The 143,721-nt window shown below is 32.0% G+C and overlaps 12 protein-coding genes and 2 pseudogenes across 22 annotated transcripts in view; 6 read left to right on the plus strand and 8 right to left on the minus strand.

The window, feature by feature from the left end:
• Positions 1-858: 858 nt before the first annotated feature.
• Positions 859-3,810, minus strand: LOC114403211 (RAN GTPase-activating protein 2-like). Of its 2 annotated transcripts, none has more exons than XM_028366021.1 (2): positions 3,571-3,810; positions 859-2,688 (listed from the first exon to the last, which is right to left on the minus strand). In XM_028366021.1, the coding sequence occupies exon 2, from the start codon at positions 2,675-2,677 to the stop codon at positions 1,079-1,081; it is 1,599 nt and encodes a 532-aa protein (XP_028221822.1). In that variant the 5' UTR covers positions 2,678-2,688; positions 3,571-3,810; the 3' UTR covers positions 859-1,078. The 2 variants fall into 2 exon arrangements, with proteins under 2 accessions (XP_028221822.1, XP_028221821.1); XM_028366020.1 differs by having other exon boundaries at positions 859-2,697.
• Positions 3,811-6,712: 2,902 nt separating this feature from the next.
• Positions 6,713-10,809, minus strand: LOC114402122 (annotated as a pseudogene). The gene is made up of 2 exons (XR_003664389.1): positions 9,675-10,809; positions 6,713-7,451 (listed from the first exon to the last, which is right to left on the minus strand). The product of XR_003664389.1 is annotated as a 2-hydroxyisoflavanone dehydratase-like (transcript).
• Positions 10,810-16,070: 5,261 nt separating this feature from the next.
• LOC114403371 (ARM REPEAT PROTEIN INTERACTING WITH ABF2-like) lies at positions 16,071-24,620 on the minus strand. Of its 2 annotated transcripts, none has more exons than XM_028366296.1 (19): positions 24,296-24,620; positions 23,996-24,153; positions 22,143-22,252; positions 21,942-22,062; positions 21,795-21,869; positions 21,591-21,685; positions 21,338-21,413; positions 20,806-20,913; positions 20,519-20,647; positions 20,323-20,391; positions 20,074-20,133; positions 19,805-19,928; positions 19,551-19,690; positions 19,268-19,331; positions 19,059-19,138; positions 17,594-17,658; positions 17,374-17,491; positions 17,144-17,268; positions 16,071-16,594 (listed from the first exon to the last, which is right to left on the minus strand). In XM_028366296.1, exons 1-19 carry the CDS (start codon positions 24,543-24,545, stop codon positions 16,501-16,503), a joined length of 2,061 nt encoding a protein of 686 aa, XP_028222097.1. In that variant the 5' UTR covers positions 24,546-24,620; the 3' UTR covers positions 16,071-16,500. The 2 variants fall into 2 exon arrangements, with proteins under 2 accessions (XP_028222097.1, XP_028222096.1); XM_028366295.1 differs by having other exon boundaries at positions 22,143-22,315.
• A 7,254-nt stretch (positions 24,621-31,874) lies between these two features.
• On the plus strand, positions 31,875-36,691 carry LOC114401333 (putative leucine-rich repeat receptor-like serine/threonine-protein kinase At2g14440). Its single transcript, XM_028363838.1, has 8 exons — positions 31,875-32,755; positions 33,618-34,078; positions 34,789-34,924; positions 35,028-35,099; positions 35,182-35,250; positions 35,518-35,589; positions 36,028-36,099; positions 36,176-36,691. The coding sequence occupies exons 1-8, from the start codon at positions 32,145-32,147 to the stop codon at positions 36,213-36,215; spliced, it is 1,533 nt and encodes a 510-aa protein (XP_028219639.1). The 5' UTR covers positions 31,875-32,144; the 3' UTR covers positions 36,216-36,691.
• Positions 36,692-37,842: 1,151 nt separating this feature from the next.
• On the minus strand, positions 37,843-39,299 carry LOC114402345. Its single transcript, XM_028364872.1, has 2 exons — positions 38,377-39,299; positions 37,843-38,058 (listed from the first exon to the last, which is right to left on the minus strand). Exons 1-2 carry the CDS (start codon positions 39,123-39,125, stop codon positions 38,055-38,057), a joined length of 753 nt encoding a protein of 250 aa, XP_028220673.1. The 5' UTR covers positions 39,126-39,299; the 3' UTR covers positions 37,843-38,054.
• Positions 39,300-48,936: 9,637 nt separating this feature from the next.
• Positions 48,937-55,734, plus strand: LOC114403256 (cyclin-T1-3-like). Of its 4 annotated transcripts, XR_003664627.1 has the most exons (9): positions 48,937-49,087; positions 49,674-50,235; positions 50,666-50,747; positions 51,002-51,136; positions 51,442-51,617; positions 52,054-54,795; positions 54,881-54,931; positions 55,031-55,176; positions 55,353-55,724. XR_003664627.1 is itself a non-coding variant. In XM_028366092.1 (7 exons), exons 1-7 carry the CDS (start codon positions 48,952-48,954, stop codon positions 55,382-55,384), a joined length of 1,269 nt encoding a protein of 422 aa, XP_028221893.1. In that variant the 5' UTR covers positions 48,937-48,951; the 3' UTR covers positions 55,385-55,734. The 4 variants fall into 4 exon arrangements, 1 of the variants encoding a protein (XP_028221893.1); XR_003664626.1 differs by having other exon boundaries at positions 54,881-55,176; XR_003664628.1 differs by lacking the exons at positions 54,881-54,931; positions 55,353-55,724 and having other exon boundaries at positions 55,031-55,135.
• A 2,998-nt stretch (positions 55,735-58,732) lies between these two features.
• On the plus strand, positions 58,733-67,900 carry LOC114403334 (long chain acyl-CoA synthetase 6, peroxisomal-like). Its single transcript, XM_028366235.1, has 23 exons — positions 58,733-58,964; positions 60,157-60,217; positions 60,311-60,388; positions 60,531-60,602; positions 60,713-60,794; positions 60,884-60,989; positions 61,086-61,162; positions 62,398-62,442; positions 62,525-62,611; positions 62,852-62,941; positions 63,075-63,154; positions 63,248-63,341; positions 63,933-64,021; positions 64,116-64,204; positions 64,617-64,746; positions 64,851-64,969; positions 65,321-65,444; positions 65,532-65,618; positions 65,998-66,101; positions 66,183-66,268; positions 67,117-67,203; positions 67,292-67,378; positions 67,476-67,900. Exons 1-23 carry the CDS (start codon positions 58,838-58,840, stop codon positions 67,569-67,571), a joined length of 2,097 nt encoding a protein of 698 aa, XP_028222036.1. The 5' UTR covers positions 58,733-58,837; the 3' UTR covers positions 67,572-67,900.
• A 1,453-nt stretch (positions 67,901-69,353) lies between these two features.
• LOC114402505 (mavicyanin-like) lies at positions 69,354-71,073 on the minus strand. The gene is made up of 2 exons (XM_028365102.1): positions 70,734-71,073; positions 69,354-69,913 (listed from the first exon to the last, which is right to left on the minus strand). Exons 1-2 carry the CDS (start codon positions 70,900-70,902, stop codon positions 69,531-69,533), a joined length of 552 nt encoding a protein of 183 aa, XP_028220903.1. The 5' UTR covers positions 70,903-71,073; the 3' UTR covers positions 69,354-69,530.
• A 2,531-nt stretch (positions 71,074-73,604) lies between these two features.
• On the minus strand, positions 73,605-77,626 carry LOC114402123 (annotated as a pseudogene).
• Positions 77,627-80,103: 2,477 nt separating this feature from the next.
• On the minus strand, positions 80,104-87,564 carry LOC114403497 (sugar transport protein 13-like). The gene is made up of 5 exons (XM_028366521.1): positions 87,438-87,564; positions 86,668-86,993; positions 84,286-84,410; positions 81,701-81,992; positions 80,104-81,081 (listed from the first exon to the last, which is right to left on the minus strand). Exons 1-5 carry the CDS (start codon positions 87,562-87,564, stop codon positions 80,413-80,415), a joined length of 1,539 nt encoding a protein of 512 aa, XP_028222322.1. The 3' UTR covers positions 80,104-80,412.
• A 9,951-nt stretch (positions 87,565-97,515) lies between these two features.
• On the plus strand, positions 97,516-105,059 carry LOC114401174 (protein TIME FOR COFFEE-like). 4 transcript variants are annotated; one of them, XM_028363617.1, is made up of 12 exons: positions 97,516-97,946; positions 98,052-98,468; positions 98,566-98,714; positions 98,807-99,083; positions 99,171-99,552; positions 99,685-99,745; positions 99,824-99,901; positions 99,978-100,248; positions 100,370-100,436; positions 100,543-100,612; positions 100,721-101,065; positions 101,177-105,059. In XM_028363617.1, the coding sequence occupies exons 1-12, from the start codon at positions 97,850-97,852 to the stop codon at positions 103,604-103,606; spliced, it is 4,644 nt and encodes a 1,547-aa protein (XP_028219418.1). In that variant the 5' UTR covers positions 97,516-97,849; the 3' UTR covers positions 103,607-105,059. The 4 variants fall into 4 exon arrangements, with proteins under 4 accessions (XP_028219418.1, XP_028219416.1, XP_028219419.1 ...); XM_028363615.1 differs by having other exon boundaries at positions 97,517-97,946; positions 100,697-101,065; XM_028363618.1 differs by having other exon boundaries at positions 97,517-97,946; positions 100,546-100,612.
• A 19,862-nt stretch (positions 105,060-124,921) lies between these two features.
• On the plus strand, positions 124,922-133,037 carry LOC114403306 (linoleate 9S-lipoxygenase 5-like). Of its 2 annotated transcripts, none has more exons than XM_028366177.1 (10): positions 124,922-125,276; positions 125,386-125,626; positions 125,897-126,186; positions 129,109-129,346; positions 129,899-130,237; positions 130,325-130,410; positions 130,888-130,995; positions 131,095-131,399; positions 131,478-131,741; positions 132,035-133,037. In XM_028366177.1, the coding sequence occupies exons 2-10, from the start codon at positions 125,449-125,451 to the stop codon at positions 132,801-132,803; spliced, it is 2,577 nt and encodes an 858-aa protein (XP_028221978.1). In that variant the 5' UTR covers positions 124,922-125,276; positions 125,386-125,448; the 3' UTR covers positions 132,804-133,037. The 2 variants fall into 2 exon arrangements, with proteins under 2 accessions (XP_028221978.1, XP_028221979.1); XM_028366178.1 differs by having other exon boundaries at positions 124,922-125,268.
• A 3,127-nt stretch (positions 133,038-136,164) lies between these two features.
• Positions 136,165-137,077, plus strand: LOC114403316 (photosystem I reaction center subunit II, chloroplastic-like). Its single transcript, XM_028366199.1, has one exon. The coding sequence runs from the start codon at positions 136,329-136,331 to the stop codon at positions 136,938-136,940; it is 612 nt and encodes a 203-aa protein (XP_028222000.1). The 5' UTR covers positions 136,165-136,328; the 3' UTR covers positions 136,941-137,077.
• Positions 137,078-142,373: 5,296 nt separating this feature from the next.
• LOC114403874 overlaps positions 142,374-143,721 on the minus strand; it is a 2,024-nt gene continuing 676 nt past the window's right edge. The window contains exons 5-7 of the mRNA XM_028367081.1: positions 143,438-143,647; positions 142,952-143,017; positions 142,374-142,855 (exon numbers count right to left, since the gene is read on the minus strand). Of these exons, the coding sequence (XP_028222882.1) occupies positions 142,682-142,855; positions 142,952-143,017; positions 143,438-143,647 (450 nt within the window). The 3' untranslated portion in view covers positions 142,374-142,681. The remainder of the gene's footprint in view (positions 142,856-142,951; positions 143,018-143,437; positions 143,648-143,721) is intronic.

The following is a 143,721-nucleotide window of genomic DNA, read 5'->3' on the forward strand; positions in this document are numbered from 1 at the left end:
AAATAAATTTTATATTAGATGTATATAATCGTTTTACAAAAAAAAAAAGTAACTCAACATTTAAAAAGATGTATTTAAGTTCCTTTAAGTTATAAACAAGTGTTTCTTCCAAAAAAAAATGAAGTTATAAACCAGGTGAATATGACAGCAAAATCGTTTTACAACATTTTTCAGTTGAATAATCAATAGAAATTAAATAACGAAAGAGTGAAAACATTTAAGTGAGGTGAAATGCTATAAAACATCTAATACTCTACTTAATATTCTTTATTACAAGTGTAGGGTTCATCTCATTGAAAAAACTCGACTCTATTTTCTATTAATGGTAGTAACCTGAAATTTCACCTAATAATAAAATATTAAAATGTGCGTTAGAGCATTTCTTTTAAAACAGTAAGCAATACCAGAATTGATTATTCATCTTTCAACCTAAGGTTGCCAATGACAACTCACGATAATAATGTTAATAATAGCAATATAAAGTTATACTTCCAAATTTTGTAAACTTTCACAACCATATTTAGAAAACAGTCAAACTGAAAAGGAAAACCAAGATGTGAGACATGTAGTGATGATTAGAGAAGGCTTATTAATTAAAAATCATCGTTCGAGAAGACCATAAGGACCATTATCAGCATGTGGGTATTTTCTAGACATTCAATAAGTTCTCACGTTAAGAATATGAAAACCATTAACATTAGACGACAAATTTAAGCCCGTATTTACGTGATAGTGAATTAATTAATCACTTATGTTCAAAAAGGGAAAGATCCATTAGCTCCAGTAGACAGCTAGTAGAATATCTCATCAAAAGGTGTCATTACGCTAATGACTGCGGGGATGCAATTGAAAATAATATAATCTAGCCAAGTGAAATGGAACTTTGAAAGGAAACATCGAAAACAACATTTCGATAAATATTGCAGACATTTTATGTCCCCTCAATAATTGACTGCTGTCAAATTGATGCGTCTTAATAGTTACATAAACTACTACGAATAAAATGGTCTAAAAACCCTCTACTGTCACGAGAGTTACTTGCGCAGCAGAACATGAAAGAAGACTGCAACTGCTTCAGTCAATCATCAACTACAAGGTTCTTCATTTTGGATTCGAGTTCATCTGCACCACCTTCTTCATCAGATTCTTCATCATTGTCTATTCCATCAGGGTCATTTTCGTCTAATGGACCGAGCATGTCTGGAGATTTTTTAAATATATCCTTCAACTCATCAATGCCTTCATCAGAAATGAAGTTCCCATTAATATTCAGAAGTTTGAAATCAGCCTTTTGCACCACAGTCACAGCCAGTTGTTGAGCCCCAGCCCTGCTTATTTGGTTGGCACTTAGATCAATTTCCTTTAATTGGACATGGCCTTCAATGGCCTTAGTTATCAGGTTGGCCCCTTCATCCTTGAGTTCATTCTCAGAGAGGTTCAACTTAGTGAGAAACTGCTTTGCTGCTAGGCAGGCTGCTATTGCAGGAGCAGCATCAGCTGTAATATCATTTCCGCTCATCTCCAAAACTTCAAGGTGAGGAGCTGCTTCCGTAAGAGCATCAACAATAGCAATTGCACCATCGTCTTCCAAGTTCAGGTAGCTTAGGTATACCTCTCTTAGCTCTGCTTGCTTGGTAAGAGCTTTACTCAGAGAAACCCCACCCTCCACACCTAACATGTTGTCTCGCAAATCAAGCTTCTTCAGATGGGCACAATTCCCTAAAGCATCAGACAAGGCAACTCCACCTTCAGAGCCTATCCTTGTGGAGGAACAGCGAAAATCCTCCAACAAAGGAGAACGCTTTACAACCTCGGCTATAGCTAGTGCCCCTTCATCTCCAGTCATATTATTATGAAAATGAAGAACTTTGAGTTTCTCTGTGAAAGGAATCAACTCACAAACTGCTAGAGCAGCTTCCTTTGAGATTCCATCGTTCATCAGATAAAGCTCCTCCAAGCATTTCTGCGATTTCAAAAGTGCTCCAAATGCTCTAACACCTTTTTCACCCAATGCATTGTCAGAGAGGTTTAAAGACCTCAAGACACTTCCTTCTAGGGCAGTTGAGAATATCTTCATGACATCAAGAGCTTCTGCTTCTGATCTTCCAGCAATAAAATCTGATAGATCTACTTCTTTCAACTGGTCCTTGATGGAAGTTAGAATGGGCTCAGCAATTTGCGCTGCTCCTAACCCAAAGCTCCTGTTGCTAAAGCATATTTTGGTGTAAGAATTTCCTGGCTCCTTTAACGGACTTAAAAGTTGCTCTGTCTCATCTGCTTCAATGAAGGCCCTTTGCCCTTTAGATATATCAAAAACATATTCAAGAGATGAAGTGGTATTAACAGATGTCACCACTTCATCATCCTTTTTACTAGGTCCTCTTTTAAGAACATCTAGGAGGAGCTTACTACATTCTTTGGCATAAAGCTGGACTGCAGAACCTCCATCACCATCTGGCTCTTTCTCATAGTGTAGATTCGCAGTAGCAAAAGCCACATCCTCAATCCTCTTTGCATTCTCTTCAGCCTCTTCCTTGTCCAAAGTTCCATACTTCTGTGTGAAAAGAGATTTAGTAGTCAGATTGTTGGTCATCCTCTCCACAAGGGTCTGCCTAGTGTTCTGACTAGGAGGCCATAATTTGATTGAAAATGGTCTCTTCTGTGAATTCAGCTCCATGACAATGAAACCTACAAGAACTGCAAGTGCAATTATATAAATGGAATATGTTGGGATACATAACAAGAGTAAAAAATAGTTCATGCAGACTTGTTAGAGAAAACAATTGTAAGGCAATGTCATTCATAGATGCATATCTTCAATATGGTATCAGCCATTTTCAGAGACAGAGTAAAACATTTTTCAAGCCCTTACACACTGAAGATGTCAAACTGAAAATGCAAGTGAAGAGATATACTAGTTAAGTCACCAGTTAATGTCATCATTATTGAAGGTCCCACACTCTGACTGTTCAGGATAACACAAATATGAGTTTTGAATGGATAAAAAAAATATGTTTTGCAAAACAGGTTAGTTAATAGGAGATTAGGAGCAGAAGCAAAAGAAATCCCCTCCAAGAAATAATTGCTATAACAAATATCATATATACGCAACATTGATTGCAATAATAAAGTAGGACATGTTTTCTTTCCATTTCAATCATATCATGTTAATGAAACTAATCAAAACTTGAAAGCATGATGAAAAATGAAAAGGGTTAGGGAGTTTATAAAGGAAACGTGGCAAAACATACCATAATGTACGTACGACGTTGTTTCCACGGAAGAGAAGAGAACACTCACAAAACCGTAGACAGTAATAAATAACCCACAATCAATTTAGTTTGGTTCACCCACAAATCAAACCCATCCAAATAAAAATCTTAGCTTTAAGCTCGAAATGCAACAGATCTAACACTACGCAACGATACAAACTTTAAACACGAATTTAAAAACCTTTGGATAAAGCGGAAGAAACTGGGAACAGGTCAAACGGAAATAAAGAGAGACAAGTTTGACAAACTGCAAAGTGAGAAACAAAAACCCTACAAATGAGAAAAGGGAAAAGGGTACCTCTTTTTTTCGTTGATCTGAGGATTATTAGCACTATACTGCAGTTTACTCTGCAGTTCGGACAATCTTTAATTTGAATGGTACAACCGTATAGTGATTTTAGAGGAGGAGAGAGAGTGAGGAGGGAAAACGTTAATGATGCCAACGAAAAGGATCAAATTTGATAGCACAACAACAAAAGTGTTGTTTTTGAAAGTCGCATGCCGCATGCCATTGGTGATCATTATAGTGACAACCCTAAAGGCCCCCTTTTTTTTTTAAGCTTTTTCATTTTTTTTTATACAGCGTGGATTAACAGTCTACTCAGTGATTTATGGTAAATCACCTTCAACAACCGATTATAGCAGGTCATTTTTTTTTTTTTTTTATCTTATCTCCGGTTCATCGGATAAAAAAAAGATATTAATTAATTTGAAATTTAATTTAAAATTAAATAAAGTCTGATTAAAAAATATTTTTTTTAAGAATCAAAGTTGATAACATCTGAACACTTGATCTTAATTTCAGTACATTATTAACTTATACTCAATCTCTTGGTTTTTAATAGGTCATTTGGACTAGTTTGTTTAAGTTTTTATATTTATTATTTGGTCCTTTCACTTTAAATTTTCTTTGTTTAATTCCTAACACGTTGAGTATGTTTAAAGTTATGAGTTGGATCTTTTGAGCTTTTTCCTAAACCCCTAGGGCGTCTCCCCGTTGCGAATGCTTTTCCACTTCGCCATTGGTGTGCAACTCAACAACTTTCCCCCTTGGGCAGCTCAACAGCTCTACCATCAAGGACATGAGGAGGATGAGTGGGGAAGAGAGAGAGATGCAAGAAAAGAGTTTTTGCGATGAACACTCGTGGCAGTTGAAGGTTAGATAAAAGAGTAGGGGTGTCATATTCGTTTGCAATACCTTTAAATATGCACACATATGATCTGGTTTATTTTTTATAGTTAGATAAACAGGCAAATAGATAGATAGAGAGTAAGAAAAAAACAGAAATTAAGAATGATTCTTGGGAGAATAATTATTTATGTGAAAAGGTAAAAATAACTAATAATAATCATTAGATTAAAATTAAAAATAATAAATAATTAAAATTAAAATTCAATTATAAAATATTTTTTATGATATCTATCGTCGTCATTTTTATCATCACAATTATTGTTATCTTATATATTTTCTTTGTGGAAGCCATTTTGTTAGGAAAAGTTTACTTCCATATCCAAGTTGATGACCTCCCCAAGGTGCAATTTTATTGTTGCCTCAAAGCTCACCCTCATTCTAGCCATAACAAGCCCCCATTTTGTTTAAGGCTTTTTCACTTATATATATATATATATATATATATATATATTATTGCAAAAAGATTATTTTAGACTTTAAACTCAGATCAACTAGTCACTAAGATGGAATTTCATCTTAAATGTGAATATCTCTTTTCACAAAAAATGTGAACTTTAATTAATCACATTTTTAGATATTATTCTTTTTTATTAGACTCAGTTCTTGTTTATTAAAACTTATTAATATGATATATTATATAAATTTTCATAACATTTAATTAATTAAAAATTGCTCTCTAATTTAAAAAATATATATTTAAAAAATAACTATATATATATATATGATTCATATATAACATTTATTTTATTTATTAAGAGTTCTACTAATTAATATATTTTTATAAATAATTGAATTTCAAAAGATAACTATTCCTATCTTTATGTATTCTTTTAATTGTCATACAATATTTCAAAAAATTATACGTTTTTACTATTAAACACAGACCAATTCATTAGCCTACCAGTTAAGCAGGTTAGATGTAAACAAAACAAAAACATGATTCATTCATGAGGATAATAGCAAACCTCACTTTTTTTTAACACTCTCTGGTTCAAATTTATTAAAAATCACAAATTTTAATAAATTTCACATTTTATGTATTTTTTTTCTTAATTTTAAAGTGAGGCTTACTAAAATTATTAATTTTCAATATATTTCAGTCAATAAAAATAATAATATTAAAGAAAGTGTTTTTTTTACTGCTTAAAAGAAAGTATTACTAATACTCCTCTTAATTTAACCAGTGAGTTAGCCTAATCTGATTTATTTATGCTCAAACCAAAATGGGTTAGGTTAAACAAACCAGACTGACCCCGTATATCCTGTTATATTTTTACTGAAGCTTGCCTGGATTATCAATTTCTGGTTTTTACATTATTCAAATAATTTTGTTTCTATAACTATGATTGATTTCTGTGCATATGTAGACAAAAAAAAAAAAAAAAAAACAGCACGGTAGCCCATGTCTGTTCTCATCCTACTCTTATCTAGTATCCGTTCTCAACGTTTCATTTACTCCTGACTTTATTTGATAAATAATGTGTTTTCTTATTATAATTTGTACTATTTTTTTCCTGTTAAACGAAAATGAAACCAAGACCAACTCACTACATAAATAACTACACAACTACTGGTAATTACTTCTTGCATCTTCCTGATTGTTTCCTGCACCTAATCTGGAATATAAAATTATATTTCAAAAAAATCTTTCTGAAATGTAATTTTATATACCGGATTAGATGTTCTGAAAGCTTAAAAGAGTAATTGGAAGTACATAAAGTAACTGCTTATTGAACTATAGAAACCAACCGGAGGATCAGTACAAGAGATTATAGAAAACGGGCCATCAGGCCCAACCCAGGAATTGAATCTGAAACTCCAAAAATTGTATAAAAAATGTTTTTTTTTTCTTGTGCAAATTGTAGTTTGAGTGGATGTTTGATAAAAGTTGAAAAAAATCAAAAGTACTCCCACTTTAAAAAAATGATTTTTTTCTTCATCATTTAGTATATTAAAATTCGTTATTGTACATTAAAATTCACAAAAATACTTTTTAAACTTTAATTCAAATATAAATTGCATTAATTTTGTTAGTTACAATTTATCTAAGTCATACTCTAGTTTAACGAGATTAAGACAAATTTCACTCAGTGGTAAAAAGACCTTTGAAAATGAGTTAGAATGGATATGATAAATATATAAAAAGCATATGTCAATACTTTCGAAACATTTGATCCAGAAATTAGTCCCATTCATTAAAAAGAAAGGGAAAAGTAAAATTGGGCATAACATAACATAACACCCCTTCTCCCATTTATTCCCACTAGCAAATGTTTTTCCACCAAAATTCCTCACGAACATTATTAAAAAGGAAGGAAGTTGGTGTTCAAACAAGGAAAGCAGCTATGCGACTGATCACACCCTTAGAATTCTCAGTTTGAGGATGGTAGATCTGAAAGCAATGTTCCTCTCCCTCCACTAGAAGCAGTTCCACCCCCTTCCCACCCACTCTCCTTAACAGCATCACAGTACCAAATCCCTCTGTCCCTAAGATCATCCTTCCCCGCCACAAAAATCAACACCTTGTGGCACCCAAGAGAGGCCAAGCTAGGCGCCCCAGAAGCCAAAGGGTTATCAATGCCACCTGGCGCATCAGGGTACACAAATTTCCAAACTTGCATGGCTGAACTCTCTTCAAACCCCTCGACCGGTTCGGATAAAACCGGTTCTGAACTCCAGAACAACGGAAAAGCAAGAACCGCACCCGTTATTTCCACACCCCCAAGTAAACTCACACTCTCACTCTCAACACCCGCGCGAAGAACTGCATTGTGTGCAATATTGGCGCCTGCAGTGTCACCCCCGATGTAAAACCTGTTGAAATCACCGTGCTTTATCAACCACTATTCAGCGTTGGTGATGGTGTTGTTGTTGGAATGGGAAGTTACCCATTTGAGAGCTTCCCAGCTATCTTCATATGCTGCGGGAAGAGGGTTCTCTGGGGCGAGCCTGTGGGAATTTAATAATGCAGATGATGACATGAATACGAGTCAAATTGGAGCAGCTGATGATAACTTCACATATGGTCAAGGACCAAACTTGGGTGATTCCTTCCTCGTGGTGCCACACTACCTAACCCATACTTTCCCCCCGAATAAGGAGGGTCTTATAGAATTGAATTAGCTGACCTTTTGAATTGGGTTGACTTGTTAAAAAAAGTATGAATAATAAGGATCTTGCTAACTGTCATTAAAGTATTAACAGCGTAAACAAAGTTTATGAACTGCATCAGCATTAACATTTGTCTAATTATATAAGTAAACATCATATACCTAAGTGCAGTAATTAGATACTTTTCTTAACCGTATCCAACGGGAAAGTTGAGGGTAAGTTAATTTAGATGCATTCCTATGTATTTCCTACTCCATCAAAGTCCCCAAAGTGCAGGCGGCTTCACATCTTTACTTCACATGGCGTGACCCAACCTTTGGCATTTCATTACATTAAGAAATAGACCTACAGGCTACGGATTAGTGTTTGTTTAAATTAATTGTTAAAAATAAATTGTTTTGATAGTTGATTATGGATATAAAGTTCATAAGCAAAATGAAATTATAAGCAAACATCGCCTTTAGATATTTGTAGTTGCACTGCATCTACTTGTTGCTTTCTTCTTTATTTTGCCATCTATGATAAAAGGATCTTTAAAACCGCATTCTTTTATAGATCCAATGAGAGTCGAGAGACAACACATGCATAGAAATTAAGTTGGCAAGCATATGCATTGTATCGTATCTCTGTTCTGCTATAATCTAAACTACCAAGTACTTCTAAATAGCGACACTGACAAAATATTTTCTGTCAATAAGTTTATACTTTATAATCTACAAACTAATCTCATTTAAAACCTGTTATCAACAGTGTATGAATCTATAAAGTTCAAAATTATGGTTTGGACAGAAGTTTGTCCCACCCAGTAGGATAAGGCGTTGTTATTGTTGTTGCATAAATTATGGTTTTGAGATTCTCAAGTGAAATCTAAATAAGTACTAGCTTGTTCTGCATCACAGAAATAAATAGAATGATGCAACAAAGAACCAAGGAGGATGTCAAACGGATTGCACATGAGAAAAAATTCTTGATTGAAGGACGTTCACCGTAAAAGCTACCCATTGTAATTTTCAGTTTTCTTCACTTCAAGGCCTTAAGCTTATTGCAGAAAGATCGATGCACAAAAAATGAAAATCTGGAATCAGACCTCCATTGGAAAATGGAACTAGGGATTGACCCAAAGAGAAGGAAACTTGGAAAGCTATCACCAGAGAAAGAGAAAACTCTTATCATCAAGAAAATTCATTATACAAAAATTGTATCAGTATTACACTGTAATTTTATTTATAACACAGATTAAGTAAGAATTTGTTGTAACAGAATGGGTAACTCCTACAGTTACACAATCCCATACCTAACTAATTCACCATTGCTAACTAACAGCAGAAATTGCAGCATTCCTATGAAAGAGCTTCCTAGTTAAGAAAGAAATTAATGTTGAGACCCAGAGTGACCACAGTTTGTTGCGCCTTGGTAATTTCACATAACCAATTCAAGACCAGAGAGCCAGCACACAGCTGAGGGACTTCTAGACACGATTGTGATCAAACTTGTCATGGATCACAGTTGAAGATCAACTCAAAAATCATCTAAGAAAACAAAAGGTCAAATGTATATATATAGTAACAATTTTACATGTTTTCTGATACTGTGACTACACTAATGATATCCTTCATGAATATCGTTGTGATCAGGAAAGGTGAACCTATGTTGAGATTTGATTTGAGAATGGAGAAATCATCTATTTTTTGTACATTCTGAAAAATTTTCCCCAAATAAACAAACTCACAATATGGGCAACAGCATTCCAACCTCACTAGCTACAAGATAAGTAGAGAATTTTTTAACTCGCCCACCATGTGAACTAACTTTTTGACAAGGGATAAAAGGAGCCAAGCCATTAATTAGTCGTAATCATATTTTAGTCATTCATTGTCGATGTTTTCCTACTTTTTTGACAGCGTAAGATGTGTAGGTGTAAAAAAAACATACCCAAAATGCTTCGCATCACCGCACCACCTACTTTTTCCACGTTATTCCATGTGTAAATTTTACATCATATAGGAAAGTAAAACCCAAACAGTAACAAAAACTGGAACAGAGGAAGAGAACAAGGAACACAAAATCACAATATTCAGAATTTCAGATCACAGAGGAACCATTCCATGGTTGTTGTTATTCATATTCTCACACAACACAACAGGAGAAATCAAGCAAAGACATTTATTCTACTCATTCAGAAACAAACCCAAGCGTTTGATCAACTTCGTGGCATTCTCAGATTCCGGATGGAAGATATGATAAACATGATCCTCACCATTCTCCTCAAACAACTCCAGATCCCCTTTCCACCCACTCTTCTTCACAGCTTCATAGTACCAAACCCCTCTATCCCTTAGTTTATCCTCGCTAGCCACACACACAATAATCTTGGAACACCCCAATTCAGCCAAACTAGGCGCCCCAGGAGCCACTGGGTTGACCATAGGGTTATCAATGCCACCGGGTACAGAAGGGTAAACAAAATCCCAAACCACATAGGGTAAACTCTGTTCATGCCCTGTAACAGGTTCTGACCCAATTGGGTATGAGCTGCAGAAGTAAGGGTGGGCGAAAATAGCTCCTAGTAACTTAACACCACAAGGTAAAGGCTCAGTTCCAGCACGCATGGCAATGTTGTGAACGATGTTGCCACCTGCACTGTCACCTCCAATGAAAACTCTTTGGAAATTGCCGTGGCTAATTAACCACTGTTCTGCGTTGATGGGGCTATTTTCGCTGGAATGGGATGCGACCCATTTGAGAGCTTCCCAACAATCGAGGTAACATGCGGGGAGAGGGTGCTCCGGGGCGAGCCTGTACTCCACGGAGACTACTATGCAATTTGTTTGGGAAACGAAGGTGTTGAAGTGGTGGTGGTAGAGTTGGGAGAAAGCGGATTCGAAGAAGAAGCCACCACCGTGAAAGAAGACCAAGATGGGAACTTGATTTATTGTGGTAAGTTTTGGAAGGTAAATTCGAGCAGAGACTAAGGGGTTTTGTGAGATGACGATGTCTTTGGATGAGACTCCGGTTTGAGGGTCATCAATTGAGGGTGGCACAAAGGGTGTTTCTCTTGGCCTTTCCACGGTGCCGTCGCTGAAGACTCTGATATAGGTAGGAATCTCTGCAACGATCTCTTTTGGGTTTGGGGAAGCCATGTGAAACGAGGAACACGAACAGAGGACTTGGTTTTTTTCTTCAGGGAGGAGAGGGGTTAACTTTTTAAGAGAATGATTGGAAGATCCATTTAAGCTCCTTGAATAGAATCTTTATATTTAATAATTTTATTATGTTTAATGAATATATTATTCAATATTTTTCCACGATCAATTTTTCTTGTAATATAATATGATATTTATTAAACGTAATGTATCTATAAATAAATAATAGATGTATATTGACAATATAAAAAAAAATTATTATTAGTTTGTTATGTATAATAATGTGAATTTTACATTGAGAATACATATTTATTAAAGTTTTTATTTGTCAACATCCTAAATCATCTTATAGCTCGAAACGAGAATTTCATACACTCAAAATGTCCTTGAGTTCAAATCTGACATATATGCTAGTCCTAAAAAAACAAATCAGACTCTTTATTCCTTAAATTTTAAAAAAATGCAATTTATATGTTTTAATAGATTAAAAATTTAATGATAAAAATATAGATTTAATTTTTATTAAATTTTTTATATCCTTAAAAATTTGACTACATATATAATATTTAATAATGTAATATATTTATGATGAGTTTGGTAAGAGGGGAAAAATAGGATACATGGATCCAAGAAATAGAAAAAGTGGGTGAATGAAAGGTAAGTGGATTTTAGGGGTATTTGGTTTAATAGCAATGGAGAAGAAAAAGGTAAGTGGGAAATAGAAAAAGAAATATAAAAAAAAATATTACGACATGTGAAAATCAATTATCCTGAATTTAAATTGATTGTTGTATGTTTTTTTTACGGTTTAAATCTATGTAACACATGAAATTGTGGCTAAACGAATAATTTAACCACTCGGAAAAAAGTCACAACAAATTGTCAAAGATGCAACTTCCTACTATTCATTTCATTTTTTAGCAGTTTTACAGGATTTTTTTTTTTTTTTGAGAGCTATAACTTTTTATTTCTCTCTTTGTCTTTTCGTGTTTTACACTCCACTTCTTATTTCTCATATATTTGTTTTCCTTCCTTCTTATTTCTACCTATAATATATTAAATGTGACATTTTTAAATACAATATATTTATCAAATTTAATGAATGTAATATATATTTTAATATACAGTTTTTTTACTATCTTTTAATGTTTAAAATAACTATTTGATAAAACTGATTTTAAAATAAAAAATTGAAATATATAATAACTTGTTTGTTGATTTTTGTCCTTGATAATTGTTTGCATATTAGATTTAATACACATATAATATACATTAAAAACTATTTTTTTTATTATTGTTTAAAAGAATTATTTTATAGCTGTAAAAGGAATTAGTTTATAAAATATAAGAAAAATTTGGATTCAATTGTCAATCGCTCCTATTTGAAGATACAAAGGTTTGAATATATATTAATATAATATTAATTAATTGATAGATATATGTAATAAGTTATATCTTAATTTTTATACTTAACAATGACTTATTTATTATTTAATAAAAATAATATTTATTGACAGTTAAAATTAATTATTGATAAGTATGGATTTGAACCTGTGACCTGACAAATCCGAGATCATGCCTTGTACCACTCGGTCACCACCTAGAGTATAATAAATGTTATTGAGAAGTAAATTTTATTTATAGTATATAATTATTATGCTTCTTAAACTAATATATTTATTAAATTTAATAAATGTTATACATGTTTTTAAAAATGCGTGGCTATTTATATGAATTTATATATATTAGGATTTATTATTAAATACAATGTAATTATTACAAAATTGAATATATATATATATATATATATATATATATATATTAAAATATACATTAGATTTTTTATAACTTATAAAATATTTTTGAACTATAAATTTAAATGTATATTAATAGAATAAAAATAAATTGATATTACAGACATAAATGGAATTTAAAAATTAATTTTTTTCGATATTACTAAATAATTAGGAGTAAACCCTCTTAAATCTCTTAGGAAGCTTGTTATGATAGCATAGTATGATCAAAACTTTAAAGCAAAAGGTTGTCGATAGTATAGATTTGATGAAATAGAGAAAACATTCCTTTGTGATTAAACTAAAAGTCCAATTCCTATACTTGATACTTTATTTCATTTTGATTCTTTGATATAAAAAGAAAAACACTTTATTTCATACCTAATATTACAACTTAGAAAGTTAGAATCAGCGTTCTATAGCCTTGCTTTCCATTACAACATGAGGTAGGTCGAAGTTGCCATTTTGTAACAAATTTGAAATTTGTGGTGCACTATGCCAGCGTTTACAGAGTTTCAAAGTTTGGACAGGAATGACAAAGTACTCAACAGCAGCAGCTGCTTTGGTTTGAGTATTACTATATGATAATATGATATAGAATCCTAGTTGTTAAAGTGAGAGAAGAGTTAAAAATAATAACGAGAAGACAATAATTTTTTACAAAAAGGAAAAAGCTCAACCAACATGTCTCGTGGTATCAGTGGATAAGTGAAATAGTTAGAAAAAAATAGAAATAAAAAATATTATTTTGTCAAATATAAGTTATAAAAAATATTTGTACTAGTTAAAAATAATAATTTTAATCTAAAGAATCAAACTCTTTGCTCAATTATTTTTAACATAAAGTTATTTGTTTTTATTTTTTTTTGGTTATAAAAATATGTATTTTTAAGTAATTAAACAAAAAGGAAAAAGAGAGAAACCTTCTCCTCCTATCTAATGCTAATTTTTTTTCTCTTTTTAAACAAACATCTTATTACTCTATTTTCTATCTTCTTCCTCTTTATTTAAACGATCTATTAAATACTTTATTTAGATTTCGATATCAAAATTCATGTTTAAAAAATTTCGATATCTAGTAAACAATCTTTACTTTAGTGATTGATTAATTTGAAAATAGTTGATACAGTGACTGTAAAAAATATTGTATAATCATCCAATATAATTTATTATATATAATAATTTTTTTTGAATTTAATAATAATCTTCTTAAAAGTCAGATTTATTATAACTTTAAATTAGTTAAAAATATAAAATTTATACAGTACTGATAGTATATAGAAATTAAACTATTTTAAAAAAGGTTTTTCTCCTAATACCTGTCTACTGAAAAATAAATATGCTTTTGCTACTGTGAAGGCAATGATAATCAATATAAAAATAGAAATTAAAGAAAGAAGAATATATTGGTCAACATAAGTTGTCTATTAATCGAGGGTGTATTCGTTTGTAGAGAAAATAAGTAAAAAAGGAAAAGAAAAGAAAAGAAAAACAGTAAAATAATGTGAGTTCTATGCTTTTATATCATATTTTAATTCAAAACTCTTTCATTTCAATTTACTTCCTTTTTATTTCTTTTCATTATAAGACACTAAGTGGTAATGCAATACTTTTAAGCTAACATGAAGTAGCGAATGCTTGGTTTGATTCGAAAAATAAAATAAAAAGAGAGAATATAAAAAAAAAAAGAATTTAGGTAAAAAGAGAGTAATGATAAAAGTACATTTTAATGTTTTGTTTATCTTGAGAGTGAGAAAGAAAAAAAAAAAGTTGCCTAATACAATAGTATTTGTCTTTTTTGGATAGTAATACAAATTAAGGAATTAAATATGCCAACTTTCCAGTTTTTCCACAAGCATAAACAGAGCCATGGTTGCGGATATTCAATGAGCATGGGCAATGATCTTCGAAGTCTTTCTTTAGTGGATGTTGCTAAGAAGGTATGTGGCAGATATATTATTTGAATCAAACAAAGCCTTCCTTCTTTGTGTGACCTCAACCTCTTCCTTATGCTATATTTTAATGTGTGGACAGGAAACTATCATTCATTGTCTGTGCACAGCACATATAGATGGAAGTTGAGGTGCTTTGGCCCATGAGATTTGGCATATATCATGATTCAAGAAACATTCTAATTAAGAATGAAACAATGAAGATCACTCAATAACAAAAATTAACAAAATAAATTATAACTGTCAAAATAAGTTGTTCGGCCTGATCCAATGAGTCAAAGCGTTAAAAAAAAATCGGATTGAGACAACTCAATTTTCATATAAGTCAATAATTTGTTGGCATCCATCAAGAGAGCCAATTGGTTCAGTTTTATTTTTTTATGTTAATTTTTAGGTTCAGTTTTTTTTTGTTAATTTTTAGACATAAATATATTTCTTGTCTTGTTAATTTATCGTTTTTTTTCATCATTTGTAAAAAAAATTATTTTAGTTCTTGAAAAAATGTGTTTTTTTCTTTTATCCTTAAAGCACTTTAAACAGTGAAAAAATATTTTGAACCATGAATAAAATGTTATCTAAAACATTTTAAGGAGAAAAAATAAACAAAATATATATTTTACAAGGACTAAAACGAAATTTTTTTTTTGCATGAATAAAAACAAAATAAATAATAAATTACAAGGATGAAAAATAAATATACTCAGACCAAATTTTTATATATATATTTTACAAAAGAGAAATGTTAATATCTATCTTAATCAGTGTGCTGCTAAATAATTTTTTTAATTATTTATTTCTTTAAAATTTAATTTAAGTATATTACTATAATTTATCATTTAATTGAAAAAAATCTCATCTTTCTTTCCACGTTTCTCTCTCTTCTCTTTCTAGATAAGAGAAGAATTATAACTAATAAACGAAATAAAAAAAATATTTGATTGTTGTAAGTATGAAATATTTATTGAAGTCTCCCCTTTTCACTCACTTATTTTTTCTATCCAATGGTGTACATTAAAAAAATACATTTAATACCAATATTTTACTATGGATTGAAATGCATTGTTTGTCTATGATCTTTATGTATTTACTTTTTAGTTTAGTATAGTTTCCTAACTATCCAAAGGTTTATTTTTGTTCTTTTAGAGTGATTCGATTAAATCGAAGGACTCTTCATGGATTGCATATGGATTAAAATGCATTGATCCTAAGTTCAATACATCCTTCACAGCTTAGCCTTTTTTGTAAATACATATGCTCCACCTTCCCCCGTGAAAGGCATCAGAGGTGAGAGGACTCTTCATGCTTGGATTATGCAACCACTAAACATCTCTGTTAGCCTTTGTCGGGCGTAGATATTATGCACATGCTTGTTCAGTTAGTTAGGGTTTGCAGAATTGCAGTTTGCAGCTTAATCACTGAGTACTTACGATAATTAGGCCAAGCTAACTGTGCGTGTTGTGTGTGTGACATTTGCAGTTTCTGCCATCAATCAATCATTTCTTCTCAATCATAAATCAAGAACAATTTTGGGCCGCATCAGCAGCATGCCTTCGACTTTGAATATTTGAATGAAGTATTTGCAACAATAATTTACAACACATTCCATGTCAGGTGACAGAATTTAATGGTCTGGCAGAAGTAACCCCAGCGGCACAATTTCCTTGCAGAAAACTTCTTGTTCATATATACACGGGAAACAATATTTACACATATAATCATAAAGTCAACAATGGTAATTCCCTGAACGTAGCTATCTGAGAGAAGAACTGTTAAGTCATATAACCGTCACATTGCATGAGAAAAAAACAATGTTCCTGAAGGTCATATTTGCTATATCTATGATAATGACGTTACAGACACAAAGGGGCTTACACCTCATTTAAAAAGAAGAAGAAGCATGACTCCGGCGTTAGATATTTCTTTTACCCAAGCTGTATACCATACAGGAGACTGCTACCTGGTACAACAAAAGGAATAACATCTACTACATTCTGTACAACACAATCGGTTAGAGGTCAAGAATAAAATGGGTGCATACTACAGTCGGTTGTCATGAGAGTTGGCCTTTGTAAGAGCTTTAACAAAGTAATTGCGGATCTCTGGTATTATGCGCTGAATCAGAAGAGAGTGCCTGCAAAAAATATAAGCTGAAGAATTAGACACAAACAATGCACAGATAAGTGTGAATTTCTATCATCATATCCATATTTTAAGTAAGATGGCAACCTCCAGAAACTGCACTGAAGCAACCTCCTAAAACTGAACTATCCAGTTTATTTCAAACCAAAGGATGGCATCATTTTTGTCAAAAGCAAGAACTAAGATAACAACTTTGCAAAAAAGAAAATAAACAGCAAATGCCCAGCTATAGAAAACCTCGTCTACCACAAATCAGTATGCATGATAAATTTATGATACCCAAAAACTAAGTCCTTATTCATATTCGGATACAATAGGTTGCATATTTTTTTTACTTACACCAGTGAAAGTAATCATTAATCAAGTCTCAAGATCCAAATTTATTTTAAGAAATTAAGTCAACAATATACTTCACCAAACAACATGCAATGAACTGCTAAACCCAATGACCAAGTTCATTATACTCGGCTATTAAGACATTGTAGAGGTAAAAAAACACCCACAAGAATTAAACACAGTATTGAGGGATTCAGATAAATACCCTGGCCTTGAACTCAATTTATCAAATTGCTCCAAGATAAAAAGGATGCATGCATGCCTCAATGATATTGCATTGAAGGCTTCTGAAAGTTCATACATACTTGACACATTCTCTGGCGATATATCCTGTGACAAAAAACAAGGGGTAATGAGGAACCCACTTTCAAGTCTAATATTTAGTACAGGGATACATCCATATATACATATATAAAACCAATTTTCCTAGCTCACCTGTGCAATTGTGTACTCACAGAGTCTCTTAAGTCCTTCCAAAAGATATTGATTGGCTGCTCGGAGAAGATCTAGAGCAATATCCAGAGTGACATCAACTGATCCACAATATACAAATCTGGATAAAGATCAAATAAACAAGATATAAGTTGTCCAGAAATTATTAGAAGCATTCACTGAACAACTATAATAAAATACATGATTGCAGAATTTACTAGACCTCATCATCAACTCAAAAATCTCCCATCTAATATTTGGAATCTCTATGTCCCTTGCCTCCTTCTCCTGCCATGCAATAAAACACATTTTTAGGCCACTGACATTAACTATCACTTTCTGCTTCAATTTAAAACACAAGTTTTGATAGTTATGTACTATATTTAAATTCACCATTCAAATCAACAGCCAAAATCATAGGTGATAAATAATATACCTCATGAAACCAAGTGGAGTCAATAAAGGAGTTATTGTATTTGATATTGTGTGAGATTATGTCTTGATATTGTTTTTGATATTGTATTTATTATTGGAATATTCCCTCTCTTATTAATCAGTAATTGATTGATCTTGTAATCAATATTGATTCCTTTTTCATATTATAAATAGCATGAGGTGTGGTCTACATTGACACACAACATTATAGTAAAAGACTGTTATATGGTATCAGAGCCAGATTATTCTTGATAGAGGAATAATGAAAGTCATTCTCCACCAAGGACCTACTGTCCCCAGTGGACCTTTCTGCTCGTTGTCCTTCTTTTGACGGCCCTTTCTCCTTTCTTCTAAGCGCCATACAGTACATATGTGCCACCACTCTTTTCCAGCTGGCGACATCACATACAAACTCGCCGGACATTTGGCGACCATGCTGTCATCCTCCTCTTCCTCCATCTACTCTATTTCACTTTGTTTGGCCCTGTTTCGATGTGTTTCATGGCCTCAATTGACCCTCCTTCAGAATCCGCTTCTGCAACGACGTTCACCAATGTCCCTCACACAGACACATATGTGCACCCTCACTATTGGGCTTGTTTGGCAACCAATGTGCCACCCTCTTATCAGTCTGCATCAGAGACCTTTCAAGAATGCCACGCCAATCACGTTGCAGCCAATTCAACACACTGTCACATCAACCCCACATAGGGCCCTTTTCCACGAGAGAAGTTCACGGACACAATGCATGATGCATCTCCGACAAGAGTCACACTGGAACCACCTCAGAGCGTGCTTTATTCACGGGTGAACAATACCCATTGCCACTAGAGGCCTTCTTTGGCTGCAACCAAGGTTTTTTGGCGCAACCACACAATTGGAATCATCTTTATTTTCGTTTATGTTGGGTTTACCTATTTGTAACAAGCTTGGTTCATATGACATATATGCTCCAACTTGAAGGAGAGTGAGATTATGTCTTGATATTGTTCTTGACATTGTATTTATTATTAGAATATTCTATTTCTTATTAATCAGTAATTGATTGATCTTGTAATCAATACTGATCTTTTTTCATATTATAAATAGCATGAGGTGTGGTCTACATTGACACACAACATTACGGTAAAACACTATTATATAATGGAATTAAAAAAAATTGCTTTTTGTGGCATGTGTATTCATTGGAGGGGCTTTAGGGGTGGGGAGGAAGGAGAAAGATGATTCATTGGTGAAGCTAAATATAAACTCACCCTGTAACCACCATCAAACATTGCACGAAATGCATCTGATGATGCAAGAAGACAAATTCGATGAGCATAAAATCGTTTGCCTGCAATGAAGAACAAAGATCACCCAATTAACTTCACCTGCCAACTTAAGTTACAACGCCACATTTCAGGGAAGGTAGTTTTCAACCAACAGTTTAACGAATGAAACAATGTGGACAAAAGGCATCAACCTTCAACCAAAAATGTAACGTCAGACAATGTAGCATTGTTTACATACTGCTCTCCTAAATAGACCTGCAAGAAGAATAGTCTGCAGTTATAAATATAACAGCTTTTAGAAAATCCTAATTTGAGAATTATTTAGCCAAGGCAGAGTGAAGAGGGAGCTCAGCATCAGGATTCTTATGTAAGTGGCAAGAATGTAAAACAGCAAGCATTGATCATAAATCATAATGACTGCTGATTCTTAGATCATTAGATGCTCATTATTTAAATGGACCATATATTTATAACCTGTGGTGTTGGAGAAGGAGGAGCAGCATCCACAGGAGACAAGGTCAAGGCTTTATTGGCTAACTTGCTTAAAGCTACAGCACCATCAAGTTGCTGCTTAGAGCTAGATGAGCCAAGAAGCCCAATAAGCAACTCAAGACCTGCATGGAGAATTGCTCAGCTTCAGAATAGAACAAGCACATAAAGGAATTTATAAAACAAAAAAAAAACATGAACAAAACCCATGACAAACATTTTAGCAAGAAGATCCATACCATAGTGATCGATAAAAATTATTCTCTGATCATCTGAAGAGCAAAGATGTGCAAGAGCCAAAGCAACTTGTCTTTGACAGCCCTTTTCTGAAGCTCGCATGAGATATAACAAATGGTTCAGCACCTACAGAAAAGAAAAATATCAGATTATAAATTTGAACACAAAACTCCAAAAACTAAAAAAACAACAGGGTACCCAGTAGAACACCCATCATTTTCCATGATATTTACAACAAAATGCAGAAAGTAATATGAATATGACATCTTACACGACCATGAATCTTCTCCTCTAATCTTTTCAACGTTTTGGCTACACAATCTTTAGTTGCCTGCAATAAAAACCAATTCCATAAAGATCAATATAGGTCAAAGATGAACTATTTTCCTCCTGTTCTTAAAAATTACAAATGTTCAGATGCAATCATTAAGTATTTTAATTTTCTTTAATATAGGCATCCAAGGGTAAAAGCAGAAACCCTGAAATCAAAGCTAAAGTGGCTATTAAAGAAAAAACTTACTTGAACAATAAATTCTCCATCCTGCAGTCTTTGAACTCCACCTACCCTAATGAAATCGGACACATTATCCTAAGGGACAAAATAAAATAAATAGCCCAAAAACAGAGAATAGTTAATTAAGTCTCAAAGTAACAAATTTTAAAAGCAATTAAGACAGAATATCTTCATTTCATTTGAATTCTCAGTTATATCATACCTCATTATCTGCAAGGCCATAAAGAGCAAAAGCAGCATTATGTTGCAAAGACCCATTTTTTGAGTCAAGAAGCTTGAGCAACGGCACTAAGCCACCATTGTGTGCAATACCAGCCTGGTTATGTGGGTCCTGAAAATGCAAAGATGGAAATGCATTGAATGTGTTACAGATCCAAAAACTATTATACAGAGAGAGAAAATACAAAGTTATTTCCAAGGATATAATGGCAACTTTAAATTCCCAACGAATGCAAGTGAATTATAAACATGAAAAAAAAAGAAAGAAACCTGGGCCAATCTTCCCAATGCAAAAGCAGACATTTCCCTGAGTTGTACATCAGGAGACTGAAGCATCTCTATCAAAGGTCGGACAGCACCTCTCTGTACAATGTGAACCTAAAAAGACCAAGAGTAACAAAAAGTAAAAACTAAGGGACACAGAATATAATATATGATACATCATCACAAGAGTAGCAATTATACTTCCAGTACTCTGACCATCGAAATCTTGACTTAACAAGAAATAAATAATACAGAACAATCAAACTTGGAAATGGTTATGAAACAATTGCCCCCAAAGAAAGCTCAGTCATGGACTGTTTCCTTTCCACCCCTCTTCATTATGCAGGTAAACAAGCATAAAAGTGGAGTAAGGGTCTCTTCCCTATCACCCCTCCTATCTTTCTTTCCCCCTTCAGTCCAAATCAAAAACAAAATATAATAAAATGAAGCAGTTCGAACTTGAAAACTGGAGTTATTAAACAATAGCTCCCAATTAAAGTTTTGTTGTTGTCCTTTCCATCCTGAAGCTTATGATTACCTTGCAGTCTGAATCAGTTGCTGCAAATTGTCCAAGTAACAAGGCTGCTTCTCTCTGGCTTTCAGAGCAGCAGGAACTGTTAAATGAAACATTATAATACATTATTTGAAAGATACCTTCCATGGAATATATCTGATTGAATATTATTGCTAGAACCAAAAATGGGCATATTATAATTATAATAACAAAACAAATTCAGGGTGGGGAGGGAAGGGGCCTTGCAGTTTATCAGGGTCTAGAACTGAGAATATACCTAAGTAATCCAATAACTGGTTGTAAAGCTCCAGCGAGAAGAACTTCTTTCTTTATATTAGGTGAAGAGTGGACTAAATTTCCAATCACACCAACCTGATATAAAATCCAATTCATTGCATGTGCCATATAAAAGATGTGGAAAGAAAGAGCTCAATATTATTGAAAAATCTTGCATTGTTAACTAAAGTTTCACTACCCATACCGCTTCATAATGAACAGCAGCATCTTCAGAACGTAGCATTAGAATCAAAGTTGGAAGAGCATTGCATTCGACTATCTGGAAAATCATTATGTTGTGTGACTTACTTGAAACATATTCAAACCCCAACTTTCAGCAATGACCACTTACCTGATTTTTATTTTCATCATTTTTAAAAGCCAGGGTTCGCAGAGCACCAGCAGCTGCTCTTTGCACCTTTGCATCAGCAAAATCAAGCAAATGAGCAAGTGGTGGAATTCCACCTTCCATCCTATAGATCAAGTCCAGTTAATATTGAGAACAAAATCCAAACTAAATTTAAATACATGGCATACATTCAAGAAGCAAAACCTGACACGGGTTTTAATGTTGCTGTTCTCATGAGCAAGATTAGTAATAGCATCTGCTGCCCTACGAATGAGACTATTAATAGCACGAGAAGTTAAGCCATTCCTGTGCCTCTTCAAAAGATCAACAAGATGAGTTAAAGCACTACTGTCAACAATCAGCTGCTGATGTTCAGGCTGTAGAAAGCATTTAAAATAAAATAGTAGTTTAGCAATTATATGTTATTTTAACAGAAAAAGAAATTTGTTAAGAAAAAAAAAAGGAAGAAGAGTACAACTAAATCTAAAAGTTATGTGGCAATCTAAAAGTACAAACTCTAGACAAACATTGCACATGTTGGGATTCCCCATGGTTACAAAGGAGATGAGCAATGATACTATTCACATCCCACAAACAAGACTAAATTAATCTAGTAATTGACACAACAGGATACATAAATTGCCATTTAGAAATCAAAATCAATAGTATCTCACACACTCCCCACAGTTCCAAACAAAAATTAGGGACCTAATAAGCAGACTGGCTTCCAGTGGTGGATCTTCATTAGGACCATAAAAGACAGCTCCTCCCATCCCTACCCCCAACCCCCACTCCCACCCCAAATTTATTTATTTTTTAAATCTATGAGGACCATTTGTTTTAATTAAGAATTCAAAAGAATTCACCCTCCATCAAATTGTTCATCTGTTAAACCAAATGGCTTTTTGCACCAAGTAGACTGCTTAAGGACATTTCGTTCATTACTTCTACCCTTCTTCAGATATATTGAGATTTGATTCAATTTGTGATCATTTAAAAAATTTTAAACAAGTTCTCATCAAAAACTTTTTTCTAAAACATCCAAAGTATTTGAATCATATAAGGAATATTGTAAAATTAGCAAATCCCACAGCTTATAAATTTTGTATAAGGTAAGTGTCATCTTTTTCATGAATTGCCCCATTATATTTTTTCCACCTAGACCCCATATTTTTTGCCCTCTCAAATTCTTCAGGGAAGTTCCACCACTCCTGGCTACCGTCAAAACAAAAGAAAAAGGGTAAACTTAAGAGAGACTACGTGCCTCATCCAGGTTTGAGACAAGCAGATTGCATTCAGTCGAACTCTTATCAATAAATGTTTCCTAGCAACCACCACAGCCGACTACCATCAGAACAACATAAAAGGGTAATCTTAAGAGAGATTACATGCCACATCCAGTTTTGAGACAAACAAATTGCATTCATACGAACTAATAAACTCTTGTAAATAAATAATTCAGCAACTAAAAGGTGCTTGATTTAATATGGTTTATGGAATTGGTGCACGAGGACAAACCATATGTATTATTACAAATAACAATATATATTTTCAATCAATTCTAAAACCTTTCGCCTTACATCCTTCGTTTTTTCTCCTCCCCTAGTTTTAATTGAACCCCATCTTTGGAATGGGATAGCTCAAAGAAACAGTACTTGCAAAACAGAACAGAAGCTGATACTGGATGATTGTATAAAACCACCAGCATTTCCATTCTTCAAGATGATATTACGCCGAAAATTCCACATAGCCGAATTCGAAACCTCCCTTTACTATTACTAAATCACTCGCGCCATTTAACAAAAAAAAATGGAATTAAATTTCAATTTAAAATGCATAAATAAGTAATCAACACTCAATAAGCGAACTGAACATTACAAGTTTACAACTACTAAGACTCAAACTATAACCATAATCTCACTTATACTTCAGAACTTGCAGAGCACTAAGGAACATCTAACAAAACTATAAAGTTTCAAAATAAAACAAGCTACGAGTTATAAACAGTTAAATATGAAATAAAATCCAAAATAACAGTTAGAGAAAAATCAAGCTACCTTGACGGCAAGAAGTCCTAGTGCGAAAGCGCTCCCTTTCTCAACCTCGTGCTCAAACGGCAACGGATGCTGGACAAGGTCACTGAGAGGCGGCGCTTGAAGATGCTTCACCAACACCGGAATCGCGCCTCCTTCAACAATCACGTTCACCACATCCTCTGCAAACACAACCACCACTTCATAAACGACACGCACATGCAAGTGACACGCGGAAACAAAGAAGAAGAAAACACCACACCGAAACCGCAATCCAAACGAACGCAGCGACACGCGGCGATATCGGAGGAGGCATCGATTTACCATTCTTCGCGAGATCGGCGAGCGCGTGAGTGGCGCGCTTGGCCGCGGATCTGTCCGCTTCGTTCCACGTGAAAGTCGACTCGAGGATGCTCACCTGTTCGGCGACGTCGGATAGGAGTGCGGCGCGCTCGTCGGCGGTGGGCGGCGCCGGCAAGATCTGGCGGTCCTCGTGGTGCTGCTCCTCGTCGAGCTTCCGTTTCTGGCCCTTCCGCTGGGAGAGGCTCTGATCTTGGCGCCTCTGAAGTTCCATGAACGAACGAGAGAAGGAAGGAACAGAGTGTTTGCTCAAGTTAACAGACAGTGACGAGAAAGAGGGGGGTAAGAAGTGGAATTGGAGATTTGAATGGATGACATCTGGAAGGGGTGCTTTCGGAATTTCGCCAAAAATGTGAACTACCAAAAAAATAAAAAATAAAAGAAAAAAGAGACACGCACACTCACTTTGAGGGAAGAGGTCTGGATTGGGGGCGAAGGCCAAAACTGCACACTGCATTCTTTATTTTTTTAGTAGCAAAATAATACTAGTAAACATTTTTTTAAGGAAAATAATCATACTTGAATATTTTGTTTTAAAAAGAAAATTGAAATTATCTCTATAATGAAAAATATTTAAAATTTCAAATATTTATCTAAAATAATAAGGAAAAATATTATTACCTTTCCGGTTAAGCCTATAAAAGAACAATAAAATATTTTATAAAAGAATAAGAAAATAAACAAATAACATTCAAGTATCATTATATTCATAACTAAGTCTCCTATATAAAAATGAATTACCTAATATTAAAAACTACTTATTACAAAAGTCTATTTAAAACACGCCTACGTACGTCTACATATATATATATATGAGTAACATTTCCTAATACACTCGACACACACTTGGTTATTGGGCCACGCCACACACTTTTAAAATCCTTTAATTGGCAACCGTTTCTCCTTATTTCTCTCTATATTCTGATTTTTTAATTTAATTAAACATTTTATATTATTTATGAATCAATAACTGAAACCCAGACAAGAACTATTGCTAGGGGTTTTCTCTCTCACGTCGTCGGAAACATACCTCAACAACAACAACAATCGCCGGAGGCTCATTTCTCACGTCATCGGAAACCCATGAAAGTAACGCCCTCCTCATCACGTCGTTGAAGGCTCTGCCTCGAGAACGGGCAATGCCCACACCAAACATCATTGTTCACCGACATTCCTCATCAACATCGACGCATATCCCCTCAACACCATCCACCTCGATTGTTGCTAAGATTTTTGTTTAATTGTTTGAATTGATTATTGGTTTCAAATTGATCCCGCGAAATTGTAGAGCATCTCGTTTGGGTTTGGAATTTTTGTTACAGACCAAGGATTATTTTTTTCATGGTTGGCTTAATGCTAAGAGTGCTTGCAAATTGGATTACAAATTCTTTAAGTATTATTATGGTATTGTTGGTTGCTTTCGTGTTTGGGTTAATGAACAAGGTGTTCGCAAATTGGTTATTTTAAGCGTACACAGTGATTGATTTTAGATGGATGGCAACAAGGAGAGTGAAGAGTGGGAACAAAGGAGACATAACAATGGAGTTGTAAAAGAGAAGTCGCAAATCGTAACATAGGGGTCGTAATGGAGAGATTTTGCACTCTGATGGTTGAAATTCAATAATAATAATAATTTGAATTAAATAAAAAAGAGAGAGAGAGAGAAAACAGGGAGAACCGGTTAACAGGTAGGTAGGGGATTTTATAAAGTGGGTGACTTGTCCTAGTAGTTGAGTGTGCACACACACAGATTACATTCAATTCAAACATAAAAAATCTCTCTTAAACACATATCTCTGATTATGAAGTTATCATGCTGCCCACCCATTGCTCTTATTTTCAATCATGGTTAGCTTTTCATTCTTCGCTCTAATTGTTAGAAATTCAAAAGATTCTATGTTATGGTGTCTCCAAACAAGAGTATTGAAGTGTCACAACAATACAACCTTGTCGTCGCACAACCTGTCCTCAATGTCGTTGGTCGTCTTATTGGAACTGTGTTTAAATTGTATTATGCTGATGGCTAAATGATTTTAAAAATAATTTTCAATTTAGTTGTAATGTTTTTTTATTAATATTTTTATTAATTTATTGATTTTACACTTAATAAACTAGATGTAGATCATCGAACCACTTACATATAGTTATTCTAATTTTGCTGTTCATAATAGGCATACTCAATTTAAGTAGGATTTTTTTTAAGAATATTTTATTTTTGATCTCTATAATAAAAAATGTAAGCAACAAGTGCAAATACGAATATATAAATATTCAATAGATACAAAAATAGGTTAAATTTGCTAACCATATGAGATTGAATATAAGCTGTTTTTTCAAACACAAATATAAAAATGAGTATTGTAGTACCATATTCAAACCTTGTTCATTTTCAACCCTATTCACATTTCTGAATTTAAAAAAAAAATCAACTTTAAAATAGATGCACAACTTATCAATCAGTGCCGACAAATCCATGACAACGTAACGATAACATGTTGACTTTTTGGGTGCACTTATACTGTTCCACGACACCCACACATTCAGATTTTATTAGAAAATTTTGTTGTTAAAAGTATAAATAAATTATTATTTTTTAATTAAATTAGAAGGAAATATAACTTAATTAACTAAGATTAAAGGATGAACATATTAATACTTAATTATTTTAAATTTATAAAAAAAATTATTTATTTTAAACAACGAGCTCATCTCAATAATGTTTTTTTCTCATAACGCAGTATAATCATATATTTGTTTTTCATATGTACTTCAAAAAAGGAAAGGGAACAAGTGTCATCATGTACTGAATTATGCACATGTAGTACAAACAAATACTTACTCTAAAATAATATTATTAATTATTTAAATTTCATTGAGTTTTATGATGATAGTTTTAATATATATATATATATATATATATATATATATATATACATTTATTTATTAAAATTTATTATTTTTTTCCAAATTATTTCAATACTTTTTCGACCAAACATATACTTAAACTTATGGTTTATTTAGTTATTTATAAAATTAATATGATAACTACCTTCAAAAGGTAGCTCAAGTGACAATAAGTTGAAAAGCTTCCACTATGTTTGGTATTCTGAATAAGTATTGATTTTTGTTATGCAAACATTAAGTTTGTAAAAAAGATTTTTTTTTAATTATCTCAAAAAAGAATGAAAGGGTTTTTTTTTAAAAAAAATGACGCTTAATCTTATGTAAAAAAAAATGTCAATAAATACAACAAAGTAATATTTATCTCGAATTATTTTAAGTTTCTCTTAAGAAAAAGATAAACAGAATTTTAAAGAATAAAACTTGTACAAACATAAATTTTCAAATGAAGATAGCTTAAAAAGGAATTTTCAAAACAAAAGTATGACGTTTATCTCTTCTTTCTATGCTAACTAATACGTTAAAAAAACTTAAAGTCTTTTGAAGTTTAAGAATTATAAAAATATAAATAAACTTTAATTTAAAGGTTAAAATTCATATTATTGTTACTTTAACTTAATAACTTTCAAGTTAGAAAATAAAGTCAAATACTAATATAAGAACAGAAGAAAAATACAAGGATTATTTTTAACATGAACCCCACGCCCACTATAAGCCTCTTTTTCAAGTTTTAATGCATGCAAAATTTGCAGGCCTAAAGTGATTTTGAGCCTTGACGAACCAAGCATAACATATTAGAAATGTAAAAACAGGACCACAAATGTCAAATTCAGGAAAATGGCGTAACATAAACCAAACGTATTTCGCCAGAGAATCCAATGAACTCCCATTTATTGAACATACAGCACCCTTCTATTTTTACTGCACGTGGATACTCTGTAGCTGCACTGCCATTACAATAAAAACATTCACCAACAGATTTACGTCTAATGATTATAAAAGCTGGAAATATAAAACAAATATTTTTTTTATAGCTGGTGATAAAAGATTGATTTGTCTGCTGGAGTAGGACAACTTCAAAGGGACTTGTTCTCCCATGTTAAATTAGTAACTTATGTAATATTTTTTAGGTAACCATAGGGTAAAAAAATAATAATGAGTTGTTTTCACTTCTTTCATTCTTTCTAAATCATCCAACCAACCTTATATCTCCAACTTATTTATGTTTTATTATAATATAAAATGTTTTTTTATAAATAATTTGTGGTGTCTATTTAGAATACTTCTTCGGAGTTATTGGATTGAAGAAAGAATCAGTTGAATTGTTTAAAATAATAAATATAATGTGATGAGAAAATGTAAAAAAATTATAAATAATGAAATTATGTATAACAAATAGTCTGTGAAAACAATATATTTTACGGATTATTCATTCCAGAATTATGTATGCATAACTCATGTAATTCTGGAATGACAATCCAAAAGTACTCAGTTTTTTTTTTATTTTAAATTTTCCAATCTGAAATTATAGCCAAACCCGTGGAAAAAAAAACATTGAACTTACTTCTTGGATGCAGAGCGGCAAATGGGGAGCCACGGAGGGCAACTATGGTGTTGGAGGCTTTCAAACAGAGGAAAATGGAGCAATTGTGGTGGTAGTTTCAGACAGAGATACCATGGAGGGCAGTCCCCATTTATTTGAAAACAAGGAGGTGCAGGTAGCAAAAAATGAGCTGGATGAAGCAATTACCAAGGAAAAGTTTAAGATTTGTACCACAAATGAATGGACCGGCTTCGGCCTAGTTTTAGAAGGATAAATTTGCTCATGATCCATATTATTTCGTAAAAGATTTACGGATTAAGCTGATCCATATAATTTACGAATCACCCTCACACACACTCATCATAAATACAAAAAAAATGTAGAAGCAATTTTTGTATTTTAATAAAATGCTGGATGCACTAACAATAATGGTAGGTGCACTTAACAACACCCTAAATAAATGTTACCGGACTTTCGAAAATATTTTACTCGACTAAAAGACGAATGTTTTTTAGAGAAACTAAAGTATGATTTTTATTTAAGTCAACTCAAATATGAATGTTAAAATAAATACTCCCAGATTTTTAAAAAGCAATCTTTTTTCCTGAAAAAATTAAAACATACTTAAAATTTTATTTTGTAACAAACAAATTGAAATGTGTAAAAAAAATCAAATTAAAATAGGTAAAATATGTTTTTCTTCTCTCTAAAATTTAATTTAGTTACTTTAATTAGTAGTGTTAACATATTTTTTTCGTTGTTTAAATTAGAAATCCATCACTTTTGCTCCTCGAAGTTCTTTAAAAACTAAAAATGAATTTTTGAAATTTTGCCATAACTAAAAACATATATTTTAACCGTTGAAATATGTAACATGATTCATGAGTCATTCAAATATCGCGCATTTTCATTCTAAAATTTATAATTTCATGATTTCATTATTGGCATTATATGAATGTTTATATATATATATGTATATATATATATGACATATTGAAAATTTATACTATAAAAAATAAACACTTTTTATTGGGAATAAGAATAATTTAATTTGAAATCAAAACTTATAAGTTTTTCTATCTTATATAATAAAATACACTTTAATAGAAAAATCATGTGCATTTTTACATAAATAATACTATCATCGAAAGACATAAGCAAATTATTTTAACAATAAATTAAAGTATATAAATTCATATTTCTTTTCTATTTTTTGTTAGCAAAAATTATTGTTTGCTTTCTATATTTTTAAATAATACGAAATAGAGTTCTATAAATTCATAATAATAATTGCCTAATATATTTTAAAATGCTAAACTTTTCCATCCAATTGCAACATAACAGCAATTACTGATTATACATTTACCAATTACCACCGTCACTCTAGCAGGCACACACCACAGCATCATAAAACTGTAAATAACTTGAACAAAAGCATTACACTTTTTTAGGGGTGTATTCAATTAGAATTTTTTAAAAAAATTATAATTTTTTTTAATATTCAATCAACACTTTTAAATGATAAAAATAAGTTTTGTATTATTCAATCAAAATTATTAAGGTTTTTTAAATAATACAATAAATTTTATTAGTATTCAATTAAAAATTCTGCGGCTTATAAAAAGTCTCATCTAAATTCTTGAGATTTTTCAGATTCTTTTTTATTATTTTTACCCGTTTCTTCCTCTTTTTCTTTCTGCCTCTTTTTCCTTGCCAGTATCTCTCAAATTATGCTCTTAGGGTTTAGTAGAACAAACCAATTCAATTGTTTTAGGTCCGATTGTGGGTTCATTATTTTTTTGTTAGATAAATAGTTCTGATTAGACTATTTTAAATTGTTCTTTGTTTGAAAATTGTTCCAAAATTGAATTCTCCCACACTGCAGAATTTGGCTAAGAAAACTATAGTTGCAGCAAATGACATTGTATGTAAGGTGTGTGGTTTGGAAGTTGAAGATTGTTTTTGGATGTGGCATAGCAAAATTAGTTTGGAATTGAGTTTTTAGATGGTAGAATTTGAGTATAGCAATGCACAACATGTAAAAGCACATTTTATACAATTTGCAGATATGATGGAGGGTGGATGATTTACTTTTCTCTATTTAAAACTTATCATTTATTTGTTAAAATTTGAATGTTTTTAAAAAATTTATAAAACACTTTAAAATCTTTTAAATCTGTAAAATCTTTTCAAATCTGATAAATTTATTAAAAATTCAAAATATAAAATATTACAAATTCATAAAATCTTTCCAAATCTTATAAATTTATTAAAATTTCAATCTATAGAAATTTTACAAATCCATAAAATCCTTTTAAATGTTATAAATTCATTAAAAAATCAAACTATAAAATTCTAATTAGAAAAATATTTTTTAAAAAAATCTTAAAAATTATTACATTCCTATAAAATCTTTTAAAATTCATAAAATTTTTTATGTCAAAATAATCTTTTAAAATTCTAATAAATACACTCCTTTATATATATATATGGCCAATAATACACGTCATTCAAGAGATTTTCTATCTTTGACCCTTAATTACATAGTTGAGATCATTTTTACATTTTTTGACTTTAGCAACAACCCAAAAATGACCCGTCCCGTGAGAACCAGATTAAGTGAATTTTAAAAAATAGCTAAACAATTTTGGGACAAAATTAAAAAATAAAAGTGTATAAAAAAGATAAATAGTCAATTTTTCCTCTCAAAAGTATCACGCAATAATAAATTAGTTATTAAAAAGGATGAAAAATATAAATTTAGTCATTAAATATAAAAAAGTGTGATAAACCAATTGTGTCATTAAATATACAAAATTATTTTATTATTAAATTATAATATTTAAAAACTAATTTAACAATAAATTTATTTTTTGAGAATCAATTTAATATTAAATTATAAAATTAAAAAACTAAATTGTCATCAATATTAGGATGATTAATTTGCGATATTTTTACATATTAATTTATCAATACTCATTACTTTTCAGGAACTAATCTAGCTACTTGAAAAAGAAAAAAAAAAAAAAAAGTATGTGTGGAGCTAGGCATCCTAAATAATTGTCTGGTTGACATATTGAGATTAATTCTTAGTGATGCGTTGGTGAGAAAGCATTGTTTGAGTCAAAGAGAAAGAGTCAGTCCCAGAAATGCTGTCTATCTACTCCAACCAACCCAACCAAAACAACAAGGCTAAATTTTGTTTCCCGCGTTATTATTATTATTCATTACCCATTCCAAGGAACCATATGATATTCTTTTCTTCTCCATCACCGTTTTCATTTCTTCCCTACCACTCCAACTCCAAGACCCTTTCAACTTTAACTAACTTATTCATTGTCTTCCTTCCAAGTTCCGACCACTTCCACCATGTCCCTCTCCTTCTTCCTCCTCCTCCTCTTCTTCCCTTTCTCTCTCTCCCAAACACCCCCCAGAGGCTTACTCATCAACTGCGGGGCCCACTCCGCTGCCCAATTCGATAACCGCACGTGGCTCCCCGACTCGGGCTTCATCTCTTCGGGCTCCCCCAAAACCGTCACCACCCCTGTTCTTTTCCCAACTCTGCACACCCTCCGCTCCTTCCCTCGCCAGGTCAAGAAGCACTGCTACAATATTCCCGTGTACCGCGGCGCAAAGTACCTCGTTCGGACCACCTACTTTTACGCCGGAGTCAACGGCGCTGACCACCCCTCGCCGCCGGTCTTCGACCAGATCCTCGACGGGACCCTCTGGAGCGTCGTCAACACCACCCGGGATTACTCCGATGGAAACTCTTCTTTCTACGAAGGGCTTTTCTTGGCTCAGGGCAAGATCATGAGCTTGTGCATCGGTTCCAATACTTACACCGATTCTGATCCCTTTATTTCTGCTCTGGAGTTCTTGATTCTCGAGGGTTCTCTTTACAACACCTCGGATTTCACTAAATATGGACTTGCCTTGGTTGCACGACACAGTTTTGGATACTCCGGACCACCCATTCGGTTAGTCCCAGATTAATAATATTTTTGTCCTTTTCATTGCCCTCCCCCACTCTTGTGTTCAAACTTAATGCCTGCCTCACAGTTCTCTTTACAACACCACGGATTTCACTAAATATGTCCTTTTCATTGATTCTCGAGGGTTCTTGATACTACTCCAGATTAAACTTCATGCCTGCCTTTTTGTTCATTTGGTGTGTTTTTTTTAATGTAGTCAATGTGAAGTTTTTTTCTTTCCTTTCTCCTTGGTGAGAAAGTAAAACAACCTTTAAGAGAGAGAGAGAGAGAGAGTTGTGAATGAGAGCATGTTATAGTTACAACTTACAATTATAAGGTAGTTGAAGAAGCTTATGGATTAAATTCAGAACAGAAATTAGTGGTTTATTATAATGTCGTCCAATTACAAATCATATGTATATATTACTTTTTAAAAATCAAATTAAAGATGATTTTTGGTTCATGTTATAAAATTTTTTACCTTTACACTGAACATGATAATTAAGAGAAGTTATATGGTAACTTGATAAATCTAGGAGTTTTTGGTATAGTTAGTTTTTGGATCAACAGTTACATGAGTTCTTATTTATTGAAGTCATGTCATTTGTTTTGTCAGACTTCATTAAACGAGAACTCCTGCAACTTTTCGTCCAAAAACTAATTATACCAAAATCCCTAAATTTATCAGGTTATCATAGCAATTAGCAACTCTCTTAAATTAAACTCTTCTCATGTATAAGTTATCACGAATGATGTATTGGATTTTCCGAGTTTGCTTTTTACTATGAAATCATTTCCTTATTATTCTTTTTTGTTGTTTCCCTCGTCTCAAATGTTGAATATGTGATGCTTTTTGCTTTTGGGTCAGGTATCCTGATGATCTGTTTGACCGTGTCTGGGAGCCTTTTGGGCAGAGTAATTCTACCCAAGCAAGCACTGATAATGTTTCTGTTTCTGGTTTTTGGAATCTTCCACCTGCAAAAATATTTGAGACACGTATAGGATCTGATCAATTGGAAACCTTGCAACTGAGATGGCCCACAGCATCACTTCCTAGTTCAAATTCCAAATACTACTACATCGCTCTATACTTCGCTGATGACACTGCTGGATCAAGAATTTTTAACATAAGTGTGAATGGTATAACTTATTACCATAATTTGAATGTGATCCCATCAGGTGTTGTTGTATTTGCCAGCCAGTGGCCTCTTTCTGGTCCTACAACAATAACTTTGACCCCTGCTGCTAGTTCTTCCTTGGGCCCCTTAATCAATGCTGGTGAAGTTTTTGATGTGCTGCCACTTGGAGGAAGAACTTTAACTCGAGATGGTATAGCTTTTGATTTCGTGTTTCTTTGCTTAACTTTTGGTCATCATTCCTAAAATAATCTTCAAGGCCAAGACATTATTTATAGCAAACAAGAAAATATTCCTCGAGTGCCAATGCTGCCTGACTATATATCCTAAGATCTTTTATGCCACTAATAACATTGCAAAGTTTAAATTGGCCTTGTATGAGTAATGGCCACATATTAAAATACAGTTGATTAAAGGTCTGGAGCAAGAGGATTTTTGTGTGCATTTTTTTTTGGGAGGGGGGGGGGGGGAGTGTGAAAGTTTTTGAAGAGATAAGTTAAAGAATGATATAGTTACGGCATTTTTGAAGGGTGAAGAGAATAAGTGAAGATAAGCATTGCTATAGGGTTATATATTGTCATGTTTGCGCTAGCAAGTGAGAAGATTCTGTAATTGGACAAATTTGTAGTGAGAAGTGCAAGGAAAGCCATTACTACTCAGCAATAACTACAATATTTTGACCCAAGTTCTGTTTTCCTTCTCACATATCAAAGAGAAATTCTCAAAAAAAAATTCTCGGGGTGGGGGTTGAGGGTAGCGTGGCCATTGACAGCCCCAAAAAACAATAGGACCTGCTCCTGATTATTTTATTTTAAATCCCAACATGTTCCATCATAGTTATAGTGCGCTTGTACATTAACTGTGGACATGCAAGGTTTTTAAAAGGAGAACTTTTTTTGACAGTTATTGCTTTGGAAAAGGTAAAACAGAGCCTCCGAAATCCTCCACTTGATTGGAATGGTGATCCTTGTATGCCTCGGCAGTACTCATGGACTGGCATCTCATGTTCTGAAGGACCACGTATCCGTGTAGTGACTTTGTAAGATCGATCAGTCTTGAGTTGTTATAGCACATGTTCTTCTGTCCTTTCAGTCCTATTGTGCTGTGTGAATGAATTGCTTATGATTTCCTGTTGTGTTCAGAAACTTGACAAGTATGGATCTTTCTGGATCTTTATCACCTTTTGTTGCCAATATGACAGCTCTGACTAACATGTAAGTTCTTAAGTTTTACATATATTCATGAAATTTAGTATTTCAAAATTTTCTGATCAGTAAATCATCGCCTTTCTTGCAGCTGGCTTGGGAATAACAGTTTATCAGGGCAGATTCCTGACCTCAGTTCACTAAAGATTTTAGAGACATTGTAAGTTTTTATTTTGTGTTTGTGTTTTTTTAAGTCCTGATATGATGGTTTATCTTCTGGCATATGGTTCATCACATCACTGGCTGTAGCTAGTCTATCTTTTTCATTCAGTGGAAACAAAAATTATTTTGCAAAAGTTCTTTTTATCCTAAAGCAACTCATGTAGTCGTGTTCTATAGCAATTGCACCATCCAAATGTTAGAAATATAAGAAAACTTCAATGTATTCATGGAGCTCAGTATTTGCATATTGCTATTGTGTTTTTAGGCACTTGGAAGACAATCAATTCAGTGGAGAGATTCCCTCATCCTTAGGGGACATCAGCAGCTTGCAAGAAGTGTAAGTTGTACCCTATTCTAGATACACTGTAGGTTACAAGCAAATTGCTTTTCCTTTGCTATTTCAATGTATGAAATTTTTTCCTCTGAGCCTCCTCCTTTTATCCCAAGTACTTTCTGATAGTTTTCAATTATGTCTAGAAAATTAAGTCAGTCTAGACAACTATTATGATGATTAATTCATTATGAGGTTAGTTAAATGAGTAATCTCTACTTACTATTGTGTAATGCTTGGTTAGATTAGGGAGCATCAGAACAGACATCTGTTGATAACTAAATGAGTTTTGGCTTAGTTTTCTGAGGAAACTTGGTGGATTAGAACAGACATTTGTTGATTAATAAGTATTCTGAGGATTCAGAGATACACATATAATTCACTCTTAAGGAAGATCTGCAAGTTGTTTCATGTTACCTGATGATTGACCCCTATTTGTTGCAGGTTTTTACAAAATAACAATTTGACTGGTCAAATTCCAGCAAATCTCATTGGAAAACCAGGACTAGATATCAGGTAAGTAAACACCTATCTATTCATATTGCCCCCGTCAATTACAGTGTTTGCTTTACTAACTTGTGCATATCAACAGAACTTCTGGAAATAATTTCTTATCTCCTCCAGCATCTTGAGGGATTTGTTTAGTGGCCCTCCATAGTAAAGATGAAGACTGTCCTTTTTTCAAGAAATTTTAATTCTTTTTGCGCCTAAATGATTCTGATTCTCTGGGGGAAGTTCTTCATTGTCAACTCGTCAACTGAAGATCAAGCTTCATTTCAGCCTTATCTTGCTGGAGGACATACGGATTTCTTGTTTTGACTTGGAGTGTACTTTCAGATTGATTTGACAATTTTCATGCTCGATTCTCATCAGTTCCTTGAAAATTGGAATGTTATTTGAAATTGTATTGTACATATCCTTGTATAGGCATTATTTATTATTTTATTGAAAATTTTGCTTTGTTTCTTTTCGTTTTTTTTTGTAACTTGTTTTGTTTGTTTTCATGTACTTCTGCAATTTGTTTGTACCATGTTCTGATTTTACCAACTGTAATCATACTTCTAACTTGTTTCTTTAGTGTAATCACTGCATCTTGTAGTTTTACCAACTGTTCGTGCCTACTACGTCCATTTTTTAATTTCTTTTACTTTTGTGGGTATGAGCATAATTTGTGGTATGGCGTGTTTACTCGAGCATACGAAAAATAAAAGATTGTACTTGAGATTGGTGCGGAAAAAAAAGTTAAGAAAAGGTTTGTTTCCCCTTGCATGATAACGAGGGAAGAATCACTTTAAACTTACTTTCACATCATGAGAAGTGAAATAACTTTTGTTGATTTGCCAATTATCTTTTGTTTCAACCTTTTTCCTTTATGCAACCAAGCAACCCTAGCAAATGTGAAAACCGATATTCACTTCTTTTGGGGGCGTTTTTAGCCAATATTGCAAAGAATAAATGTTTATTTTTATATAACTAAGATTCATGATAAATAATTCTTTAATGTATAAATTATATTACAATTAAAATTTATAATATATATAATAATTTAAATTCTGATATAAGAATATTTTTAATTATTGACCAATAAAAAAATTATTAAAATTTAAAATTTAAAATTTAACTTAGGAATAGGGATAAAAGAAGGGAGATCATAAAGATAAAATGAGGATAATTTTGATATGGTCGAAAACAATATTTTTGGATAGTTGTGAAGGTAGTACCTAAAATTAATTTCAAGTTGAAATATCTTTATTTTAAGTAATTTTTGTATTAGATAAAAAAATTATAATAACTTTTACTATTAACTTTTTTTTAAAACAAAAAAACATCTAAACATAAATCATTTTATTTTAAAATTAATTTTAATAAATAAATTTCATTTAAAATCAATTATACAAAATCAAATTCATTCCAGAATCAATTTTACAACCACTTATGAAAACACATACACACATATTAAATTCAATCTAAACTGGTTGAATATCCAACATGTATGTAGATATCAGATTTGAATCCCAAAATTAGATAATGAAATCGTAACCAATATCTACACACACATCACATGCTCAAACATCTAACCCTTTGCGCCAAGCCTGTTCCAATTTAGTGTTCATACTTCTTAATTAGCCATTACCTTCTTTTTTCAATCTTTTCATTTCGTTCTAGTATTGATTATTTATTGAACTCCGTTCAATCCCACTACCCGTGAATCCACTAGTTCCTACTAGTCAGAAGATCAATGCAAAGAATTTCTGCCACTTTTCAGTCTAGGAATTCAAATATTGCTCGATATACCGTGAAATTTTTTACAAGCCGTTATGCATACACTGAAATTGCTCTCCCTAGCTAGCTATTTTTAAAAGTATTATTACCACTGACACTCAATAATAATTGAGTCCGTTGATCAGATGTATGCGGCTGACAGGTGCCCATGTGGGACTCGCACGTTGAGGAACTCACTCAGCATCTGACTATCTGGGACATTGCTCCTTAATCAATCAAACTACCCATACAAGCAAAAAACTAACTACTACTATTACTCACCTCTACCAAGGGAAAAATGCACAATGACATAATCCAATGATTATACAAGTCAGAATTTACATTGTAATTTCTCAGATCCACCCAAATTAAACATCTAATCTAGCATTGCAACATAATTTGTTGGAACAAATATTAAGAAATAAGCAAAATAAAAAACAAACTTAATTATTTCAAACGATCAAAGTACTCTAAATATAAATAAACATAAGCGTGGCAATGATATCTTGCAAGTTGAATTTAATTTTTTACCTCTCTAATTTTCCTTTCTTGAGTGGGAAAAGAGGAGGCAAGGCACTGCTTTTGACCTGTGTGCAAATTGGCACGTTAATCATTGGTCTAATTCTAATAGTAGCTGACCTTGCTCTCTCCAACCCTTTCTTTACCCTCTTCACATGCTGCTCTTTGTTACTACTCCTTGACCCTTCTTTCCCTTCTTTGGCAGCCACATCACCAAGTGAGCTTGCAGAAGAGGAAGAAGATGAGGAAGAAGAAGAGGGTGACAAAGAAGAAGCACGTTGCTTCTTCAACCTCAACAACTCTTTCCATAGAACAGTGCACTTTGGTGGCCTTGGAGATGGGTCATCATCCACAAACCAATTTACTCTACTATTACTATTACTATCCTCTTTGTTATTGTTGCTCACCACTACTACTTCCTCTTCTAACTCCTCTTCCTCTCCCTCTTTGGTTTTGAGGTTGATCTTGCTGAGCTTCTCTAGATGCTGCATCTGCCAAAAGGGTAGGAGCTTCCCTTCAAAGAAAAGCTCGTCAGCAGTTAACACTGTGTTGTTGCTGCTCGTGTTGTTTGAAAGGAACTCAAACTCAGCAGCATTCCTTGCTCTCTCACGTTCCTTCTCTTGATCTCTCTCATACTCAGCATTTGGACTGATGGAGATGAAGTTGTTCTCATCTAAGAACTCTGCTGAGAAAGATATTCTAGGACTTGAAGGTGGGTCGCTAGATCTGAGGTTGCCCTCAATAGGTTCAAGGGAAACCATTTTTTTTTGGGGTACGGAGAAATGAGAAAATGAGAGTGTGTGTGCTTAGGCTCTACTCTAGCATATCATGAGAATTGAGATTTTTAAAGGGGGGAGAGAGTGCTTTAATGTTGCATTGAAATGTTTAATCTCTCTTTTCTTTTAACTGTCAGGACGGTGAGATTATAATAATCAAATGGTCTGGTAAACCCGAAACAAGTGATTTAAGGTTCTGTTTAGAATATAGGGACAGCACATGGACGCCGTGGGAAGTAAAAGACAAAAGCTTTTTCATTAGCAATTCTTTGCATGCAAGTCTCAACCCCCGTGTCTGCATGCTTTAATAATATTCTAGTATTGAATACTAGCTACTATGTGAGTATAATTTTTTTCAAATTTATGGAGGGTGTTATGTTACCAAGTGTCATAATTTGGGTGTGAAGTTACTACTAGTGCTGTGGTCTTTATCTGCTGCCTAAATTATTTACGACTTGCACACTCCTAAATAGATTTGGTATGGTCAATGTCACTTGAAAGTTCAAATAGATCAAGCAAGAAGATATTGGTGGGGTTACAACTGAAATCTGAATTTCAAATGTTTGAAATATCAAAAGAAATTAGTTTGGTTGAAAAGATATTACTACTACAAACCTTGGATTCCCTTAAGGCCTTAACAGCTAAAAAAATGTTCAAATTAAAATTCAAAATTTATCTAAAGATTGGAGGCTGAAAGAAATATCAATAAAGTCGATTATGAAAAAGTGAATAAGCTCACGAAATAAAATGACAACTCCATGTGATTACATCAATGGTTAACACTTTCAAGATCAAGTGAACGTACGTAGGCATTTTTCTTTTAGATTAACGAGTAATTATATAATGGTCTCTGCTGTACAGAAGAACATACACAAAAAACAAAAGGGATCAAATTATTTTAAGTTATATTAAAGGCTTGACAAATAATTAAGCTTAAGGATCCTCATGACATTAAATTAAACTGCTTGGTCAAAGAAAGATAGGATTGTTATTTTGACTCCACCTTCCACCTGCATGCAGGGACTTAACATGGAGGAGTTCCAAGCATGTGGGCACATGAGAGTAGTTTCTAAGCATGTGACAACTGGGGTTAAAGATTGAAGAGATATTAATGAAATGACCAAGTTACCCTCTAATATAAGTTGGTCCCAGCTGGTTCAGGTTGTTATATTTCCTATGTGCAAATGAGTTTATAGTCCTAAGAAAAGGAAATCAAGTTATGTGTATCGTGTTCAGCTCTTGAAAAAGCTTCCGTTAAGATTTGGTCAGGCTCTAATTAATACCTGACAGCTAATAAACATTGCGGTAAATCTTTCAATTATTACACATTGGCTGCTTTTGTTTATAAGTACATTATCCTTGGGCATTTTGTGTGGTCCAGCCGTGGACTATTATTGAACTCGACAATAATGTTAAGTGACAGCAGTGTGAAAAATTACAAAAAAAAAAAAAAAAAAAACTTAAACATGTGATTTGTCATTAATTAAATAGGGCTAATAGTGCATATCTTTACCGAAAGCAGAGGATTCTACCAAGTCCAACAATTAATACTTCACCTTTTCTAACACGTAGACATCCTGAGACTTCACATTTCACCAGTTTGTGCATTGCTTTTTCTCTTGTTCTAACATTTAATGTTCAAAGGATTTTATCTAGTAAAAGTTGAGAATAACATGCTAAGATTTTTAAGCTCCTCGAGTCATTATTATCCTCAACAAACTGAACCACAACTACATGTGCTTTCTAGTTCAAGTTTTCTCCTAGTGCCAGCAAATTCTTTATCTTATTCTACAGTTCTGCAGAAAGACCAAGAAGGGAAGAAAGAGCCTAGGCATCAAGTGTAAAGATCAATGCTTCTGAGCACATTGACCTGTATCATTCAAGTAGGACCCTTAAGAATTGATGCATTGTACTATCCAACTTAGGCCAGTAACAGACAAGAGTAAAGAGTTATGTAACAAGAACTTAGTAATACCTTCCATTCAGCTTAATATGGGATAGTGAGGCATGCGTTGCTTTGAGAGAAAAAGGGGCCACACATTTTGTCTTTTGGGTGTGGAATTAACATGAAGGGGGCTGAAAGTGAAACGAAAACTAGTTGCACCGTGCACGTTTTAAGAGGAAATTGAACAGCTAGAGTTTACAGAAATTGACTAGGAACATAGATACGAAGTGGGTCTAATTCATACAATAATTTCTCCAGAGAGAAGATGCCAATGTGATTGTACTGTTCAAGGAGAAATTAAGGGACCATATAGACCAATAAGGCCATTCTATTAAATTAAAGAGGATTCATGTCAATCACAGCTGTTGTAAATAAAAGAGAAACAAACACAACAATGCTTTGATTTGACTACGACTCAAGTTATTAATTGTGCACATAATAAACTGAGCTGGATGTTGTCAAGGACTGGTATTAGGTGGGTTTAATAATGTACTTTTCCTTAATTAATTAAAAGAGAAATTTTAGCCTTACGTTTTCAGCACAAGCTTTTGTCTTGATTATTGTTATTTCCGTGTTTAATTGATGATTCATTATTAGCTTGTGAACAGTCTACATGACTGTCGTTTTTTTGCCTTTGAGAGAAACAAGTTGAAAATCATTGGTCTGCATTGTTGTCATATATATATATATATATTAAACAAGTGGAACGACGAAAGGAAAAATTGATTTAAAAAACAGTTTAAAAAAATATTGATCCTAAATTGTTAAGTATGATGAAAATATCAAGTTTAAATTATGTCGTTGATCTCTTAAAACATTGCATCTGTTTTCATTCAATCTGTTATTTATTTTTTTGAAAATGATATTTAATCCTCAACCTTTTTCTTAAAAAAAATATCCCGTAGTCTCTGTCTTTTATTTTATTTGTACAGAGAGTCTAAATGAAAAAATCGTAGTATTTAAAAAGAAACAAGTAAAAAAGTCGTGATATTTTTTATTAAAAAAAGCAACAAAACTTAATGTATAAAACTAAAAGAATTTATGAATATTAAATTATATTTTACGAAAATTAGAATATTATACGGAAAATGTCATGATATTTGGAAAAATACATGGTTTAGCCGAAAATAAATAAGATTTGGTCATGATTAGAATCTTTCAAGAAAAAGATGTGGGTTTGGTTTGGCAGGTTCAGCCCAAATGGTTTCTGCAAGTTGACATTGACTGGGTCCGTGTAGGGTAGCAAATAGCAAAAGCATGGAAAACTTGAGTGAGGATTAGGATATGATCCACGCAACCATTAGCATCAAGTTTGACTATGGAGTTTTCAGTTAGGCTTGTTAGGAGTGCGTCAAATTAATAGCATTGTCTGTCTTACGACGTTAGAAATGAAAACCAACAACAAGAGTCCTGCGAAGAAGAAATTATGACGAGTATTGACTCAATCTTTTAGACTTTCAATAAATAAATATTGTGGTTAGTATATATACTCGAATTGAAAAGAAATATTATTATTATTATAAGGATGAAATACATTCATCTATATCACGTGAAAAATGATTAAATTATAGATGTAATGAGGAGAGATGGAGCGATAAAAGTGGATATGTATCACATATATGCGTGTTTTTGAAAATACATTTACTTTTAGTAATATTTTTTTAGAGGTTTTTTGAAATTGTTTATGCTCAATCTCTCCCTCTCTCTCTCTCTCTATATATGCTGCCCATGTTCTCTTTTTCTAATTTTAAAAAATTATTCTCCTATTTTATAAGAGATAAAATATATTATAATTCATGTTAATATAAATTATCATCCTGTGAATTGAATTCATCGATCTAACTATGAATTAAAGCTTATGACCAGTTCAATCAATCCCCTAAAACTTGGTAGTTCAATTGTTGATCTCTAAATCATTGAAGTGACTCTGAAATTGTTATATATTACATTTATTCTTATATAAAAGAAACACACATAATTAATTCAAGACAAAAAATAATTTATTTTAATTAATATAATCAGAGATCTAAATTTTACTCAATAAATATCCATAGATTAATTAATTTAAATGGTTCTTAGATATAATGATATTACTCTATCATAGTCTAATCAATAATATTTTAACTAATTAGTATGAGATACTTGTTAATAGATCAATAAATACATAACTATTTTAAGGAAAAATAAGTGATATCTTTTCTCGTTAATAAACTTCATAATAATTTAGGATTAATTACATGTTTATACTAATAATTAGGAGAAGAAAAAATACTACAATTTGTTGCTTATACAGAGGTAGTATCACATTTGGTTTGGCTTCACTTTTGCCCAAAATTGATTCAAATTTTCCATGTTAAAGGCAAAGTAACAGAGAGTTTTGCTTCTAGTTTTTTATGCTAATATTATGATTTTGGGTTGTTCACCGTGAATTCAAATACCCTAAAAATCAACTTGCCATATATCTTTGTTTTTACTAAGTCTGTGTGGTGATGGAGTTTTGACATATTTAAAACTCTTTATCTTTCCTAAGAACTGTATTAAATATTAAATATATAGCGCTAAAATAAAAGGTGACTTTGGATACTTCATGGCGTGAGAAGTTTGCATTTCCATGTTTAGGTTCTGATCACCCTTCTAGTGGCACATAGTGTTATATAATCAGTTATGAATAAATTAGTTATGTAACAAGTTATATTTAAAATTAATTACACAATCAATTATAAATAAATAAAAATAAGTTATTTAAAATATTTATTTTTATAAAATTAATTATAATTTTATAACTATAATTATTTTTTAAATAAAAATAAATTATTTGAAATAACGAAATCTATTGAAACTAGTTATAGTTATTTTTTAAAACTATTTTTTTTAGTAGTCTTGGATAAGATACCGATTTAAAACTCAACTTTAATCTACAGCTTTTATTCCATCTTTATTGATTTCCACAATGTAAGTATGAAGTTTCATTAGATTAAGTTTGTGTTTTGAAGTTTGCAAACATAAATTTAAATTAAAAGTATGTTATAGACTAAAGTTTGATATAAAAAAAATGAGTTTATTATAACATAATTTATGTTTGGACTTTTTTGTTTAAAAGTATGTTGATAAAAAAAGTTATCCTTCAAAGAAAGAAAATATTTGGACAATACCAATCAAAATACTTCTACTTCATGTTTCTGTTGTAAATATACAAATAAAAAATACTTAAATTTTAAAATAGACTCATAAGTACATGATATCAAAATGTTATCTGCGTAAAAAAAAAAACACATCAAAATGTCATAAAAAATCGATCCAATAATAATAACAATGGTATTAATAATAATAATAATAATTACCATAATAATAAGTAAGGTTACTTCACAAACCAACAGAATACTAGCCACCCATTAACAATTTCAAGTCTCAATTGCTAATGCACAATTCGCAAACCTTAGTCACCTTATGATTCTATAAAATAAAAAAATCTTGTGATAAAGAATACTGACAAAAGATGTAAAATCTAACTGATTTTAGTTAATTGATTTTTTATCGAGTTGTTAATTGTTAGTTTTTTTTTTGTTGGAAAATTTTATTTAATTAGTTATTGTTGTATTTCATTAATTTAGACATTTTTTTAGTAGTTAAGGCCCATTTTGGGTATTTTATATGTTAGATGGGACCAAAAAAAGAACATGAACTGTTAACATATGACACATGAGAAAAGAGTGTTTAGTGTATGATGAGTAGATCTAGGTTGGGTTGAGAATAAATAAAATACAAGCTACTTAAGTGACTTTGAGCTAGGTTAGGTCAGTTTTGTGACCAAATTCATTGCTCAACATGAATTTGAACTTAAGTTAATTAGAGTTTCGTCACTGAGTTATAAACAAGATCAAGTTCTTTAAAAAAAAGTAGGAGTTCGAGGACCCTATTATTAAAGTTCATTGCTCATTTTATAAGAACATTTTTCTCGTTCATTTAAAATGCATGTGATTCATAAAAAATGAAATTAAATGTAAGGTCAATTAATATATTAATAAAAAATTGTAAAGTAATGATGACAAATGCTAAAGACTGTAATTATTTAAACAATATATATACATAAGAATTATCTGCAAGTTTTTTTTTTTCAAGCAATCTGCAGGCTATTAATATCAACACCAAGACTATAAAATTAAACTTACTTCATTTAAACAATTTCTAATTCGAACGGTAAAACTAATTTTTTTTATATAGAAAAGTATACATGTGACATTCTTAAGATCTCTATGTAATAAATTTTTTTGACATAATAATAATAATTATTATTATTATTATTGTAATTTGTTAAATTATAATAATTGAAATTATTATGATTATTGTGATTGATTGTCTGCAATCAACTTTTAAATACTAATTCTTAATTAGCAAAATTTGAACACATTATTCACCCCAATATTTAAGAAACATATCTTTTCTTTTGCGAATTCACTCAAATGGCTCCTGACAAGTTTTCTACTATCACGGTAAAACATCAGAATTCGACTATACTTGTGATAATTTTAAGGATGTGGTGAGTGCTTAATCTTAATGCTAATAAAATACCATTTTATTTGAAATGGTGTTGATGGACACCTAAGTTAAAAATCTTGATATAAATGTAATAATTTTTTATGCAAATTCATTGCCGAATTTATATTTAAGGTAATAATTAAAATTATCGATTTATTCAAGAAATGAGTTATCAATTGATTAAACATTTAATTATTAATTGCAAATTTATTCATGAATATAGCTTGATTAGTGACACACCCAATTAAAAAATATAATTTAATTTGAAATCGAATTAAATGAAATAAAAATTTCAGCACCAAAATTATACAATTTAGACGGAATACAAAATTACATACATTTGAAATCAATTTAAGAATTATATTTCTACATACTGATTAAAAACGTTAGTTTTGTAACAAAAAAACTTTAGCATTATAACCCAATAAGTGTTTTTCATCCTAAAATTTTAGATCCTTATATTATTATGAAAAAAGATAATGAGATGGTGATATTTGTCATAAAAGTGACAGCTAAAATTTTCATTTTTCATTCATCTTAATTTTTACACGTAATGAATTCACATTTAAAGAAAAAAAATGAAAAATCATAGCTAAATTATAAAAAATGAAATTTGACATTATATAATAATATGATATGTTATTTAATCATAATTTCAATTTTTCTTTTTCTCAAAAAACTATTTACCCATGCATTATATGGGTCACTACATTCTAGTTTACTACATGGAAATAGATAATGATATTTTTTCCCTTCTAATTTCAAGAGTAGACAACATCATAGTCTATTTTGTTGTTTTTTCTTTTAATTTTGGAACTCAACAATGACATTATTCTCATGATTGTTATCATTGTCGTTGTCATAAATATTATGTTGAATGGTGATAAACCGAATTAAAGGATGATAATCTCTAAAGGGAATTGTATAAATGCTAATACGATAGAAAAATTAGTTACATGGTTTTAAAACTAGTATTGATGTAGTGAAAAAAAAAAACTAGTATTGATAATTGATCCGGTCATTATCCTGGATTAAAGAATTAACAAGGGGAAGCATGGTTTACTTATTAAAATTCAGAAATCAATACATATTAATTTATAAAATTTTATTATAAAAAAGTATATATAATATATTTATCATCTATATGTAAAGTAATTGACTTTGGTTTATAGGGTGTTTTATTGTCTTTTAAGTCTTCAACTTGATTCTTATCAATGTCAACTTTTACTTTTAATTTTAAATATTGAATTTCCCAACTGCAACTAAAAGTGTATGCGAGTGACTAATATAAAAAATGTAAGTGATAAATTCAACTAAAGTTATCGTGTTCAGACAAAATAATATGAACAATGCAACAACAAGGATTTGAACACTGATTATTAGATATTGTATATAGTAGAGAGTGAGTGACAACGGATAAGGTAAATAAATTAAGACATAAAAATATGATAAAACTAGTTATTGTATCTATTTATTTGGACGACTTAAGAGAGTTTACCAATTCAAATGCATTTTTTATCAACATGGTTGGTTAGATTGATTACTAGTTGGTATCTAATTCAATTAATTAAGATTATGTTCAATAAAATTACCTGAAAGTTTTCATCAATAGTTGAAAGCTGAAAGTTAAAAAATTATTTTATTAAATTAATGTTATGTAAAAGTAGTTGTTGAAATAGCTAAAAAGATAGTTTTAAAAAGAATATATTTCATATAAAGTGTAAATTTCAATTAAAAATACCACTTTCCTTAAATTATTTTTAATTGAAACTTGATATTAAATATAAAAAAATCTTTGGTCTTATTAAATGAATCATATTTTAAAAATATTTTCATTAAATAAGATATAAATAATTAAGATTTATTTATATTTGAGATTAAAAAATATTTTATTATTATTTATATTTGAGACAGAAGAGAATATCTAATATTTATTTGGTTTTAACTTTTCAATATATATTTAAAGAAAGCCAATAATATGATTGTAAATTTTCATAATTATAAAGGGACATTACCTACTTCCATATTTTAAAAATATACCGACAATGTAATTGTAAACTTTTTTAACTTAAAAACAACAACAAAATAATTAATGTTATTGTCTACTTCAAAATTTTAAAAAAATATAGACATTGTCATTATTTATTTCTATATAAAAATGGAAATAAACAATGGGTTTGTTGACTTCCAAGTTTTATAAATAAAAAAAATTAAAAAAGGATAAATTAACTATGACAATGTTGACTTTCTCAAACCTAAAATATTTTTTTTAATAAGTTGACTTTTTGATTGTCAATTATCTTTTGATATTGACATTTCCCTGGTCAATAGCAGTAATTATACTCCATTTATGTAAATTTTCTTTCTAATAAATTGGCATATCTAACTATACTATCTTGATAAAATAAACCTTTCTATTTCATATCATGATTTTTTTGTTCAAAATTCTTTAACTTACTATTAAACTAATAAAAATTATTCTTCTTTATTTATATCATTACTTCGTATTTGAAATTTTGGTATACCATAGCACTCCTCGTATGAAATTTCAGTAACTAAGTGCAAGCTAACCTGTGGGTTGCATATATCTATTCAAACCATTAGAACATGGGTTCGAATGGGACATCAAATAAAAAAAATTTAATGCATGCTTATATATGCAATTCTTTCCAAAATTATGTATTTTTATCATTTAATGCAAACACTTCTTTTGTCATTTTTTTATTCTTACATTGATTAGGCTCATTTTACCGTAAGAAATTAAGAATGCGAAATCAACATACTATAATACATGGTTGTTAGGAATCGATCTAACTTGTGTAATTTTAACGTAATTGTCTCCATAATTTTTTTTATAAACATAATAATCATATTAATTACAAATTGTGTCCATAATCTTTATATATATAATAAATGTTTAATTATATTTTTATTTCTATAGTTATAATAATTTTCCTTTTTAGTCTTTATAATTATAATTTTTGAGTCTTTTGATTTTCACAGTTTAAAATCCTAGCATCTTTTTTTTAATAACATTTAAAACAACTACAAAACTGATAGTTGTTACAAATATAATGACCAAAAGGTAATTTTTTACGAGAATTAATTTATAATAAAAGAATTAATTTACAATATGAATATTATATATTCATCTTATAAATTAATTCCAATTTCCAACTTCCAGCAACTTTGGACAAAATTATACAGATATTTTTCAATTTCCAACAACTTAATTTTTTTTAAAAAAAAAACTTGAGAATTTCTCCATCCAAGACTAAAGAAACGTGGATCGGGCTGGGTTACCAACCTGACCCAACTTTTAAAATGTAGATGATGCTTGTTTTAGATAATCCTTCACTCCTTGCTTTTTTGAGCTTCAAATACAAGCTACCCCTTCTTTTCAAAACCCTAATTCCTCTTTCTCTTCCAATCTCATTTCTCAAGATCGGCTTCGCTGCTTCCTCAGGTGAGCCTCTCTATTCTGTTCTCTCGCCCGATCACTTTGTTTCACTTTCTGATTCTTTAATTTCGACATTCACGTTCCACCTGATCTGCCTGATGATTTTCCTAGCTTCGAATTATGCGTTTTTTCGTTCTCTCTGGCATCAGATGTTATGAATCATACGTAATTTGTGTGCCTTCTGCGGTTACTTTTGCATGACAAACTAGAATTCCAGTTCCCGATCTCTGTATGTCTCAAATATCTAAATTAAACATTCTCAGATGGATGGTTTATTGATTGATATCAAATAATAGTTCGTTACAAATATTGATTGTGGTTGTTATGGCTAGAATTTATTTATTTTTTGGTACTTTTTTCTATCTTATAATTGAACATCAGTTGTTGCCATGCCTGTGATCAGATTGGAATTTTATTGTAGTAGTTGGTTTGTTGCAGAATATGAATAATATTCAGATGGAAAATTAACGAATGGTTTGCTGTTTGTTTTATTAACATTATATCTTGATTATCCTGATTATTGTGATGAGGATATGAGTGCATGTAATTGTATGTCCTGTTTCTTTTTGTCTCATATGATTTGATTTCGCAGGAATTATGTCTTTTGTGCGGAATTATCAAGCAGAAGATTGTAGTTTACATAGTGGTTACTGGTCCACCTTTGATGGAAACAACTTTGGCAACAGCAATAGGAAAAGAAGCAGGAACAATTATTATAACAGGAACTGTAACATTTACAATGACAACCGGACAAAATTTGGGGACCATGGTTGCAACTTTAATTTTTACACAGCTGATCATGCTAATTATGTTAGATATGATGCTGTTCCATCATCTTTGAAAAGGAGAAAATATTCAGTGCCTGCTTGGCAAGAAAGCCAGCAATACTATGTTCCACCCATGGTCCATGACAATATCCCTTCATCCTATAATTTCCAAGGTCCTCCTACAAGATCTGATGGTGATGCCTCTACATCAGCTAGCTGCAAGCGTGATTGCTCTATTTTTGAAGATGATAAGCCTGTCTTCATGTCTAGGGACGAAATTGATAGACACTCTCCATCAAGAAAAGATGGTATTGATGTACATCATGAGACACACTTGCGGTACTCCTATTGTGCCTTCCTTCAGAATCTTGGAATGCGTCTTGAGCTGTAAGACTCGTATTACTTGCCATACACCCACACCCACACACAAACTGGGAGCGTGTCAGGTGAAAACTCATAATTATCGTGAGAAATGAGAACATTTTATAACTTTGGATTAAAATGACAGGCCAGGTTGCTTGTTTAATTACAGCTTTTATGTGATTTTTTTCCCTTTTAACTAAAATCGAGCCAGGTTTTTAAAAGATCAAATGATATTTGCAATTGAAGAATCAACCTGAATAGCTAATTTTAATTTGATGGTTATAATTACATGTTCTCATTTCTCAGGATAACTATGGTTCTCACCTGATACATTATGCATATGTTATAATTACGAGTGATGTTCTTGGTTACTTGATCTTGGTTTGTAGATAAAATTGCTATGGTTCTCATTGCTATTTGGCACTAGAATAAAGTCGTCATGATCCTTTTGCAGGCCTCAAAACATCATTGGGACAGCTATGGTTCTGTGCCACCGTTTCTTTGTTCGACAATCACATGCTTGCCATGATAGATTTGTGAGTTTTCATTTGTTCTTTAGCTCTGAATACATGTTTTACTTTTCTTACTGAATGTTTCAGTGAAAACCACATCATCCGAAGGTTTCTCTCTACTTTTAGATATGCACAGAAATTTTGTTATGAATTTGTTTGATTAGTTAGTGCTTGGTATTTCATTTAAATTAATTGTGTAATGTTATTTGTAATTTGTTCCTTCGAGTTGCATTTCTATGGCCAAGCTGATTATCTTTTCATTTTGATCTGTGTTGCAGTTGATTGCTACTGCTGCTCTTTTTCTTACTGCAAAGTCAGAGGAAGCTCCACGTCCTTTGAATAACATATTGAGAACATCCAGTGAAATTTTACATAAACAAGATTTTGCTTTGTTGTCCTACCGGTTTCCTGTTGTGAGTATAGTTCATACTACCTGAAATCTCTTCTTTTTTATTATTACCTGTAGAAGGCATGCAAACCAAATAATAGCCTCTATTAACTTGCATATGGATATGTCTGGTATACCTATAAAATTGCCCATGCATTTGTTTGCTGATTCACAATCAAATTTCAGACTGGTATTATTTTCTAATAGAATTTTAACTCGAATTAGTAAAATTTTCTCTTGATATATCCTTTTTCTTCCTCATAGTTGAATACTAATTAAACTTCGATTTTAATTTTTATTTTTATTAACCTGATTTGAGTTGTTTCACAGGATTGGTTTGAACAGTATCGGGAGCGGGTGCTTGAGGCTGAACAACTGATACTTACTACTCTAAATTTTGAACTCAATGTGCAACATCCATATGTACCTCTTACATCTGTTCTTAACAAATTAGGTCTATCAAAGACTGTTTTGGTGAATCTGGCATTAAACTTGGTCAGTGAAGGGTGAGTTTTCTTATTTTTCAATCTTTTACTTTATGATTTCAGTAGCAATGTTTGTTTATACCATTCATTTTGAGGACAAAACTAGTTGGCTCAAATCAAATCTGTATGCAATGTTCTGAGCTGTTGGCTGATGTCCTCTTCATGTATTCCATTTGTTGGTTCTGACTAGGCTCTTGTTATCTAACCGAGTTACTGGAATAAAAAAACCTAGTGTAGGAAACAGGACATGGGGCATTGGGTGTTAAATCTCAACTCAAGCAATAGAATGCCTTGAGGTCTGGAGATCTAGTGGCTGAGGAAGATACCTTGGTGTCTCCCCTTCTAAATTTTGGTTCAAAATAGTGTTGATTCTCTCAATATTTTGCTTTAGCCCAACTTCTCTGTGTAGCTATTCTGTCATGGGATATTGATTGTTTTGGCATCCATATAATTGCAGGATCTTCACAAGATTAGCGTGCTGGCCTGTATGATATTCTTAGCTGGCGGATTGATATGCTGTTCATCAAAAGTTTTGTTTTACATCTGAAGTTGAACTGCTGATGTCTAATGGATTGCTTTATCTTGAAATATGTCCCATCAACTTTTATTTCGGCTAGCCAAGCTAGCCACAAGAGCCCTAACCTGCCAACCCAGATTTTGTCTCTAACCCTCAACACCTTCTAGTTTATGCTGATTTTCATTAGCCAAATGGGCTCTATATAATTTTAGTAACTTGGGTTGAAAGAAGATCATAAAGTGATTTGACAATCAGTAACCAAAAAAATGAAAGAGAGAAGCAAACAGCCTGAAATTCAAACATGGAATGAATCTTTTATTGTTCTGAACAAGTTTTGGTCAATAATTACCCATTGGTCAAAATGAGGCTTTTGAACTAGATTGAACTTATTATGTGGAGGAAAATAGAGGTCTTCTCTACTGCTGGTTTATTTTTTACTAAAGAGTCAGAGTATCTCTGGTACTGTGTTTTTGTTTATTCTCTTTAGTACCATATGTTATCAATGGCGAATGGAAGAATTAGGCGGAAGGCCTAAATTCTGTCATATAAACACGGCATGGCAGCCTATGGTGCCACCATAGTTGGCCTCCCTTTACAAATTGCCTATGGCTAAAAATCCACCCTGCCAATTCTGCCATGGCTCCGACATTTAACAATGGATTTGGGAGAAAACTGTTTCTAGGACAAATCTGCTGATAAAATTCTCTTTTGAAGTGTTTCCGTTGTGGTCAGTTTAATTGCCAACTTTTGGCTTTGTGAAACATTTCTTTTCTTAATTTCCCCCTCATTTCCAACCTCAATGAATATTTTGCTAACTCAAATGGATTAGTTAAATCATATTTGTTTTTCCCCCCAGGTTTTTTAAATTTGAATTTAATTTTGTTCCCTTTTCAATCTATAAGATGCTTTCACTTTATCCAATAATTTATTGATGCATCTAAAAAAGAGTTTGACGTGACAACCATGGCACAAACAAAGGCTTTGTTGTTGTTTGTTTGTTAACTGAAAATTGTGAGAATTACTTCCTTGTAGTGTTGATTTGTTTAGTTTTAACATTAGGCATTGTTCATGATTTTGATAGGTTCTTCTTGTGTGTTAAAACATAGATTGCGGAAGTTATTGAAAATCTGAAACGAGAAGCCATTTAGTGTTCAACTTTTGAAGTAGATGTCCTAAAGCTTAAATATTTGACACTATCATTCTATGATTTTGCCCCTCTTACTCATATTTACTGAATATAATTATGGTTATGTCACCCCCCCCCAAAAAAAAATCATGCTGAAGTTGGCTCACACTTTACTTTCCTTCATGTCATTTGGCATCTGGTGGTCCTTTCTTTAGATGTCTGCCTTAGTTCTTTGAAAATGTTATTGGTTGGAGAGGTTGATCTTTATTATGATTTAAATGCCTCAGCATCTTCATGAAATATCAATACTAATGGTACCAGTGTTATTTGTTGGTATGGCTGGCCTGCTAAATTTCAATGGATTATGCATAGAAGAGATTTTGCTTCTGTCTTTAGTTAAATTGCTCAAATGTTTTGATGACTCCAAAACCTTCTTTGTTGGATGGGTTGTTGTGGACAGTGGCTCTGTCTTTATGCTTTTAATTCTTAAGGAAATTTTGTACTATTGTATGGTGTTGGTCCTAGCAGCCTTTCTTTTTATCCTTCTTCTCCAATATGATTTACAGTTAATACCTTCATTGCTTCTGAAAGTTCTGCACAACTAGTTTGAAAGTTATAATGTACTGGATTTCCTGTGCTCAACCTCGAAAGACAAGGAGGATTAAAAAAGTGGAACTTTTCTTTTTCCTGTTCTGTTTTTATCCCTGTTCCTCTTAAAAAGGGTCAGTGGGTATTTCAGGTGGCTGTGATGTAGTGGTTCTATGCAGCCTACATACCTTGTCATAAGTCGAAAATATTCCATTTAAAGGGTAATCATGTGCAAATTTGGGCTTTTGAAAAATAGTGCTAGACTGGTTAGGGTTTGCTTGTAGAAGTTTCTTTTTCTTTTTTGGGAAGGGGGTTGCCCCGAAGCCGTTTATCGTTACACCCTAAGGTCACAATAAGGATCTCCCAATTGTTGAAACAGTTAGAGATGTGCTTGAACAGTGAGACATATTTGTCAATACTAATCAATCTTTATAAATTTGTCCTTGTGCCTTCCACGTATGCCAAAGTTTGTACTAAACTCATCAACTAGCTTTCTGCTTCAAATTGTTATATTTGGGCAAGGGTAATCGATAATTTCTCTTCTTTTCTTTTTGCTTTCTTTTTTTGATGTTATTGTCTAGTGAGTTTTGAACTTCTAATTTACACTTGCAACATGAACATTCATTGGATTTGTTCTATAGTGTGTTGAATAAGTTGCATTCATAGTCAACATTCCTATATGCATGGTAGCTAGGCTCTCCAGGTCAAAATATTGAGAAGATATGGCATTGGCATTAGCTTTGAAAGATTCAATTGTTAGCAATATGCAGCACAGCACTCCATGCATGCTTTCTCTTTTTAGTTGCATAAATTTCTGGAGTTTAGAGCCCCCACAGCACAGTTGGGTCTGGAAGTCTGATAAATTCTCTAGATGAGTATAAAATATTGCTATAGTTTGGTACTCTTATCAGCAATCCTGCACAGATTCTTGGAATTGTATTCTTCCTGAGTTGCTGCTTTTCTAGTTGGTAAGGAAAACTTAATAAATTTGTGTTTTCCTCTTGGTATGAATCTTGAATACTATTTGTATTATATTACTGCTCATTTTAATAGATGACATGATCTGTCATGGTGGGAACATATGCTAAGTTGGTGCCTCGGATGGTTAGTTTGACTATTTATGAACCTCTATTGTATTAAGCAATGCTGGTTGTAGTGGTGTCTGTCTTGTATGGTCTACTGATGCAGAAAATTGTTTTGCAGGCTTCGGAGTTCTCTGTGGCTTCAATTTAAACCCCATCATATTGCTGCTGGAGCTGCATATCTTGCTGCCAAGTTTCTGAACATGGATCTCGCAGCTTATCAGAACATCTGGCAAGAGTTCCAGACAACACCATCCATACTTCAAGGTATCCTGCACCCACTTCCCCGTTCTAATTTTCAAGCAACGTTGCTGGATTTATTGTTCTGTTCTGAAATGATCAGTTCAGTAACAATAGATAAGTGCATTGCAGTTTTTTAAGATTGACATGTATTTTGTATCTTCCTTTACTAGTTATTAATATTGGTTCTCGCATTGATGCAGCTGTCTCGCAGCAATTAATGGAGCTCTTTTAAAAGTATGGAAGAACTGGATTACAGCATCCTTCTTAGTGGAGTAGATTTTGAGTATATATAATTCAAAATGTCACATACTTTGGAGGGAGAGATTAGGAACTACGACATAGGATTTTAGTGGGTGTGACCTACGGATTTTTATGTTTTACCAACTTCTCTGAATTCTCTGCTAAAATGTCGAGCATGCTTTGCGTTCATTTTTGTTGATGCTTTGTGATCTACTGTCAGTGTCATAATATCAATCATGGTCGTGTTTAGTGAATGAAGAGCCTATCCTTGAAAGCACACAGATTTGTAACACGTGTTCGCAACAGTTATTGGGTTCGGAGGTTAAAATTTATTTTTTGCTGCCTTTCTGACCCTGCTTTATGGTACGAAAGGAAAATTAATTTGTTTGTGCCTAGAGAATAAAGGTAAAGTTTTCTAAATACTTGGCACATAGAGGAATATCACCAGAGTTTTGTGCAGTAGTTTATTATATAAAAAGTGGAATCAACCTAACTCCTATGGGTTGGTTTATTACGAGTTATTCAAAAAGTGACGCAACTTAATCCAGCCCATGTTTTTGTGAGTAATTGGTGATGGGTATCACAAACTGATTTATCTAATTATAAAATAAAAAAATACAAAATAGAATATAAATAGAAAAATATAAATATACCAACTCAATAAGAACTTAAATAGAGGCAGTGCTTATGCGGAGCTTTTTTATAAAAACCTTACTTCGAATCTCATCAGTTGTGAAAAGTTAGTTAATAACTTTTTAAAATTTTCTCAATTGATTTAGTGCATGTTTGGTTTGTAGAGTAGGTATTGAGTATATCCAACGGATAATGCATTTAGTTCGTCAAATAAGTTGGTTCTAGATTAAATATTACATTCTTTTTATTATATTAACATAATAAACAATTAATTTTATGTTTTTTTTAAACTGAAAAGTGAAATCAAACAAATTTTACTCATTATTAAGAGTTAAGGTTATCTCTTAAAATATGCTAGAGTTGATTTTAAAAGAACCACTTTTGATTTTTTTTTTTTGTTACATAAGAACTGCTTTTGAATGGTTGAATGTTATCAAGATTCAAGCCTAAATTAATCTCAAGTTAATAATAAATGTATTATTAAAATATGTGTCTATACCAAAAAGTGTGATTTTTTGAACTTAAAAACAAAAAGAGTCGGCGAGAAGAAAAAAAAGCCAAGTTAAGTCTAATTTATTTTTGTAACCAGAATTTTAATTCTTGTAAATGCACATGCTAAATTTAAAAAAAATTGTCAAATTTTAATAAAATAATTTCCACAAAAAGGAAGAAAAAATCAATTACGCTCTCATAAGTTGTATATAAAGACCGTTATATCTATATATATATATATATATATATATATTAAGGATAATATAAAAAGTGAGTTAATTAAGAAAATGTAAAAAGTAAAGTTTAAAAGTCTCTTTGAGTACTTAAATATATAATATAAGAATTACTTATTTTAGTCTTTAAAAATGTTAATGTAAAGAAATGAGAAAGAAACATTCCAGCCACCTATCCTCTCAATCTGTCATTAATGATATGTTTGGAGGAAAGGAAAGAAAATAATAAGGAAAAAATATAGATAACGATATATTTTCTATTTTGTTTGATTGAAGAAAATAAATAAATTATTAGTGATAAATATTTTAAATTTATTTATTTTCTCATTTTTCTTTCAATTCAAATTTTAAAATTTCTTTTCACTCTTATTTTCTTACCTTCAATGAGTAAATTCTAAATCCATTGGACTTAAAATATAATTAGTTTATCAGAAGACAAAGGAGAAAGCCAGCCCACTCAGTGACAAAATGTTATTATACGATTATGTTCTAAATATTGTCTTGTACGTGAATGGGTTAAGAAATGACCTTTTCATTAAAAGGATATACATTGAGAATTTGAGATAAGAATTCAAAGTGCGAATATGAACACCAAACTCATCCATCTGAATATGCTTTCATTTTTGTTGCAACTTGCAAGCTTCAATAAACGTGTTTTACTGTTAAGGTATTTTCGCGGTCATACCCAAAACTTTTTTTTAGAATATCTTAGAATTAGAATTGAGTTTTGTTCGTGTCGATACGTTCACAAATTATGTTCAAGAATCAAGAGGCACGCCCATAAATGCTTGATAAGAGTATCAATTTTTATTTTATTTTTTATTTAGTCCGGACGATCGAATCCTAATACCAATTCTTTTTGTAATCATTAATCTTTTTTGATCCGCAAAAATAAAAACAATGTCAAAAAATTTATCATAATTAATACACTTTCTCAATTAATTAAACTAAACTTTTGACTTATAATCATTAAACTAAGTCAAGTAGATTACTTTAAAAAAAAGTTAAGTAGATTATTTGTTATTTTAAAAAAAATTTAAAAATAAATTATTAATAAATATAATATAATTTATTAAATAAATTAAATTCTTCAAATTTTTTGATGAGTAGTTCTTTGACTTTTGTGAAGTGATTAAAGATGTTTTATATGTAATGAAAAGGAAAAAGGCATAAAAAGTAGCTGATGTTTATTTGATCCGGATTCTTTATCCCGTGTGTATATGCGAGTAATGGGTGTGCTTTTCAATGATCGCGGGATAGTTCAGTCACCATTATTCTAAATGATAAAGGAAAAAAATGCACTTTATACTGTTAATTAATCATAAAAGATGGTCATTATATTAATTATCGTCGACCACTAAATAAATTAAATGATTTTGTTTTTATTTAATTATAAAAATATATATCTGATTTACTTTCCTTTCGAAAAAGTGATAGAGAGAAAAGACAGGATTTCCAAAGATTCCATTTCTTAAATCCTTCTTTCACAACTAAAGTTAGCGATATAAGACAGCAGATAAACTTCATAACTTCAATCGTTTTCTTTTCTTTCCACCCTTAAAAACACCCCAATCAAATATAAAAAAATTAAACAAATATAAACCATACAAGAAAGAAATTATAGTATTTTATAAAAAATATTAAACAAATTATAACGTTTAATATATTTTAAAAATTTAAAATTATAACTCACTAAAATACTCATTAAAATAAGTAAGTGCATATTAATATTTGTAAATATTAATACTCACTTCGTTTTAGAAATAAAAAATATGCTATTATGTTAAATATGGGATATTAAACTACTGCAATTCAGTAATTTCATAGACAAAACTTTGTGCTCTTTTTAATTTTAATTTCAATAAATGAATATAAATATAATTTATTTACATTTGAAATTTGAAAACATAAAAACATGTAATTGAGAAATAAAAAAAAATTGAAAAAAGTTGTCGTTACCTTGTCTTGCGTGCCGGTTCTTGCGTCTAATCTCGTTCATCTTCCAATCCCATCCAGATAACTATACAAACTAGTCCTTCTCTCCCTCCCTCACCAAAACGCCACTTGTCGATTGTCGTTTAGATCCCATGGATCACACGCCTGCTGCGCAACGTCGTCTCAAAGCCATTCACGCCCACCTCACCGCTACCGCCACCGCCGATGACTCTCCCTCCCACCTCGAATCCAACACCACCGCCGGCGAATTCTTCTCCGGTACCCCCCCCCCTCTCTTCTTTCCTCATTTTGCACTTACGTATCTCACTTTGGAAAGTTGCACGATAGTGACGTTAAACTTTTCTCTCTTTCTGTTGGATCATGTTCTGTGTTTTTTTTTTTTTTTTAAATTTTTGTTTGCGATTAGAAGTGAGTTGTCGCTTTTGAACTTGAGATGGGAGAAAAAAAATAGCAGAAAGTACGGATTGGAGGAGAAGATTCGTGTTGTCACTTTTTCTAGGGGCACTTAAAAAAAACTCATAGCTCATTGGAGGGTTTTGTGAATGAATATAGTCATGTCTATTTATTTGTTATCTTCGATTCGTGTGCATTTCGGAACCATTCCGACGTGTTTCCTTTTTTTTTCATATTCATAGAATTTTTTTTTGAAGGCATTGATAGAATAGAATGATAGCCTTTTTTTTTTTTGGAATTCAAATTCAATGGAATATTCACATTACGCGAAAGTATGGGCCGAGATTTTGGTTGTAATAAATGTTTTGGTGAAACGACTATTGAGTTACACTCAGAATTGGACAAACCTGAATGAATGGTTCATGTATCGGTTCCTAGTTTCCACTTCATTATCTTATTTATCTGGTTTCTGGGGGCTTCCTTACTCTTTTTTTAAATTTTTTTTTATTCAATTATTTACTCGGAAGCTGGGTGAAGGTTGAATGGTGTAGTGCAGACTGCAGAAATTTTAGCTCCTGATGTCTCGATAGTTATCATGCATGATGAGTCTTGACTTCCTACAGTCAAGTTATGTGATCTGGGCCAATCACATTTTGTACTTAATTGTTAATTAACTGTGATAATTACTTTTTAATTAATGATGTGATTGGCCTAGTGCTCTCTGAATTTTATTCAGATTTATTTTACATTTTTTGGAGGCAATGATAGGAGCTAAGGCTCAAACCAGAATGCTATTTGTCATTATTTGGTAACACATTCTGTTTCTCAAAGGTTTTCATATTCATAAAACTGACATTTTTTCACTGTCAGTCATATCACTCTAAGGTGACTATATTCATAATACTGGCATTTGTTCAACCTATCTCACAACTTGGGAATTTTTTCTATCCATTGACTAATGAATCTTTTCATATGCCTGGCTTATTGGTATTATTACATTACCTTCTTGTAATTTATTTGTTTGATATCATTAGCTTTGATCTTTACTTCTGGGCAGAACAAGGGTATAGTGTTGTACTCCCAGAGAAATTACAAACAGGAAAGTGGAACGTTTACAGGTATACCTCTTCCAATGTTCTTGATCTTGATTTTTTACATCATTCAGGGGCCAAATTTCTGAGTATGGTATTGTTTTTAATTCTTTCTGGCAGATCTGTACGATCTCCTCTGCAGCTGGTGACCAAGTTTCCTAATCATCCTGAAATTGGTACCATGCATGATAATTTTGTGTGAGCATCACTCCTTTTTCTATGAAGAGTTTAGCTTTGAACTTCATAAGATTGACAAGCAATCTCTATCAACAGTATTTTAATTAAAAAAAACCATGCCTAAGAAATTGATATGTATTTTGTCAAACTCTGTTAATGATAGGCGTTCAGTTGACACCTTTCGAGACTACAAATATCTGGGAACACGTGTCCGTGTTGATGGAACTGTTGGGGAGTAAGCAGCTCCATTGTCAACCTATGACACTTTCTGGGCCTTCTTCGTTTTTTCATTCAAATTTACTTAGCATCCTTCTCATCATTTCCATTTTTCCTTCACTTTTTAAGGTACAAATGGATGACATATGGAGAAGCAGGTACGGCCCGGTCAGCAATAGGTTCTGGTTTGATTTATTATGGAATCCAAAAGGTGAATGCTAGATTGTAGTTTCATGGCTGATCATTATTTCATTTTTTACAAAGTATCATGTAACCATTGGTTTACATGTTCTTTTTTAGGGCTCCAGTATTGGGTTGTATTTTATTAACAGACCTGAGTGGCTCATTGTTGATCATGCTTGCTCTGCATACTCATTTGTATCAGTGCCTCTGTATGATACTCTTGGTATGTTGTCTACAATTTATCTGGAAATTTCTTTTCTTACATATCTACCTTGGCCTTACCTTCAGATTTAACAGCAAGAAACTGCTTGTTCTGTAGGTCCTGATGCTGTCAAGTATATTGTTAGTCATGCTGTTGTGCAAGTTATATTCTGTGTACCTGAAACATTAAATTTAGTAAGTATATGTGAGCTTCATTGTAACATAGCATATCCCTTCTGTTAACTTTATAGTGAATCCTGTAGAATCATTAGTACCCATTTTGATGACTTAGTGTGAGCTTGATGGATTTCCATGTGCAATTACTCTGCATTGAGTATACTTTTTGGCTTCTGGACCATGTGTGTGTGAGATATTAAGCTAATCCAAACACACTAAGATGATTAACTTCTGCAGATCAATCAGATTTGCTAAAACAAAGAAGCCTATTTGAATAAAACAGTTTTGTATTTTTAAAAACATAAAAAGAAAAACAAAATTTGTTGTCAATCCCCGTCCATTCCTTTCATTTTCATCTCTCTTTCTAACCTGCTGAAACGGTTGACAATGCTTGGCATTCTGGTCACAACAGAGTGATGCAGCAGTGGAAATTGGTTGATGGTGTGAGGCATTCCCGGAATAGCAGAGTGATGCTGCAGTGGCGGTTAGTGGATGGTAGCATGGCTAGGATGGTGGTGAGGGATCCAATGATGCTGTGGTGAGGTGACCAATGACATGCATGGGCCACCAAGACGGAAGTGTGACAGTGACTTGCTGTTGGTGGTCGTTTTTGGGGTTTACTGGTTCTTCATTGATGGTCCAAAACATGGTGGATCCCTAACGAGGAGAGATTGATGGAGGTTTCAATGGAGGTGAAGTTGTTAGGGAGAAGGAGTGGATGTGAAAACTAAACAGATTGTGTTCTTGTCTTTTGTTCTCAGAAATGGTTTTCAAAACTATTTACAGAACAGTTTTAAAAACAAAAGGATTTAACAGTTTTAAACAGGTCCTAAATAATTGCTTTTTCAGCAACCCCCTCCACTTGTCAGTGCTCAATAAATCTGTAGAATGGGAATGTAAGAATTTTCATCTCAATTTCCTATTCACCCAAGGAGTCAAGTTCCAGTGATTACAGGCTGATGTTTCAGTTAAAAGCTTTTCAAGTTTAATTTTATATTATGTTTTGTTATCAAGGTATACAGTAGACACAATTGTTGAATATATGTTATGAGGATGATAACCTTTTATTTTTGGAGGACATTTTTTTTGTTATCCTCATTGTGATTGGCGTAAACTAATTAGTTATCCAGTCATGAAATGAAATGTAGCCATGATCATAACCACTTTAGTTTAGTTTATGTTGTTAGCATATTATATATAACTTCCGGTCTTCTTTTGCTAAAACTTATTTATCACATCACCTGCCATTGCAGTTGCTGAGCTACTTGTCTGATATTCCAACCGTACGTCTAATTGTGGTATGTGTGAATTTATGGCTTATGTTTGAAATTAAATGTTCACTTACAAAGTAAAACATGCTGATTTTTAGTTAGTATGCAGGTAGTTGGAGGTATGGATGATCAAATTCCATCAGTTCCTTCATCAACTGGAGTTCAGGTTATTACATATTCAAAGCTACTTAATCAGGTAATGTTATTGTTTTCTGTGTCAAATAATGTTGATTTTATGGAGCAATACATAGTGTGTTCATATGATATTATCACCTTCCCTGAATTAGTAAAGAAATGTCACTTCTGTGGTGCTCTTTCTATCTATCTATTGTGGTGTATCAGTTTTAAGTTCATTTTGTAAATGGTCTTGCTATGGATTTGATCTGCTGCTATTTATTATGTTTATTACCTCATTGTTTGTGTGGTTTTGACTTAGGGACGTAGCAACCTTCAGCCCTTTTGTCCACCAAAACCTGATGACATTGCAACCATTTGCTACACAAGTGGTACAACTGGAACCCCAAAAGTACGTAGGTTCCCGTAGAATTATGGTTTACTTTTTCTTGGTGATATATTTCCCCCCTAAAATGTTGTCTTTGCTTATAGTAGCTACACAAAGCATTTCTTTTTCATCTTTCTACTAAACAAATTCTGGCCAGGGTGCTATCTTGACCCATGGAAACTTTATTGCAAGTGTTGCTGGGAGTACTATGGACGAGAAATTCGGCCCTTCTGATGTGTGAGTCTTTTATAATCATATACAATGTTCATTGCCATTTTCTGGCTGATAGTTTATTCTAATGTCTTTACCTTAATTTCTTTTGATTTTCAGTTATATATCCTATCTCCCTTTGGCACACATTTATGAGCGAGCAAACCAGGTCATGACAGTACATTTTGGCATTGCAGTGGGATTCTACCAGGGGGTGTGTCTTTGACAAATTAAACTTATTTATTTCTCTTTCATTTTGTTTATGTCTACTCATTTTGAACGAGCTTATGCTTTTATGAAAAATCAATGTGTTGTAATATAAGTGCTGCTTTAGACTTGTATTGCATGAATCTGGTGATTAACTGATTGTAGCTACCTAGTTTTAAAATAAGATTGAAATAAAGACGTCTCTTACAATACACTGTAGCATAAGGAGCCCATGCAATATTTTTTTGTCGAACATATTTACATTGTCATACTTGCCATTTCATGAAATGCTGTATTGGTCCATAAAAGATTTGTCAAATAGCAGTCTTTTATTATAGTATTCTTGTGTTCCATATATGCATATGTATGTATGTATGTATGCATGGATTATAATGCAGCCTAAAGTGTAGAATTTCTAAATAATAGCAATCTTTTGTGCTTGACTGTTATTTTGTCTTTTCTGGTTGTGTAATTTACTTTAGTCCACTACCTTATATAATGTGATTAATTTAGATTTTACGATAGTTACTATTGTTTCACTATATTTTGCAATATTATCAGATTAGCATAACATTTTCTTTTTAACATTCGTATGCAGGATAGTATGAAATTAATGGATGACATAGCTGCTCTAAGACCTACTGTCTTTTGTAGTGTTCCTCGGCTATATAACAGAATATATGCTGGGTAGAGTAACTATACATTTATACTGTACTTTATAGCACTGTTTGTTAGCTTCATGTGTGTTCATTGTACCATTCAATTGGATTTTTTTTTACAGTATTACTAATGCTGTTAAAACATCTGGTGGTCTGAAGGAGAGACTATTTAATGCTGCCTACAATGCTAAAAGGCAGGCTTTATTGCATGGTAAGATATATTCACAATGATTGATCTTTTGCATAACATACATTTATATAGTTATTTTGCCTGACTTATTCATTATATCAGGACACTGTAGTGCCCTATATATTGATTCTAATTATACGCCAAAACCTTGGTTGTTCCCCTATCCTCCATTTGTTGGTGGTTACAAACTCCTTGTTTTTATGCAAGATTCTTGCCCTACTCCATTTTTATTTCTAGTAGTGGGTTGAATCTTATTTTCAACTATAGTAGCGTATTTGTTTTCCTAATTTGTTGTTTGTCATTTAAATAGCTGGAAAAGTTCTCTTAGAATGATAGATATGTCCAAAAATTTGTAACTTATGATTTTAGCTTAAAATTTTGAATCATTTAAAAGAAAACTTACTTTCATCATCCATATTTTCATTTATTTCAGGGAAGAACCCATCTCCAATGTGGGACAGATTAGTTTTCAACAAGATAAAAGAAAAGCTTGGAGGACGAGTTCGGTTTATGGCATCAGGTGCCTCACCTTTATCACCTGATATCATGGAATTTTTAAAGATGTAAGTTTTGCATAATATGTATAAATTACTAAAGAGAACACTCCTCTTATTATTATTTTTAATCAATTTTTCCTTTCTGAATATTATGTATACCTATTTTGCAGTTGCTTTGGTTGTCGAGTGACTGAAGGATACGGAATGACAGAGAGTACTTGTGTTATAAGCTGCATCGATGAGGGTGACAAACTTGGTGGTCATGTAGGCTCTCCTAATCTAGCCTGTGGTGAGTACTTAGTAAGAATTCCACATCAAATAGCTTGCAGTACATTTGTGATTTAACCTGCTTGATTATATTTTAGGTGATATGTGATGTACCGTGATCATGAACTGGCCACATTTTATTTTATTTTATTCAAGAAAATTAGTAGCATCATCCCATCATTTGTAGTTATTCAAAATGTTCTTCCCTTTCAGTGCATGAAACACCGTGTCTGGTAATCCTGAAAAAGTGGATTTGAACATTTCTTCTTCGCCCTCCTTTTATGAAAGAATTTAAAAGATGAAATTATGTTTAATTTATGTCAGCTGTAGCTTTGTTATGCCTAGTGCCAAGAGTTTTGTTCTTTTGTTTCAGAGATAAAACTAGTGGATGTTCCAGAAATGAACTATACATCTGATGATCAGCCCAATCCCCGTGGTGAAATTTGTGTCAGGGGTCCCCTTGTTTTTCGAGGTTATCACAAAGATGAAGCCCAGACGTAATTACCTTTCCTATTCTGTGCTTCTTATGAATGAAATTTACCTTGCATGTTTAAAAGTACTTGAATTTCAATCAAATTGAGCAGGAGAGACGTCATTGATGAAGACGGATGGCTACATACTGGAGATATTGGGACATGGTTACCTGGTGGTCGTCTCAAAATTATTGATAGGTGAGATAGCCTCATTCTAATTAAACTATAATCGATATTTAATAAGAAACATGGCTTAACTTACCACCTGTCATTAAATTGATTTCTGTTTAATACTTTAATTCATCTGGCCACAAGTCTGTTCAATTAGTAGACTTGAATGGCACTTCCAGTGTGAATGTGCTATCTCCTGTAGGTACTTTGTTCAGTGAGTGCTGTTTCTGTAAGACTTATAACTGCATACTGCCTCCATATAACTTTTATATATTTAGCTTCAGTATAGTAAGATGTGCTGGAAACAATGACACCCCTAGTTGCCTGTGTACTTTCTCAGCCCGGGTTTTACAGCATTGACTGAATTTGTCAGGCATATGAATGAAAGCTTACCATGTTGTTGTAGGAAGAAGAATATCTTTAAGTTGGCACAAGGGGAGTACATTGCTCCTGAGAAGATTGAAAACGTATATGCCAAATGCAAATTTGTGGCGCAATGCTTTGTATATGGTATGGAAATAAATCATTCCCACAAATTCAGTGTGTGTGGTCATTTGTACTAGCTTGTTGATGCTTCTTTTTTCTTTGTAGGTGATAGCCTAAATGCTTCTTTGGTAGCTGTTGTCTCCGTGGATCATGATAACTTGAAAGCATGGGCTGCTTCAGAAGGAATAATGGTAGTATAAACTTTAAGTTTGTTTTAATCTTTATTCCGCTTTGTCATGCATGTACTAAAAAGTTCGTCTAGACAGTGTTTAAAAGTTAAAACTTAGTTTTACTTTATGTTTCAAAACTTGAAATGTATTTTTGAATCAGATTACTTTAAGTCTACAATATAGTTTGGAAAATAAGTATGATAAAGACTTGCTACTAATTTTGTGAAAACAAATTTAGTAGAAATTATTTAGCCTAGTAATTTAGAGCCTGCATCTACTTTTGGTTGCTAATAATTGTACCCGAAATAAGGTGAACATTTTCAATTGAGTTGAACTAACTTTTCTTTCACTTAATTGATGAACATACAATTTAACTAACTTTTATTTGATTGGTGATCATACAATTGAATAAAAACTACAAATATTGGATACGGTTTTATCCAAGAAGTTACTTCTGGATCAATTAAGGTCTTTATCACGGTTCTTTATTTTTGGAACTTTTTTTCTTTTTGCAGAAATTCAAATAACAATTAGCCTTGTTGTTTCTTTGCACCTATTTTAGCACATGTGGCTTTTTATTTGTATGATGGCTATTCTATGATCATAGTAAATTACATTGTCATTCTTTGAGGTTTGACAAACTTTTACTAACTGTTTAAAACCTGGGAAGTTTTTATTATGTTAAATCTTAAAACTAGACTGGCCCGTGTAATTTTGAAATCAAGAAAGTAGAATCCTGTATTTTATGTCAAAAATCAAGAGAGGTTCAAGAAATTTCATCATTTTATTTTGCTGCAAAGGGTTGGTGTTAATTTATCGAAGCAGTCTGCAACATTAACTGATACTCTGTTTTGTGGGCATGTGTGCAGTATAATGATTTAGCACAACTTTGCAATGATCCAAAAGCAAGGGCAGCTGTCTTGGCTGAGATGGATGCTGCCGGACGAGAGGCTCAGGTAAGTTATTCATTTTATGTTACACTCTTACCTTATAATTTGGCCTCATCTTTATTAAATATCTGTATCTTTATTTGATACCCTGTAGCTGAGAGGTTTTGAATTCGTAAAAGCTGTCACTTTGGTGCTCGAACCATTTACGTTGGAAAATGGTCTGTTGACTCCGACATTCAAGGCAAGCTTTGAGTCCTAAGATTTTCTGTTTTTCATTTTTAACCTGTTGTGTGTGTGGCAATAAATCATGTTTTGTGTATGTGCATGCAACTTTTCAGGTTAAGAGGCCTCAAGCGAAGGAATATTTCGCAAAAGCAATATCTGATATGTACAGTGAGCTCTCAAGAACTGATACTTCTCAGAAAACGTTGTGAAAATTGAGAGTCTCCCCCCCATCACCAACCACAACATAAAAGAGAGGTAAATAAAGACACGCTACTCATACGCATCGTATGCAACATAGCAGAAGCATCCAATGGGAACGATTTTGCAACTTACTGTTGTATTGTATTGATAATAAAGAGTTGTGCTAGAACCGGAATATGATTCGTAGCATTATTTATGTAGCCTACGCTCCGTTACGTTCAAGTTGCCTTACGCCATTTTTATAATTTTTTCTTCTGAATGATTTTTAATATATTCATTTCTACACTGATAAAAAATATTCATAATCAATAATTCAATAGCTACCCATTCAATAGCATTTTGATTTTTTTTTTTGGTGGGACTTCACTAATATTATTGCGTGTGGGTATTTATGGCATTGGTAATTATTATGGTTTTTGTGAATAAAATAGAGTCAATAATATTTTATGACATTATCTAATTTTTTTTAAAAAGGATATTGATTATTTGTTAAAATTTTATAACGTCTCTCAGGGCAATAATTAAGGGAACCAAAATAAAAGTGTTTAATAACTAGAAAATAATTCACAAAATTTAAAATATACGAATGATCAATATTTATTTTTTAAGTACTCGCATTATTTAATAAATTAAATTAAATACTTTTAACTAGTATTCTTGAAATATTAAAAGAGTTAAAAAAACAGAAATAGAAGTAACTGCAAAGATTTTGCCAATACAAGTAACTGGAAACTAGGAGTACTAGGACTTCTTTTGGTATTCAACAGGGACTGTTTTGCTTGTTAGACATTGTCATGCTCATGCTCCAAAGGTCTTTTTTTTTTTTTTTAACAAACACGTTTTAAACGGCTAAGCAGATTTAAATAGCAGTTAGTAAACGAAGAGCAAATTTCTTTATCAGAAATAACAGATGTTAGTAGTCAGATTCTAATGCTTCGATAAATTCCTTTTCTATAATTTTAAGGCGATGGCTGTGATAGTCAACTTTTTTTTGTAATGAATTGGTAATATTTGATTGAACTGGATGATAAAGTTTTATTGATTTTGATTATGAAACAATTAAGTTCTTGTATTAAAAAATTAACCTTTGTAGTATGATTTTTTTTTGGACAGAATTGTAGTATGATCTTTTAGAAACCAAAAAAACAGCCGAAACCTTAATTGAATGACACAAGTAATAAACTTTTGGCCCTCTTGAGTCTTAACTTTAAGTGGTGCTGTCGCGTGCCTTGATGCAAATACTCGCCTAACAAACCAGTTATGATCAACCTAGAACCATCATTCGCAGGGCACGCTTTGTTGCACAACTTGGTCCCCGCTAGGCTCCAACTGCAACAATAGGAGCTCTGTCGAGATCATAGATGTATCCATTCATACCCTCACTTTACCTTTTTTTGTTCAACAGCAAAAGATAAACTTTTGGGAGTTCCTTTTAAACCCCTTAAGGTCTCTTATATATATATATATATATATATATATATATTTGTATAAAAGATTTTCGTTTAATCTCTCCTCCCCCTATATGAATGACAAAGACAATATAATCAACCCAACAAGTCTAACTTAAGTAGTTGAGGAGAGTGTAAGGGAGCGTGAATTTTTATAAGTTTTACGATACCCTTAAATTTTTATTTATTTCAACCTATACCCATAAATTCACACAATCTTAACCCTTTAAAATCCTACATGGAAAAGAAAAATACACTCAAAATACTGAAATTTATTTAAGTAACTAATATCTTTAGACGAATGTTTTTTCATACGTATGTAACTAAACATACAATACCGGGTTGATAGGAAAAATACATTGTAATATATCTAATAAATGTTTTCTTTGTCATTCAAAATGGTTTACAAACGTCCCAATAATCTAGGCAAAGGAGTTGGAGAAGTTCCCTTGATGAGTTCCCATACAAGAAAAAAACCAAAAGAAGTACATAAACCAAACTAAACAAAACACTTTCTTATTAGACATAGCTAGAGAAAGCAAGTGAAAGGATTCCCATGGCCAAACCCACCAAACCAAAAGATCCATTTAGAGAAATCAATGGGGTAGCATTGCTAGGAGAAGGTGCGGGCACAGTGGAAGCTTGAACGGTTGGAGAGGCCAAAGCTGAACCTGAAGGAGTAGGTGCTTCTGCAGAAACCTTGAGCACGTTAATATCAACCTTCTGTCCTGCTTGGCAGTGGCCAGGGACGCCACAGAAGAAGAAGTGGTGACCATGATTGGTTATGTTGATGGAGTCTTTGCCAGTTGTGAAGGTAGCAATAGGAGATGATGCGTTGCATGTCTTGTACATGGCATGCGTCACTCGCATCACATTGTGGAATTTGGCATTGTATTCGAATACTGGACAAAAAAAAAAAATACAAATCACCAACAATTTGAGTTATGTTATGTTGCTACTACTAATAATCATAATTAAGTAAAGACCATGCTCTATAATGATTTTTCGGTTGAATGCTTATGAAATATACTATGTAATTGTCAGCGGTGAGGCCAACAATCTCATTGCATGTTGTTTTGTCTCTTCATCCAAAAGAGCTCGTGCAGAGCACAAAAAGTTAATGCAAGTGGAAGTGGTGGGTCATGCTGGTTTACAACTATAGTCATGAAACTGGTGTGTAAAAGGCTCTAATATAAGAATAAAAATCATAAGAAAACAAAATAAAAAAAATAGTGTATAGATGAGTAAAAACCAGGAGTTTTATGTAGGGACCTCCTTGAACACATAGTTTATCTCAATAATAAAGAGAAACAAAATTTAAAAGAGAAATGCTAGCCATGGAAGTGCAATGGTGGGGTACTTGATGCAAAAACAAGAAAAGAAGGAATTAGAGTTTTCTCCACCCTGGGCATTACTGAAATTTATTTGAAATCATAAATTTTTATGAGTCTCATCTATGATTTTATAGTTTCCAATAAATTTTAGACAACAATACAACTGTCTTAGAAGAATTGTACTCCTCTTACTAGTAAAAAAAAAAAGTATTACAGAATTGCAAAATAGTGTTGATTTGTATTCTGGGAAGAGGATGCAGAACTATCAAAAGGCTAGGACTTTTCCATTTTACAAAATGATTTGAACTCATCTGCTAACAATGAAGCAAAACCAACACAATTACATAGTAACATAAACACACCATGCAATTAGAGTGAGCAAACTTACTGATAGTGTCACCAATTTGGAAGTTCTTGGTAGCAGCCCATTTTCTGTAGTCTATGGTGCCAAGGGTAGTCCAACCAGCAGAGTCTCCAACCTTGTATACAGCTGCATATGAAACCTTCACAATTGTCATCACTATAAACAAAACCACAACTCTCTCTACCAAAGTCATGGTTTCAAGCCCTGCAGAGGTAAATTAGAGAATAGAGACCCTTCTTCTTGTTGTTTGTTTGTGTCTCCTTTGCCCTTGGTTGGGGTCTTTATATATCCTTTTGACTAGCTGGCTTTGAAGGATTTGGATGTTGGAACTTGAAGAATGACAAAGTGGATGAATAGGTCCCAGTCTTTTTCTTTAATTAATTGGTTTGTTTGATAAAAACTTAGCACTATTTCCAAAAGGGAAATAATGTGGCCCGCTGCATAATCTGATTAATCTCATTAGCATAGTTGCGGTGGGTCTGAGTAATAAGTGCTCCACTGCTCCTACTTTGCTTCTTGTATTTTGTGTCCGTCTATCTAACATTGAAAATGTAACTAAAATGGAGTAAGTATGTGGATTGTTTTGTTTTAACGTTACAAATCTAACAATCCGTTGTTCTTACGTTTAGTTGAATCGGAAACTGAGAAAATATTAAAAACAAACACATTAGAAGTAGTTTTAACTTGGGTTTTTCTATTGTGTGTAACTTTGCACAGGTGGGTCATTAAATATCCATTTTGCACATGTTTAGGGGCATTACATATCCATTTTCAATCAATTCTTCTTTAACTAATTAATTGTGATTCTTTGAGAAAAACAATTTTCTCTCTTATTTTGTTTATGACATCACCTTAATATATTCTCTTTCTACCCACAAAAATAATAATTAATATTGTAGTTTCTAATTATTTTAGAGTGTAAATTCATAAAATAAATAAATAACGAAAATTGTTTTAAAAAAAATAATTAATGATGTTGTTCATGGAAGGAAAATGCATGCTGTTCACTGCAATTTTCTTTTTCTTACGTTTTGTGTTTTTATTCATTTTTTTTCTTTCTGCATTTTATGAAACAAATGTTTTATGAATATTAATCCTGATTCTTTTAAAAAAAATTATTTACGTTTGTATGTATTTTATGAATTTATTCTATAAAACAGTTAGAAACTATTCTTATATATTTTGCTTTTGCTTCAATCATAAAAGGAACTAGAAACACGTGTATGCTAATTGTAACTTAATATGTAGATACAATTTATAATTATATATAAACGAAAATCATAATTATTACTATTTTGCTAGGAAGAGAGGGAATATATTAAGGTGATCTCATAAAATAAATAAGAGAAAATTATTTTTCTCAGAGAATCATAATTAATTAGTTAACGAAGAATTGATTGAAATAAACATTTAATGACCCTAAATCTGTGCAAAGTACAAAAAAACTTTGCTATGTTTGGATTAAAGTTTGAAAAGTAATTTTAGGAATTTTAATGCACAATTATGAATTCCGATACACAAATGAAGGAGGTAAAATAGTTGATTTGAAAGTAAAAATACTTTTGAATTCAAAACTAACTTTAATCGAAATATGTACGTAGTTTAATTTAACACTTTTTAAAAAGGATTATATAAACCATTTTCTGGAGGATAATTGTTAAAAAAAGTTAGAAGTTAAATATTTAATGTTATAAAAAAATTATTTAATATTTTTATTTCTAAATATTTTAAAAAATGTTTTTCATATTTGTCTTTATTTTGCCTTACTTCACTTTTGAAATGTTTGATATATATCTTGTCGGGGCTGAAGTTAATGGAAAGATACAGTTTTCTTTTTTTCTTTTTTATTTCCTAGAAGACAGAACTTATTATTTTGGAGATCAGTTTCCATACGTCTTAATATGACTCAGGAATGCTATTCAGTACTAAATACGAATAGCCATGTTACCAAAAGACAAATTTGAAATTGACGAACAACCAAATCTAACCAAACACTATAGTCTAATAAAAACACCCAACTATTAAATTGAAATTAGAATTTTGATGATTGGTATGATATGAAATCCTTGATATTCTATGTCCTACTATTTGGTTCTGTGCTGCAACTGCACTTTATCTACACAAAAACTTGTGGGTGCCGTGATGACCACTTCTTTTTGTATTTTCATTTGTAACAGTGAATTGGTGACTGTCATCATAGATAGCAATCACCATACACTGTTTCTATTTGATGATCACATTAAGCACACGCTTTATACAACCTCCAATTGAAAGCTACATATAATTTTTTTAATCAAATTCAGGCAGTAAGGAGATCTCCACCAATAGGACCAATACAAATAAGTTAAACCTTTTTTTTAAATGCAGTTACATTTTATTGGTAGCTAGCTACTGTTATAAGAAATTCATCACAATCACAGAGAATTAAAACTTTGACTTCAATCAAAATTAAGTCCTACTTTACCTAAATTTCTCTACGGTGCTTGCTAGCAATTATTAACACCAAGTTTACCGAATTTGCAATTAACGTTTCATAATTTTAGTATTATTCATTCCCCTAATATACTGTCTTCCTTGAGGTTGGTACAACCTATTTAGAGTTTTTTTCCCCCAACAAATGGCTTCATGAAGAACCCTTCATTCATATTTGGTGCAATGTAATAAAATAAATCATGACTCCTACCATTGATCACCATACCAACCATGCGTCCAGCTTAATACTAGTTAATTTATTTGGTAGCTATACTACATTTTTCCACTTCTAATCTGAAGCTATTGCATCCGAATTGTTCTTAACTATGCTATTCGTTGTCGCAGGAAAGAAAGAAGAAACAGAACTAGCAAAAACAATTTAAACAAAAGACAAATAATATCCTAGGACTAGGCTTTGCCTTCTGAAAGAAAGGAGAGAAAATAAAAATAGAAACATAGTACAAAATGTTATATGACTCACAGAAAAGGACAATTGGCGTGGCATTACAATGTTACAGACATAGGTCACTAACATAGCGGGAATGATAACTTGGTTAGCTGTAACAACCAAATCTAACCAAACACTATAGAGTCTAAAATACTCATTTGACAAACCAAATTATTGCCAGAATTCATCTAATTTACAACTGAGAAGCCAGATTAAATCCTTGGACATTCTCAATTGCCAGTGACTACTTTCTCTTCTTTAACACAATCATCTTCATCAATAAATCTCTTCCATAGCCAATGCTGCTTCCACACTCTCTCCGCTATCTCTTCAATGGGGACATTCTTTGTCTCTGGGAAAAGGAAAAGCACAAAGGTGGACATGATCAAGATCCATCCAGAGAAGAAAAAGAAGATGCCAAACCTGAAGAGACACAACATTGAGAAAACGGCTTGCCCAATGACAAATGTGAAGAGGAAGTTGACACACACTGATAAACCCTGTCCTACCGAGCGAGTCTCGAGTGGGAATATCTCACTTGGGATGAACCAACCAAGAGGCCCCATGACCATGCAAATGCAAACCATCACAACCACCAGCACTGCATAACCCTTTGAGAGCTCCTCTGGATGGTCCTTCATCTTTATTCCCATTACAACTGCAATCACAACATGAGACAAGAACATCTGAATACCAGTTTCCAGTAAGAGCATTCACTGCTCGACTCTGTCTACTGAATAGATTGAGACAACAGTGGAGAGCACATTAATGGCGCCAGTAATCACAGCAGAGTAGAGAGAAGCATCGTTCTTGAATCCTAGTGTGTTGAATAGAATTGGGGCATAAAACATTATGAGACTTATGACATTGATGCCAGTGAACTGCTGAAAAACCTAGTTGATGGAAACACCAAAATGGAATAAGCATCAGATAAATTAGCAAGTTGCAATTGAGCATACTGATCCAGCTAACAATAACATACTATTTCCACTACGTTAAGAAATGAGTGAATATATAATTTTGTACCCAAAAGTGGCAACTTATGCTAATTTAGTCCTTGAAAGTTTGTGTATATAGTTTGGTCTCTAAAATGTCATTTTCCCAATAGATTCAAGGACTAAGGCTATCATTGATTTCCCATTGAAAAATCATTTCAACACTTTACAAGAAAGAAGATGAAAACGCAAAAGGGTTGCCTCCTATGGCCTTATACACCCCTCTCATGTTAAGGTTTGGGCATCAAGAGCATAAAGTTTGGACTCAACTCAATCTCAAAAGCTAGCTTACCATGTAATGGTTGAGAACATAGCACTGACCTGCAGAGCAATGGAAATGACGAGTTGAGATCTGTTCCTGCGCTTGAGGATATTCCTGAAAGGGTGCTTGACTTCTTTAGCCACACGACTTGCGTCAAGAAGCTCCAAGAACTCAGGTTCAATGTTGTCAATGCCACGAATCTTTCTCAGCACAGATTTTCCTTCTTCCAAGTGACCACGCTCGATGAGACTGTTTGGGGTGTCCACCACCAAGAAAGCCCCCAACGTGAGAAGCAGTGCCGGTAAACCGCCCAAACCCAGAGATAGCCTCCAACCCCATCCACCTTTGATTCTGTCCTTGCTCAACAATAGTCATCATCACCAACAATGAACAACAACCCAACGTATATCAAAACAAAACTAATGGAACATGCTTTAGAATTTTATTATCTATAACAAGTTGGCACTGATTTTTCATGAGAAACAATTACCATGTCGTTTTTAAAATCTTCATGAGGAAGACTAAGGTGGGAAAGGCAAACTCGTTGCCTACCGAGCGTGAGTTTGATTCTTTTTCTTGTTTTCCCATTTTACCCCTATCCACCCTTCTACCCTCCTCATTCTCTGGCTCTCCACTCACCCACCATCTTTATCTTGTAAAATAGTTTTTTTGCTCCCCTAATTATTTTTCTAGTTTCGCTCCTGACCGCAAGTCACCTCTTCGTGTTGTGGTGAGAACTGTGAACAAAAGACAAAGATAAATCTAAACTTTATTTTGTTAGATTTGTGATTGATTTGTGTTATCTGAGCTTAAGACCAACAATCACTCCCCCTCGGCATCCCTTTGAAATCAACAACTTTTGCAAATCAACGCTGGTGGCTCCAAGCATGGGAGCATGACGGTCGTACAATGCAAGCTTGGTCAACGACGGTTGTGGTGATTGGATGCGCTACTATGTCGTGGTTGTAGGTTTTGGGATTGCAATTTTTTTTAGATTTGAGAAAAGGGGATGGTTTGCGGTTTCCAAATCTGAGAAAGGGAGGGTGGTTATGGCGGTGTCGCCACCGTTGGCTTGGAAGGGAGTCGTTGTGGTGGCGATTTCGTCGTTGTCATTGTCGTCGCCGGTGTGGTGGTTGGCTAGAAAGGAAGATTTGTTGCGGTGTTGTCGTGGTTGTTGTCACTGTAGTTGGTTTCCGTTGATGTTGTCGCTGTGATGATTGCGGTGGCGTCATCGGCGTTGGCTCTTTCTTCTGGTGCAGGGGAGAGATGGGGATAGAGGACAAAGTTGGAAAAGAAGGAAAGGGAGATAAAATAAGAAAAAAGATAAAGAGAAAAATAAAGAATAACCTTGGCCTTTGATTAAAAATATTATATATCCAATGGTTATAAAACACTCACGCACGTAGGCAACCAGTTTGCCTTTCCCACCTTAGTCTTCGTCAATCTTCATATATTCAAAGAAGAGTTGATGACTAGTTGACCAAGGATTAAAAATAAAACAGTTTATCAAAATAAATAAGTTGTCAAAATGGTTAAAATTGTTACTTGAGAACAAAAACTTAAAAAAAAAGTATTTTAGAGGAACTAAACTGTTATTTAAGCTTTTTAATTTATTATTCGTTTTATACATTTAAAGTTTTTAAGACAACTCATGATTCATTTCCGTTTGAAGTTAGCATATTATTAAAAAAAAAAAGGATAGAAAATGGGAGCATGTGCACGCAAGAAACTTACTTGTTGGTGGCATAGTTGACAAGATTGGCTAAGAGAATGCCAAGGGTAATATTCAGCTGGAACAGTATATCCAATGCTCAACGTATTCTTGATGGTGCGATCTCTGAAAGGAAAACTGGCACCACCTGTCATAAAAAAATAAAATTAAAGCAACAAATAATGATTAATGAGTTCCAAAAGGTACTTGTTATTACCATTCCACCTCATACCATCAAAATATCAGTCAAATATTTTTTTTCCATGGTATTAGACCAAAATCTGCTTAGCTATAAAATATAAGTGATTTTATATAATTAAATGAGAGAAAATACAAAGTAATCTCCATCAAGGCTCGTAAACGTCAAATATTGAGAACAATTTATGAATTAAAAGCCTAAAAAGTGTGTTGGAGTTTTTTTTTTTACATTAAATTTAGGAAAAGTGGATCACACTTCAGTTCAAGTTAATACAGAGAAAATCTTGAACGTAAATAGTATGTTTTTTGTGTTTCAAATTTGAGTCAATTTTTGGTGTCTTCCAATCTCAAAATTGCTTTATTTTAAAAGGTGAAAATTGCTTTTTTATTCCTTGAATTTCAAAAAAATGTTTGTTCTAGTCTCTTGTTATGGATGTCGTTAGAGGTGTTGCTAACATGGTTAACGATATCCACGTCGAAAATTTTAAATTTAATTATTTTTCTGTCCTCTTATTTTTTTAAGTATGATTTCATCCTCTTATTATTTTGAAGTGGTTTAATTAGGCATTGTGTTCTCTAAAAAAGATTGAATTAGAGCCTTTATTTTAAAAAATTCATTTAAATCTTTTATTTTTTAAAACGAACAAAATTCGATCTTATTTTTAAAAAATTCTGGAGCAAATGGAAGAAAAATGGGAAAGGGAAGAAAAGAGGATAACCTATTTGGTTTCCAAAACCAAGTAAGACCTTACCAAAGATGAGCATGGCAAGGTTCTGAGCAGCAGCACAGAAGGCAACTCCAGCGATGAAGATGAATCCTGCTATGAACATGGCAGCTCTTCTCCCATAAAAGCTATGCTAATCACTTTCCTTCACATTTGAAGGAGATTTGTTGAGTTAGTTTATCTCTAGGTTCATCAGCTACAACCCATACCTTACGTGATCAGTTCCTTCGCATTTGAGAATATTTTCACCTTTGTCAAAATTTTGCTTGCAAGGACACTAACCCAAGTTTCTATGCCAAAAGTAAAGTCAATAATGATTGTTTTCTTTCTTTTTTTTTCCTTTTTCTTCTTTTAAATATTTTGTTTGGACTAAAAGTGAAATACAAATAAAAAAATAGAATGAAATAAATAAAAGAGAAGTAAAGAAATTTCTCCCCACTTGTTTGAATAAGTAGACAAGATAGTGGAAAAATAAACAAATTATATAAAAAATTATTTTTATAATAATTAAAAATATTTATTTTAATAAAATGTTTTTTTCCTAACAACAAATTATTTATTATTTTTAAATAAATATTATAATTAAAAAAGATAAAATAAAAAATTCCATTCTATTTCATTCCAATTTAGGGGAAAATGTTTTTAGTGGATCCCACGCAAACAACTTTCCTCCTTATTTCTCCTTTCAAACAAAGTGTAAAAATTTAATCTTTTTATTCTCTCTCCTTCGTATTTCTTCCCATTCCATTTCTACCTTAATAAAAAAGGAGTGAAGGACACTATAAAATATCCTTCTATCTCCACCCAAATCAAAGTAATTTTTCTCATCTATTTGCATATAACATTATATTTCTCAAATTCTGAATATTGGAAAGTATTACTTTTTCTCATTAAAATTTTTATTCCAATCAAAATAAAGTAAAAAAAAAAATCATCTCCATGAAAATGAATATAGTATAATATATTTCCCAATGTTTTTCTCAATTTGTAATGAAGAAATTAATATATTTCAATATCTCATCAAGTCATTTTGAGTTCAATTAGATATCATCTATAAAATTTTAGTTACAGCATATTATAATATATTTTAAGCAAATCAATCACAGATAAAAAAGATTTTTAAATACATATTATTTATTCAAATTAACTTTTCTAAATGCTCAGAGATACAAGAATCATCATCGAAAGTAAAAATCAAGCATGCACAAAAAATGACGACAATAACATTTTATATTAATTACATTTTATAAGATGTTTATACGAGAATATAAAATAATATTATGTTGAAAATATATGCCCTGTTTTGTTTGATTTCGGAAATGGTTTGGGAATGAGTGACAGGGAAGTGGTGGAAGGAACCACAGTTGTCATTATTTAATTTTATTTGAGAGTTTATATGGTGTCTCAATAATTTAGCAACTTTGATATTATTAATTTTTTTAACTAATTAAATTATATGTTATCTGTTTATTAAATGAGTTTTTTTTGGTTTTTCAATTTAATCATTGATTATTATTTTTTAAAATTTTAAATTTACAATTTTTAAATTAGAAAATATGATTAAAGATAATTTTAGAAGTCTGAATCCTAAAATCTTCTTAGTTGTTTTCAACAAATTTTATAAAAGCTAGGTTTAAAAACAACAATAATAAATTTTTAAACCCTAAACCTTGTTAGCCAAAGGTTTTATAAAAATTGTTCAAATTAACTAAAAAATATTTTAGGATTCAGACTTATAAAGTTATTTTTAATCATGTTTTTTAATTTAAAGAAGTTATAATTTTAAATTTTTAAGAAATAATAATCAAGGACTAATTTAAAAAAGTAAAAAAATAATTAATGAAAAGATTATATGTAATTTGATTGATTAAAAAATTAACCGTATCAAAACCCCTAAATTATTGGAACACCATTAATATTCTCATTTTATTTTATATTATTTTTTAAGAAATACTAAGAATATATGAGATTATTTATTATTATTACTTTTGTTATTATTATGGGATTATATAATCTTTTGGTCTCTATGAAATAAAAATTTTATTTTATTTTAATCCTTTAAAGATTTTTGTTTTGAACTTAATCTTTTATTTGTTTATTTATTTTTATTTTAATCTTGCAGTCAAGTAAGCGTGTTAACAACGTTAGCCAATCTAGTTTGAGAAGGTCAGTCACATGTATTTTAAATTCAATATATATATATATATATATATATATATATTATATTTTAAATATCATGTTAGTATTATTCATTCCCCTTAATCTATTGTCTTTATTTTGTTTATTTGTCTATTAGGCTTCTATTTTTTTCCATTTAGATTTCTTTTATTTATCTTGCCCCTCGTCCAGTCGTTCCTTAGGTACTGTTATATGAGTTTTCAAAGGCAATGGAGGTTGGTACAACTGAGTACCATATTTGGTGCATTGATCACCTACCATGCGTTCAGCTTAATGCTCATTATTTTATTTGTTAGTTACTATTTTTTTCCACTTCTGATGTGAAGCTATTGCATCAAAATTGTTCTAAAACATGTGTTATTCATTGTTTTCAGGGCGAAAAACAGTAGGAAATGACAAATTGGAAAACATAACTAGCAAAAACAATTTAAGCAAAAGACAAATAGACAAATGATATGCTAAGGCTAGGCTTTTTGTCTTCCGAAAGAAAGACAGTACAGGAGAAAAAAACTTATTACACATAACTTATATGACTCGCATAACAGGACAATTAAAGTGGCATTACAATGTTACAGACACACGTCACTAAGAAAGTGGGAATCATAACTTACAATCTGGTTAGTTGTAACAGCCAAATCTAACCAAACACTCCAATATATAGAATCTAAAATACTACTCATTACACAAACCTTGGACTTTCCCATTTTTGCTTGGTCAATTGCCAGTGACTACTTTCTCTTCTTTAACACAATCATCTTCATCAATAAACCTGTTCCACAACCAATGCTGCTTCCACACTCTCTCAGTCATCTCTTCAATGGGGACATTCTTTGTTTCGGGAAGCAGGAGAAGCACGAAGGTGGACATGATCAAGACACATCCAGAGAAGAACAAGAAGATGCCAAACTTGAAGAAGCACAGCATTGAGAGAAAGGCCTGTGCAATGACAAATGTGCATAGCAAGTTAACACACACCGCGATACTTTGCCCGGCTGAGCGAGTCTCCAGTGGGAATATCTCACTTGGGATGAGCCAACTAAGAGGGCCCCATGACCATGCAAATGCAGACACAAAAATGCACACCAGCACAACCACTAGCACTGCAAAACCCTTTGAGAGGTCCTCTGAATGGTCCTTTACCTTCATTCCTATTATGACTGCAATCACTAATTGAGACAGGAACATTTGAGCTCCAGCTTCCAATAAGAGCATTTTCCTCCCGAGTCTGTCTACTGAATAGATTGAGACAACAGTGGAGACGACATTAACAGCACCAGTAATCACAGCAGAGTAGAGAGAAGCATCGTTCTTGAAACCCAATGTGTTAAACAAAACCGGGGCATAAAACATTATGGCATTGATGCCAGTGAACTGCTGAAAAATCTATTTTTTGAAAACACCCAAATGGAATAAGAATCAGATCAATCTGGAAAATTCAATTGATCAATATTGATCCAGCTAACAATAGCATTGTTTCAATTATGTTAAGAAGAGAGTGAACATACAATAACATTGTTTTAATCATGTTAATTTGGTCTAGAATTTAGTCTCTAAAATGTCATCTTCACAATAAATTCAAGGACTGATGCTATTGCTATCATTGGTCTTGTTTATTATTCAATGCACAATCTTCACCACACCACTCTCACATCAAATATTGGCCATATATGTAGGTGATTAAATAAGGGTTCAATAACAATTGGCCTAATAAACCCAACAAGATATATTAAAGGAGACTCTTAATATTAGAATTTAGATTTAGACCTAACTCACAACTCATGTACGAAAGTCGTCGTCTCCCACTTACCTACATTATTTTGGTCACATGTTATATTACTACTAGATACACAAAGTTGATAAAAAAAGGAATGAAGTTCATAATTCAAAGACTAAATTATATACCTAAATTTTTAGGGACCAAATCAATGCAAGTAGATACCAGAAGTCTAGAACAAATTGTGTAATTAATTCACAGGAAAATGTTTGAGAACATAGCACTGACCTGCAGAGCAATGGAAATGACGAGTTGAGGTCTGTTCTTGCGCTTGAGGATATTCCTGAAAGGGTGCTTGACTTCTTTAGCCACACGACTTGCGTCAAGAAGCTCCAAGAACTCAGGTTCAATGTTGTCAATGCCACGAATCTTTCTCAGCACAGATTTTCCTTCTTCCAAGTGACCACGCTCGATGAGACTGTTTGGGGTGTCCACCACCAAGAAAGCCCCCAACGTGAGAAGTAGTGCCGGTAAACCGCCCAAACCCAGAGATAGCCTCCAACCCCATCCACCTTTGATTCTGTCCTTGCTCAACAATAGTCATCATCACCAACAATGAACAACAACCCAATGTATATCAAAACAAAACTAACGGAACATGCTTTAGAATTTTATTATCTATAACAAGTTGGCACTGATTTTTCACGAGAAAAAATTGCCTTGCGTTTTTTATTATTCAATTCTAGATTACGGGTTTCTTTACAGTTTGAGTGATGTTTGATTTTGAAGTGAAAAAGTATTTTTAAGACAATTAATTCTCTCAAAAGATCGAACTCTTGATTTTGTTTTCATTTTACTTTTATCCGTTGGATTTGCATTAAAATTAAAACATAGACATAGCATTTCTAACTTCAATCCAAACATGCACAAAGTGATAAGTCTATATCAATTTTCTGGCATTAAATAATTGAATAACGACAATTCTAAATCTTCCTACAAATCTTTATGTTTATATTAATAAAGTATTGAATGTTTCTTAAGTTTTTAAAATATTAAATATTTTTATTTTATTTAATATTTTCTTCATATAATATTTAAAAATATTGAAGCATTGGTAGGAAAATAAATTATTAATCTATTAAAATTTGTGAATGTTTATTGAAACAATGATGGATACAATAGTTTATCGTCAATTCAAATTTTCACACCAACCAACAATTAAGCAAGTTAACATTTCTAGGTTGGATCATGCGGGCCTTTACCAAGATGGATTGGTTACCAAACCAAGATTTATGGGAATTAAGCTAGTTATCTATATCATGTACCTTCCCGATATGAATACTACACCTCCTAAAAAGCCTCAATGGTAAAAAATATCCTCAGCCCTAACATCACCTCTCCCTTTTGCCTTATGCTGCCCAAACACTTGACAACTCCCTCGTCCAAATTGATGGCTTCAACAATGGTGAAAAGAAAGTTTGCACCTTCTCCCCCTGTCCTACCTATGATTGGCTCGAACTCTCCTTTGCCACCCTCTCTGCCCGTCATTGGTACTCCACCAACCACCTCCTCCCTATTGACTGCCAAATCATCATAGGTAGTTGAGACAATTCAACTACGAATTCTTTTCCAAAACCCACACCATGCCAAAAATATTTTCTCTCTTCCCTTCGTCGTTCAAACCAACGACCCTCGTGAAGAAAACAACTTATACCCCTTCGTCTTCCTCAACGTGGAGTCCACCTTATTCATCTTCGCCAACATCAAAGTCATTCTCTTTTACTACACCAAAAATGTTATCATTCTCTTTTACTACACCAAAATCAACTTATACCCCTTCCCTATTGTTTCACATGGCGACCCAAGTTGACACGAGAAGGTGATGCACGATGGCACGGAGGTGCAAATGCGACACACGGTGGCCTGACAGCTTGATGGTACAAGTTTGAGTTTTGAGAAGGGAAGGGGAGTTCTATCAAGTATTTCAAAATAGGATACATAATAGTTGTTTCAGAATATTTTGGAATAGTTATTCTGAAAATGTATCTAGTAGAATACTCTTCGTGAACAATTATTCTAAAATATAGTTTTTCATATTTTAGAATAGAATAAACATTTTGAAAATTTACTCCAAAATAGATATTCTGGAATAAAAAAAACTTTATTTTGGAATAATTATTCCCAATGAATATCCTATTTCGGAATAGTTGTTCTGGAAAGAAGTGTTTGGTAAAAATGTATTTTTATCCACTTGAATCTTTTGAGAGGTGCAAGAGCAAAATGAGAGGTAGGGGATATAAATGGCAGAAAACAATTGATGAAATCATGAAAATGAAAAATTATTGTTTCTATTCCCACTAAAAAAATGAAAAGGAAAATAATCGTGGCCCTTTCTTAGAGGTGGGACTTTATCATATGGTGAGAAACAAACACTTGTCCTGTTGTTAGCAGATAGTACTTGCTTGAGTTGCTTCTGGCTTTTGAACAATTTATGGAGACCCAAAACACTAAGCAGAGTAGGCAAGCATGCGCTTGACTTTTGGGTGGTGAATGGAGTAATAGAAAGGGTCATAATTGTGTTAGTTTTCTTTTTCTACGAAGCAGAATCTCTTTGGAGTTTGGACTTTTGGAGAACAACTCCAATCAGGCCATCAATTTTCAAAGTTTTGACTAGCATCACTCTCACTATTAACCAATTACTCCGAGTAAGTGATGCTTTCACCTGGGCATGAGTAATCACACTGGGGAGATTGGTGAAGCTTCTAATGGCCATGATTTATCTTGTTCTATACATTTTTTAGTTTTAACACACAAACTCGTGATTTATTCAAACAAAAAGGATGAACTTGGGAGCACGCACGCAAGAAACTTACTTGTTGGTGGCATAGTTGACAAGGTTGGAAAAGAGAATGCCAAGGGTGATATTCAACTGGAAAAGTATATTCAATGCTCCACGTATTCTTGAAGGTGCGATCTCTGAAAGAAAAACTGGCACGGCCTGTTGTCATAAAAAAAATTAAAGCAACAAAGATGAGTGAGTTCCAAGAAGCACTTGCTATTACAATTCCACCTCATAGCATTAAAATATTAGTCTAATAATTTATTTTTCCATTATAAATTGTATTACACCAAAATCGACTTAGCTTTATCGTTTTATATGGATAAGATGTAGATAGAATTTGCGAGCTACAAAAACGAGTAGCACAAGTTGAAGTTTTGGTTGCACTTTCAATGTCAAAAAGAGAGAAAATACAAAGTGATCTCCATCAAGGGTCGTAAACGTCAAATAGTAAGAACAATTTAAAGCATAAAAAGTGGATTGGAGTTTGAAGAAGACGATTAAGACTTTGGGAGTGCATGCCAATGAAGCCTTTGTACAATTAACAATAAAAACTATTGGCCGGTTTTAATTAACTTGCCTTCCATTGAAGCACGGTGTGATTCATTATATTGTGGGGACAATGCCCTTTCTATAATTTTATTTTATTTCTCATTATCTTTATAATTATTAAGGGAAGAGAGGCATTTGTGTTTCTCTAAAAAATTTAAATAATAAAAAAATAGAAGTTAAATATAATTAATAAAAAAATAATAATATAAAAGTAATGAAAAGTTAATATAAATTAAAAAAATAAAATTTAAAAATAAAATTATTTAATAAAATATGTACATCAAATAAGATTATTCTCATGATTAATAAATATAGATATATACTTTAATCGTTTAGGTTGGTCAGATATGTCAGTTTGTTCTCTCTCTCTGATTAATATACACACACCACACCTACTAGTGAAAACTACAAAACCTATTTTTGTCTTAGACTAAGGGACACATTAATATGTCAATATCTAACCGTCAGCTTATTAAGTTTTTACTCATTAAACAACAATGATACTTTTACGTTAAAAGATAGTAACTGATTTTTAAGTAAATATTCACTTATTTGATTCCATATATATATATATATATATATATATATATACATACGTTCAAACCTCTTTGACGCGTCTCACTTTGTAGCTCCTACTTCTTTAATTTATGTGTATTGGACTTTAATTTTGTAAAATAACATGCATTTTTAGTATTGATTTGGCGTCAAACAACTTCCAACACAAGTAATAGGTAAAGAGTAATGCTATTATCACACTTCTTAACACAGTCTCTTAAATATGAATTATCTTAGACGTGACGTATTATGATTTGTTAAGGGGATAAATTCTGTTAGAATCAATGTGATTCCGGCCTTTTGTCCTTTTTAAAGGAAAAATTACGTGTGTTGACTCTAGTTTTTTTATTTTATACAATAGTTATAATTTTATATTTTACTAATACAAATATTTATTTCTTAAAAAAATAAATTATTTATAAATAAAAAAATATTTACTTTTAATGCTTTCATTACTAGAGGTCTAGTGCTATCCTTACGTATTTATTTTATATAAGGACGCTTTGAAGAGAACAAGGGTGGAACTCAGCACTCCTAAATTATTTTTTAAAATCATGTATTAAAATTATTTTATTAAGGTAAAAATACATATTTTTATAATTTATTAATTATTTTAAATATTACATTTAAATACCACTCTTAAATATAAATTTTTCTTTTAAATTATTCATTTTAATATGTCACGAAATTCGTCTCATTTAATGAATCTCTATTTTTTAATCTTATTTTTAAAAATGATTTTCTTTAAATTTGGTTAGTCTTATTAATTAATTTATTTTATCTATTAGTTTAGATAAACTAATATTAAAAAAATGAAATAATAAAATCATTATGTAAAAGCATGTGTTAAATGTCACATAATAATTGAACACTACACGTTACCATTGTATAAGCGACATATCTTTTAAAGATGAGCTGAAGTACATATTAAAATTATGTCTATAGATAATTTTATCATTTTAAATATATAGTTAAGAGTTCAATTCTCTTTGGTCATATATATATAAAAATATTTATCATAAGAGATTAATGATTGACTCTCATCTAAGGAATACACGGGTCACCAAAAAAAAAAATCATATATTACTGGTATTCAAAATTGTTGGTCGTTCATAGATTCTAGTTAAGTACAATCTTTAAGGTATAAATTAAAAGGTCATTTGTCTGTATCTTGAAGGAAAATTATTTCAGTACGATGGAGATCATATATATATATATATATATATATATATATATATATATATTAATTCTGAAGGATATTATATATTGTGATAAATAAAAATGGGAGAGGGGGAGAGAAAAGAATAACCTGGTTAGCAAAACCAACTCCAGAACCAAGTAAGACTCTACCAATGATGAGCATGGCAAGGTTCTGAGCAGCAGCATTGAAGGCAACTCCAGCAATGAAGATGAATCCCGATATCAACATGGTGGCTCTTCTTCCCTGTCTCCGAGTTATATGCGACGCCAAGAATGTGGCCATTAAACCCGCAAGGTACAGACACGATGTGAATAGTTGCAACTTTTCATTGTCGTATTTGCAGTAGTTGCTGTCCAACTCTTCCTCTTCCACTGTCTTTCTATACACCTCCGGAAAGAACTCTTTCAGGAATGCTGGCATGGATGTCACACCACCTGATTCAAATCGCCAGAAATAATATCAAATTATATTTTTATATTTTTATTTTCGGAAGAAAAAAAGCAGTATTTTTTTTATTAAAAGAGAAGAAACTATAATTGAAGCTACAATAAAAACGAAAATTGGGTCATGGATTTAATATAACAGTACATATGCAACGCTTCAACTACACTTGAAAATAGAGTTAGAAAGTTTCATGGAGTGACTAAGACACTAAACATAGAGGTGGTTAAAGGAGTGAAAAAGAAGTTTTTAATAAATATTAATCAATTAAAAAGAAGTATTTAAAGGAATATGTTAAAAAAAAATTCTTAGTATTCTTTAAAATAAATATTAAAAAGCTACTTATACCTCAAACACTACAAGAAAATTAAAGTTTTTATTTTAGGAACAGATGGTTGAAACAAGAGGGGGAATTGAATCATGAGAGCATTAATTACCAGAAACGCCAATGTCGTATCCAAACATAAGACCTCCGGTAGCAGCCATCATGCATGAAAGGATGACAATTGGAGTTATTTTTGCCTCAAACTCGCCGCCGCTTGTTGTGAAGCCTCCGCCAGCCATAGCTATTAATTTCCAATAACTTCAAGGTTTTTAGTTGTGAAGAATGTTTTTACTATCACTTGCCTTTTACCACTTTGATTTATAACCATTGAAAAAGAGTTTCACTTTGCTTTTTCTTTCTTTAATCTTTTTTTTATCCCTCATCTCATACACTTTCAAAGAAAAAAAAATGATAGAAGTAATACATGATGTAACAAAGAATAAAATAAAATAAAAATGTTAAAAAATTTAGGTGAAAGAAATCGAAGAATCAAGAAGGGTGAATTAATTCTTGGAAATGCTATTTCTTACAAATAGCTTTCGTCATAACCACACCACTATGTTTTCCGTCAAATTTAATCTTATATTTTTTATTAAAAAAATAATTAATTCATATTTATTTTTTTAAGAAAATATCAGCCCTATGTCAGTTTTCGTGCAATTTGTGCATCAACATTTTGTAACAAGTAGCATTGGGTTAAATAAATAAAAACTATTCCAATGTAAAATGAACCTCGTTTATCTAATTGCAAAGCCTAGCACGATTGGACGCCGCCACCACTTGTATTATTATTCGAATGAATTTTTTTATGAGAAAAAAAATAATGAAATATTGGAATGTCTCACAGCTTGATGGTTCACAAGAAGAGAATCATGTTGATGATAGGCTGGCAGGTTTCTCCCGTGATGTAGCGCTTACGTTTAAATATGCTCCATACATTTTTTGGATGTAATAATCAATCCTTTTTTTATAAGATTTTTTTTTCCTTTTTTTCATAAAATGTTAGAGTAGTTGGAGCCTTGTCTCTGTTTAGAGAATAAAAATTTAACACATTCTGTATAGAAAAATATATAGTAGGAAGCTGTGCACATTAAATCAAATAAGAGTTTAAGTTGGAATAAAACTCTCATGTCATGAATTGTTAGATTGAAATATAATTTTTTTTCCATCTCTACTTAATAATTTAAGTTTTTGGAATAGTTAATTAGTTTATGGTAAGTTACGGATGAAAATCCACTCCACTAATAATAATACGATGAAATTAAAATATATAAATGAAAATAACTCTCACATTATAAATTAATTTTATATAAATAAGTTAAATTTAAATTTAAATTTTAAAATGATATCAAAGATTTTTTTAATAGTTATAATTAACTTTATGAAATCACTTATTATTGGATCGTTATTACATCATTCTAAAATATTCAATCGTGCTTCACTGATATGGTTAAATTATTTTTTTAGTGAGAATCCTATCTTACAATATGGTTTATAGAATTAAAGTAAACTATCATACCCAAAATTTTGAAATGAAAATTGAATTGTTAAATGAATGATATATGGATAATTTTTATTTATTTTTTGCATTTTTTTAGTATAAATGATTCTATTAATGTTCCAATATTGGTATCATAGCCTAATGTATTCAACATGGGGCATGTGAATTAAAAAAGAACTTTCTACACCTTAACTGAGTGCATATACTCTTATGTCATGATTGATAGAGAGAAGATGTATAATTTGGGTAAATGAAAGTAACATTGATAAATAGAAATAGATGAAAAATAAAGTAGAAATAAAATATGTTTAGTTGAAGAGAAATATAGAAAAGATGAATAGAGAATTAGAGAAATGAGTAAAAAAAATAAGTGAAAAATACTATAGTAAATCCCAAAAACTTAAATTATTTCCACGTTAAACCTTCTCTATCAAATAACCAACTAAGTTTCATCTCTCCCCCTCCTCCTAATTTCTTCTCTACCAAATAAAAGAAAAAGAAAGAAAAAAAGAATAATAATTGTAATATGATAAAAAATGATATATATATATATATATAGAATAATGATAAAAAAGGATAAAATATATTTTTAATTTCTTTAAAATTTTCAAAGATTAATTTTAGTCCTTTTAATTATTTTTGTATCTATTTGTAATTCTTCTAATTTTGAAATGTTCTTTTTTCATCTCCAGCATTATCTATATTTTTTTTCCTTTATAAAGCTAATATTTAGATCAAAATGTTTCATTTCAAATTCAGAGGAACGGATAATAAGTATTTTAAAATTAGAGAGAGAAAAAAACAAGTAATTTTTTTTAGAGAGATTGAAATCAAATTTTAAAATTTTGAGTGATAAAAAAATATATTTTGTCCAGAAAAAATAATTTAGCTTAATAAATGTATACATGTGGCCTTGGTGGTCAGAGGATATTCCAGTTGCAGAAGTGATAATGGGGATATTATTGAGATCTTTCATAGACAGTAGAATTTGTAGAATGCCTCGAATTTATCTTCCTTTTTTTTTACAGAAAGAAGATATCGTATCTCATCCATCAACAAACAGTTTAATACAATTAAGGAAACGAACAACCCAATTATGATGATTTTTTATGAATTTGCTTTTTGTTCCAATTGATAACTTGTGTTGGCATGGCTACAAGCCTACAACAAATAATGCCAACAAACTCACCAACTTCTATAAACAAAACGAAAACGTTAACTTGGCTGAATGGATAAACATTGTCCAAATTACTCACTAATTAAATGCAATTTGCAGCCAAAGCGGGAAGCTATTATTCAAGTTGATTTTCCCCAATAACACTGAATTTCAATTCTTAATACGCCCGATTGAAGATTCATATAGTACTAGTAATTTTCCCTTAGTTAAATAAATAGAAAATATAATACTAGTACTGCACTGCTTCTATTTTTTTATATTTCCATCTTATTATATTTCTCCGAATTCATTAATTTAAGCATATAAGACTAATTTCCGTGTAAGATAATTAGGTTGTATCCATCCCTTCAAATGTTTTCCTATATGTTCAATTTCCTTACATTGCAAACTGCAAAGACTCTCAAAGGCCAAAAAGGTTAAATTCATCCCTCGAGTATTTATTTTAAATACCATTTGCAAGTGTAACGTTGGTAATTGGTTGAGCAAAAGGGACTGACATGTCTCGAACCTGGGACTGATTATGAAATTAACGTTAAATAATAAAAATTGATAAAGTTAAATAAAAATATTAAAAAAATACAGTATATTTATTTTGTAATGTTAAATGATAAATTTTCTATTAAAAAATATTTTTAATGTCTCTCTTTTTTAAAGGCAAAAACTGAATATTATTACTAACATGTAACCAGACTTAACAAAAAGATGTGGCAAAATCTGGTCACATAAAGGATTACATAAAGATAGCATTTGGCATTTGAGATGTTTTTAATTTCTTAGCTATTAGTCTATTACTTACATGATTAAAACACATTATTCCTTAGTCTTCATAAAAAAAAACTTTCTTTATTTATTTAGTTCTAAAAAAATTAAGAAAAATTTATATTGATGTTTATATTACTATTTTATTTATTTTGACTTCGTATTATAATAGACTATTGTTTGATAGTAATAATCTATTTTAAAATGCCAGTGATATAGTGTTTTGTTTGTAAATGATTTTTATTTTGTTGAGGTTTTTGTTATAAATATTTTAAGTAACATTTGTAGGTTAAATTTCTCACTTTTAAAATTGTTATTATTACATTTAGTGGATTGACCTACCTAACCGCACTTGACTATTTTTTACAAGTGAACCACCCACGGGACGAGGTGGGTTAAGATTTTTAACCCATTTTGCTAATGACACCCCTACCCATAACGTGCTTATTTAGGTGGAATATCCTTTAAATCTGATTAATCTCTACGTAACACATAGTTAAAGTCAAATACTTACGAATATGTATTGTGTAAAGATTAATCAAAATTTTTATGATTTCGTAATAATTTTTCAATGTCATAAATGTTCAAAGTAATGGGTATTTCTACTTAAAAAAAAAAACATTTATGTTGGGGAAATTAATCCATAAAACTCTTCCAAAACAAGTGGTTTCTCCAGACGTTCTCTGTCATCTCTTGAAGGGGTATATTCTTAGTCTCTGGAATTAACAACATTGTGAATAAGGACATGGCAAGAACCCAGGCGGAGAACAAAAAGAAGATCCCGTATTTGAGGTGGCACATCATGGACAAGAAACCTTGTGCAATAACGAATCTGAAGAGCATGTTCATAAACACGGTTACACCTTGCCCCACGGACCTAGCATCTCACAAGGGGTCCCCAATACCATGCAAAAGATGCCACAACTGTGCAAACCATGACCACCAAAGATTTGGTCCTTTGGGTTTGGGCCGGGTCCTGAGTTCACCAGTCGCATGCACTTGGTTATTGGTTTCTTTGGATCCCTGTTGCATTCGTCTTCACCAAGCCCAATTAAACTTATACGTATTTGCTATATCCACTCCTCTTTTTTTCTACTTTCAAAACCTCACATCGGAGACACTCTCCCTCTCTATAAAGTTGTCTTGTGTGTACTGCAAGCCCTCTTAAACCCTAGCATGTTGGGTTTCGATTTGAAACTACAACCAACGATCTCTAAACTCTTTTCATCCCTTCTCATCAATTTTCCCTCCTTCCCTCTTTTGTCGATCAAAGTATTAAAATTTTACCTTAATTAACATCATTCCATTATATTGAGATTTTGATCATCAAAAAATACATGACGATTGAAACTGTGAGAAACCGGGTACGTGCAAAAAATTGTTGTTTCTTTCCTTTTCAATTTTTTGATTTTGGAACGACGAAGCGAGATGCATCTTGAAAAATATTTTTCGGAATATAAAATCTCTAAAAATATTCCAGAAAGTAGTTTATGGAATATAACAAATGTATTCCAAAAAGTAGTTTCCAAAATCATTTTAGCGATTTTCTATTGCGGAAAGTACTTCCCAAAATATACAATACAATGGTATGAAAACTACATTCCCGAATGAAATTAGGATGAACAACTTAATAAGGTGTTAAGGAAATTAGTTGAAATTAATTGATAATCTTAAATATCAATAATTTTCACCATAAAAAATCTTAATTATAAAACATTATTTTGAAAGTGATCCTTCTTAAAATTCAACAACTTCATTAATTTTCTCCATATTTTAATTATTTATTCTAATACTGCATTAACTTATATTTTTTTTTTGGACAGACTATTGTATTAACTTATTCTGTTTTTTAATGTATTAACTTATATCTACAATTCCATCCATTCAATCAAATCCTTTTACCTGTTTTCCTAAAGTAATTTTGGACTCTACATATTTTTCAGCTGTATTTTTTTTAGTGACCTGTAATCTTTAATTAATTAACAGTTTTTGAGAATGATAATAGTATGCATTAAAAAACAGAATGATATTAGTATAATATTTTAAAACTTAATAACAATTCTAGTTCCCATATATTTATTCAATATGTGATTCTAATTTCTCTAATTATTATTTTTACATCTAACATTTATTGTTTCTCAATGATTTAAATTATTTAGTTATTTTTTATCCTCTCGATTTTTGGCAGTACCACTTGCTTATTTGGCTTGAGGTTGGAGGATAGAATACTTGTCTATTTGCAGTTAAGCAGTATGTTAATCATGTTCTTCTTATGCGTTATTTTAGGCCTCATTTGCCTCTTTGGCTCAAGATTTGAAGATCGTGTTCCCTCCTCTTTTGTTGGATAAACTCCCTATATACCTGTGATCAACTGCATAGGAGAAATATCCCAATTCCAAGCTTAGAAACCTGTTGCTATTTTTGTGGTAATCATATGGAAACTAGGAATCACTTGTATTTTTGGGCTGTGATGAAAGAATCAATCAACTATGGCAGGCCAGTTTTGGATGGCTAGGTGTGAACTTTGTTCTTCCAGCTGAACAGTTTGCAATCCTGCTAACAGGAAGGACCAGCTACAAATGGAGACATATTACAGTTAGCAGAGATCTTTGAATTTGTTCGTCCCATCACTTGGCAATGGTTTTTATAAAAGCGGAAAAAACCAATCCAAATCTCAGCATGGTAGACAAATCCATTACAGTGCTTATCATCCTGTAATAGGAGACATTTGGAGTAGACAAATACTTCACGTTCTTCTGGTCTTTTGGTTTTTTGGGCTCATCATTTTATGACTTTGATTAGTTTCTTTTATATATGTACTACTTGTACATGCAACTCCGACTGCCTTTATATATATATATATATATATATATATATATATATATATATATATATATATATATATATAACAATTCCTATCATGATCATTTTATCTTTAGGCTTCTTTCCCCCCCTTTTTTTTTCACAAATATCATTCTTTTTCTATTTTAATTATACGACTTTCAAGTTTCAATATTTATTTAAAATGTTTACGTAACAATATAATATATCATCACATGATCATTTTTTTATGATAAAATATTGGATATCAATTAATAAATGATCAAAATTGTATGATTAAAATAGTGAGAATCAAATTCAAAAAAAAAAATAATGCGCTTAAATTCGTGAAATGACAATAGTAAGAAATAAGAAGATTTTGTCTAAAAAAAAAAAGAAATAAGAAGATTAAAAGTTTAATCATGTCTTATCTTTATCTCTTTTATCTTTATTTTTAAAATCGGTTAGCATATTTTTATATCATAATTTAAATTATTTATTATAATTGAAATATAATTTATATATTTAAAATATTTATTATAAATTTTAATTATGATAATTTATCAAAATACTAAATACTTGGAGATAAAACTTAGTCATTTATAATGATTCTAATATACTCGAACATGATTATTTTCTTTAAATAAAAGATATTTCTGAGATAAAAAAAATATTTAATTATTTTAAATTTTAATTATATAAATTTCAACATTTATCCTCTAATGTAACACTAAAATACTATTTTATTAATTTTGAAACATAATAAAAAAATATTTGGAGCGAAGTTCTAAATCAATAATAAAACTGTTGTCTTACGTACATAAGCAATGGAAGTGTTTAAAATTGAAGAACTAATAATACAATATTTAAAATTGGTTAATAATATTGTCAAAAAATGATAAAAGAATAAAAGTATCCCTTCAAAATTACAAATTTCTCCAAATTTATTTTTAAATTCTCAACTACTTATTTATATTAAAAATATAAGATGTTTCATATTTTAAAAAAAAAAGATAATTTAAAAATTAAGAATATGTAAATATGTAATAACTAATACTCCTATGGTTTATCATTTTTAAATATAAATTTTTACCCAATAAAATCATTTTAAAATTTAACAGAATGTATTTATTTGAATAATCCTTATCTACTCGTTCATCTCCTGTCTGAAACTCCTGCTAGCCAATTGCCCCTCTCTTGCTTTTATTAGTTGCTAGTCAACTTTTTAATGTCCTTGTTTTCCTTCACGCAAAAATCTATTTAAATAACAATATATAAAATATTTATTATTTATAACTGAATAATAGTGAGTGCATAAAGGAAAAGCGAGATATGAAAAGGACATTGTAATAATAGAGTTATTTCAAAGAAATTGTGCGAGAATTCATGAATCATGCTCCTGAACTATAATTTCGCTTCATTTTGATAGAAAAATCATTTCAAAAGGGTATTTTTATTTTTAAAATCACGATAGGACCAAATCCATCAATAAATGTAAATCTGCTTAAAAAATTGATTTTACGTTTTAAAGTACTGAATATTTACTGATAATAAATACTAACTAGCGGTCTTATTTATAACTTTTTTATGCTTTCATATTATTTTTATAATAAATATAGTTTTTAATTTCTTAAACAGTATCCAAAGAATATAGTATCTAAGGATACTGGATACTAGATAACCAAACCCTTTACTGATAGTGGCGTGGTTTTGTCAAATCGGTTTTAATCCGCAAATGAATTGGAAAGATGTGATAACATAGACAGATCTAGCCATAAGTTACTGCAGGACTATGTTCGAAAGATTGAGGTTAGGGTAAATAGGAAAATTGTGAAAAGGACCTATCACCGACTCAAAAGAAATATTTCAATCTTTTTAAATATAAAAAATGAATAAATAATTAATGGGAAGTGAGTTTATTAAAGTAATAATATTAATAGTAACAATAAAAAATTAGAAAAGGAAGGTGGGGGCAAGAAAGGAAGGGACAAGAGTGACGCTGTCGTGACGGCTAGGGTTTTTTCTTGGTTACTGTCTACGGTCATAAACGAAGCCACGTAGGCTGTCTGAGGTAGCAGTTCCGGTGCGCACGTGGCAAAACTGTGGGATTTCACGACAGCGAGTGAGCGAGAGAGAATGAAAGCACCCTGCAAAACGACAACGTGTGAAAGTGGACCCATTCTGACGTGGCACACTTACTCCAAATATATAATTTTTTTATAAATATTAATTAATATTTTAAAGATAAATATTTTTAATAAAAAAACAAAAATTATGTCATTCATAATTTACCTAATAATTATTTTTTAAAATTTATTAATCAGTATTCTTAGACAGACTTATATTTTTATGAAAAGGTAGGATAAGCCCCACCAGCCTGTGCCTTATATCATATTAAATTTGGTTCCATTCAATATCGTGTTATTAATTACTACTACACTCTTGTGAAATAAATACAAATAATTATATTTCCTTTCTAACACTTTCTTGGCATTCTACGCTGATTATATAGTCCCTCCCCCAAGTGACGCTATCTTTTCCTCCATATGTTGTTCACAACTAAGATATTTACCTGATCAAAAGCACCAATACCAAGATCCAAGGCTACCAATGAGCCTCGCGACAACCTCCACGTGTTGCATAATTTCTTCGCCACGTTCTTCCAACTAAATTAGGGTCCATTATTTTAAATTTCAATAATTTTAATTTTAAATTATTAAATAAATTAATCTCAATTCTAAAAAAAATTAACTAGAACGTGTACATATGATTTAAGGAATTGAATCAAAACGTACCTTAATGTTGGACAAGAGCGTGCATCAAAAGGCTTTGTTTGGTTTTGCTGTCTCCATCTCAGATTAATTAATTAGTAAACGTTTTATTATTCAAATAATTAATTATTCAATTACTGGTGAGTGTATCATTTAACTGCGGTGTAAACTTTGAGCGCAACTAGATACTGTTGGATAAGTTAATAAATATTCAGAATTGTTTAATGGTGGGACCCAGGTACATGTCATGAAGCTAGCTACCACATCTCGCGAACGTGACAATTAGGCCAAAGGAGAGAAAATAATTTATAGATCGGCAGCTATTGGTGGGGCCACACACCTTGGAAGTTCCGTGACCGTGACTCTGAGTTACTCTCGCTTCGGCGCTCATCTCAGAGACCTTCCACGGTCCAGATTTGGTTTTGGTGCCATGTCGGACTCGCTCCTTCGTTGGAATCTGCTTCTTTTTTCAATGACTCACCAGTGCCACGTCAGACCCATCCAACGACGGAGAAAGCACGTGTTACTGATAACCCGAGGATCTGCTCCGTAGAACACAAATGTTTGTTTTTCTTGTTTATTTATTCTCACCTGGGCCCACTAGTGTAGTCTATTCTGAAATTATAATATAGAATTAATCAAAAAAATCAGAAAGGGTAAAAGTGGAAGCCAATTAATGAATTTGACCGCTGGGAACGATATTTTATGCGGTAACCTAGATTCCTTGTGATGGTGGAGCTTCATGTTTGCTTTTACCAAGGTCCCGACTACCGGATATACCCGGTGACCGCTATATGTCCCTGTTATTTGTTTTTAATTAATATTTTCCATAATAAAGCAACTGAAAAAAAAAAAATCAAAGTATACCAGATTCATAATTCAATTGTATGCATTAATTGAATAATTAAATATAAAAAAGATATTATACCGTATTGGCAGTGAGTAAGGGCAAAGAAAGGAAGTGGAGACGTGGAGGTGAGGCGCTGAAAAGGTTAAAAGGTGTTACGCATGAGTGGTGAGATGGACGGTTGAGATGGTGCCATGATGTCATGAGGAAACGAGGTCCGTTAGATGTGGGGAGGGAAGAAGGGTGAGGATTGTAACAGGTGACGCGGTGGAGAATCATGACCGTCCAGGAGTCTTTGGAGTGGGTTTGGCAGAGAGTGAAATATCGGAAAGGAGATGAGATTGGAGCACAAAAAGGGGAAAGAGAGATAGATAGAGTAGAGAAGCCAAGAGTGGTGCAGCAGCGTGAGGAAGAGAAGAACAAGGAAAGAAAGATAAGCTAAGCAAAGCATAGCATAGCACAGCAGCCCCCCTAAGATCTCTCTGATAATTGTGATAACAGCAAAAGAGGATCTTTTGTGGACACAATCAAATTTCTGGGGTTGAAAAAAATCTCTTTTTCCCTGTCTGCGAATATGGGGTGTATGTGATTATGGTTGTTGATGAGAGGGTGTAGCTGATTCCGCGGAAAGATAGGATTTTGGTGTGGAATGGACAGGATTAGAGAAGCCAGAAGAAGCACTATGGCCGCAAATGGATTAACCAGACGAAGACACAGGACTAACAACAGTCTTAGAGACTCACCAGGTTTCCAATTCTTTCCCAGATCTCAATACGCACCTTACCCTTCTTTTCCTTTCTCTTTCTTGATTCTCACGATGTTTTGTTTTGTGTGTGTGTTTTCTTATGCAGAGGAAGATGGAGCCATGGAGCTGCAAGAACCATCCAGGTTGCGAGATCGAGGAGGTAGTGGGAAAAAGGATCGAGATCGTGAAAGGGAGAGGGAAAGGGAGAGAGATCGATTGGGTCGAAGCAAGAAGAGAAGAGGAGATAGGTTGATGCATAGCAGCAGAGAAGATGGCGGAGAAGACACTTCTGAAGAGAGTATCAACGATGAGGACGACGACGACGATGAAGACGGTGGCGGCGGCGGCAGCGGCAGCGGTAGCGCTTCAGTGAGAATGCTTCCGCTGAACCCCTCTTCGCTCTCCAACCAGCATCATCGGAAGAGCTTCCCTCCGGCGAAAGTTTTAAGACCAACGCCGCCGACGACGTGGAAGGCCGCCGATGAGATGATCGGAGTATCCGTCCCTAGGAAAGCACGCTCGGGTAAATCGAAAACCATCAATTCACAAGACCTCACTGAATTCGCTCGCCGTGTTCCGATGCGCTAACTTTTTTTTTCTCTCTCTGTTTCTCTTTGCAGCCTCTACGAAGAGGTCGCACGAATGCTGGGCTTCGAGCGGTGGCGGTATCGTGGCGGAACAAAATCACCGACAGCCGTCGACCTCCCCGGTGAGGGCGGCTGCGCCGGCCTCGCCTTCGTCGTCGAACGCCTCTGTTAGGAAGAAGATAGTGAGTTTCGGAATCCGGGTGTCAGAATATCGCTTTGCTGTGATGGTTTTGATGATGTAAGTGTGCTAACAGTGTTGTTTTGATGGGTGTAGAAGCAGAATGGCGGAGCCAAGTTTCGACCACCCAAAACGACGACGTCGTCGTCGTCCAAGCCGTCGTCTTCAGCGCAGGACGAGATCGAAATAGAGATCGCGGAAGTGTTGTACGGCATGATGAGACAACCTCAAGGACCGTCGAAACAAGAAATCATCGCCAACGATTCCACCAAGTTCGATTCCCGAGAATCTAATAAATCTTCCACCGATGCCAAGTCACCGATCTCAAACCCACAAAATTCAAGCTCTTCCGCCACACCCATGTCCGCTGTTGGTGCGTTACTCTCTCAAAAAGGTCAAATTTAATAATATTTTTTTGGGGGGGTTTTAATTATTTTTATTTTGTGGTTAACTTTTTCAGCTCCGAAGAGGAAAAGACCGCGACCGGTAAAGCACGAGGATGAGAATCCGGCGAGTTTGATCGTTCGGAGCAGTCCCATTTCGTCAACGACGAAGGCCGAGAGCGATCAGCCTTCAAAGATGGAGACTTGTTCTTCCAATTTGGATAAGAACAACGTGGGGTCTGTTTCCGAGAATCTGGCGCATTCTCAGACAGTTCAAATTATGCCGGAGCCGGTGAAGCCGGAGAACAACGAGTTTAAGCCGGCGGCGACGGAGGAAGCGGAGAAGCAGAAAGATGTGGGGTTGAGTGAGGTGGTGGTGTCTCCTCAGTTGCCCAAGAAGGAATCTCCTGTGCGACAAGTAGCAGATGATGACCGTGAAGATGTGAAAGCGACTAAAGCGTGAGCATCATCGACTTTTATTACTCTTTCTTTTTCGCTTCTTCTTTAATCATTTAGCTTTTTCTGTAGTGTTCGCGCTGAATGTGAATCCTGATCTTTCTTTTTTTGATTTTTTTTTATTTGGTTCTCCAGGAATCACTCAATATCCGAGAGTGATAATCAGCGAGAAGAGAAGTTCCAGATAGATCTGATGGTGCTTATCCTTTTCTTCTTTCTTGTCTCTGATATTCTGGGTTTTTTTTTTTTTATCGGTGCGATGTTGGATTTTCAGGCGCCACCTCCTCCATCGAGATCTTCTCCGGAAAGGGATGTGGAGAATAATAATAATATGGTGATTGACGCAGAAAAGGTAGGTGGGCCATGTGTTGTGGCTATGAATTCTTTTCATACAAGAACAAGTATTTAAGGCGTTTGTGGTTTTGCAGGAAGTGAAGCCTATGACGAAGGAGGACGAGAAAGTGCTCAGAATGAACAAGGAAGTAGCAATGGTTATAGAAATGGAGAAAGTGAAAGCAAAAGCGGAAGAAACTGATTCGCAGAAACCAAGTTTTGTGCAGAAAGAAAGAGGAATTGACTTGCAGCTTGATTTGGAGAAAGTTGATAGGGTAGATACTAGTGGCAATGTTGGTAGTATGGTTAACAAGAAGCAGCAACATCAGAACGTTCAGAGGCAGCAAACGAACTCAGAGAAAAATGGTACTTAAAATTTGAAACTAACAATGAATGTTATTCTTCTTCTGTCTTTCTTCACTTCCCACTTTTTTTTTTTTTTCTGATCTCAGTGCCCTACTGGGTTTGTCTCTTCTCCTTCTTTCAGTTCAATCCAATTCTTTGCCTCTACCATTGTCTGTTCCTAGCTGGCCTGGCGGGCTTCCTCCCATGGGGTACGGCAAGAGATCCAATATTGTGTGTTCAGTGTTGTTTCGGATATTTGTACAAGTTTTTTTTTGGCAGAAATTTGATGTGATCCTCTTCTTATCTCATTATTAGCAGATATATGACACCTCTGCAAGGAGTTGTATCCATGGATGGGACTCCTGTGACATCTGCAGCAATACCGGTACTTTCCCCCTTTTTAAACTTATGATTTTGAAACAATGTGGAATTGAATTCCTGATTAATCACTTTCTCCCTTAAATTACAGCCTCCCCATCTTCTTTTTAACCAGCCTCGGCCGAAAAGGTGTGCAACCCACTGCTACATTGCTCGCAATATATTGTGTCACCAGCAAATTGCGAGGATGAATTCATTCTGGCCAGCAGCAGCAGGTTCTGCATCACTATACGGGGCTAAGCCCAGCAATCTTAATGTTGTACCCTCCACAGAGTTGCATGGGAATGTTCCCGGCAGGGCTGCAAACTCTTCTCAGGACAAAGGGCATGGTATTGCCATGTTTCCAGGACATATTGGGAAGGACAAAGCCTCTCAGCCTGCCATTGTGGATAATTCATCAAGAAAACAAATTTTGCTTCAGCAAGCTTTACCCCCAGGAGCAGCACCTAGTAATATCTTGGTATGTTCTTTTTTATTTTGTTTGTCTTCTTCTGGAACCATAAATTCTCTTGTCTTCTTCTTCTGTTTTGCTTTTTTCCAAAATTAATTTGTGCTTTGTCACAAATTTCAGCATGGCCCTGCATTCATATTCCCGCTGAATCAGCAGCAAGCAGCTGCTGCGGCATCTGTTCGGCCTGGATCTGTGAAGTCTTTGCCAGTTTCTAGTAATGGAGCACCCTCCAGTGTCTCCAATTCAGCCCCGTTGAATGCTTCTGGCACAGGCACTGTGGCGGTGGCAGCGGCTGCGGCTGCCGCTGCCCCAACGATGAGCTTCAGCTATCCAAATATGCCTGGCAATGAAACTCCGTACTTGGCCATTTTGCAGAATAATGCTTACTCATTTCCAATACCAGCACATGTTGGTGGTCCACCTGGCTACCGTGGAACCCCCCATGCCCAGGCTTTTCCATTCTTCAATGGCTCCTTCTATTCTTCTCAAATGCTGCATCCTTCACAGATTCAGCAGCAGCAACTTCCTGCTCAGTCACAGCAGCAGAATCAACAGGGCCATCAAAATACAAGTATGTCTAGTGGATCCTCCTCTTCTCAGAAGCAGCATGCTCAAAATCAACAACAAAAGCCTAATAATAATGCTACTGGATCCAATGGGGGTGCAAGTTTGCAAGGCTTTCCTGTCACCAAAACCCCACCATCACAGCCACTGCAGTTGCAACAGCAACAACCGCAGCAGAGGCAGAATCATCACACTTCTCATCCAGCTCGCCAGGTTGAGTCTGAGATGGGTGGTGAAGACAGTCCATCTACTGCTGATAGTCGTCTCGCCCGTGCCACCATGAATATTTATGGCCAAAATTTCACAATGCCTATGCAGTCGCCAAACTTTGCTCTGATGACACCTGCCTCAATTGGTGCAGGAGGCTCCAATGGCAGTCACAGTGAAAAGAAGCAACCCCAGCAGCACCCTGGTCCAAAGGCTGGAGGTGAAACAGCTCCTGCATTTGCCATGTCATTTGCATCCATGAATGGAGCTACTGGCGCCTCTGGCCTTGACCTCTCATCTATTGCACAGAACAACCATTCAATCATGCAGAGTAATCATAACTATCATATAATGGCAGCACAAGCTGCCAGTGCTCAGTTGAAGAAGAGTTATCATGCCGCCGAGGAAGGGAAAAGTGTAGTTAATCCTTCTAATCTAGACGAAGATAGAAAAGCAATATCTGCTGGAAAAATTCCGGCAACAATGGGGCAATCCATTGCATTCGGAAGGCCAGATGTATCTGATCCCTCATTGGCGTCGTTATCGGGCGGCAACAATGTGATTGATACCTCGGGCCGTAATCTAAACCTTGGTTCTGCTTCTTCTCGTGCTTCTGCTTCTGTTATGCCTGCTGCCATCAGCACTAATGCAGCCAGTTCTCAGCAACAAATGCAGCGAAATCAGCAGCAGCAAATTCTTCAGCATCAGAAGCAGAATCAATTTGCAGCTGCAGCTGCAGCAGCCGCCGCGGCGGCCCGCAACAAGACCCCATCAACTAGCAATGGCAGTGTTTACTCTGATAACCTCCCTTCTACATCTTCAATGGCTAATAAGTTTCCCAGTGCTGTATCCGCATTCCCTCAAAACCTTGTACAGAGCAGTAACACCGTTGCTCAGTCACCTTCTCAGTGGAAGAACTCTTTAAGGGCAACAACCACTTCACAGTCGCCCCCATCCATGGCTTCAACAACACCATCCTCATCGGTCAAAAGTCACCCACAGCAGCAGGCTCGTTCCCAGCAACCTCACACCCAAATATCTTTCGCAACAAATCCAAAATCATCCGCAGCACAAGTTCAACCTGCAAGTTCCACCCAGTCCCCATCTCCCCCAGTCATGGTTGGCTCACCAACAACTTCATCAATATCAAAAAATACTGGTAGCCCAAGGACAACTTCAGCCTCAACAACCAACAATAAGATAAGCCAAAGTTCTTCTTTATCCTCTCAGCAAGCCAAGAACTCTTCTGCTGTGCCGGCGCGCAAATCGTCACCTGTTGGCAGCAGGAATGTGCCGTCAATACTTAATGTTCCTCAGCTAACTCCCCCTTCCAGCACTGGGAGTAAATCCCAACTGCCACAGCAGCAACAGAAGCAGCAGCAGCAAATACCAAAGCAAGCATTACCACAGGCCCAGCTTTTCTTCTCTAATCCTTACATGCATCCGCAATCCAACAGTTCCACATCCACCACCACAGTTCCAAGTGGTTATTACCTTCAACATCAACACCACCACCAACAACATCAACAGCGGCGTGGCCCTGAGCAGATGCAGCGGCCAGGCTCTTCCGGCACTTCCCCGGCCGTGAACAATGTGAAAGGCAGCAGTGCCTTACCTACGCAGGGTCTTTTGCATCCGGCACAGGTTGCTGCAATGCAACCCTCTGGGAGCCACCCTCAGTTTGTTCCTACTGGCTTTTCTTATGCTTCTTATCATGTTCATTCTGTGCCCTCAGTTCAAGTGAAGCCAGCGGAGCAGAAACAACCTGCGGGTGAGTAGAATGTTATAATATACTTTATTTGCTGCACCCCTGTGCTTGCGGTTATCAAAGAAGAAAGGTATAGCTTGAGTGAAGCATGCTAATTGGCATGGTATTTTGAAGTGCAAGATGGGGGGTCCCTCTCAAATGATTTGGGGGGGGGGGGGGGGCATGTTGTTATGTTGATGATGCCGTACGTGGAAAAAGCAAGCAAACTGGAGTAGGTCACGGCCAACGAAGATAGAGATGATTTGGATTCCTCAATTTTGGATGGGAAATCGACCAGACCAAGAACATTGATGTGCCTGAATTGTGTTTAGTAATTTGTTTGTACCCTGGTGTTTATAAATCTGACAAGGTTGATCCTGAAGTCTAATCAAAATTCGATTGGTTTTTTCAGAAGGATGTGGTGGGGGAAAAAAGATGGAGGAAAGGAAGGGAAAGAACCATCTTTTCTTCTTTTGGGGATGTAATGGAGTTTACCTACATGTTCTTTCTCCTCATCTTTTCTTTTTAGTTATTTTATTTTGTCTTCTAGGGCTACTAGAGCAGCAGTAAGCATCTTTTTGACAAAGTCTATGTGGGAGAAGGATGAAGTATGTACGTGTCTGCCTGATCATATATTATAGTAACCCTCAATTTTATTTTATTTTTAATTTAAACATCAGAAGATGATTTCCCTCATACCCCTTGCCGGTGTCGCCGTGATGCCCCATTGGTTTTGTTTTTCTTTGCCCAAGTTCTAGTGAAAATTTGAGTGGGCGGTGACACAAATTGCAATGAGTGTAAAAAGCAATAGCTTTTTGAGAGATGGGGACTTCCATGTGTGGAGTGTGGAAATTCAATCAGAGTAAAGACTAGAAACAAAGTGGGGTTTAGATAAAAAAAAAATAAAAAATCAGAAAGGATCTGAATTATTTTTCCATATCACTAATGGTTGGTTTTGCGCAAGGATGGCGTGGTCCGCGGATCATGTGGTAAAAGATGGCTTCAAAGTTCCTTCCTTCCACCGAGTTAGACAAGTTTGAATTTCCTTTGCTGAGATGTGTGCTCTTCACTGTCACCATCGCACACGTGGCTGATGGATTTATAGCAGATGTGTAACTATTCTCTTCTCGGTATTATCATATATGGATTGTTATCCTAAGCTAATAGTATATGTATCATTATAAAATCATATTAAATAGCGTGTGTGTTGGTGGTACTTGGTAGGGTAGGCTCTTTTTCCTTCCTCGTAATAGGAGCAAATTGCCTTCCATGTTTGCCCTTGTAGAGGTCCCCACCATGAGACAGAACCTTGGCCCACTCAAGCAATCACAGCGTTTAGAACCAAACTTAAAGCAGCAACACATTGCGGGTCCTGACATCCCACCTGTGACGATGTGAAAAACTTTGCTCTTGTCTCTACGTGATACACGTGTATCCAATGCCTTTATATTTTCTTTTTATTTCTCAAAGTAACAATGTTCCAAATCTTCTCTTTGCCACAGAGCTATAGTGTTAGACCTTTACCCTTCTACCTCAACTAGCCTACCTTAGGGTTTTTTTTTTTTTTTTTAATTGAAGAAAATTAATTTTAATCCATAAATGTAATTAAGATGTATATGTAAATTGATTTTGATTATAAACTGTAAGTTGATGTGTCACAGTAAGACGAATTAACTATACTATTTTGTCAAAGAAGTTCTTGTTCGGCCTAGTCACTCAAGTTAAAGACAAAGACACAGAGACACGTATCATAAGTATATTTTTATATGTATATTTTTTCTTTATGAGAATTGGCTTTGTCAAAAGGTTATGGTGTTCTTTTGATATACAATTATGAAACATGATTAAATTTGTTCCGGTATATGGACCAGTTCAAATGCAAAAGATAAAGTTAGATATGTATAGAGAGAGGCAAGGGAGTGAGAGTGACGTGGATTTCTTTATAAAATATCCCTTTTTCCATCAACATAAAGGGAATGAATCTACTTCCTTCCTGTGCTGAAATGGCAGGAAAGTATTTTTTTTATAAATAAAAAAAAAAGTGGAATGCGTAAATATAATCATATTATTATGGGAATTTCAGATTGAAACAAAGCTTTATTCAGTGATTTATTTATTCACTTATCTGTTTCTTTTTTGAGGGGCCAAAGATAAAGCATACAGATCTTCACTTGGTTCCCTCTTGATAAACCGAAAAAGACAATATTTTGTGTCCTTTTCCTCTTCAGAGGGACCCGTGAAAGGAATCAATTTAATGGAATAAGCAAGTCCCCCATGCCCCTCCACTCCATTCCCAATTTGTGAACACTGAAAGATAAGCCTTGTAGCTCTCACCTCACCACACCTAAAATAAACTATGACTTATCGCACCTTCCTGACCCCACTTCAACAGCCCCAAAAAGTCTTTTCCTTTCTATTTTATAATCATTATTTATGTTAGTTGAGCATCATAGCCCGTATAACTGACCCTTTGATCAGTGATCACAAAAGAGTCAAGCTACATTTCAACTTTTTCCTTTCTTGTTCACATTTTGAAACCTATATATCTCGGAACTGACTCTTTATTCTCAAGCTCTGATTTGCTCATACTACTAGCACAAGTATTTTTCCTTTTGGATATACTTACCATTACTTTATATAGATCTTTCTAATTTCTTCAAATTTATTTAGAGTAACACATAACTCTATAATAACAAAGTGACCCATATAACTTTTATAATTTCCATGAATCTACTATTTTTTCTTTTGTTAAATTTCGGTTGGGTAGTCACTTGTGCTTGTATGATGATCTGAATCCTTCTTGAGACATAAGTTTCACTAAAGGATAGGCAACAGTAAACCATAATAGTCCATCAATATGTCACTATTACCACGGAAAATTGATCCGTTTTCTCAAAAGTATTCATTTCAAGCTTTCTAGAAGTTCAACTGAAATCAATTTCTATATCTAGTGGTTCTTTAAGATTGTATGCCTTATGCCTTCATATCTAGTGGCTTACATAATTTTCAAAATAACTTACACATATCTTCTCCATTATTAGGTACCTTCGTTAAAAAAATGGTGACAATTTAATTAATCACGTGTAACACAAATAGGGGTAAAATAGGAAAAAGAATAACAGATGATGCATATATAGTGATGTGTACTACTATGGATCTTCCCGGTTACTTGCATTACATTGCAAAGCTATTATTCTTCCCCATTAATTGATGAATTACATAGGATGAAAGTGCAACTTAGTCAGCTAATACAATATCAGTTTATCAATAGTGTCACTATATTACATTTTTTCTAGATAGAGAATTGAGATGTGTGTGGCTCATTGCTGACCTAAAAAGAGAAAAGAAATCAACAGTAACCTTATCAAAGGCATGAATTTAGTTAATATTCCTTCCGTCTCAAAATTATTATTGGTTTTATATCTTTCTTTTTGTTTTAGAAATTCAAGACTTCAATTAAAAAAAATGCCAACCAAATCTTCACTTAATAATTACTATTTGTCTTTTGTCATTTCTCTTTTCCACTTATTATCTTTCCAATTTATAGATAGTTTTCCTTCTCTTTTTTAACTGTCATTAATAAATTAAGGAGGACATTTTAGTCAAGATATGATAATATTTTAGATAATTGAGCATATCTTAATATGTTAACTTTCAACAATAGTTTGAAACGGAGGAAATACCCAATAGTTATACCTTTAAGTAGAAAATGGTATCAACTAATTATTATTCCTTATACAAGTAACTGTTATGTGACGTAAGATGTTTGTCTCCATTTGTTCCATACCTATAGTCAGTCATTAAATGCATCATTATAGTTAGGGGAGGAATAGACGTATGGTGAAGAAAAAGTAAAAGCAATGAAAATGAAGAGTAGTGTTTTTCTCTTTTCCCTTTTCATTCATTCAAGTTAAAGATAAAAATAAATGTATAATGTGCACCAAAGCAACCAGATTGCAGATATTAAATGGATGAAGAAAGATCATGCTAAGATGTGGGCTACCCCACAGCATAAATAATAAAGATGCGAGGCCTAATTGGAAGGTCCATGGCATTTAAGGCAAAGAGGTGAATCCACGTTGCAGGCATTGTCTCCATTAGGCGCTGGTGCAACTTCAAAAGTTATTAAATAGTATAAGCGGACAAAGTAATGGGGTAAAGCTTTGCCAACAATGTCTGAAAAGGAAAGAAGGATATATATACAAGGGAGGGCAATTCACTTGTGTTTTAGATAAATACTTGTCCTTTGATTACTTGAGAAAGTGGAACAAGCAGGCTCTACAGTTACTGTGTGTGTGTGACACTGAAAATCTCACTCATATGAGGGTACTTAACAAAGTGTCACAATAACTAATCATGTGGGTTGGACTTTAGAAATTCATTGAATAGCAAATTGAGAAAGAAAAGAAAAAGAATTATTAACCACCGGGAGGGGGAATGGGTAGAAAATGGTGGTGGGATCCTCCCTTCAATTAATTAAAATAGTTGGGTCCATATTGGCTTTTAATAAATAATAATAATTGTAACTGAGAACAGATTCTTGACAAGATTTGATAGTATGGCATAAATTGTGTTGGTGAGTGTCTTCAATTCAATAATATCTAAATTGTAGTTGACCACAGATGGAGGGCAGATACTCAACAGATCATCTTGAATTCAACCAAATTATTTTTCTTTTTCCAATTCAGTCCCTTTCCATCTCTCTCTCTCTCCACCCAACTTGCCCCCAGACAGAATGGTCAACACAGAATACTAACCTTAGGGGGACCCTTCTTCCCTTATCTAAAACCCTTGGCTTCCACTGTTGAAAGAAATTGAGTAAATGAATCTGGTAAATCAATTGGTCAACTGAAGTTGAGAAGTATGATCAATTTCAATGCAATTTCTTGCATAACCCCCGCACCCCAAAAAAAATTAAAAAAATAAAAGAGAGAGAAAGCAAAATTGCAATTTTCCAACTCCTAATATTTTACATGTTTGTCTTCAAACCTTATAACTAAAAACAAATGGACTTGACTATGGGAACTTGCGCTGAAACAGGCATCAAGAAAAGGGAAACCGAAAACAGATAATTCTAACAGTCAGTGACAGAAGCTGAGTGGCAGAGAGGGAGAATCATTCCAGTCTCCGGAGGATATCTAAAGTTGGATATGCAAAGTTGAAAACTTCAACATTCAACCCCCCCAAATGAAAAAGATGAACCGATTTAAGTACAACCGTACATTTTGATTTCTTAGCTGAAATAGATGTCTTTAATGCTTGGAGAGAGGCTTGGGGTCTGAAGATCAAACCCATGACAGTGGTTTTTGTAACTGTACCAAAAGACTGGTCCAGTTGGAACCAGATTCATTCAACTCACTGTTGGTCACTGTTTCAAATCCAAAATGTACCTGACCCCTTCACCTCAGGAAAGAATTTTAAAAGAAAAAAGGATACCTCTGATCTGAAGTGCCTTTCCTGTGCTTCCTCTCCCATTATCACAAAAACAGAAACCATTAAATACAAAAGAGGGTCCAAATAAATATCTGCACTTTGATGTAGGAGCAGCAAATGGGGTTCCTCTCCACCACCATCACCAGACACAGTTACACACCAGAGAGAAGAAAAGAGAAAAGAACTTTGTAACTTTCATAGCACTTCCGTGCCAGGTCCCAGGTGGGTAGAGTGTGAGAGCCACACACATGATTTGATTTTTGATGCAACATTTCTTTTCACCTCTCTCTATCTCTCCTCTCCGTATTTATATATGGAAGAAGGCAAAAATTCCATCCATATCCATAACTTAACACGATTGTGACAGATTAAAACAAAAAACAAAAAGGTTTTATTTTATGTCTCTAGAGATAATTATTCATTCCACGTCTTTCTCTTCTTTATTTATAATTTTTTATTTGAATTGCGAAATTTTGTAAAGAAAATTATGTTATTATATATATATATATATATATATATATATATTTGTGTATGTTGTCGGAGAAATTTACTATCTCTGTTTTAGACAGTATTTTAATTTGAATTTGACTTGCTGAAGTCTTATTCATTGTTTGCTCATGATTTATATACACTTTAATATGCTTTAAAGTTTTATATTTTCTCTTTTTAAATTCATATTTTTTTTATTTTTCTAAATGATATGATCTTTCTATAGTTTTTGTTTGTTCTTTCTCTTTTTTTTTTTAATTTCTATCTTTGTTGTGGTTGCATCATTTCATCTTTTAATCAAATTAATCACACGTAAAAAAATTATGATTACAAGTTTTATTTTATAGTGGACTTACAATCCCAATAAAAATTATTCAATATTTTTAACGAAGTTATTTCATATCAATATTATATTTAGCAACTTTAACTTTTATTTTGTCAAATAAAGATTTAAGAGAATAATTTTACATACCCATTAAACTCTAAATATTAATTACTATTTATATTATTGCACAAATAAAAAAATAATTAGCTATTAAATGATTTTGTAGGAGTTGTTAAGAGTTGTGTTTCTTTTCTTTTAAAAATTTTGAGTAACCCTTCTCTGAAAGTTAAAGATTAATTATCTAGATAGTAAAATGTATTTAATAGTCTAATATCATTCGATGAATATTTATTCATATGTATAAATCAGTAATTCAACTCTTGATTACATGTCTAAGGACAAAGTTATATGTGAATTATGTTATAAAGTATTTGTATCTGTTATGAGTTGTATTGTTTAATTTACTAACCGGTAAAAAGAGAGTTTATATATTTTCTCGTCAAACATTGACAGTAAATTTTTCACCCAAAAAAGCTTATATATTACCAATTTATAAAATTATTCTGTACAAAAAAATAAACAGTACCAAAAAATTAATAATTAAAAAGAAAATTCCCTGTTAAATCATATTAAGATTCCAAAATTTTATATTTGATTAGTGTTAAAGTATTTATTAGTTTTTTATTTAAAATTCTTACTGTCCAAAAATCACGTTGGTCTCAAACTTTCTCAATAATCATTGTTAAAGTATTTATTCAACCGGTATTATATGCGAATGTTTCTCTTTTATTTTTTATTTTATTTTAAATTCAGTCATTTTTTTTTTATATAAAACTGTTGCTTTGATGGTTTTTCTTTTCAATGCAATTTAATTCTTGCAAGATCCTATTGGTTGCTGTGATTGAAGATTCACTCAAGAAGACCTCATGGTCGACAAGTAATTTAGAATGAGATGCGAAGATAATAACAGTAGATTTTCTCTCTCTTTCTTTGTTTCTTTACTTTCCTCTTTTTTGTGCATAAGGGAGATTCTCGGAGATGAACACAGATCTTTATACTTATTTTCAGATGTTGAGATTGACGTGTATGACTTCTAACCACAACATGTCATTTAACTATATCTGACTTCAAATGTTTATTAAAAGTATAGATTTCTTTTACATAGAATGGCTTGACATCTTTATTTAAATTAAAAAAAATGGCTTCACATGATCATACCAAAATTTTGCTTGGTGGAATTGTTGTTGTTGTTTTATAAATTTTTTAATATGGCAAGGGGCCCGCCGTTCAAAAAAAAAATGGCAAAGGGCCCAACTTTACATGGTATATTGGTATACTTCCTTATTTTGAATTATCTACATATGTTTGAATTATTTTACTTTATACCTACTTTTTTCGTTTTTTATACATTATCTAATTTCATTTCATGATTTTCATTCATTTTTTTAGAAATTTTTAATAGGCACTTTCCTATGTAAAAAATAATTTATGTGTTTTAAGAATATTAAAAGATGTATAAAAAATGAAAATAATATTCTTTTGACACATTATGATTTTTTAAATTATATTATGTATTTGTTTTTAAAAAAAATAGGACGACTTCATCCAATTAATAATCAAGATTGATAATCAAGGACTGATAATTTTTGTGACAGAAAAAAATCCTGTAAGTAATTTTTTTACCAAACATCCAACTAATTATAACTTCTAATTAAGTAATTTTTCATAACTCTAAATATTAATAAACTAATTATTTATTAATTAAATATTTCTTCATTGTTTACCATCAAATAATAACTGATGTAGTGTTGTTCCAGATTAATTAAAGTTCTCAAATTTAAACTCTAGACATTATCCTCCACTATTGCCTATTTAAAAATAAAAACTTTATGAGTGTTTTTACAAGTTTAAATTAGCGCAATACTTAAACAAGTCTCCCCCTGGGCAATCGAAAATTATTGATGTAGTTTATAAATAAAAAATTAAAATTATTTATCTCTGAGTCTTACTAAAAATAATTCTGATTTCACTTTTCTTTTCCCATGACCATATTAATGATTTAAAAATGATTACTATGTATAATGAAAATCTATAGTATAGTTGAGATTTGTATAGCAGCCTGGCTCACAAAATAGTACAATACAAAAATAAGCAACATCCTGGCAGGCAGCATATGAAAAAAAAGGTTGCAAAGACCCAAAGTAGTAGGACCCGTGTCCCAAGTGGTGTTTTATTTCCCTGCCTTGTGAAACTCAAACTGTGTTTGGAGTGCAGACAACAAACGTTACCACAAAATCCGGGGTATTGGGTCCCTCCCCCATTACTCACTCTCAGTTAGTTCTGTCTATAAACTTCCACGCACATGATCTCATTTACAAGTGTCCTCATCTGCATTATTCATTCCATACCATAACCCAAACGTTAATTGAAAAATCTGTTAGTAAACATTAAGCAATTTGATGTTCTGTTCTACTATTATCGATAACGGAATCAATTAATAGGACTAAATTCTAATAAGTACTAACAAATGTCAATATTAAAAAAAATAAAAATACGAACGCTCTTTCCTGAAAATTATTGAAAGAGAGTGCCAATGGCCCAATATTAATAGAGCAGAGGGGCAAATATTGAATGATGCGCTGCCCCACCAGTGAATGGTGGTCCCCAGCACTTGCGCAGGTGCCGACGGTAGATTACGGTGGTGGGTCACGGTGACATTGTCGTCGTTTTTAGCGCCACCGAGTATATATATATATATATATATATATATATAAGTGACACTTTTCGTCGGAGACTCGGAGGATATCACAGTAATTATGTTTGCTCCGTTTTGGAAAAAATATCCATAATATTTATAAATGTTGATATTTTACTACATATACTACACTTAATGTAAAAATTGTCAACAAATTTCTATTTTCATTTTTTTATTTAATTATTTTCTCTCAAAATTATTAACTATAGGTAGTAATAATTTATTGCACGTTCAAATTCTCTCTAACGCACGTCAATTTAAAGCAACAATTTATAGTTTATGCGTATCTTTTATCTATATTTAACACAATTTTATGAAATTACGTTAATTCCTAAAGTAAAATTAGACACACGGTTATTATAATTATTGTCTGTCTCCTAATTCCGATATCTAGAATATTTGCATTGGAATGTGATAATAACGTGAGCTATTCCATATTTCGTTTAACTGCCCATACCTTAAAAATTTAGCGATGACATGTTGATTCGTAAAATTATAAAAGGGTGGATTCATCATCTCTCAAAATTTTATCAAACGGAGAGCAATGGTTAAAGGAATTTAATTCAGTGAATAAGTATGTAAGTTATTATAAATTTTTTATATTATTTTGATTTTCACGGATAAAAAATATGAAGAGCAATGTTCACGTATTGTATTTTCGCATGAAATTAATTACAAACACAATCCAGCTACATGGGCCTTGGCTATGTACTATGTTTTGAAGAGTTGGGTCATATGATACAGTTTCTCATTATTTTATATATGAGCATACCTAAATTTGGTTTATTGACATTGTAAAGCATAAATTATATTAAACTTTGACCGCCACCCCAATTTGGTGAATTTTAAATCATATATATATATATATATGTATATATATAATAAGCCTATTATCGGGCTAATTTCCTATTCACAAGATATACCTGTATATTATACTAATGCCTCAAGGATGCATTATTCTGTATAAGTCCTATGAGCAGACATTAAATCTTGGATCCTTCCAATAATAGTAATTTTTTACTTTTCTGGAGCAGTGGTTGTTGTTGTGAACTTGTAATCGTAATGCACTTACGACCTGAACACCCATAGGCCTGTTATTTAAAAGTTATAAAAAAATAATAATCTGGGACTGATGTAAGAGTATTCATTCTATTGCAGGAAGTTCTGGAACTAATTTCCTCAAGAAGTAAAATATCAGTTAAGAGGTAATTTCTCTATCCATAAGTCTTGTTCTATTTGCATAAGAACCAAATTCTTCCAAACTATTAGCCACTTGAATTAAACCTTGTAGATATTTATAAGTCTTTTATTTTATGAGTATTTTTAAAAAATAAAATAAAATTGGATAACATTATATTGGTGAAACTTTTCACTAGTAAATGCACTCCTTAGAGATTGTGCACACCCAACGCCCCGGCCCCAAAGGCCCAAAACTATGAAACCAAGAACAGCTATGGGCTATGGCGTAGCCTACGTGTTTATTATTATTTTAAATAATAGGAGCAGTTATCATGTACTAATGGAAGGCATTGAGTTTGCTTTAATAATTGGTCATGTCTCAATTGAACACAGTCATCAAGAAGTGCACGTGGTATCAAAATCTTACAAGTGAATAAAGATAATATATTTTTTCCGTGTGCAAATAATCTCCACCAACTGATACTTAAATTCTATAAGGACCAAGAAATTTAAATTACTCATAAAACCAAAGTGTACGACTATTGTTAACATCAGTTCACTGTTTTTAATTATTATGATAGACTCAATGAAGCCATAATCTGATCTGAATCACGTGGACACAAATTTCAATATGCTTTGCTGATTTGGATTGCTTCCATCTGTGATTTACCTGCGGCGAATAATTATATAGCATGAATATTTAAATTATACTATTAAGTATTGGCTGGGTTTTTAATTATGATTACCATAATGAACATTAATATATTGTATAATGGTTCGATAGTCCACAATGTAGTGGACACAGACAAAGTTTTTACTGGGAGAACTTTGCGGACTTCACGACAAACCATGACGTCATCATCAATATTATTGTTGTTAACAAACAATAATCATCCTAATATTCAGGAGACACATAACGCCAGATGAAAGTTAAAAGTTTATATATATATATATATATATATAATATAAAATTTGTTACATAGTCATTTAATTACAATTTATTATATATAATAAATTTGTTAATTTTTAAAATATTTATTTTATAATAATTTAAAAGGTAATTAATAATTGAATGACAATAATGCATAAATACTAAACTCTGAAAAAAAAAAGTTTAAAAGTTTGTATGGTATGCACAACAAATCTTGTGAGCTAGTAAGAATTACTCTTTCCTTTGTAGGCAGAAATGCAATTTAGAAAAATGGGAAGGAAGGAGTGGACAAAAAAGCTTTTTTATTTTTACGAAAAAGCAGTTGATATGTTAGAATTTCAGTTGTCTCAAACATAGTGCTCTAAATCACAACTCACAAGTTTTCCATCAACATTTAATTTGTTTTCAATGACAGTTGATAAAATGCATAAGTATAATTTGTTTTAGATATTTTATACATCAAAATGCATTACGGATTGTAGAATCCGTGATGGCATTTGGTGGGTGTGTGCCAATGGGTAGGTTTAGCTTGCGGTTGCACGGAGGTGACTGAGTGAAGTGGTGCGCACGTGGCATACAGATTTGGTGATGATGCTGTGTTTGGTTGCGTGGGTGCGAGTGATTGTGGCTTGGTGAAGCTTCGAGGAGGATATGGTGGGAGAGAGATAGAAGAACGATAGAAAGGATATATTCAAATTTTTGGAGGTGCACCAAGCAAAAATGGAGGATGTATTAAGCAATTGCCCTGGATTAATAGCTATCCTCCGACCTTGTTGGGCTAAATTTTCCGAATTTAAGGTGCCGAGTTCCTTCAGATCCAAGCCACATATAATGTTCCAAATTTGTGTGTGGGATATATATTATTTATAAAGAATTATTATTATTAATGCTACTATTACTGATGATATTTATATTTTCTTCACAATTAATTATTAATTTATTTATTTTATCATGTTTTTCAAAAATAAAATGTAATAAATATATTTTTGACCGTGAGTTTTGTGGGGAGGGGAGGAATATTTCAAGCTTTTATTTAGTTAAAAACAAGAGTAAATTAAATTAAATTTTTGGACGAATAGTTATTTAACACACAATTACATGTGGTGAATTGTAGGCCTAGGTGAATATAAATTTTCCCCTCTCTATCTTTTTAAGCCTAGGGCTGAGACCTATTCAACAAGACAACAATCCCATACATGATCAAAGAAAAAAAAATCTCCCATACTCACCTTTCTCCTCCAAACAAAACCAAACTCTTACTATAACAACCCTCATTTCTTCTTTCTCCTTTATTTTTCTCCATATCTTTATCATCTTTCAAGTTATCAAAAGAATAAATAATTGGATCTCCTTTGTGTGTGCAACTTAACTACATAATCCAAAGTTATGGAGGTGAAGAATTTCAAATTAAGGATCAATGCCAAGGATTACGACATCTTATGTGTTAGAGTATCCATTTTTTAAGATATATAAGGTTGGAAAGGGATGGCTATGGGAGAAGAAAAGATTGCAGATTTAAATTTTTCCTACTGATATTTCTAATAAAATTAACAAATATTTAATGATAAAAAGTGTCTATTTTTTTTATTTATTTTTAGTGAGTATTATAGAGTTAGGATTTTAGCCAAAAAGCCTTATTATTCCTACTGGGTCATTTTGTATATTATACCTATTGTTTTGTTGAGTCGACAATAAAAAAACCCATAAATATAAAACATAGAAGATAAAAAAAATTATTGGCAAAACTTTTTACTTAGAAAAGGATATTTTGTAATTAAAATTTATTAAAAATTATAAAATTACGAGAAGAGTATATAAAAAGTGACAGTTACCAAATTTTATAATTTTTAATAAGATAAATTTTCGTTGATAATAAAAAATATATTTGTAAAGTATGTTAAAAAATTTAATACTAAAAATATCTAAAAAAGGTCGAATCGAAAAAGCTTTCCACAACCTGACACCTATGCCATCACATCATTACAAACTAAATCTTTTCGATTGGTTCCACGACTTTTATTGGAAATTATTGGTAAGTATTTGTGCGATATATTTTTACTAATGAGGTGACCCGACTAATGCACGTGTAAATTAATTTATTAATTTACAACTATTTTTTGAAGAGGATTAATTTACAAATTTTGATTAATATCTGTACCATAAAGTACAATGTAACTAAAGATTATAATTTAATTAGTTGAAGATCATATGAGTTATTTTAAATCTTTTAATACATTTGTTTTTAATTTTTATGGATAAAAATAATTAATAAGAAATAAATAATATTTTATCTGAAATTTTATAATATTTCAGAAACTTAAATAAAAATTTAATCTTTATAAAAATTTATTTTTTAAAAAAATAGTCCTTCTAATTTTTTTTTTATTTTAATCTCTATCGTTAAATAATAACTATAAACATTAATGTAAGAATAATGTTGACAACTTTAGATTTTCATGTCAAAAAAAATCTGAACAAATAATCATGTATATTCTTTTTATTCAATAAAGTTGATTTGTCATATGATAAAAAATCTAAACAAATAATTATATGTATTTTTTTAAAATACTCGTCTATTCAATAAAGTTAATGACCTTAAACTAATTGATGACATATATATATATATATATATATATATATATATATAAATGAAATGACCTTAAACTTGTTTTCTTCTTTTTCAACAGAAAAAAACTTGTTTTCTCATTTTTTTTAATTTTTTATCGTTTGAAATAAAAATTTCAATGATTGAAATATTTATTATGTTGTTTCTTATTTTTATTACTGAAATAAAAATTAGTTTTAGTTTAGTTTTATGCGTAAAATTAGTATGTATTTTTTTAAAGGCCAAACAGGATTTTATTAATAAAAAGTCCAAACCCAGTAGAAGAAGTGCCAGACTAAGGACAAACCCAGAAAAAAAAATAGAATATATATTTTTATAATTATTATTTATTAATTAATTAATTCTTAGAAATTATATATTTAAATAATTGCAAAGAAAATAAAATTGCCTCCCCTTCTGGATTCGTCCCTGATTTGGGAGAAGAAAATTGATTAAAATGACAGGTGGCAATCATCTTGTAAACACACATTATCACCGACTTAACATAATGAATAAAGTTGCCAATGGAATTTTTTTAAAAAACGAAATCATTACGGATTAAAACCAAATGAACCTACATGAATATAGACTAAAAACACAAGCAGGTTTTTTAAATCAAACCTCTTGGTCATGCTGATGAGTCTCGAGAAAAATAAATGATGAAAGTAAAATTCATTTTTGCAGCATACTTTACTCTCTAATTTTAATTTAATTACATTATAATTTATTTGTTTTAGGGTAAAAAAAAATCCTATCAACGTTAAAAATATTTAAATTTATTTATCCTCTTAATTTTTGGACAGAAATCTTGTGTTAAGAATTAAACATATTAAATTTATCTCTTAATAATTTTATTTAGTTCTCTAAAAATAGAAGAAAAAAAATTAAAAATCTCCTAAAATTAATCCTATCATATTATAAATGTTATTTTAATTTAAATAAGATTGTTTCCTATAAAAGATATATTTTTCATAAACAGAAAAATGAATAATTCTTTAATATCTGTAAAAATAAAACAAGTGCATCTGATAATTGAATTGATAGCCTTTTCTACAAGCTTAATTAAGATGGTACATCTGAACATTAAAGTCCTTTATTTATTTTTTTCAATACCAGTTATCTTTTTTTTTTTTGTAAAATAAAAAAATTGAGTTCCAGAGGATGACATGTGGTCCATCAAATAAACAAGTCTTACACCTCTTGTCAAGGCATATTTATTGTAGAACACCAAGACAACTACCATGTCATTGTACAACAAAAAAGGCAACTTCCTTGTATTTCAATTGCATGCATGACTTGTCTTCAATTTACAGCAATTAATAGTAATATATTTTTGAAGAATCAAATAACCTATCCTGGAAAACTTTTCTCTTTCCTATATATATTTTCTAATTTGTTTTCTCTTTGTATTTTTTTTCCTTAAAGGATCTCTTTGCATTATCATATTGGCCATGCATGTATTAATATGTACACTACTTTTTGGATGGGCTGGCTTGTGGTTACTCTATTCATATAACTTTATTAGCTTTTTTAATATCCTTTTCGTTTCACTTTGGTACATTCCACACCCATCAAGAAAAGAAGGGTATCGATCATCGACAACTCTATGCACCAACCAACGTTTACCACGACCTTTGGAATTTAGATAGTGTCATCACCAATTAAGTGTTACAAAAACAATTAGGAAAGCAAACTTAGAAACATAACCATGGAATTATTTCACATATAATCAATACATAATTTTTTTTATAATAATATTTAATAAAAAAATAAATATAATAATAAAGAAAAGTTTAGAAAAAACTTGAATTGTAGCGCGCTATGCATTATTCTTAGAAAGAAAAATATTTGTACTGTTTTGATAGAATAAATTTATATATATATATATATACTCATTTCTTTAAGATATGACAACATGTTAATCAAATCGAATACAGTCAAAAGATCTTAAACTAAAGAATATGTGCTCCAAAACATATCGCTGTAGTAATATAATATAATTTTTTATAAAAATGAGAAATAGGTAAATGGCATTTTTCTCTAGGTGTGTGCCTCTGCCTTTTTTTTTCGTAAGTAAAAGTTATATATAAGTAAAAAAAAGACTAAAGACTTAGTCAAACATAATTTCTAAAATATAAAAATAAATAGATAGGAAATAGTTTTTACCTTAAAAAAACTGATTGAGAAAAAAAATATTTACTTTAAATTTAAAATTTTAAATTATTGGAAAATATTTTTCAAAATTAAATACTTTAATGCATACCCTGAGTAAAAACAAAAGAAAAAATTATACTTTGCGCATGTTTAAATAAACTTTTTTAAAAGTTAATTTTATCTTTTGGAAAAAATAATTGTATAAGTTTTCATATTATCTTTTCAAAAATTATTTTTTAATTTGTGCACATATAAGCTAATTTTAATTTATCATTTTTTTTCTTTTTTTTTCTTCTTTCTTAATTACTTGTATAAGTGTATGGAAATATTTATTCAAATAAACCCCCTTAATACTTCTTTGGGAAAAGTTTCTTTTTATTTTTCTTTTACTTATTTATCTTCTATTTAAGAATAGTAAAAAAAATTATAAAAAATAAAAAATATATTATATTTGACTTGATTACCCTTTTACTACATGTTTTTTTAAAAGTGATAAACTTATTAATTTTTTTTAGAACGGTTGCACTAATATTTAAACCCACCATTAGATCAATCCTAATGGTTCAACTTAAAATTACTTTAAAACATGAGAAGTAATAACTAATTTAATCTAGTGACTAGAAATTTGCTTAATGTTCTCAACACCTTCGTTGTCTCACACAAATATGTATGTTTGTGATTACAGTTTACAAACTATTATATAAATATATATATATATATATAATTATTTTAATTAATTCATACTTAATATAAGTAAATAAGTTTTTTTAAAATATATTTAAAAATATTTTTAATATAACGAATGTCCTTTGAACAATGCAATTTTTACTTTTTTATATATGATTACTAAAAAATATAACTTTTACTTTATTAATTAGTATCATTGATATAATGATGTATGATATTAAAATAAAACTTTTGTCATGAAAAATCATTTTGATCCTTCTTCACTCTCAATTTCATGAATTCCGTCTTCCATTGTTTTCGAGAACTTGATCTTCCCACTATTTTATTTGTACAGTTTTAGTTTATTTGTTAACTTAATATCCAAAATTTATGAAATTAAAAAGGTATAGAGATCAAAAGTGTAATTAAACTAGTTATTTCTGTTTTAACATGTTTGTTTTCGCATATAGCAAGTTAAATTAAGATGATGCCAAATATATTTTGATGCTATTCCAGATAAACGTTTTCTGAATTAAACAATTGAGATTTAGAAGGTTTGATCATTGATGGCTAAGCCAAACACACGAGATTTTGAATGATATATGAGGTCAGAGGTAGAAATTTTTTGTTAAAAAAATTAGAAATAGATGTTATTAAACATTATCGAGTTAATTTATTTAAGTTTATTTTTAAAATAAATAAATTTTTATTTTTTATGCAATTTTCTAAACTATTTTGACTTAAAATAAACAATTTTTTGTTTTATAAATAAAGAAATCCTATATCTTTCTTTAAAAAATGTTTATGTAAAAAACGTTTTTCTTAAATTATTTTTTTAAGTTTAAACAAATTAACTGAAATGTTACTATATATTTACAACAAAAAAAAGTCATTAAAAAACATTTGCTCACTCATATAAAAAGAAAGAAAGAAAACATTTGCTCACTAAATTCAGCCTGCCTACGGGCCAATATTCCGGAAAATAATAGTTAACAACTTAAATGATTTGATATTAAATAATAATGTCAAAATACGATTTACAATGATGGATTACCCTTCAATTATTATATTGCTGTCGTTTAATTTATCACATAAAAGATGTCAACTTCATTAAATTAATAATATAATATATAATGATATATGACATTATTAAGAATATCGAAGTGTAATTGTTTTATACATCAAAATTCAAATTGAATTGTATCTATAATAATTGCTACTTGTATGCAGTGGAAAAAATTGCTACTTGTAAGACAATTGTTTACAGCTAAATTAAACAATCATAACTCCTATTTAGTGGATAATACCAATAAACATCTTGATTAAGGTCTGCATATAGTGCTCTCTCCCGTGAATGTTGACTGTTTTGCATTTTTAATACAAACTGTCGCAATTAGATTATATATATAAGTAGTGGGTGAGAAAGCCTAATTAAAAAAACAAACAAAACCTATTCTCATTTTTAATACAAACTATTTTATTTATTTATTTTATTTTCTTTGTTGTTCCACTTTCTTGTTAATTTCATTCTTCAAATCATCTACACTCTTTAATTATATTTCGTAAACTACTCACTATTATTTAACCTCTATTCTCTATTTTTTATTTTATTATTTTTAAAAAAATATATAGAGGCAAGAAATATTTCATTCCCCCTAATAAAAATAAAAGGTATCGGGAAATGGCTGATGTGCTTCCAAAGAGAAGGATACTGATGCGGTATGAAAAGTCGCATGGGGACCAGGAAACGGCGGCGTACACGACCACACCCGACCATAACATTCAGTCAACGGCGCAAAGCATGATTCAGGCCCTTCGCGCCAGCGAACACCTTCGTCACATGGGTGCAGTTCTACATATCCCCCTATGCTCGCATCTAATCGACACTCCGGGAGCTCACACGGTATTTCTTGAAGAAGAGGATCATCGGCGTGAGGGAAGAGTCGCGAGTTCAAAAACGAGATATCGAGAACTTTCAGGTGGGAGAGAGGATGAAGGTTATAAAGGAAATGCGCAAACGCTTTAGAAAGTTCTTCTATCAAGAAGAGAATTTCAATTTTTCATATTTTAGAAGAAAATTAAAATTTCACATCTTTAGTTGTTTAACATTTTGTTTTAAAATTTTAAAAATTTAAATTATTCATAAAAAAAACATCCAAACAATAAATTTTAAATTTAAGAAATTTAAATTCTCTATCCAAATACACTTTAAATATGCTCGTTGTGATTACATGGAACTCTTTAAAGGATTAAACATATGAAAACAAACCAAGCTGAATAAGAGTAGGAACAGCAATTGAAACCCTGCATGATCAATTATATATAGAGTGATTGTAACCTATAACAGCTCTCACACAATGACATCCATCACTTGCATGTGAAGCACATTTTGCCCATCATGTTCAGCTGCTTTGGGCTCAGCTCAATTGTGTATTGTGATCTCCTTCACTTAACCAATGCCACCATTCAATCAGGATTGCCTTCTTGAAGAGTGTGGGAAATGATAATATTCTAGTTATTCTTCCTTTTCTCGCTGATAATTTTGGCCAATAAAAATATTTATGATAAGAAAGACGTACCGTTTTTTGAGAAGTTACATATATCTTATTGATAATATTAGTAAAGTCGCATATATCACTACTTGACAATGGCCATAATTCATGCAAGCTGATGCTATTCCATCACGGCAATAAGATTTAAATCGACAATTTCAAACAAATTATTAAAATACTTTATCATTAATCTAATGCTAATAGGATCAAATTTGATTTTAAATGGAACCAAATTGACAAAAAAAATAAAAATAAAGGATCTAATTAAAAATTTTAAAAACAAATGGATCAAATTGAACCAAATAAATAAATTAAGGGACTAAATTAAACCTTTTAAAAATAAGAAGTCTAAATTAAACCAAAAAAATTAATTAAATGACCAAAATTGTAATTAAGCAAAAATATTTACTAAATAACTTACACCATTCAAATAGTAGTTATTGATTGAGTCAATCAAATTTTTGTCCTTGAAGTTGTGTGGCATCACTATATATTCAGTTAATACCTAGCTTTAAAGAAATTAAGAAAAGACTGTTTCTCAAGCCATTATATGAACATGTAAATGAAAATGGATTTCTTTGAAAAGTTCAGGTTTCAAAAATGTTTTTTATTTATTTATTATTTAAGATTATACCGCAATCACAAAATAAGTGAACATGTGAGTGATAAGTCATTGAGATTTTAATCACCATAAGTTATCATGATAAAATTATATTTATTTTTTTCATGGACAAGGCAAGCTCTCACAATTAGAAAAACTCATGTGATCTTTTTTAACTACTTAATTTTCTATTATAGAAAAACATGGTTTGTAAAAAACAATATGATACGAAAATAAATAATAGGAAACAAAATCTTAATAGAGGAAACTTTTTACTGAATGAATATTTTGATACAATTAATATTGAATGTTAAATGTGATTTGACAATACTTGTCATTTAAAAAAAGACAAAACTTGTCAATTATTATAACTGTCTTTTTTTTTTGTCTTTTTTTTATAATGATCGCAATGAAATTTAAATCTATTATCTCATGCATTTTTTTTATCTTAATTGTATTTTTCCTTAATTGCAATTTTGACTTAATTGTACAACTGTCTTTTTTTTTTTATAGAGAAAATGATATTTAAGAGGAGCTAATCTAAAACTAAAACGTTAGTAAATGATTTTTTTTTTTAATTTTGTGGTGTGAGATGCGAAGCTAAATTAATGTCAATAATATCTGTACCTAAAAAGATAATGTCAATGATATATTTCACATGTTAAACATTGTATACCATGTAGAAACCTAATTCTTAATTTGTATAATACAGACAAACCCGTTTCATTCTATATAGTCTCCAAATATGTCGATTTTCAACTTAACCCCCACAGTTGTCAACTTCATGACAATTCGTACGAATTATTAAAATGTCTAATTTCTAATAAATAATAAATTTAAAAATATTTATTATTTCATACATAACACAATTTTATACTAATTATAGACTTAATCATTATTATAATAATAACATACCAACTATATATATATATATATATATTACACACACGCAAGGTCCAAGGGAGAGAAGCAGGGCGCCCACCTTTAAATCGTCCCTAGTCAATTCCTATGCACAAATTTGGCTAATAAACTTTATGAAAGAACGACTAATTTGTTGTGAAATTCAAAAATTAAATTATATACATAATTTTTCACAGAGTTTCTTACAAAGAAAAAATTTATATAATACTTCTATTTAAAAAAAACTAAAAATTTAAATTTAAATTTCTAATACTAAATCAAATTTAACGTGTTTATAAACAATGAAGTACATTTAAATCAATTAATATTCTTTTCCAATTTGCATTTCGGGTAGCAGTAAAAAATCTAAACAAGTTTTTTGTCAACTTCCCAGTATCAACGAGAATAAGCAGCCAATGAATAAAGTTCTGTTCAAAATTGTTTTTCTGCTTATCGTATAAATATTCATACACAAAAAAATACGTATAAGTATTCCTAGTGCAATCTTAAACATATCTAATGACATCAGTGGATTTTGTAAGTAATGCTATTATATGCTAAATTTGTTTATTATAAAAATATTTAAATAAAATCTGCTTTCCGACAAGAATGAAAGAACAAAAAGAAAATGTTATTTAGTGATTGGTAGGTTTAGTAAACATAATAAAATATAGCAGGATTTCTGTTATAAAAATGTTAACTTATGGAAGATGGAAGATGCAGATGTAGTAGTGTAAACTTTGTGATAGTACAAACCGAAATTATCGATCAACAAAGTTTTTCATGGCATAGGTCGCATGGTGGAATCAGATCCCTTGATTATGCATTAATCAAGAGATAAAGATGAAAACTCCTTGTGGGTCCCAACTCCCAAGAAGGGTCCTTTTCAGGACGTTTGTCCTTCTCCTTTGTATCATTGCCTTCTTAAATTTATTATTCGAAACCAAAGGAGGAGTAGCTAACCGGATCTATAAACAATAGTAGCACTTCTTTCCCAACTGGGTCAATCAAGACTCTTAATGATCATAAAGAACCAAGCCCAGAGTGCCAAAGTCCAATTTTAAGCCACAGTGTCTCCACAGCCTAATTTGCCGAATATATTGAGTACACATGTGTGCCTATACATAATGCAAATTTTTATTTTTTGATTATAAATATTATTATTATCACTTTAAGAATGTTTCTCATTTATTTGTACTACTACTACTACTTATGGTGCAGTTCTCAAAGGTTGTTAATTTGTTAGTCTCGGTTAGAGAGGGTTGAGAGACACAAAGAAGAATCATGGAGGTGAACAACCAAATCGTGGAGAGGAGCAAGAGGGTTAAAGGGAGAGTGGTTTTGATGAAGAAGGGTGTGTTGGACTTCCACGACATCAAAGCCAACGTTCTCGATCGAGTTCACGAGTTATTAGGCAAGGGTGTCTCTCTTCAGCTTATTAGTGCTACTACTCCTGATCCAGGTCCTCTTGATTTTCTCATCATCATCTTTGCAAATTGCAATTATTAAACTACTATTGTAAGACAATGCTTGTACACAAAAGAAATTATTTTTGTAAATCACGAGAAGTAGAAGAGTACACAGTAAGCAAAGGATTTAAAATTTGTTCTATTCTAACAGTCAACTTCAAAATCCTAAGTTTCCGAGATAAATTTGTTTCTAGTATTGATGTATTAATTTAACAGATCAAATAATGAACAAAGTTATTCATTTATATTGTGTGGTGTTATAGCAAAGGGGTTATTGAGAGGGAAGGTGGCAAACTTGGAGAGGTGGGTTTCGACGATTACCTCTTTGACATCAACAACAGACACAGAGTTCTCAGTTACGTTTGAGTGGGATGAGAGCATGGGTGTTCCTGGGGCATTCATAATCCGAAACAATCACCATAGCCAGTTCTACCTCAAGACACTGACCATTGAAGACATTCCAGGGCATGATGGTCCTGTTAATTTTGTCTGCAATTCTTGGGTCTACCCTGCTCATCGTTACGCCCATGATCGTGTCTTCTTTGCCAACAAGGTACTAACTAACTTCCTCTAAAACCACTGCTCCCTTCTTTTGGTCAAAATTCTTCCCTTTAATATTCACTAAACCACCAAAAAAATAAAAAGGCTCCTCTTAAATAGGAATGAAACATTTTAGGAATGAAAGAAATGGAAAATAGATGAAAAATAATTTGAAGATTCATTCAATTTATTGATCAAAATATTATAAAGTTCATGTATTTATACAAAGATAGAAACTCAAATATCTTCTAATAACTAACTAAATTAATTTTATATCTAATACATCAGAACAATTAATAGAAAAATACAGATAACACCAATATTATTAGAACTTTCTGATTATGTTTGTATGTCCAGAGTTTCTATGTACCCATGTTAATTTGGGACATTGATATTGTTGTTTTTTCGATCAATAAAAACTAAGTTGTATTATTATATTTTTATTTTAAAAGTAAATAACAATATTTTATTTATTGCAACTTAGTCTTGTATAATCAAAATATTTTTAAAAAAAATTAAATTTATTAATTTCACAAAATCAAACATTCTAATTCAAACTAAAAACCCTTTGCAACACATACTCATACTGTGGTTCAAACTGAGACCTCAGCAAACTCACATTTTCGGTTCAATATGATTTTCTCCTTCAGTCCTTCTTCTTCACTGCTACGCCAATGGAGGCATTCCCCAACAAAGTTTCCTTTCAATAATTCTGTTCTCACATCTTATTAATGAATGATTTTATGAAATTAAAAAGTTGAATTTCTTTTTTTAAAATATTTTGATTATACAGGACTAAATTGTAATAAATAAAAAAGTTATTATTAAATTTTAAAATATAAATATAATAATACAACTTAATTTTTATTGGTTGAAAACAGAGGATACAGTATCAATCCCCGAAATTAATATTGGTACCTTAGAAACTCTGTTGTATGTCCCCGAAATGTTCATATATCATTACTCCTGATCTTAATCTTAATAATATTTTACTTCATTTGTATATCCCTCGTAACGGGATTTGTCGCTGCCTCAAAGCAAATGAGGTAAGCCACCTTTGGTCACATTCAAAATTCTACTCTTTTCTTATTATTATTTTCATGTTTTTATGAATATTAATTTAACATCAATAGTCTTGATTTTTTTTTCTTAAATCGGAGGTATATTACAATATTAAGTTATATTACAAAATTGATTCTTTTTAAATGCATGTAATGTTTATAGAATATTATTAATACTATTACTTATTATTATTATTATTTTCAAAATAAATTTGAGATTAATTATATTTTAAGCTATTGAGTTAATTATCATAAAGTGAGATGTGAAAATCATTTGATTATAAAATTTTAATTAATATTTTTTAGTTTAAAAAGTTAGAATAAAATTAATGAATTACATTATAATATGGCCAAAGGATGAGACAAAATGATTTTCATGGTAAAATATTTTTTCAACATCGCTTCCATTGTATTTCATTTTTTAAAAATTTAATATTTGTTTCACAATAAAAAATTAAACTATTGATTGTTTTCAATTTTATGCTAAAATTTCTTATCCGTATTAACTTTTTTTATGGCAAGATTTCAAGATTTTAAATCTCATTTTAGCTTAATTTTTTATATTAAAAATTTCCTCTTTATCTGAAATTTTAATTATTTATACTTTAAAATTTTTAAATTTATCATTTTATAAAAAAATAAAAAATAAAATTTTTAAAAATAAGTTTAAAATATAAATAATTAAAATTTTAATCAATTAAAAAAGTTATTATTTTAAAATTAAAATGTATTCCTTCAATGCTCGTGATCCTGATAGGTTAAACTCAAAGTTAATTTTAAACTTTTTAGATTTAGTTGTGTTGAGCATTGCAAAGTAAAAATCATTTACATTATGTCTGGAATATTTTAAAATGGAATTAATTTGATTTAACTTAAAGTATAGGATTTGAATTGATTTTTAAAAATAAAATATTGTGTTCAAAATTTATTAAAAATGGAAATATTTATTTTTTAAATAAATATACCATTTAATATGGATAAAACACTTCATCTAGATAATTTAAATTAAAATCAGATCAATTCCTTCTAAATTCTACCAATTTCGAGAATATTTGTAAGACTAAAAACAATAAAGCCACGGCCCACGAGATTTTAGAAAGTAAATCATTTATATAATTTATAAACACTTCAAACACAATTGTTTTTACTTAAAAATCAAATCAAGTCGTCTTTTCAACATTTCAAACCCACTCTCATTGACTATTTTTAAAATCCATCTGGTTCAACTTATAAAATAGTTAGAATAAATCAAATCATGATAAATGTTAAATCACGAGAGAGCGTTTTACTAGATTTGTTTCTAAAAACAAAACCCATAAGCAACATGAATGTTGCTTCTACGGTAGGAGTGAGAAACCTTTGGAATCCAAAATACATATCAGTGCAGACATTATCATAAGGGAGGAGAAATGAAATAATATATATATCACCAGTGATGTAGTAACTAGAAAGTAAGAAAGAAAAGGATAAAAATAATGGTAAGGTAAATGTAAAAATTATTGTAAGAAGTAAACAGGAAAACACTAACAGGTTGTTCACTAGGGTCTAGGAGTTATAAGGTTAGCTTCCTCGGTGAAAGCAAAAGGAAGAGAAAGAAGGGTTCAAATTCCTCCTATTAACAAAAACTTATAAACACATTAACATTTACTAATAAAAAAAAAATAGGTTAATCGCAAACATGCTTATACCTTGAACGTGACAATTATTGTCGGTGGGAGCGGCATCATGTTCAATGCACCCTCTACACCTTAACATGATTCTTTCATGCTAAAAACACTCTTTTTATGATCTTTGTATATGTCTTAACTCTCAATCATGCATGGTACCTTAATAAACGTACTTGAAAGTTGAAACAACATGGCTTTGTGATTCAGGCTTATCTTCCATGTCATACACCTGAGCCACTGCGCAAGTTCAGGGAACAAGAACTAAAAACTCTCTGCGGGAAAGGGTTCGGGAAGCTTAATGAGTGGGACAGAGTCTATGACTATGCATACTACAATGATTTGGGACTTCCAGATGATGGTCCTGACTATGCACGCCCTGTTCTTGGAGGATCACAATTTCCATATCCACGTAGAGGAAGAACTAGTCGTCCACATTGCAAAACAGGTTACCAACAAAGTCACATTGCAATTGGACTAATAACAATAACATTTCATTTGTGTTTCATTTAACATAATAACATGAGAAAATTGACTTAAAGTATAATAAATTGTCATTTAGTCACAAATAATAATGTATGTTGGATAATTTTGTTGACATTTAAAATAATGACAATAACTATCTCAAATGTCGACAAATTATTAAATAGTCTCAATCCATTTCATTTTTATGTGATATAGATGAGACTTAAGACTATGATGATTTCAGACTACATGTTATGTTATGTGGAGATTAAATGAGACTCAAGATGTGGAGATTATTAATTACATATTATGTTATGTGAAGATTAGATGAGACTCAAGATTATGATGATTGCAGACTATCTTATAATTTATCTTTAAAAAGTCATCGCAATAATAATTTTCTGATGAAAATGTAAATATTTTTTTTATTCTGTATGAAAAATTAAACTCCTAACTTACTTGAAGGTGCCTTAGCGGCATTCACTTGCAAAATTTTCAATGACAAATGAGTATTCTGATTGTGTCATCGTTGCAGATCCTAAAACTGAGTCAAGATTGCATCTTCTAAATCTGAACGTTTATGTGCCGAGGGATGAACAGTTTGGCCACGTCAAGTTTTCAGATTTTCTGGCTTACTCTCTGAAATCTGTTGCTCAGGTTTTGCTTCCAGAGATTAAATCTTTGTGTGACAAAACTATTAATGAGTTTGACACCTTTCAAGATGTACTTGATATTTATGAGGGAAGTATTAAGCTGCCAAGTGGACCTTTAACGAGTAAACTGAGAAAACTTGTTCCCTATGAGCTATTGAGAGAACTTATTAGGAATGATGGTGAGAGATTCCTCAAATTCCCAGTGCCTGATGTGATCAAAGGTATACTAATGCTTTCCCCTTACTTCTTCTGGCTTGGATGGGCTCATCAGTATGATTTTATCTACATTAATATTTGTATAATTGCAGTGAGTAAGACTGCATGGAGGACAGATGAGGAATTTGCAAGGGAAATGCTTGCAGGGGTTAACCCTGTTATTATTCGCCGTCTCCAAGTACTGTATAAAACAATTGCAATTTATAGTTACACAAAACTTAAATGCAGTTTGTTTTGTTTGACACTGTTTTCCGATCAGAATTAAAGTTTCATCTTATTAACTTGTCTAACAAAGATTTGTATTAAAGATCAGTATAAATTATACTAAGTGAAACTTTAGAGAAATGTTAGGGTAATGTTCTCTAACACTCTCTTTCAAACACACACTTTCTCATTGATTAAAATTTGTTGAAAATCATAAAATTTAATGGGTCATATACATAGTATTTAATGTCTCTCTAGTGACTTTCTAATTTTCAATACATTTTAACTAATAAGAGTGAGTGTATATGAAGAAGTGTGTTAGAATGTTATTCTGAATAGAAAACAAAAAAAAAAAAAAGAACTGTATCTAAGTTTTGTGCTTTATAATTTTATTAGCTATTCATGACATATTTGTTTTTGCAAGTGAGCTAAATCTAAATGCCATATGCAGGAATTTCCCCCGGCCAGCAAACTAGACCCCAGAGTATATGGAGACCAAACTAGCTCCATCAGAGCAACGCACATAGAAAATAGTTTGGATGGGCTTACAATAGATGAGGTACTAATCAGGATTCACTTTTTTTAAGCCAAACACATGTTGAAATAAGCTGTATTTGATCCACATGTCAACAAACAACCAAGCATCTTTATGTTGCAGGCAATTCAAAATATGAGGCTATTTATATTAGATCATCACGACTCGTTGATGCCATACATTAGTCGAATAAACTCTACCAACACAAAGACTTATGCCTCTAGAACGCTCCTGTTTCTACAAGATGACGGTACACTCAAGCCACTGGCTATAGAGTTAAGCTTACCCCATCCACAAGGGGAACAACATGGAGCTGTGAGCAAAGTTTTCACTCCAGCACAAGAAGGAGTATCGGCTTCGGTGTGGCAGCTGGCTAAGGCTTATGCAGCCGTCAATGATTCAGGATATCATCAATTGGTTAGCCACTGGTATGACATCCAGAAAAGTGTTACAAACTTAATTCTGTTTCTGTTCTTAATAAGGAGAAAGCTATGTTTCTTGTGCAGGTTATACACTCACGCAGTAATTGAACCGTTCATCATAGCTACACACAGGCAGTTGAGTATTCTTCACCCAATACACAAGCTCTTGAAGCCACACTTCAGGGACACAATGCATATAAATGCCTTAGCCCGGCACACGCTCATCAATGCTGGAGGGGTACTAGAGATTACAGTTTTCCCTGGTAAATTCGCCTTGGAAATGTCGTCCGTTATATACAAAAGTTGGGTATTCACCGAGCAGGCACTACCTGCTGATCTTCTTAAGAGGTGAGTTCAGTTATTGATTGATGTCCAATCTGTTAGAGACAAGTTTTAGTAACATACTATTTTCTAACACACACTCTTAAATACACTCTTTATTATAGACTAAAATTTATTATAAAAAAAGCACAAAATTATGTGAGTTACTAGGCCTTACTTCTCATTTATGAATTATGATTGTGTACTAACTTTAACTAATGGTAAAAAGTGTGATAAGAAGAATGTGTTACCACTTGCTAGTATTTCTCTCCATAAGAACATAGTAACATACTAGAATTCTATGATTCACTGAATTTCAGGGGAATGGCAATTCCTGATTCAAGTTCTCGTCGTGGACTAAGGCTTGTGATAGAGGATTATCCGTTTGCCGTGGACGGCATAGAAATCTGGGATGCAATAGAAACCTGGGTGACTGAATACTGTAACTTCTATTACACATCCAATGACATGGTCGAGGAAGACAGTGAACTTCAGAGTTGGTGGAAAGAAGTACGCAACGAGGGTCACGGTGACTTAAAAGATAGGCATTGGTGGCCAGACATGAAGACCAAAGAGGAACTCATTCATTCATGCACCATTATCATATGGCTTGCTTCTGCATTCCATGCAGCTGTGAATTTTGGACAGTACCCTTTTGCTGGATACCTCCCTAACCGTCCAACGGTGAGTCGTAGGTTCATGCCGGAGCAAGGTACCCCAGAGTATGAGGAGCTTAAGTCAGACCCTGAATTGGCATTCCTCAAAACAATCACTGCCCAGTTCCAAACACTTGTTGGTGTGTCACTGATAGAAGTTCTGTCCAGGCACTCAACTGAAGAGGTTTACCTTGGGCAATGTGAGAACCCTGAATGGACTCTAGATGCTGAGCCATTGGCAGCATTTGAGAGGTTCAGACAGAAGCTGTTGGAGATTGAGAACAATATCATGGAAAGGAACAAGGACAAGAGATTCAAAAACAGAAATGGGCCGGTGAAGATGCCTTACACACTTCTCTATCCCAACACCTCAGATTATTCTAGGGAGGGTGGACTAACTGGCAAGGGAATCCCCAACAGTATATCCATCTAATACAACACTCCTACCTTTCTATCTTCCCATTAAATTCTATTTCAAGCAATTTGTGTGTCGTGATTACTAGAGTGTGTATAATTTATAACATTGTTTGTCTTCAGATTACCATGTTGCCTGCCTCTGCTTTAATTGGTTCAAGCTCGTTGTGTAACTGGTTTTGATTGGAAAACCATATCATCTTTTGGGAGCATCATAAACAATTGAAATTGCAAGTGTTTTGGTTAAGCTTCACAAAACGACTTTTTATATATGACTTGATGTAGTTTATTTTAATACATTGAACTTTATCGATGAATCAAAAAAATAAAATCAACTTTATCAAAATAAATTACAAACTCTTATTGAACGAGTGATTAATCAAATTGTTTATCCAATCTTGAAGGCCACTATCCAGTGTCACGCACTCTCCTCCTCTCTTCAGTTTTTGTTACGTACGTGCTGAAAGCCACTTACTCACGAGGGACATAACAAACAGAATGAAAAAAAAAAAAAAGAGAAGAAAATCTTCGCTTCGAAAGTTTCGTTAAATTAGCTTATTTTACATTTACAGCAGCAAATAAGCAATCTTTTCACTGAGAAATAGATATGGCTTCAATTAGCAGAGTTTGTCTAAATTAGGAAGGGTTCAGGCTCGGTTTATTAAAAAGTAGGGTTTAGTTATTTATTTATTTGTTATTGGAGCTCAACTTTTTTTGTGTTGCCACTAATCCATAAATTAGATATAGGATTTTTTAATATTTTTTTATGGAAAGCTACAGGGGTTACTCTGCTTTAATTGATAACTTGAGTTTCATTCTTGAAAATTCAAGTCTTAAAATTTGGAGATATGAGATGGGTGGAATGATTAAGAGATAATAAAAAAGAAGAAAGGTGACATGTTTAGGAAAGATATAAGAAAAAAAAAAGAGTAAATTATCATTTTAGTTTCTAAAAATATATAGCATTGCACTTCTATGAAACTAAAAAAATCAAATAAATTTATGAAATTTCCAATTATTTTATTAAGTCCCTAATACTTATTGTTATTTTCCTCTCTAGACTCTATTTATATTAATATTATCATTTAAGTCACATTTTTTTTTCTAATTTTGAACTAATATGATTGATAGATTGCACTTTCATATTTTTACTTGAAATTAATATCAACAACTAATATCACAATCTTATACATTTTTATGGATTAAAATGATTGTTTATTCCAAAAAAAAACATTGTTTAGATATATAGAAATAGGATAGAAAAAAGTAGAAAAAATTATCCATTATAGTATTAAAAAATTCATGCTAATTAAAATAAATTTTTTATTATAGATTTTATCTTAATATAACATTATTTATTAATTTTTAATTTTTTTATAAAAATTGATATATTTTCTTAAGAAACTAAAAGGAAAGAGATGACTTTTCTCTCATTTCATACAACTTATGATAAAAGTATTTTCTGAAGAATCTCACTTAAATAACTTATCTCTTTCTATTTCTGTTTTTCAAGTAAATAATAAAAATTCAATATTTCTTATCTATTTTTTTCACTCTATGTTTTCTTTTGTTTTTCCACTATTTTTTTTTTCCAAAACAAATAAGGTTGTTACTGTATAATAATTGTGTTATATTCGACCCCAAGCTGTACTATTCGAACCTAATAGTGTTCGGATACTGGATACAGGATGGTCCAAACTCCAAACCAATAATTTTTTCTTTTTTTGTTGGCTATAGTTTTTTTTCTTAGAAAAGTTATAATCAATAATGTATAATTATTTTAAGGTGTTAATGTAGGTTGACACAAATGAATGTGGTATAAATTCTTACCTTCCTCTTAGTAGCTAACCCTTAAAGAAATTTCTAATGTCTAAAGACTAGTTGAATAATAACAATTGGATGAAAGTGCTTACAATTTAAGCTTCAGTAGTAATATTCAAGACGAGTCTTTTTCGCCAATTCATGTCGTTGATTTATTATCTAGTAGTATTGAGAATGTCTTCCGCTCTATCACTCCAATTAAAAAATTTAATACGAAAACTTAGGATCTTTCTGTTTAAACTTTAAAATATAATTTTTAAATAAACGCTTTAATAAAATGTTTTTTTTAACAACAGATGAGATTTGTTTCTTTAAAAAAAAACAAAAAAATGTTTAATTTAAGAAAAATAATTTGGAGAAAAAAATTTAAAAAAACTACTTATTTTACTCAAAAGACATTTTTAAAAACTGTTTAAACAACTATGTCCTTAGTTCTCTATCATTTCTTGTTTTAATTTTTTATACATAAAAATTATATTTCAATTCTTATATTAAAAATTGTGAACGAATAATTTTTTATCCTTTACTATACTATAACAATCTTAGATTGATTTTTATATTCGGCATTACTTTTTATTTTAGTTCTTAAATAGATGTTCTTCCAAACATACACTTGAATAACCACAAGTTAACCAAATTGAAGATTAAAGCAACACATTTATTTCTTTTCTGGGTTGTCTATGATAATAGAGATATATTTTGATGTCTGATTTGTTTTTTAACTGTCAACGCTAGTAGTATTCTTTTAGCTTAGAAACAATTTTTTCTAATTATTTTTTAAGGGATATTTCTTTTTATTTTTGAAATTGGAGGTCTTTTTTATTATTATTATTATTAGAGAGTTTGTACTGTGCCCCTGTTAATTTGGGGAGTTCTGATACGGTTGGTTTTTCAACCAATAGTAATCAAGCTACATTCTTATCTCATTATTTCAATTTTTAATAGTAATTTCATCATATATTTTAATTTAGTCCATGTATAATTAAAATATTTTTAAAACTTGAACGTTTTAATCTCGCATAACCAAACATCTCAATTGGCGACAAACATATCCACATTTCGATTCAAACCAAAACCCTTAGCAACAAACATACCCACATTTTGGGTTCCAGTTCGGGTCTGGTTTGGATCATTGAGTGAAGAATACAAGTTGTTGATAATCATTGGACAAGTGGTTACCGAAGTAGAAGAAGGTGACAATGATGAAGAAGAAAGATGAAATCTTGAGTCTGAGAGGTGTCCAGAAATTCTGTTATTCAATTCATGCTTTCTTTTGATGCAGTGTTTTACTAATTGTCACTTCTTAGATGTTGATGTGCGAGCTAATTACAAACTTTTATTTATGTGGAAGAAACAACATATTAAAAGACATTTCTCATGAAAATTGATTATTAGACGCACTTTAAATGTATAGACGTTGAGAAAGATACACAAAATGGTTTTTTTATAATAAAAATAAATAAATATTCAGGAATTAAATTAAAATATATATAATAAGAGGTGTATGAAGCTAGGTAGTGAATAAGAGGTGTGAATCAAAATCTGAAATTATAATTGGTCGAAGCGATATCACCTTATCCAAATCCAAATCCAAATCCACACCATCCATCCAAAATCTCCTCCAGCCTACTACTTTACTCTGTTTCCTTTTGTTTCTTATTGATCTCTGACAACCCCAACACTTCCGAACCTTGCATTGTATCTACCAACTTCTCAACCAACAATGGCAATGGCAACCCAAGCCTCTCTCTTCACCCCACCCCTCTCCGGTCTCAAACCCAGCGACCGAGCCACCGCGCCATGGAAACAATCCTCCACCCTCTCCTTCTCCACCTCGAAGCCCCTCAAGTTCTCGCGAACAATCAGAGCAGCAGCCACCGACCAGACCACAGAGGCACCGGTTGGGTTCACCCCACCGGAACTGGACCCAAACACCCCTTCCCCGATCTTCGGAGGCAGCACCGGCGGGCTCCTGCGCAAGGCCCAAGTGGAGGAGTTTTATGTCATCACATGGGACTCCCCGAAAGAACAGATCTTTGAAATGCCCACTGGCGGCGCTGCCATCATGAGGGAGGGTCCCAACCTTCTCAAGTTGGCGAGGAAGGAGCAGTGCTTGGCTCTTGGGACTAGGCTCAGGTCAAAGTACAAGATCAAGTACCAGTTTTACAGGGTCTTCCCCAATGGGGAGGTTCAGTATTTGCACCCCAAGGATGGTGTGTACCCTGAGAAGGTCAACGCCGGACGCCAAGGGGTTGGTCAGAACTTCAGGTCTATTGGTAAGAATGTTAGTCCTATTGAGGTCAAGTTCACTGGCAAGCAACCCTATGATTTGTGAGCAACTCTATCATCATTCCCCCATGCTTCTTCCATTCGTTTATATGCTATATTGTCATCTCATGTCATGCCAGGAATGCTATAACTCTTTACCTTAATTTTACACTTCTTTTTCGCTAGCTATTTGGTGATTGTTTATTATTTGCGCCAACTGCATGTTTTGGATCAATATTCATTTCCTGAAATTAATCCATCCTACTTATGCTAGAGTAGCAATACCGAAACCAAACGCGGATACGTTGCGTGAAGAGTGAAAGTTTGCTGAAGTGAGAATTTTGTGATCATGAGTGAATCGAATATTATTTATTTTATATCGCATAATTGATTGCGACTGAGGGAGAGAGCCTCCTACCTCCTATTTCACGTTCAACAAGGCTTACACCTGGTTTTGGGTTTTGAGTCGCATAATTGATTGGGTACAAAATTGATTTTTTTTTTATTTTATGTTAAAAAATAATTTAAAATTGATTTTAGATTGAGAATTAATTATGTATTGAAGTAATTTTAACTAATTGAATTCAAAATTTTCTACTAAATTTTACTTTTAATTAGATTTGTATAAACATAAGTAGTGTAGTACATCATTGACATGTATGGCTCAACCTTTTTTTGTCTGCACACCTAGTTGATAGTTTTCCTACCAAGCCTACAAATTAATCCGAAATTTCACATAACAAACCATAGCAACTCACCATTGTACCCTTGTGTCCATAACTAATATCTATTTTTTCAATAATAGCCTAATTAGGTCGTTCTAAAAATTTCAATATTGCACCAATTAACACTGTCACAATTATCATTTAAATGCAGCAACCACCTACAATTGAAAAACCCTGATCCTATTTACTACCACAAAATCCTAGAAGAAAAAGTAGGGATGTGTTTATCTTGATCTTTACCTTATATAAATTTTGATTAAATCATTTTATTTGAATCTAAATCCCACCTAATCAATAAAATGAGGTATAACTGGGTCAGTCCGGCTTTTTAGCACAAAATATTAAGTTAACGTTAAATTGTAAAACAAAAGGAATATAAAAGTTAAATTGAAGTACATTTTAAAAAATAAAAATTAAAAAATAATATTATAATAAATATAATATCATATTATACAAAATATTTTTATTAAATTAAAAAAGTTATTATTAATACATGGTTGCTTAAAAAAGTATAATTTTTCAATAAATTATAAGACACTAAACTTGGGAAAATCTAAAGCATAATTCGAACTCACCCTAAAAATTAATATATTGAATCTAATTTCGGTCCAACTGTGGACACATTCAATTAACCTCTGGGCTAAATTAGTGGGACGGGCAAATCATGGTCGCCCCCAGAGCCTAGAGGAAAGGGTTTGAGAAAGAAAGTATAAAAAATAAAAAAACAGTTTTTCTCTGGAAGGTGCATGGCCAAATTAAGGTGGATTAAAGACTAATGTTAGATGTATGGTTTGTGGGTTTGCTACTGCTGCTGCTGATGATAGATGTCAGCTATGCCTAACAAGTCAAGAAACTGAGAAATTGTACATACTCCAGACAGATTTTATGCTAAAATCCAATAGTGTACAGTATTGAATTTTATGCATGGGTGATGAACAATATCAAATTCAGCGACTGCTGTCAAGTTGATTCAAGGACCTCCTCTGGTTGGGGAAATTAACTTATTCTGTGGCTGACAAGCTTGCAGCTATTCTTTTGGGAGTTCATATTTTTTATTTGTCTCCTCAGTAGTGTCATTATAGTTTACCGAGTGATTCTGTTGGTATTTGCTTTCCTAGAAGCATTCCTTTGTTGGGGCTGACTCCGCTTATATATAGTTTGAGTTTGAGAAAACTTAATTATATGTCAATTTGAGTTTAATAGTTGCCTACTATTAATGTAAATGTTGTTTTTTAAGGGAATTAATGTAAATATTGTTAATCAGTATTTATAAATTGTTAACATTAAAATATTATAGTTTAGATAAAAGAATAAATGATTCATATATTTTTTACGATATAATTCAATCACAAATAATTTTGTCAATACAAATAAGTAATTTATGAAAAGAATTCTGTTTGCAATCTTACTTATTACTAATACACTCCCTTTTAGAATTCTGTTTTCTAAAATTTCCTGAAATTTGCACTCCCTTTTTATTAAGGCAAACCTGGACGGATATAAAATGTCCTGAAATAGCAGCTTCCTTAATTAATAACATGCAACTAGAATGAGTTAGTAACTCGAAGTCTCCAAGGTTGTCCAAGCTTATCTTAATCCAAAGCTGGGCCAATATATAAGGTATTAATATGACCCATTATTTTTTTAAGGATATTGTCAAAATCGATTCTAAATAGTTTTGAACAAGTTCGGTTATTGAGAAGCAAGCCATGAATATATAATGAGGGTAACTCGTTAACTATTACGAGTTTACGAGTCCACTTATATTTTGTGAGTTGACTCTTGAGTAAACTTTTTTTTTAGTAGACTCTGAGTAAATTCTATAAACTTTTATTAAACTTTGTAAGCTCTCGAGTTTATCATCGAGTCAACAAGTTAAAAAAATTAGACCAAAATATAAGTCATTTTTTATTGTTTTCTATGTGTTTAACATTCAACATATATTCATTTAACGTGCTATTATCAAATAAAAAATTCTTAACTTTAATAATACCAAACTTAAAAACATCAAACCCTGGATAAGAATGATCTACAACTATTATAACTTCTACAAATTATTGTCTACTAGTGATGTATTATTACTATACTTGGTTATTTAAATATTTTGAACTTTGTGATACTGCTTTGCTTTATTATATTGTTGAAATGTTTAATTAGTATGTTATTTATAAATATTTTGATATTATTTTTATATGAAGTAAATTCTTCCGAGTCTGCGAGTTGAGTCTACGAGTCGAGTTCATGGAACTTTCGCGAGTCTGCGTAAACTCTCGAGTTTGATAACCTTGTATACAATTGTTTCTTTTCATGAAATTGTTAAACATAGCACCCATAATTATTAAATATATCTTCTTTTTTATTATTATTAAATTTACTGAAATATTTCCATCCCTTACCTCGCATCCTTTTACTTCTCCTATGCTTCATTTTCCTTTAGATTTAATCAACACAAATATAAATTTAAAAAATGTGAAAAAGGAGCATAACAGGTTCATACTTACTAGTGTAGTATCCCTGCGTTGTTTAAATTTATGCGAATATGAAAATATAGTTTAATACGTTAAAATATATTATAAAATGAGTGTTTATGGATTTAATCATAGTTTATTATATTATAAAAATATTTTTAATGTATGTATCTTTTGCTAATATTAACAATGATAACAATTCTCTACCTTTTTTTAATGAAGTTATGGTTAAACAAATGATATATATTAAATATTATTTTTATTCAAACAATTTAATAAACACTTCATTGTAAAGAATATTTCTAATGTAACTTGTATATTTCTTATTTTGCACAATGATAAGAATAGTAATGTAATTATTAATAAAATTATTTATGATCAATTTGTAAATGATAAAACAGAGGCAATATCGTTAGTTGTTCTGTTAATATACATGTTTTAAGCTTTCATATTATTTGGATAGTTATTTAATTATGTCAAGAAGTTATTATTGATTTTTAAAAAATTCATTTAGAACGGAGTGACCATTGCTTTTTCTCTTTGATATATTTCATTTTATGTATATTGTTCAAAGTTTGGATATATATATTTTTAGCAAATCACTCATTAACTTAAATAAATATTAATTTGGTATTTTTCTCAATATTAAAATATTATTTGATAGACTACAAATATTCACTGGATGCAATATAGTTCAAATCACATAAAATTATTATGAATAATAAAATCTTTCTTTCAAGTGTTTTTCTTAAAAAAAAAAACAAATTATTTTTCTTTTCACGAATTTAACACAACTTGGAACACACAAAAATCCAAACTTTTTTTATATATGCAAAGAGATTTTATAACTGGTACCAGAAGTACCTAAAGAGTCTTGTACAAGATACTAAGTATCCCGGTTACATAGCATTAATAACAATCAAAAAGCAATAAATACCAAGTAACGAGGTAATAGTCCATCATAACAAAGCTATTTGGAATTTAAAATAAGACCAGACCCAAAAATTTGACATAATTCTATAGCTTCCCCCGACAACTACTGCAGCAACACACCAATAGGCATCGTGATTCTCTCTGGTTGCAGTTAATTTGCCGAATAAAGGGTGTACTCGTAACCATCCTTGCTATTACTGCTCAAGCAAATCAAAATCTTATGGCTCCATCTAGAGAACTCGTTTATTTCAAACACGCTTTCACGGAAACAAAAACCAAGTGGCAGATGGGCTTGCTAAGTATGGTCTTTCTGCGTTTTCAGATTATCGCATTTTTTTCTTTTTATTTTGTTTCAGATTTTGTAAGTTTTAGATTGATGACGGACACTATTGGTGTTCCTTCTTATAGAGGTTTCTAGCTCGGGCTTTTGTCCTGTAGCTCAATAAAACAACAAACAAGAGAGCCTTGGTCATAATGGCATCAAATTAAATATCCATCTCCAATCCGCACCAAGAGAGTATTGCTTTTCCTATATCTTATGTTCGCTAATATCGGATATGTTCAAAATTAAAGATGTAAAAGCAAAACCGTTTCTACATTACCCCAAATAATGAGAACATTGTTGAATGTGGATCTTTCTTTTTAAATATTAAATTAGCAAGAAAATTGGTGAAACTTGAAAGAGACTTATTAGAGTGTGAATCTTTCTTTTTAAATATGAATTTAGCAAGACAATTGGTGAAACTTGAAAGAGACGTGTCATATTTAAAGTGATAATGTTATTATCTTTGGCATATTATTTCTTATTAGATAAAATCTAAATGTAATCGATTAATTATAAAGCTCACATAATTTTCCTAAATAATATAAAAAAAATTGTTAGAAAAAGCATCAATCTAATCGCCATAGTTGGCAAATTATTCCAACATTGTCATGTCCAATGTAAAACTCTTTTTTAAATAAATGAGTGAAGTCAGCTAACATCTTTTCGATATTGGCATTTGGCGAGATAGCCAATGAGGCAATGACCTCTTGCAAAACTCACGGATCATATGTAAACTGGCCTTTGTTCTCCACGAAATAAATATAAAAATACATTTTCGAAGCTATCCATCATAGTTCACAATTCACATTATGTGAAACGGATCTAGAATATTCCTGTAGACTGTAACCCTACGTTCGATTGGCAAAAACTAGGAGGAAAGAAATAATAATAATAAAAAAAACAGATAATAAAGTTTTTTTTGTTTGGTCAAAATCAAAATGAAAGGAAAATTAAATTTGACTTCTAGAAATTTCCTTCAACATTTTTTTTCAATTAAAATCATAATTTTTTTTTCCAACCGAACGGATCATAGAGAAAGATAATCAAAATAATGACAGTAACTCAACTTTATTAATTGTTAAGCAATTGATATCTCTGAGAGACAATTTGATTTTATTTGTAAGACGATTGATAATACGTACAAATAATACTACTAAATATCTTACAATATTGACATGATTAACATGATGTCGCAAATAATTGCTTAGGGGCCCATGTTACTTATTGTTATTGTCTTGGTTGTTGGTGTTCTGATAGTACTTGCTGCTATTATTTTAATTGCTTAGATAGTTGGGTTGGTTTGGGAATGTACATTGTACAACGTCAGGCCTTATCCTCCTCCACATCCAAACACTTTTCAAGCTCCAACCACAGCACACGCGAGTACGGCCTCCAATTCACTCTTGGTACGTGTCATCGTTTGATCCTCACCGTCCATTTCGTTTGCCCATATCTCTGGGATCACTTGTGCCAAGTCATTCACACACTCCACTGCATAGTCTGCTCCTTTGCTTTTCTCTGTCTTCCCAACCTATAACAATCCCAAAGAAACCACTCATGATAATATTGAATATTATGCTAACTAAACCAACTTAAATAATAATTATTAGGTCGTCTAGGAAATTACCAGAACAGTGTGGAGACCCATTTCTTTTCCCGCGGCAATATTGCGAACGCTGTCATCCAGAAATAACTGCAATATATAACATAAAAATATACACAAATCATTATTCATCTCAATAACTTGTCATAAAAAATTAAAAATGATCCTTTCTGACTTTTCCTCAAATAATAATGTAATTCGGTTTTCACTGTAAAAACACGACATCGCGGAAACAAGGAAGTAACGACCCGTTTCGTATGTTTTTTTATAACCGTGTCATAGGAATGATTTTGTCCATTATTAATTTCCTGATCATTTCTGTAAAAAAACTGGTTGACTAATTTTATTAGAATTCTTTTTTAATCACGTTTTTTCTATTTATATAATTTGAATTCAAAGTTTTATCTAACACACTTAGATTTGAGTGTATTTTTTCTTGGATGAAGTTTAGTTTCATTCAAATCAATGGCCGTATAGGTTGAGGTTGTTGACTTGGTCGTCTTGTCTTACCGTACGACGAGGATCCACGTTGGCAGCGTCAAGGGCGATCTTGAAGGCGTCGAGAGACGGTTTAAGGAGGATGGGGAATTCATCGGGTCGGGTGGAATATGGAAGGTTCGGGTTTATAGTCTCGAAACATATGATTTGCTCGAAACAGTCCTTGATCCCAAGTCTATCCAACGACCTCATCGCGTGAATCCTGTCCGAATTAGTAAAAACCTAGGAAACAAAAAACAGCAAGATAAGAAACTAAGAATAAAGATGGGAGAGAAAATATCCATTATAAAGTAGCA

The sequence above is a fragment of the Glycine soja genome, chromosome 20, assembly GCF_004193775.1.
Source record: "Glycine soja cultivar W05 chromosome 20, ASM419377v2, whole genome shotgun sequence".
Classification (NCBI taxonomy): Eukaryota; Viridiplantae; Streptophyta; class Magnoliopsida; order Fabales; family Fabaceae; genus Glycine; species Glycine soja.

Excerpts from the sequence above, each read along its gene's own strand:
- LOC114402345 (XM_028364872.1), bottom strand. The coding sequence starts at position 39,125 with ATGGTTTCCCTTGAACCTATTGAGGGCAACCTCAGATCTAGCGACCCA.
- LOC114403371 (XM_028366295.1), bottom strand. The coding sequence starts at position 24,545 with ATGGAACTTCAGAGGCGCCAAGATCAGAGCCTCTCCCAGCGGAAGGGC. Across the intron at positions 21,686-21,794 it reads CTGCTGTTCATTATGAAGCG|GTTGGTGTGATTGGAAATTT; the intron begins GTATGGGTAGTG and ends ATTTTATATCAG. Across the intron at positions 17,659-19,058 it reads TGTTTGATGGTGGTTACAGG|GAGAAGGAGGCAAGGGACAT; the intron begins GTGAGTTTATAT and ends ATTGCATGGCAG.
- LOC114403316 (XM_028366199.1), top strand. The coding sequence starts at position 136,329 with ATGGCAATGGCAACCCAAGCCTCTCTCTTCACCCCACCCCTCTCCGGT.
- LOC114403306 (XM_028366177.1), top strand. The coding sequence starts at position 125,449 with ATGGAGGTGAACAACCAAATCGTGGAGAGGAGCAAGAGGGTTAAAGGG. Across the intron at positions 130,411-130,887 it reads TTATTATTCGCCGTCTCCAA|GAATTTCCCCCGGCCAGCAA; the intron begins GTACTGTATAAA and ends TGCCATATGCAG. Across the intron at positions 131,400-131,477 it reads CATCAATTGGTTAGCCACTG|GTTATACACTCACGCAGTAA; the intron begins GTATGACATCCA and ends TTTCTTGTGCAG.
- LOC114403211 (XM_028366021.1), bottom strand. The coding sequence starts at position 2,677 with ATGGAGCTGAATTCACAGAAGAGACCATTTTCAATCAAATTATGGCCT.
- LOC114401333 (XM_028363838.1), top strand. The coding sequence starts at position 32,145 with ATGTCCCTCTCCTTCTTCCTCCTCCTCCTCTTCTTCCCTTTCTCTCTC. Across the intron at positions 34,925-35,027 it reads CGTATCCGTGTAGTGACTTT|AAACTTGACAAGTATGGATC; the intron begins GTAAGATCGATC and ends TGTTGTGTTCAG. Across the intron at positions 35,590-36,027 it reads ATCAGCAGCTTGCAAGAAGT|GTTTTTACAAAATAACAATT; the intron begins GTAAGTTGTACC and ends TATTTGTTGCAG.
- LOC114402505 (XM_028365102.1), bottom strand. The coding sequence starts at position 70,902 with ATGACTTTGGTAGAGAGAGTTGTGGTTTTGTTTATAGTGATGACAATT. Across the intron at positions 69,914-70,733 it reads CCAAATTGGTGACACTATCA|TATTCGAATACAATGCCAAA; the intron begins GTAAGTTTGCTC and ends TTTTTTGTCCAG.
- LOC114403256 (XM_028366092.1), top strand. The coding sequence starts at position 48,952 with ATGATGCTTGTTTTAGATAATCCTTCACTCCTTGCTTTTTTGAGCTTC. Across the intron at positions 50,748-51,001 it reads ATGCTTGCCATGATAGATTT|TTGATTGCTACTGCTGCTCT; the intron begins GTGAGTTTTCAT and ends TCTGTGTTGCAG. Across the intron at positions 51,618-55,030 it reads TTAAACTTGGTCAGTGAAGG|GCTTCGGAGTTCTCTGTGGC; the intron begins GTGAGTTTTCTT and ends ATTGTTTTGCAG.
- LOC114403497 (XM_028366521.1), bottom strand. The coding sequence starts at position 87,564 with ATGGCTGGCGGAGGCTTCACAACAAGCGGCGGCGAGTTTGAGGCAAAA. Across the intron at positions 84,411-86,667 it reads GAGTTGGTTTTGCTAACCAG|GCCGTGCCAGTTTTTCTTTC; the intron begins GTTATTCTTTTC and ends TTATGACAACAG. Across the intron at positions 81,993-84,285 it reads GTCAACTATGCCACCAACAA|AATCAAAGGTGGATGGGGTT; the intron begins GTAAGTTTCTTG and ends GAGCAAGGACAG.
- LOC114401174 (XM_028363615.1), top strand. The coding sequence starts at position 97,850 with ATGGACAGGATTAGAGAAGCCAGAAGAAGCACTATGGCCGCAAATGGA. Across the intron at positions 98,469-98,565 it reads CCCTAGGAAAGCACGCTCGG|CCTCTACGAAGAGGTCGCAC; the intron begins GTAAATCGAAAA and ends TTCTCTTTGCAG. Across the intron at positions 99,746-99,823 it reads AGTTCCAGATAGATCTGATG|GCGCCACCTCCTCCATCGAG; the intron begins GTGCTTATCCTT and ends TTGGATTTTCAG.
- LOC114403334 (XM_028366235.1), top strand. The coding sequence starts at position 58,838 with ATGGATCACACGCCTGCTGCGCAACGTCGTCTCAAAGCCATTCACGCC. Across the intron at positions 62,942-63,074 it reads GTACAACTGGAACCCCAAAA|GGTGCTATCTTGACCCATGG; the intron begins GTACGTAGGTTC and ends AATTCTGGCCAG. Across the intron at positions 63,155-63,247 it reads AAATTCGGCCCTTCTGATGT|TTATATATCCTATCTCCCTT; the intron begins GTGAGTCTTTTA and ends TTTGATTTTCAG.